Raw genomic sequence first — 144,179 nt, forward strand, 5'->3', positions numbered from 1 at the left:
TGGCCCCTGGTTCCCTCACCAGACACCGGCTGGGAGCTCATTCAGGTCAGGGGCGCCCTGGGCTTTGGGAACCCCATTTGTGACTGAAATCCACTCGGCTTCCAGTTAGGCTGGGAAGGCATCTTGGACCCTCAGCAGTCATCGGGGCTGTCCAAGGTCCCTCCCAGAAAACCACCTTGAACAGCCCGGGGAGGGGACAGTTCAGTCTTCATCAGTGTCCAAGAGCAGCCTCGAAGTTAGAGAGCCTGGCCCCTGGTTCCAGGAGACGAGATGACCAGGACACTGCTGGCCAGCAGGGATTCAGCCCAGCTGATCCAGAGTTGTCATTGTCCATAAGAGCAGCCGCGTCTGCATCTGTGATCGCGATGCTGAGGCTGGCGCTCCACCTCTGGCCTCTCTGGAATCAGGGTGTGGCCTACAGTGGCCATGGCAGGCCCTGTGCTGAACCTGAACGTCCTGCCGTCCCTGGGGCATTCTGCGGCTTGGAAAAAACCCGGCAGACAATGGAGGAGTGTTCTTTCAAGTTGTGGGCACAGGGCGGAGGAGGTGAGGCGAGCTGGGCGGCCCCTGCGCCAGGGCGCAGCCAGCCCCAGCGGCTAGGAGCCCTCGGGGAAACGCTGCTGCCCGGGCTGGAGAGGTGGAGGGGGCTGGAGACCACAGGGAGCCTTCCTCGGTCCCCAAGTTTCTCTTGGTCCGGGTGGGAGACAGGCGCAGTGACGTTGTTGGAGAAGCCTTTGCAGAGCCCGCGGTGTGGGGGCTGGTTTTAAGTCACCAGCATTTAAAAAATGGGTTTGCAAAGGGCCTGCAACTTAACAATAGGTCCCCGTGAGCCAGCGCGCCCTGGCAGCCTGCAGACACTGCATGCACACAGGAGCACAAGGGTACAAAAGGTTAGAGGGAGAGATACCTTTGTGACCGACACTTGCTGGCACTCACGATGATATTGTGGGTACCATACGGGCCTCTTGACTAGTGCACCAGATTTCGAAATGTGGAGAAGCTTATTTCATATAAATTCATGTTCACCTGCAGTTTCCTTTTATGTGGGGACAACAGTGAGATTGCACATATCTGTGCACCCGCATACAATGTACATAAATCTTGAAGAACTCTTTTAATAAGTAAAAATAAATAAATAATTCCAAGAGATAAAGGATTGTGTCAATTCCGTGGACAGCATTTTTATTTCCTCGGGTGTAAAAAATAGTAGTGTGTCTATTCTCAATGATGCAGATTTTCAAAAATAAAATAATGTGTATTTCTAAGCTTTACAGGTGTTCTCCAGAGTCGATCCTAAAACCGAGTTAGGAGGGGCCCACCCAGGAGGCAGATTCTAGGTCTCAATTTGCCCCCATGTGACCTTGGACAAGTCAATTGCCCTTTCCGAGCCTCAGTTTCTCTACTTCCAAAATAAAGACAATAATAATAATAACAACAATCATCTCCTCCCCGAGTCTCCCTCTGTTGCCTGGACCCAAGGGTCTGGGTTGTCAGATCCACGGAGCTGTGTGTACTAAATGCCATACACGTCGGACGATTGTTTGAGAAAGACACAGAAACCCTCTGGGCAGCCAGACGGTGACTGGACACGTCACACACAGATTGGAAAGAGGCCCACAGAACAGGGCTAAGCCCGCTTCCACATGTGGGAACGTCTGTCCATCTGTGGTCACGACTGCCGTCCCAGCCTGGCCTCTTTGTCATTTCGGAATGGAGAAGTGGCTGTGGGAATGGCCTCCTTGTCTGCAAGGCGCTGACATGGGCCCTGGGCAGAGCGGGTGGGGACAGGGCTCCAGAAGCTGAAGTGGAAACGTTCCTGTGAGCCATCCCGTGCGACCAGGTGCCTTTGGTTAAGGAACTTGACCTTCTCAGCCAGAAGAGGCTGGTGCAAATCCTCGCTCTGCCCCTCACTGGCCAAGTGACCTTGGGCACTCTCCTCTCTGAACTTTGGATTCTCAGCTGGGCAATGGGGACCCAAGGACTCGGGGGCCCCTAGAGAGGCACTTTAGATGATGCAGGCAGAGCACCTAGTAGCCTGCACACCGTGGGTGACTCTCCCAGCAGGTGGTAGCAGAGGGGCGACAAAGTCAAGGTCACCAAGCTCTGTGCTCACTGACAGGCGGGACAAACAGGGCACTGTACACCTAGCACAGTGTGGCTAGTGCTGAGTGAAGGGGGTGTGGGTGCTAGGGAGGGACACCAGGAACTGTCACTCAGCTGGGGTGCTGCAAGGTTCATGGGAGCGCTGCCTCTCCTTGGATGGGCAACAGCCTAGTGATGGAGAGTGGGGACATCCCTGGAAGACGACAGCTTGAAGCCACACACAAGTCCTTCCGCTCCAAAGGCAAACCCCATGACTTTAGATGTGTGTGTGGGGGGAGGGGGCACAGGAAAACCAGTTTCTTCCTCATTTTAAGTCAAACATTTATACTTTTTATATTTTGCTGGCTGCAAAATGGGCCTTACTGTCACCTCTGGAGTGGAGAGTGAGCTCCTGGGTGCCCAGAGCATGAATAGAAATCTTCCCTAGGCCAACGGGGGCCTCTCCCCTCAAATGCACCCCTCCCTGTGTCCCGGGCTCTCCTGCCGGGCGCTTGCCGGTGGGTTCTGTCAAGCCAAGGCCCTGGAGAGCGGACAGGCAGGAGGAGAGGAGCCAGAGCGCTGTCCCCTGCCCTCCTGTCTCGGGAGGGGTCCCCAGTGGCGGCTGTGTCTTCTGGGCATTCTCGTTCCCACCTCTGCCTGGCATCACATGACCCCAGCCCCTTGGGCTCTGTTGACCCCTCCCTGGTCCCTCCAGGCCAGGGTGGGGGCATTTTCCGGGTGGACCCTCCTCTCTGCGATTTCCGAGTTCTCCCACAACCTGTGAAGCCCACTCCCTGCGGGGAGTTCTTGTCTAAGGACCCACATTCCCGTTTTCGTGGTCAGAACTGGGGGTACCAGTCCTCCCTGGCACCTCGGGGTAGGCGTTCCAGCTTTAGGTGACCCAGGCCTCCACCAACCCCCACCCAAGTGCCGACTTCCCTCTGAGGGGGCAGCAGACAGGCCACCCAAACTGCAAACAGTCCAGGAGCAAAAGCTGAACACCCCACAAAAGCCAGCAGCACTCAGGAGTCTGTCCGTGGTTCTCCAGAACCCAGAGCCCCATTGCTGATGGCAGGAAGAACTGCCCAGAGAGCAGGGGCTGCCCCTTGCCCCGCAGCTTCGCAGCTGGCATCCTGCTCACATGCCAGGAGAGGCCTCCGCCTCCGGAAACTTCTAGGCCAGCAGCCCCCGTGCGGAGTGGGGAATTGAAGCTCAGAGACAGCCAGCGACTTTCTCAAGGCTGCCCAGCAGGTGAGCGGCAGAGCTGGGCTGGAATCCAGGCCCCGGCTCCCTGGCCCGTGCTCTTTGTCCCCTCTGTGTTGTGCTGTCCCTGGCCCAGCCTCTTAGGAAACAGATTCTGGGTCACACTGGCCAGAACGGGCATGAGGACCAGCTTCTGGAGGGCAGCTTGGCAGGTGGCCCTTGGGCTGGGCTCAGAGACTGCTGGGGCTTAACAAGATTGCTTGGGGTGCCAACACCCAGGAATGCTCCCCTGCAGGCCCAAGGACCTCTGTGCCACAGTGACCACTGCCACCTCAATTCAAAGAGGAATGCTGAGGGTGACGGACACCCTTCAGAGGGGGGTTGGCAGAAGAGCATGGTGTGTCCACCTCTCGTGGTCCCGAGCAGCTGGGAGACCAAGGTGGCACCACCTGTCCTGTGTATGTTCTTGTGGAGGTGCCAGGTCCAGGTGTGTGCAGAAAACCCATCCACAGTGGTCAGCATGGGTGTGGGGCCAAGGGTCTGAGCTGAAAAGACTCACCCTCCATCACAAACCCTTGACAACATCTGCATGGCTACCCTGGGCACCGAGATATTCTAAGAGTTAATAAAATTGTCTTTAATCTCTGATTTTTAAAAATGAGAAAAATCTGGGCACAGTGTGCACACCTGTAATTTCATCAGCTCAGGAGGCTGAGGCAGAAGGATCACAAGTTCAAGGCCAGCCTCAGCAACCTAGCGAGGCCCTAAGCAACTCAGCAAGACCCTGACTCTAAATAAAACACAAAAGGACTGTGAGTGTGGCTCAGTGGTGAAGTACTGGTTCAATCCCGGGTACCAAAAAAATTTTTTTTGAGTGAGAAAGAATGGAGTTGAGTTTTCTGTGCCAGCATGGAGACGGACCCCTGATACACGGACACCAGCATGTGCGGCTTCCCTTGGGAAGGAAGAAACTGTACCCAGCTAACGAGGGAGAGACTGGGGGAGGGGGAGAGACGAAAAAGGGTTTTGCTTTTTACTTTCTATGCTTCTAAATTATTGTATTAATTTACAACAAAATTGTTTCAAAAGAAGAGAAGAAAGCCTACTTTTTGGTAACCATCCAGGTTTGCTGGAGACTCCTCTGTCTCCTGGTGCATGGCTGGCTCGGCCCTTTCCTGGCTGAGTGAGGAAGGGGACAGTCAGGGGCCGCAGAAGCCCATCTGCACACTGCAGATGCTGGAGAAGAGAGGGTGAGGGCAGAGCCCAGGCATCGGGCAAGCCCACCCTGCCTGATGGGGACCCAAAGGCCCCGTCTCATCTGCATTCTGCTCTCAGGATCTCAGGCTCGAGCTCACGTGGTAGAAGGATCTGGACAAATGGGAGGGTGGGGAGGGGGGCCCAGAGCATCATGGGGGACTGGCTGGAAGGCCCAGGTGGGAGACCCTGCCAGCTGCCACTCATGAGTGGACTAGTGGATGGCTCTGCTGGTCTAGGAGAAAGGACTGGAGCCCCCAGAGGAGCCCACCAGGGTACAAAGCTGAGCTCCAGGAGAGGCTGCCGGTGCACCTGCCCAGGACGGCACAAGCCACTTTGAAGGGTAGGGAGTAAGTGCTCCGTCACCAGGGAGGATCTGCTGAGGCTGGAAGCTGTCCGGCAGGGAGGCCACAGAGGGGATTCAGCCCCAGGACACAGGGATGGAGCCCTTAATGTCTAAGGGAACTTCTGCCCTGAGCGGCTATGATCCCCAACAAGAGCCCAGGAAGGACAGGGACGAGCCCTGTGCGCAAGTCCTCACTCCGGCAAGCGCGGCACAGCGGGCAAGTCTTTCTGTTGTTCCTCAACTGCTCCAGCTCTGTCCCTCAACCACCACGCGTTTCCTAAAGACCTGACCTCTCCCCTCTTGGCCTCAGTTCCAAGGTCACTGTTTGGGGAGGCCTCTGCCGGCGACCTGGCTCAACAGCCCAGCCACCAAGCCAGCTGTCACGCCCTCCTGTACCTGTGCTCCGTGGCTCGCCCCACCTCTCTTGCTTATGGTTGACTGTCAAGCCCCAAGCCCCAGGCAGCGGGAAACTGGTGTTTCCTGGAGAGGAGGGTGGCATGGAAGAGGCTTCACCCTAGGTGCTTGATTCAGAAACAAATTCACAGCACTTTACAGTTTACATGGTGTTTTTATGGCTGCAACACAGTCAATCCACAAAAGCCCACAAGGAAACCAATTCTCATTTCTGTTGCAGGTGACCAGATTCAGGCTCAGAGAGGTGGAAGGATTCACCCAAAGACACACAGCCAGCAAGTGGCAGAGCTGGGACGCAAGCCCAGATTTTGCCAATGGCAAACCCCTTATTCTTCCACATGATGTCATAATTTCTGTCCCCAGAAACACGCTTTGGGCTGAATCTCCCCTTGTGAGGAAGCCGCTCTGAATCCTTTGTCTTGCTGGCCCAGGTGTGGCCGCGACCACCGTCCACTTAGGGACTAATATTCCCCACTGGGGTCAGTCCTCCTTGGGCCCAGCCTATCTCAGCCTTTCTTTGTGAGCTTGAGGGGGTCATTTGACCTCTCTGGGCTTCGGTTTCCTCATCTACAAAATGGACACAATTATCATCCCCATAGCCTTTGAAAGAGCAAGAGCCCAATAAACGGAGACTATTATTAATCTTATTTTATCTATATGCATTTATTAAAATATTTCCCTCAGTTCAGTCTAGTAACAAGAAAAATAGTGAATAAAGCCAACAAGATCCTGGAAACCCCAGAGCTTTGGTGAGTGACTTGCAGCCTTTCACCTCACAGGAGACATGGAGGAGAGAAGCCTTCATCCTGGGTGGCTCCGCCCTGGCTTGATTGTTCTGCTCAGAAGTTTGCCTTTCACAGAGAATCTTCCCTCCAGCCTTCCACCTGGACCTTCACAGCTCTGGGATTCACAGAGCAGGCCATGCCCCATTTCCCAGATGGAAAAAGTGAAGTTTCAAAGGTAAATGGCATCTCCCTAAGGAGACAGGAGGAAGAAGGGGCCACCTCCCACATCTGATCTTCTCCTTCTGAGAGGACGGTCTTCTGGGGTCACCACCCTCTCAGGGACAAACTGCTCTGCCGGGCTTCGTGGTCCGGGGGGTTCATTGATTCCACCTTTGCCAGGCCCCAAGGAGCTGCTCCGGTGGGGAGCCCTTCAGGACAGGGACAAGGAAGAGCCCCGTGTCTACACTGTTCACAGTTTCAGAGACAGACCTCTGAGAGGCAGTGGGTGTCCCCAGGCAGAGGGAAGCTGGGGCCAGGCCAGGAGGACCTGGGTGGCGGCAGGGACCTGCTCTCCGCCTTGAGGCTTTGCTAGGGGCCCCCAGACACCCCGGCCTGGGACCCCGGCTTCCAAGCAGAGCGAAATGGTAAAACAGGAAGCGAGGAACTGTCAGCCGCGCTCAGACCCCATTAAAAAGGCCCCCAGAACCCCAAGGTCATTTCCTCTGCGCGGTGGCGGTGTTTATTTTGTGTTTCTGGCCAAACGCAGCGGAGAAAGCCGGGCTGCGGGGCGGAGGGGCCGCGAGAGGAACGGGGCAAAGAAAACAGAGCGAAGTGGTGTTTTATGGGCAGCGCTGGGGCGCTAACGGGGACGACTCCGGAAAGTCTGGGAAGCCGTCGGGGACGCGGGGAACGGTCGGCGCGGGTGCGAGGCGCGCGCTGGCACACACGGGCACGCGCGCAGGAAGAGCTGCTCCCAGAAGAAAAGGTGACTGCGGTGGCCCAGGGGGGTCAAAACCTAAGAGGCAAAGGTCTCGGGCCACGCAGGTGGGGCCCCCTTGCTCGGAGCCTTCGCAATCAGGGTCCTCGGGCAGCAGGGGACAGACGCAGCCACACTGGGGGCTCAGCTGGGCGCCCCAGGACGCACCTGCAGGGAGCACCTGGGGCCACCTCCTTGTCCCTGCTGAACCCTCCCATGGGGCAGGCGCGGGGTGGGGGGAGGTTGGCCTGGCACAAGACACGGTCGCTGTCGCACGCACATGCACAGCAGACCTACGCACGGTCCTTTCCACGTGCACACCACTTTGATTTCGTTTCTCCCGGGAGGGCCGATCCCAGCCACGGGTCCCCGCAGGGCGCCCCAGGGCTGCGGCCAAGGCCATTGCCGTCTCCGCCGGGACCCTGTAAATCGTCTGCGCGCTGCCTGGCTGGGACCCAGCAAATGGAGCAGTCCCAGACGTCGCCTCGCTGTCCCCGCTGGCAGGGCCCTAGGGAGGGCCCGCGTGAGGGAGGGAGGGAGGGAGGGAGGCAGGAGCCAGAGCAGGGGGAGGGGGAGCGTGGGGCCGGCGACACTCCGAGCCCCAGCCCGCCCTGCGCCCCGGAGGGGATGCGGTTTGGCCGGTGCCTGTGGTGTGGGGCCCTGGAGTCACAGCTGGTCACCAGGGTGGTGGCGGGGAAGGAAAACTGGAGGTGGATGAGAGAAAACGGGACCCTGCGAGGCCGAGGTCAGCGCATCACCCCTGAAACCCGGGCCCAGGCACACCAGGGACCACCGTGCGCCTGCCTCTCCTCCGGACCCCCTCCCCACCCGACTTTTGGCTCCGACCGTCCATCCAGAGGCTAGGCACACACCTGCCCCTGTCCCCACCGGCAGCCTCCCTCCACCGGTGGCAGAAGCCAAGAATTCCTGCTCACCGCCTCCCCTCCAAAACAAACCGACCCTAGGAGTCACAGCTAAGTGGCTTTTTGGTCAGCTGTCTGGTCTTTAAGCCCAGCCTGGTCTCCTCTGGGTCTAGGTGAACCAAGACACCGCCTCCCTCGCAATGGAGGAACAGCCCTTGGCTCTGCTGCCGGCCCCAGGAGGAGCTGATTGCCTGACACTGGGAATGAAGGAGCAAGGGTGACCTGCCCCATGCGTTCCAAAAAGAAAACCAACCCTCTGTGTTTCTAGAGAATGGTAGGAAGGTGGCTGACTGAACTCCACCATGGCTTGCTCCAGGGAAATTGAGTGGGGCAGGAGAAATGGTCACATGTCAAACGTGCCTGTTTTGGGGAATCCATTTACAGTTCTAGTAGTGCCCAATCTCAGAGCAGTGCAGGCAAATAATAATAATAATAATAATTATTATTATTATTATTATTATATAATTATTATTATTATCTTTATGTAGCATCTACTATATGCCAACCACTGCCCTGAGGACTTCATGCACATTAACTTATTTAATCTGAATACAGTTTAACCCCCACATTATCACTGTCTTTTTGGTTTTGGGATGATCGAGGCACAGAGCACTTAAGTTGCTCAGGGTCACACAGCCAGTGAGTGAAGAGCTGGGGTTCAGCCTGGCAGTCCCCTCCCCTGGTGATATGCCATGACAACTCTTTTGCACTGACTCCCAGGCCTCTGGTGCCTGGTTGCCTCTCAGGCTCCTTGTCTGACCCAAGGGCCGTCAGAGCAGTGCTACAGTTTAGATCTGGGATGTCTCCCCAAGGCTCCTGTGCTGGAGGCCTGGTCCCCAGCTGGTGACACTATTGGAGGTGAAAACTGAAGAGGGGGGGCCTAGTGGGAGGTTTCGGGTCACTAGGGAGCTGACCCTCAGAGAGGACTGTGGGATCCGGGTCTCTTCTTTCTTTTCCATTTCCCAGTGACGAAATGACATGTTTGTCGTTGTTGTTGTTTTCAGTTTTGCTTTGCCATGGGCTGCTGCCGTGACTTGCTGCATCACAGGTCCAAAAGCAACGAGGTCAATGAATCAGACTGAAACCCCCAGAACTGTGAACCAAAATAACCCTTCTGTCTTTATAAGCTGGTGTCGAAGGCATTTGTTACAGTAAGGAAAGGCTGGCCAACATGGCAGCTGAGGAGGCAGAGAGACGGCTCAGGTCCCAAGGCCACTGCAGTGGCAGAAGGTTTGCTGTCTTCTCCTCTTAGGAGAAATGAAGACATCCACATGCATAATCCTCTGAAAGCTGCAAAGCCCTTTCTCTGTCACAGGGTTGGACCTGGACATGGAGGCCCAACATTCACTCAACAGATGAGGAAACTGAGGCCAGAACAGGAAGGGCCAGGACCTTGCAGAGGAAGGTGGGGAGGGAGTAACAAAGAACAGTCCTGTGTCCCTCAGGTCCTTGGTCTTGCCACCTGCAGATGGTGAGGACCGAGACCTGAAATCCTATCTCCTCCCACCTGTGCAACAGGAAGTGGGGCCCATTCGGGGGCACCCATCACCCCTGGGAATGGAGTGGACGCCAGAGCCCACCACATCCCCCACACCATGGGGGCCTGGGCAGGGTTGTCACACTACCCTGGAGCCACACCTTAGAATTCTGAAAATAAGTGGCCCGACACCCTGGAGGGGGCACACCCACACATTCACAGTGGCAGATCTGGGGCGTGAAATTGTGGGCAACCTTTATCTCCTTCTTCGTACTTTCCCACAGTTTCCAAATTTTTCTGTGGTGACCAGGCATCACTGTTATAATTGCAAAACAAAACAAAACAGAAAACCAAAACTCTGCACTTTTTCTCTTTTCCTCCAGGAGAAACCAAGAACCGAGCCCAGGGACATAGTCCATCCAGTGAGTGCCAGTCAGGCCAACCTCGTTCACCAAGAAGAGGAGACGGGAGAGGAGATGGGAGAGGACAGAGCTCAGGTGGCCCCAGAGCTTCATCCACTGTCGCTTTAACCCTCATGACTGCCTGGAGTTTGGCGGTCTGGTCCTCGCTGTGCCAGCAGGTTCGAGGTTGAGCTAAAACGGAACCCAAGCCCTGCTTCTGACAGATTCCCGTTCTCTTCGCCTCTCCTCGCTACCTTTCCATGAGGTGAACTAAGTGTGACTTTAAGGCCAGTTTGGTTTCAAAACGTCCAGAGGACTGACATTCAGGGCCTCTTGAGAAGAGTCTCCAGGTCCCCCACAGCCGAGCTCCCAGGTGTCCTGCAGGGCAGCCCAGACGGTGACTGTGCCCATGGAGTCTGTGCTCAAGACCGACGGCCACTCTTAAGTTCCCTACAATGTCTTGTCTGGTGGCATTAGTGGCTGAAGTGACTTGGTCTACCATGTCCTTGCGGGTAGCACTGACCATTGTCCTCTGGGCAGCACTGATCACAAACAGGTCAAGGTCCTTTGATGCAGGAATTCCAGGCGCAGGCGGACTTCTCAGAACCACACACTAACCGGGAGCCACGTTCGTGAAACGTTCACGTCACCATCAACCACAGTAGTGAATGACTTACACGTGGGCAGCGTGAAGGGAAGACGTGATTCTCTAACAATGGATGAAAAATGCCAGTCAGCCTCCAAAAGGCCTGCAAGGTCCCCACCTCCTGGTAGACTGGTGGAGTCCCCTCTCATCCTGAATGGGGCTGGCTTGGTGACTAAGAGGAGATTACGGAAGTGACCAGGTATGACTTCCAAGGACAGCTTATAAAGGATGTGGCCACTTCTGCCATGGTGTCTTGGTCACTTACTCTGGGGAAGCCTGCTGCCATGTCAAGTCGCTCTAGAGGGACCCCTGTGGAGATGGGCCGCTTCCTGCCCACGGCCATGCATCTTGGGGATGGACATCCTCAAGCCCCAGCCAGGTGGCCGCAGCCCTGGGTGACTTCTCAACTGCAACCTCGTGGGCGACTCTTAGCCAGAGCAGCCCAGCTAAGCCCCCTGGCATTCCTTACCCAGGGACACCTGAGAGAGGACAAAGGTTGATTTGAGTCACCAGGTTGGGGGTGATTTGTTCACAGCGATGGGTAAAATAGGCGCCTCGTCCAAGGGAATACGCCATGGCAGTGAGGGTCATAGCTACTGCTCAGCAGAGTGACATGGTGTGGGGCACACACAGCAGACACCCAGTGACACGGGTCAGGATTTTATTGATGCAAAGGTCAAAAACACTCGAAATTAATGTGTGATGTTGAAGTCATGCTGGTGGTGGCTACTTTTGCAGCAGGAAAGTTATGTGTGTGTGTGGGGGGGGTGGCTGGTAATATCCCCTCGTCTGGTCTGGGGGCTTAGTTTGCCAAAATCCATCCTGTTTCTGATGGGTGTGCTCCGGCCGTACAGATTATTGGGTCTTAATATTTAAATATTGTATATTTCAATAGAAAAAAAGTTTGTTTCAACTTTCAAATGTTTTAATGTGATCGTTTCATTCTCACCCTAGAAAATCTAGAGGCATAGGACCGGGCTGTGCTCGGCGAAGGGGCCGCGCTCAGGACAAATGATTTGCAGCCCTGCAAACCGCAGGCCCAGGGAAGGCGGAGGAAAGGGGAATGTTTGTGTTGGGAGGCAGGGATTATGGGTAGTTTTAAGATATTTAAGTATATCGTTGAAGAACGAATCCTACTGTCTTGTCAAAGAGAATGAAAAAGGACCAGGAAGCATAATACCTTTCCGCAAGGTGACCTCAAAGGAGGAAGCTGTTTATTCACCCCAAACGCGGCCACCCAGAAGACGTCCTTCCCAGAGATTTCACTGATTGTTCAAGCGCGGTTTCTCCAGCAGAGCCCCTCATTGAAACTACCGTTTTCATTAGGGCAGAAAAGTGGAGGTCTGTTGGCAACGTGCCCCAGGCAGCCAGGCTGGGAGGGAAGCCACGCCCAGCAGGGGGAAAGTCACGCCCAGCAGGGCCACGCCCAGCAAGGGAAAGCCACGCCCGGTCGGGGGAAAGCCACGCCCAGCAGGGGGCGACCGTGGCAACCACAGGGAGTGATCGGCAAGCAGTGGGCATCAATTTGCTGAGAAGGAAGAAGGAAATTTGCGGGTTGGAGGATCCTTCCTGGTGCTGAATCTGAACAGAAACCTCACCCTCCATTCCCCAAACCAGCTGCACCCTCGGGAGACTGGGGAGATCTGTCAAGTTGCAATGAGTAATTTCAGGTTTCATGGTGGCCTCTGGGTCAGGTTTCCTCGTGAAGCCACCACCTCTGTTTTCCAGCCCTTCCCAGCTCCATCCCCTGGCTCAGACTCTTCCGCACCTCCCCCTCTGCTCATGACCCCATAGTGCAGCCTCACACAGTGTCCCTGACGGGGTCCCCAGCACAAGTCCAAGCTATCATGCTACTGGATACAGTGTCACCTCTGGCCCCCAGGCCAAGTCCCCATGGCATTCTTCACCTGGGAACTCCCCTCACCCACTGATCTTCACATGGCCAAGGGCTCTCTAAGCTTCAAAGCTGTGGAAGAAACCACAGAGGAAATGTTTGACAGAGCTGTGCCACATAAAAATAAAAAATTCCGGTGCGATTAAAACACAGAAGCAGAACTCAAGAGCAAACAACTGAGCACATGTTTGCAGCAGATAGCAAAAGCAGATGGCTGGAATCCTTACTTTATACAGAACCCAGATCAATCAATAAAAAAGCCAAAGGTGTCTATGGATTGAAAGTCGAAGGGTACAAACAATAAGAGGCAAATGTAAATGGCTGGGATTGGGGATGTAACTCAGGGGGAAGAGCAAAGACTATCGGCCCTTGTGAGGTTCTGGGTTCGAATCAAGCACCACTAAAAACAATATGTCTGCAAGCCACTGGCAATATTTATCAAAGTGCTTTAAAAAATAAATAAATGAATCCAAGTTTCTGTGCACTTAAAAAAACATTGCATAGGAAACTTTTTTGGAAAATAATTTGGTGATACTTATCCATGTATTTCAAATGCTCACTTTTTAAATTTTTTTTTTTATTTTTTTAGCTGTAGATGGACACAATATCTTTATTTTTCTGTGGTGCTGAGGACTGAACCCAGTGCCTCACACAAGCGACGCAGGCGCTCTGCCACTGAGCCCCAGCCCCTGTTCACACTTTGGATTCATGTTTCTGCTGATTTCCTCTGAAGCCCAGATGTTGAAGTACGGCCAGTGATAAATGCACAAAGATGACCACTGGGGTTAAATGTGTAGGGGAAGCCAGCAATAGCCCCAACGTCCTGCGTCAGGAGAGAGCGAGGATCCTGGGGCTCCCTGTGGCTGGAGGCCCTGGGGAAACAACCTATGGCCATCGGAAGTCCTGCATGAGAGGGACCCTGGGAGGTCACTTCCCAACCAAGGCAAAGATGTGCAGAGGACTGCCTCCCGGCCTACACGGAAGTGACTGGTGAATTCTGAAGACGAAGCCCCACTAGAGAAGTCGGGCCTTCACTTGGAGGAAGATGAAGAGGACGGGTCCAGGAGAGAAGCAGAGATCTCCAGTCTCCCAGCAGATAGACCAGAAATGGAGACAGGCTGGTGCAGATGCCTCTGAAGAGTGCCCTTCTGGAAGGCCCTTAACTTTGTGGAAGAAATTTCACGAATTGCATACAAAACCATTCTGAACAGAAAACCTCAACCTCAAGATTCAGAGGGAAAAAGAGAAAATGCTCCAGAAAAGATAAATTGAAGAATGAAAAAGGATCTCAGAGTGAACAGTCCTTCAACGAAACCCACTGGAAGGAGCTCACCCAGCACTTTGGAGTCAAAGATAGAGTTGAACTCCCTGTTAAACAGAAAAAGGGTGAGTGCACACCTATAATCCCAGCAACTCAGGAGGCTGAGGCAGGAGGATCATAAATTTGAGGCCAGCCTCAGCAATTTAGAGAGGCCCTAAGCAACTTAGTGAAATCCTATCTCAAAATAAAAAAAATAAAAAGGGCTGGGGATGTGTCTCAGTGCTAAAGTACCTGTGGGTTCAATTGCACAGTGCGAAACACAATAATAATAAGTGAGAAGGTTGACAAGTCAGACCTTGAAAAGAGACAAGGATGCTGAGAGGCGGGCTGTTGGGAAGGCAGAGGAACTCAGCAACCAGCTTGCTACTAGAGGGTTGGTGTAAACATGGTCAGAGCCATTGCCTGCCACAAGTTTGTAAGAGCCAAAAAGGAGGCTGAAAACTTCTAGGCTGCTCCAATGAAGAAGTAATTTGCCCCGGGAGGTTGAAACCAAGGAGAGATGGGAACAGAACACAGCAGGAGCTACGCGTCATTTGTCAGAGTTCTCCAAGCCACTCTAGATTCGGGTGCTCAATTTCCCAACAAAATTTTCCTCTTTAGGTTAAACACATCAAGAAATTGATAGAAGTAGAAAAACGAAAAAAAAAATCTAAAACCTTGGAGTTGATTATCAACTTTTTCTAGTCTTTTTCTAAGGAATTCATTCTACTGAAGTGCATGAAATAAAGCATTTCATTATTTGTGGAATAAATCTAAGCATCCATGCAAGAAGAAAAGACAGGATTTCATCTATTTATTTATTTGTATAGACCTATGGTATAAAATCAGTGTTGTTTTGCAGGTGTTTGCTGTGAGGTCTTTGTACTTTTTTTTTTTTTTTTTTTTTTTTTTTGGTACCAAGGATGGAATCCAGGAGCAATTAACCACTGAGCCACATCCCCAGCCCATTTTTGTGTGTGTGTTTTATTTAGAGACAGGGTCTCACTGAGTTGCTTAGCACCTTGCTAAGTTGCTGAGGCTGGCTTTGAACTCCCAATCCTCCTGCCTCAGCCTCCTCAGCTGCTGGGATTACAGGCGTGTGCCACCTGCCCGGCTTCTATCTTCTTATCTGTTCTTAGCATGACTGCACTTTTCTGGAATTGTGTTTTAAGATTAGCTTCTGTTTATAATGGATTAGTCATAAGTGCTAATAAGTCTCAATGGATACTGTCTTGACAAATGACTTTAATTACCTTGATGCTACGAAAACATTTTTTATTCTTTATTGGAGACACTAGGATTGATATTTCATAGTCACATATTAAAAGCAATTAATTAATTTTTGTGTGCCTTTAGACAAAGTGATTGCAATGCAAAGACAGAATGTAGTATTTGGAGAATGATTTATATTCAGCTCGACCTAGATGTGTCCTCTTAAATATCTCTTGGCCGTGCCTTTCTTTAAATTGTACAATTACATTAAGCAGACAGTTGTAACTCAAGGTAATATAACTTTGAGTTGTCTAAGAAAGAAAACAAAATCAAGTGTCCCAGATGATTCAGGGAAATGCTTATAATCTTTTAGATAGATTCATGATAGAAAGTAAACTATAGTTTTCTGTTGTTTTTTTTTTTCCTGGTACCAGAGGTAGAATCCAGAGGCACTTAACCACTGAGCCATATCCCCAGCCCTTTTTTATATTTTACTTAGAGACAGGGTCTCACTGAGTTACTTAGGGCTTTGCTAAGTGGCTGAGGCTGGCTTTGAACTTGAGATCTTCCTACCTCAACCTCCCAAACCATTGGGATTACAGGTGTGCGTGCCACCATGCCCAGTAAGAAAATAAGCTATAAAATTTAAAAAAAAAAAAACTGTAACCAATAAGACTGGAAAACGTACTCCATATGAATTGGTTACTTCTGAGAGGTGAATTGGGGAGAAATATGCTTCATCTCTTTTATTTTGTTCTGTAGTTTCCAGAACTTCTCTAAAGAGCAGAATGACTTTGATAATCCCTTCAACAGTAAAAAAAAAATCTGTACAAAATAGAAAGGCTCCTTGGTGTCCTGATTTTCCAACAAAAAGTTTCCTCTATGAATCCGCCAAGATCTGTCCACAAGTGTTTGTGGGTGAATGAAGGAGGAGCATTTCGCCTCTCCTGGGACCCTGTCTCACCCTCTGCTTTTATTTGCCTGGTTATTTGTGTTTATGTCTCTATCCCTATGTGATCCTCAGAACTCCTGGAAAGCAGAGGTCACGTGCCTCTGGAGGCACATCTTGTCGGTGCCTGGCACCCAGGATGCGTGAGACAACAGTGTTACCTTTAAAACCTGGAGCATCCCAGGTAGTTATTGTGTGTGTTTTAACATGAGACGAAAATACTTTTTTTTGAATTTTTTTAATATTTATTTTTCAGTGGACACAACATCTTTTATTTTGTTTGTATGTGGTGCTGAGAATCGAACCCAGCGCCCCGGGCGTGCATGCCAGGCAAGCGCGCTACCGCTTGAGCCACATCCCCAGCCCCAGACGAAAATACTTTTAAACATGAGATCAAGATTCTGGGCACCAGGATTGTTGGGTGGCTGGGATGGAGCTCAGTGGCGGAGCGCAGGCTTCCCGCCTGTCAAGCCCTGGACTGTCTCCCGTGCTGTGAGCCTATGTGCACGCTCACGTGCACCCACGCGCGCACACACAGATTATTTGTTAAACCCAATCCTTATGAAGTCCGGGAACCACCTGAAAGCCAACAAGAGAGGACAAAGATACAGATGTGGTTCCAGTGGCAACTCTGTCCTCACTGGATGGCCGTCACATTTGTGCCAATACGTTGCCTTTCCTGAGAACATATCCTAGGAGCCCCCACTCTGCACTTAACCAACTACAGAGCCGTGAGCAGGCCGTCCATCCTTAGTTCATTCATGGGACAAGGATGTGGCAGTACATCCAGCTTGCCGTCACCAGAATGTCTAAGCATCAGATAATGAGAGGTGATGTCCAAAATTAAATTGAAAGGTGACTCTAGAACATTGCAGAAATATTCCATTAAAAAGCAAAACCATTGACTATCAACTCCGTAGTGTGGGTCAGGGACTTGGGCTCCACTGCATTTACATTTATGTACATTTCCTGATCAAAAATAAACACACAGTAGGCAACCTCAAGGTTCTTGTAAGGGCCACGGAACTCTTGAAGAATCTGTAGAATTTAGGAAAAAAACATTTTTTTAAATTGTAAACTATTTAAGAGAATGAAATGAAACTAGTTTTTTTTTTTTAAGTGTTTTCAAAGAAAAAAGGATGTAAAAAGGGCCCCAGGCTTCTCTTCCCCTGTCCCTTCCATGATTAGGATTTTGCTGGGTTAGAGTGACCTCTGCAGATAACTGGGAATTGAAAGACCATCTCTGAGCTTTGGGGAAAAGGGGGACAGGAAGTCTGCTCTCCCTGGCCTGGCAAAGTCCCCTCACAACCCAACAGGACCCCTTCTTCTGCACTTGGCAGTGGTATGAAAACTGCAGTCCTTCCTGCACCCCTGCAGGCTCCTGAACTCCTGCTAGGAAAGTCCACGTGGGAGCTGCAGGCTGCTCCTCTACAGGCCAGTGGCCACAGGAGCCTCTCCCAGCACAGGGGAGGTGACAGCACTGAACTCAGTGCCCAAGGCAAGCTCAAGAGCCAGACGACCTCAGCCCATTCCTGGCTGTGAGACCTTGGCAAATTATTTAACCTCCCTATACATCAGTTTCCTAAATTAAAAAAGAAGAGGGATAATAATCGTCCTTCCTCCAATAGATGTTTAAGAACATTAAAATACTTGAAATATGCTTTAAAAAAAACTCAGCACAATAGTTGGAACGTGGCATTTAATGAAAATAATTTATTTTTGGTATTTGACCCAGGAACGCTTGAAGAAACTGAGGTTTACTCATTTCTTACTTTATGACTTGAGATCAGCGATGTGTCAACGGTTTTCCCTTCTTTCCCCCAAATGAGGTCCCAAGGCCATCTCTTTCCTAGGGATGCGACTGGCAGGGATGTCTTCTCAATGGGCGCACAAGGTCGCCATCCTCTCTCTGCGCAGTGGCCTCTTCCCGGGGCGGGGCCTCCCTGTCCCCTTGGGCCCCTGTCTGCCTTCTTTCCGGGGGACACTGCTGGCTATCTGGAGTCACCTGCTCTGCGGGTGCACTTTCCACCTGTGTGGGACGGGCGCTCGGGGCCTCCGGGAGCGCTAGGGGAGGCGCGCGAGGAGCCCCTCGGAACTCAGCCGCCGCGGCCTCCCAGGGCTGGCGGCGACCCAGCTGCCACCCAGACCGGGTAGTTTTGCCAGCGAAGCGCTTCCTCCAGCTGTGCGCCGCAGGCCGCGAGCGCGGGGTGTGCAGAAGCGCGAAGGGTCCGGGGCTGCGGCAGCCAAAGCCCGCGGGCGACCTGACCTCAGAGCGGGGCGCAGCCCTCCCCCCAGGGTGCGATCGGCGTCCCGCCAGGCCCGGCCCGAGGCGCGGAGGTGTCGAGGAGTGGCAGCGCCGACGAGCGTCCGTTCGACACAGGAAGGAGGGAAGGAGGCCGGAGGTGCCTTCACAACACACAGCAGCCCTGACAGATCTGATAAAGAGGAAGGAAGCAGGCGACGCTGCTGATGGGAGCTGACAGCTCCGCAAACTGCCGAGGTCCTGCAGCTGGCCCAGCCCTGTTTGCAGAAGTGGCGCCTTAAGGAGGAGGGCCTGCGCCCCCTGCTGGTCGTTTTAAAACGGCACCCGTCTGGTGGCGTGAAAGCGAGCCAGGGGGGTTCAGCAGAAGGTGGTGGTCTTGGGGGCTGCAGGGCTTGTCGGGTCCTGGGGCCTCTGCCTTCTGCTCGTTTGCAGGAGACTCGCCCCAGAGAGCAAAGGCAAGACGTGCGCTCCTGCTAGATCTCTGCTCACCTGGCAGCCTAGTTACATTGGCTGTCAGAGGTGGGAACCAAGATGACTAATGAGAAAAGCAGGCACCCATCTCAAGATTGCAGAGCACCACCCGGATATTGCTACCTTCCCTAATGACCTTAAGCAAATTCCACCTCCAGGTGCCTGTTTCCTCAACCACAAAATGGAAATGACAGTCTCCATCTAATAGGATTGATTGTTAAGGAGACTGAGTCGATGATACATATAAAATGCTTGGAAGAGTTACTGCTACATAATAAGCACCTATGTTTGTCAAATTAAAAAAGAATTAATTCCAGGATGGGGAAAGTGCTTGTCTCCTTATCCTGGGAATTTTCTTGCTATCTTTCACGTATTGGTTTCTAGTTTAATTCTACCACGATAAGTGAACATACTTCCTATGATTTCCTTCCTTTGAAATTTGCTGAAGCTGGCATTAGAAGTCACCAGGTGGTCCATTTGCTAAAAGGTCCATGTGCATTTGAAAATAATGTGCATTCTTGAGCTGAATACACGTCCCATGTGCCAGGGTCTTGCATGTGGCACATACAGTACTGGGCCCTGCTTTCTTTATGGGGTGGGGAGGCTCCCGGGGTTGGCTTGTGGCCCTGGTTGACACTTCATGGAATCACTAAGGATGTTGACTTCACAGCTTTTTGCTTCTTTCCAGTTTGCTCTCCTCCTAGTTCCTTTAGTCCTCTTGTCCTGCTTTCTTTAAATTGAACTTCTTAAAATTTCCATGTCCTCCACGAATCTTGGACTTTTAAAATAACCTCATTTGTACTATACACTATTTACCCAAGACTTAGTCTACTTTTGTTAAATTAGTACTTTTACCACTTTCCCATGTAAACATCTACAAGTTGTACATAATTCCACTTCCTTCCACCAGCGAGACGTATTTCATACAACAGATGAGCGTATGTCATCAGCACATTATTATTACTGTTGTTTAGAGAGCATTCTTTTATATCCGTCTCCATATTTACCTGCTACTTTTTTTGGTTTTGTTTTTTGTCAATGGGCCTTTATTTTATTTATTTATATGTGGTGCTGAGGATCAAACCCAGGGCCTCACACATGCCAGGCGAGCACTCCACCGCCGAGCCACAGCCCAGCCCCTACCTGCTACTTTTGTCCTTACTTGGGTTCTACGTTTCTATCTGGAGCATTTTTCTTCTGTCTGGAAGTACTTCCTTTAATATTTTTGGTACCACAGTGTGTTGGTGCCAAATTCTCTTCAGCTTTTGTCTAAAAAGGATTTATTTTGCCCTCATGGTTGAGATTCATTCCCCTGAGGCGGGAATCTTAGGTTAGCAGGGGGGATTTTTAGCCCTTTAGAGCTTTATCCCACTGTCTTCTGTTTCCACAGTCCCCACTGGAAAGTCAGGCCCTGGTTTTATTGTGGCTCCTTCAAAGTTTACACATAACTCCATTTCCCCCGGCTGTCTTGAGGGTTTTCAACAGTTTGGTTTTTTTAAGTGTCCTTTTTGTTTTGACTCCATGTGGAGTGTGCTAAGATTTGTGGGTTGGTGTCTTTCATCAGTTTTGGAAAATTCTCAGCCATTATTTCATTAAATATGGCTTCTTGCCACTCCTCTGCCTTCTGGGGCTTCCATATGTGTTTTTAGACTGGGTCTCATGTGTCTCTCAGGCTCTGCTCTGGCTTTCTTTGTTTTTAGTTTCTTTTCTTTTTTTGTACTGGGGATTGAATCCAGGTGCACTTAACCACTGAGCCACATCCCCATAACTTTTTATATTTTACTTAGAGATAGGGCCTCACTAAGTTGCTTAGGGCCTCAATAAGTTGCTGAGGCTGTCCTCAAACTTGTGATCCTCCTGCCTCAGCCTCCTGAGTCTCTGGGATTACAGGTGTTGCCACTGCACCCAGCATTTCGAATTCTTTTTATTCTCTTGGCTTTAGTTGGAATGGTTTCTATTGACCATTCTTCAAGCACTAACCCTGATGTCTGCTGTTAAGCCATCCAGTGAGTTCCTTAAGTATTGTTTTTAAGTTTTTTTTTTAATGTATTGAGGTTATTACAAACTTCAGAATTCACAATTCACCCTAAATTTTAGATGTAAAGTTAAATGACTTTTAATAAATTTATGGAGATGAACCTCCAACAGCACAATTCATTTATTTCTTAAAAATATATTTTAGATGATATCTGAATCAAACTTTTTAATTCAAATACAAGGAAGGAAACCACATTACTAACTGACACTCAACCTGTCAATATACTAATTGTTCAAAATTTTAACAAGGCAAATTGTCCCCTTGCCATACTTTTGTTATAATTCAGGAATCAGAAAGTTTGTATTTTTAAATTGAAGGATCCAGCCATTTTTAGTATATTCACAAAATGTGCAGCCTCCACAATCATCTAATTCCAGAACATTTTTATCTCCAAAAAATAAAACCCCGTACCCAGTAGCAGGCTTTCCCCATCTCCTCCAGCTCCCAGCAATCATTAACCCATGGCCTCGGGAGATTTGCCTGTTGAGGACACTTTAATAAGTGAACTCATGCAGCACGTGGCATTTCTGGGATCCTGCATGCTGCGGCCATGTGGACACCACACCTCTTCATGATTCACTAGTGTTCGCCTGCAGCTATTGCACCTGCATTTATCCATTCATCAGATGGACCTTGGTTGTTTCCATTACTGGGCCATCTTGCTCAGTATCCTGCTAGGAGCATCCATGTGTGTGACATGGGGACATGTTTCAATCTTCCGGGTGTAAGTCCCAGAATGGACGTGCTGGGTAGATATGAAGCTCTCCCAAGCTGTTCTCCAAAATGGCTCTGTGTCACTTTTGCCAACAGCAGTGTGAGCTGTCATTTCTCCACACCCTTGTCAACACACTGTGACCACCTTCTCGCGTCCAGCCATACTAGTGGGGTGAAGGATTTCAACATGGGTTTAGTTTACATTCCCCTAATGATTAAAAATGGTAACATTTTTTTCTTTGTGCGTGACATGGTTTGCATATGCTTCCAGTGTGTCCCTGGGTTGGAGGCTTGGTCCCCAGTTTGGCGATATTGGTCGATGGAGGAACCATTAAGAGATAATGCCTAGTACAGGTCACTAGGTCATTGGAGCCACTGCCCTTGGAAGGAATTGAATTAATTTCTTGTTCTCTTGGCACCTTCATTAGTTCTTAAAATAAGGTTATTGGAAAAGAGCAGGACTGGCCCCTCCCTCTGTCTGGCTTCCTGTCTTGCTAGGCGATGGCTCTGCTTCAAACACACTTGCTACTGTGACGCCATCTGCCAGAAGATCCTCACCTGAGCCAAACTGAGGACAGTGCTGGGCTCTGAACCTCCAAAACCGAGTGCTAAGCGAATCTCTTCTTTTCTTTACCAAATATCCAACCTCAAGTATTTTGTTACAGCCATGGAAAATGAACAGATGTTTTATGAGTCATTTGTGTGTCTTCTTTGAAGAAATGTCCATTCAGATTCTTTGCTCATTTTTTAATTGGGTTATCTTTTTGAGTTGTAAGAATTCTTCATATATTCTGGATACGAGATCCTAATCAATAATCCACACTATTTAGAACAATTCCATCATCCCCAAAAGATCCTGTTTGCGTCAATTCCCTTTCGCCCCCAGCACTAGATCACTAAAATGTGTTGTGTTTTGGACATGTCCTTTTCCCTAATGAAAATATTGTGAGATTACAGGAGACGTTCCTCTGCCTTTTAGAAGCCCTCGGCTTAGCTTCTAGTCTGTCATGTGCAGCTCTGGAGTTCAGGAAAAAAAAAAAAAAAAACAGAAAACTGCACAACTGTAAGAAAATCAGCTGTACATCTGGGTGTCCTGGGTTTCCAATGTGCCCTTCTAGGTGGGCCAAAACCCTCAGTTCTGGGCCCAGAACCCACTGGGGAGAAACCAGCCCGGCCACGAGGAGGGCCTGCCTTTCTGCGTTCCAACCCAGGGAGTCTCCCGTTTAGGTGGTGTTCTGGTGCGTGTTATTGTGGTGTCTGAACCCAGGCCCCCTGCGCTGTGTTGCAGTACACTGTGCTGCTGTGGCCTCCCACGTCCTGCCCATCAATTTATTCTTTAATAAATCCTTGCATCTTATCGGACAGGCTTCCTTTCTCACCCCTCTCCCACGTGTGGGTATCTGGGGGCAAAACATTGTTGAGGTTTTGTTGGAAAATAGTTTGGGTTTGAAATGTCTCCCCAAAGACCATGTTAAAGGCGTGGTTGCAAGCCTGTGGGAGGTGATGGAAACCTTAGGACATGTGCTCTTAAAGGGGACACTGGGGCCCCCTGCTCACCAGGCGCCATAAGGTGAAGAGGCCTCCTTTGCCATGTGCTGCCACAGGCCCAAAGCAACAACAATCACAGGCTGAAAGTGCTGAAATTATGCGCCAAAATAAGCATTTCATTTATGAGTTGTTTATGTTACCTTTTGTCCCCGTGATGGAAAGCGAACTGAGATTCTTATGCTTTTTGAGTTCTCCAACCATGAACATGGTATACCTGTCCAGGGAGCAGAGTTCTGTTAGGCCTTTCAATATCTGGTGATTTTCTCCATAAAGGAAGAAAATCCTTTGTCAGATTTGATCCTAAATAGCTTAGGGTTTAGTGTCTTTTCGATCCTTTGAAGCACTTTGTTTTTCAGAACAATAAATTCACAAATCTCTAAAAGCTCTAAGAGGCACACACATCCTGTTTTTTCTCCATCATCTAGGTTTCCTTCAGAAGAAATCAGTGTTACCAACTTTAACTGTTAATGTGGCTAACATTAGTATATAGTGACTCTATTACTATATGTAATAGGACTTTTGTTCCTCAGTATTGCATAAAAAAATCCAGTTGAATTCTTAGTATTCCTAACCTAACAATCTGTAGGTCATTTGGGGTTTTACACATACACACATATGCCTGCATAGAGGAGTCATTTTGTCACTTCTTTCTCATTCCTTATTCTGTTACTGTCTTATTGTGCTGGCTAAGATGTCTCTAGATGAAGTAGCTATGAAATGTAGTTTAGCTGTAGCTGTAATTGACAGGGGGCAACTCTTATCCCTAACTTTAATGAGAAGTCTTCTTTCACATGACATTTGCGGTAGGTTCTTGGTTGAAGTCGTCATCTTGTTAAAATACTGGTCCTATTTTGATAATCAAGTATCATGACAGCTTTTTTTAAACACTTTTAAATATATTTATTTTATTTATTTTTATGTGGTGCTGAGGATCGAACCCAGGGCCTCTCACATGCGAGGCGAGCGCTCTACCGCTGAGCCACAACTCCAGCCCCTCATGAAAGTTTTTAACAAATTATTATCCACACCTACTGAGTTGATCATATGGATTTTATTTTCCTTTAACTTATTAAATGTGCTGAATTGCACATTCATAGAAAAAATAGTCTCAAAAATACTTCTACCCCAAGTTTTTATTTATTCTCATGAGGGAGAAAAAAAGAATACTGTATGATAGTGAAAATATATTTTATTTTTTGAATATAATAGCTGCCAGCAATATACTGGTGTTGATGTTCCAGAGAGAGAAAAGAAAATACAAGCACTCAATAATAAGCTTTCATTTGCCTACTCAGGAAATTCTAAAGAAAATACTCCAATTCTGTTTAACCTTATGGCTTGGGGAGTTTTGTTTTTCTCCCTTGATAAAAATATAATTTTGGATGCCCCAACCTTGATAATCTGTAAAGGATGGAATTTTTAAAGCCTATAAATATCAACAATGAATGCTTCCCTCCCTTTGAATTAAATATTGATTGTAACCGGTGTAAGAAATTGGTGAATCAATTAGTTTGATGAAATGTGTATCAAAATGTTCATGAAAAAATAATTTCTATTTCTTCTCATTTTTACTTTGTAGATACTTTCTAAATGGGTTTTTCTTTAATGCACAGAAATTTTAAAACTATCTGCATGCAACTCTGGAGAGGCTCAAAACTCAACAGAAATAAAAATGTCTAAATTCTAGAACTGATCCACTCAGTGTAAGAATAAACATCAGAAATCTCTTAATTGTACACGGATTGTTCAAAGGGTTAGAGTTGTGAAAGCCAAAGTTACCAAAAAATAAAACCTTATCTGAATTTTACTGAAAATTTGAATCTAAATTTTAAAAAAAAAGGAAGTCTATAGACTTCCAGTTATAACTGGAATAGTACAGAGCTTCCCAACTGTTTAATAAATTTCTCAGTGTCCCTTGGAAAATAGTGAGACTGTCCATTCAGACTGCAATCTCCTCAAAGAAGTATAACAAAATGAAGAGGAATTACTTTTTAGCTGTAGAAATAAAATCAGATGATTTCCATACATCAAGCCAAATACTACACGAATTGCCAAGAACATTGTTATGTCCCAAGTTTCTCAAGACTGAGCTAGGCTCCCTCCCCAGACACAGGATGGAGTAAAAACTTGTGCGGGCTCTTACCAGCCGTGATGTAGTTGCCACTGACTAACTTCCTTGGTAGAAAAATAAAATCAGTCTTTCTACAGAGAAAAATAATTCTGCCTTCATCAAAGTCAGAGAAGACTGGCCTTTCTTGGACAGGCGGAGGGAGAGTGGAATCACTGGGGAATAAAAACAACGGAGAGAACAGATGCCCACAGGGAGCTGTTTCTGAGGGGCTCTTGGTCACCTCTGTCTCAGGATGGCAGTGCTGTTCCTCTAGGTGCCCGACTCTGTCTGCCTGGCCCACCATTCTCTGAAAGAACAGACACCCTTCTCTTAAATCTTCCTCGTGCTTTAAGCTAATAGGTGTGGTTCGGTATCACCCGGAGGCCACATTGTCATGTTTAAAACGTGAAGACTGCAGGGTGCTGAGGCCTGCTGTGCCCTGGTGCAGATGGGACACCTGCACCCACCAAAGCCACTGCCACCCAGACTCTCGATGGGAGCTGGACAGAACTTCTTTCTGGAACCAGGTAAATCATCCAAGACAGGGGCTTAGACTTTTGATCAGCAATAGGAGCACCGCGAAAGGTAAGGTAAAGGAATCTCCCTGAGCCAAATGGATATAATATGGAGCTTTTTCTTATCTTCCTATACTAAGCTAATTACTGACAGGTTAAAGAATGCAGTTGTGCTTATAAAAGTCAGGCTGCTTCCATAAAACCAGTGCTTACTAAATGTCACCGTATCAAAGGGGAGAAAACATTGCCATCTTAAAGCAATATTCTTAAAATCCTTAAAGCAAATTAAAAAATAAAAATAAAAAAGAAAGAAAGAAGAGCCCATGGAATAGCACATCTTAAACAAGTTGGGTACACAAACATTATTACAGTCACAGCCACAGTCTTTGGAGCAGTACTAAGAAAGTCCACCTTGGTTTTGTTTTGCTTTGAATAAATGAATAAAACACATAGCAAACTTTTGTTCCACTTTCACCAAGTTCATTCTTGTTAGAGCACAAATAATTTCTAATTTAGGACTTCCCATTTAAATAACAAAGTCAAAAGTCCATACCTAGAGTGCTATTCCTCAATTAATGCAGCTGCAGAAAAATCTAACTCAAGGAAGCACAGACTGAGATCAGGCCAAGTGGGTGAACACACCCTCACCCTAACACTCAACCTGCCTACACAGAGCGAACCACCTTCTGTGCAAAGCCCCACAGTAAATGGGTGGTGCGAGAGTTGGTAATGTGTGCTTTATGGGTCTCGAAACAGAATGGATAATGCACTCTCCAGATTTAATCTACATTAAATATGCTTTAGAAACAAAATATACTTGACATTTTGACAAACCCATTCTACATTCTTTAGACTAACTTCTGTACTCGTTAACTTTTACATTTCTAATCACTGCACGGCTAGAGCTACGTCAGCTATGTGTCAGTGTATGTAGTGCTCAAAAATATCTACAGACAGCAGGGCGTATGGTTACCTAAAAAGGACCTTTTTAAAATAAAGAAGGTGATACTCTTCCAAATGAATGGCACTGGGCAAAACACACACAACCAACAACACATTTAGAGTGTCAGGTGCCCATCTGTTCCTCTTCTAAGGACAAAATGCTTGTGATCTTGAGAATACCATCCCTCCCTCTAAACTTTCACCTTCCACATAGCGTCAGATGTTACAATTTGTATGAAGGATAAATGATTTTAGACAAAACTAAAAATCTGTCTACAAAAGAACAGCAGGATCTGTAGTGACTTTCTGTAGCGGGCGCTCTTCTCTGGCGGTGGTGTCTTTCAGGACGTATCTAGGATAGACTCAACTGAAAGAGTATTTCTGATACAGTAGCAATCCTTTCATATACTCTTACTAAATATTACAAAATTCCAAAAAATACATAAATATTTCATGTACCACGTATTATGCACCAGCTTGCGGCTGACCGATGTCATGGCTACTATCTTAACAGTTACACACTGCACCTCAAAAGTTCTGCCATCTGTGCACAGAATGGTGAGGACTCCAGAGAGATGGCACACTGCCTCTCACCTGGAGGGTTGTGATGGAGGGTCTCCAAGTTAGAGGACAGGAGGACACTACTGGAAGGGAGGGCAGGCAGGGTGGGAGGATTGTAAAATAATACTGCTTAGGAGTGTACACTTTAAGATAACTACTATACCTTGTCTATCCTTGACCCTAATCTTGAATAACTGCATGTTCATGCAAAACACATTTCTACTTTATAGGAAGATGAGCAGTCTGTTAGGAAAAGCGTATTCTTAGGGGAAGATCTGAAGACATCTCTCTCGTAAGTGCTATTTTATTTGGTAAGTCTTTTGGCAACATCACTGTAAGCTATTTCAACCTCCTTATCACTGGGACAGGTATTGGTAAACTCATCCCGACTATAGGCATTAGTTAGGTATCTCCAGATGCCAGTCATTCCTTTTGGAATATCAAAGTTGCGATATTTTTTGGCCACCACCTGAAATACAAAGAGATCCAAAGTCAACATACACTTTCCATGTCTCATAAAGTAGACACGTCTGATTTTAGAGCACATTATTAAGTCTCTGTCACCATCATTCTAATTAGACTTTTAAATAATGACTAAGACTGCAAGCTACACCAGGGACTCAGAAATGTAATAGCGACTATAAATGAGCACTAGGGCCCCCAGAGACAGAGCTAAGTCTAACCCACTGGGTAAATGCTTTTTAAAACACGTGCTACTTAGAATTGTTCTTCTATCTTAGAGCTTTATACACAACCAATGCTCCTCACTGTTCTGTCTAGCACAGTGTCTCCCATCAGACACACTCAGTATTTTTTGACTGGAATAGAAAAAGCCAGGTGATCACAGAGCAGAATTTGACAAGGGAAGCCAGTGTAGCAAACTCCAGTCAGACTTACCTATTATGTTTTTGAATATTTACTCAGAGAAAAGAATAAGCAAAATATTCCTCTTTATCAAATGCCTCAATTTTAAGACATGTTTTCCATTTCATTACCTCTGAGTGTTTCAGCTATGCCTAAGCCGCACTGAGTGACACTATTTGGGGACTTCCTACTCGTATGGAAGACCACCGGAAAAGCTTTAGCATAAAGGAAGTGCTAGCCCGGTAAGGTAAACCTGACGTTGGGCCTAAGGGCGGCGACACACCCCCAACAGGCCCACCTTGACGATGTGCAGTTTGGGCAGCAGGTTGCAATCAGCCAGTGTCATTTCATTGCCATCCAGGAATTTACGCGTAGAAAACTTAATGTCCTCCATGCTGTTCTCGTCAATTTCATCAGGGAGGGGAGAATTCAGATACTCGTCCAGTTTCTGCAGTGTTTTCAAGAGTCCCCTCTCCAGCGCTGAAAAAAAGACCAGACACTGTAAGAAAAAAACGACCTACGCCTAAGGAGAAGCGCTTTCAGTCAGTAACTACCCAGCTCTGACACCTCTCCTGCGGAGCTAGGTGGACGAGGCTCCGCTCTCCTGGAGCTTGTTTACAGGATGTTCAAGTAAAGAGACAAATAAGCTCCAGACTGTCGGGCAGTGGTCCCTGTAAAGCCTTGTTCATCACCAAATGCCCACACATGGACACACTGCAGCCCAACACGGTGGATGCCTAAACTGCAAAAATGAGTGGGGAAGGGCAAGTGTATTAACGTGAATCTACATAAGAAACTCTTGTAGAGACAGAGATTGTAGTTCTCAACTTTAAATCCTGTTCCACCAGGAATATTTGGATTTATCACAAAGAAATGTGTTGAGAAACATCAACACCTGCACAAACAATTCGAGCAGAAAACCTAGGGATTTTGCACTGTTATAATACACAAGAAGCCAAGAATAGCACTATCTTACATGAAAAGCACAAGGGTCAGATTAAAGAGTTGGATTTATAATACTGAATCAAGAGTGTCTTTAAGAGTCAAATAGATGAAGATGCTACAACTTGCTGGGTGTGGTGGCGCACACCTGTAATCCCAGCATCTCAAGAGGCTGAAGCAGAAGGATCACAAATTCAAAGACAGACTTAGCAACTTAGTTATCATTTCATTTCTAATTTGGTGACTGCTTGTGAAGGATTATCAATTTTGTTTCTATTTCATTACATTCTGCCCTTGATCATTTCCTTCCTCTGCCTTACTGGGTTTAATTTGCTAATCTCTGCCCACCCCCCAACTAAACTCTCAAGGTGGATATTTTTAGATTACCAATATTTAGCTCTTCTTCTTTTCTAATATACCCACTTTAGAGCCACAAAATCCCTCTCTACACAGCTTTTGCCACACACATCTGATAAATTTAGATATATTTTCATCATTTCATTCTTTTTCATTTGTGGGATATTTAAAAATGTACCGCTTAATTTTCAAGCAAAAACTTTCTAGCTATACTTTTGTTATTTTCTTTGGCCAGAGAAAACATGTTTTATAATTTCAACTTTTTACCAGGGATTGAACCCAGGGGTGCTTAACCACTGAGCCACACCCCAGCTCTTTTTATGTTTTATTTAGAGTCAGGGTCTCACTAGGTTGCTTAGGGCCTCACTAAGTTGCTGAGATGCTGGCTTTAAACTCTCAGTCCTCCTGCCTCAGCCTCCCATGCCGCTGGGATTATAGGCACGTGCCACCTTACCACCAATTTCAACATTTTTTGAAAGCTTTTTAGATTTGCTTTTTGACAGAGCTTTACTGTCACTCTTGATAAGTATGCCATGTACATTTGGAAAACAAAAGTATATTCCTAAGTTGTTGGGTAACACACTAACACACAAAGAGTTAAATTTATTTATGTGCCATTCAGTTCTTACAATTTCTCACTGACTTCTTCTTTTGGGCAATTCTAATAGTTACAAAGGGGGGTGAGTTAAAATGTCTATGATTGTGAGTTCTCTTTTAGCTTTGTCAATTTGCTTTATATGTAAATTTCAAAATGTATATGTTAGTTATTTACTAATATACAGAGGTATTTTATCTTCTTGGTAAATTTAAGACAGTTTGAAATATGCTTCATTACTTATAATGCTTCTTTCCTTAAATTCTACTCTGTCAAAAACAAACAAACAGCAACAACAACAACAACAAAACCAACCAACTACTTTGTCCAATATCGGTGTAAATTTGCATTTTCTTTTGGTTAGCTTCATACTATTTCATATTCAATTTTCCTGGATCAATATTCTGTATGCTTCACAAATAAATATATTCATTTTTGTTTATAAGTAATATATTTTAATCCCACAAATTTTGTATTTGGAATATTAAACCATTTATACTTAAGGCAATCACTAAAAAATCTGGTTTAAATATGTCAACACATTTTTACTGTTGTTTTCTTTCTTTTCTTCTTCTTTTTTTAATGTGCTTGCTAGAGATTAAACCCTGGCCTTAAACATGCTAGGTAGATTTCCTACCAACTAAGCTAAATCCCAGCCTACATTCTGTTTCCTACATGCCACCTATTCTGGTTTGTTTGTTTTTGTTTTGTTTTGTTTTTCTTTTGCCTTTTTCAGGATTAAGATTTTTCACATTATTGCCCCATTTCCCCCTCTATTAGGTAATTATACATTTCTTTACCAGCCACTGTTTCTTTGGCTTATTAAAATTTGATCATAACTGTTAGGACTTCCAGGCAAGAACCTTAGAACAATTAACCCCACTAACTGACTTCCTGATCTGTAGGCAACATTGTCAGTTTTTAAAACTACACATGCATTTTAATTTTTAGAAGGCATTACTAAGTTGTATGGACAGTACTCATTTATATTTATACTATTTCTTGTTTTTCATTTTTTCCTACGTGTTTGAACCTGAAATTATTTTCTCTCTCTGTGAAATCTACTTTTAGTATCTTTTTAGTGTGGCTCTGCCAAGGTGAATGAATATCCAGCTTTGGCTTACTTAAAATGTCTATTTTGCCTTCACTTTTTAAAATCCATAAATAAAAAAACTAATGTCTTAATCATTGCATTCTTATAGTATTTTTCAGCTAAAAACCTTGAACTTTTAAATACTAAAGGAGCTGATTCTCATTGCATAGGAAGAGTAGATATTAAACTATTTTATAGATGAAGAAATAAAGGAGTAGCAATTTCAAATTATTTTTAGCATCAAAGAAAAGAGATTCAAAATTTTGGAATCTGACTTGGTAAGACTTGGAATTATCAACTGAGTGCTGAGTTCCAGAGATTCACAGACAAGGCAGCAAGAGAAAGTCGTCTGGTTCAGCAAACACGGGACTCTGAGGCTACACATTTTGAAGCTAGATACAATATTTGGATGTATTTGCTTCCACTTAGTATTTCACCATTCACAGAATTTTGATTTGCCTTCTTTTAGCTGTCTTTTTTTTTTTTAAAGAGAGAGTGAGAGAGGGAGAGACAGAGAGAATTTTAATATTTATTTTTTAGTTTTCGGTGGACACAACATCTTTGTTGGTATGTGGTGCTGAGGATCAAACCCGGGCCGCACGCATGCCAGGCGAGTGCGCTACCGCTTGAGCCACATCCCCAGCCCCTTAGCTGTCTTTTATATAACTTTTAAAGATATATAAATAAGGGTTGGAGACAAAGCTCAGGGGAACAGCACTTGCCTAACATACATGATCTAGGTTTGATCTCCAGCACCACCATTAAATAAAGTCAGATAAGTGAAGATATTTGTACTTGACTGTTATATATTTTCAGGAATAAGGTACGTGCTGCATATTGCTATAAACACAAAACCACCCTCTTAAAATGTAAAAGAAAAATTGATAGGTAATTGATAGGTGCTTAGGTAAATACCAAATTGTAGCGTATTATCTCAAGTGATGTGACAAGTTCACAGGTCTACACATTTTATTAATAAAAGGTAATAGCCATGATCAATTAGCTTATTTCATAGAGAAAATAGATAAGCAGCAGAGGGCACTGGAACCCAGAAAAATTAAAGGTAAGAAACTAGGAGAGCTCAATTGGAACTGGAGAAGTAACTGGGATTCAAGCCATTTAAAAATAAAAGATCAAAATGCAAAGCAATAGATCTAACCTATTATGAATTGCATGCAAGCTAATGATAACACATACATCTAGCTGAAATGTGAAGTTCATAAATTAACAGAAGAATGCAGGTGAGAAATAGCTAGGTTCAGTAAGGAGTCCAGGGCATGATGGAGAAATTTTCACAGTTGTTGTTCTTAAAAGGAAAAAAGAAAGAGGAGACAGGGTAGGCTCCCAAGACTTTCAAGAGCCAAATGGAAATAGACGAATTAGTCTGACACAATTTTATGTGTCTACATAACGTACGGCCGACAAAACAAACAAAAACAACCACCAATGGGTACCAACACCATCATTGGATGAGCAGTAAAGTTTTGAGACTATCACAAAGGAGTACGGTAGTTCAGATAAAGAAAATGTCAAGATTAACCACTAGAAGGCAGCAGCAGGCCATGAGAAAGTAGCTCCTTATCTTGAAATTAATAGGTTGCTACCACCTTTCTTTTCCTTTTTCTTCTTTAGCTTGCACATGAGAGAAAACAACCTTTGACTTTCTGAGTTTGGCTTATTTCAATAAACATAATGTCCATTTTCCTGCAAATGACAGAATTTCATTCTTCTTTGTGGCTGAATAGAACTGCACTGTGTGTATATACCACATTTTCTTTACCCATTCCTCTACCGGTGGACACGTAGGCCGATTCCATAGTTCGGCTATTGTGAACTGGGCCGTCATAAGCATGGGTGTGCATGTGTCACTGCAGTATGATGACGTTAATTCAGGAGTGGTATAGCTGGGTCATATGGTGGTTCCATTCCTCCTCTTTTGAGGACTCTATGCTGATTTCCATAGCGGTTGTACTAATTTACAATCCCACATCAGTGTCAAAGTGCTCCCTTCCCTTCCTTCTCGTCAGCATTTGTTACTGTTTGAGGTCTTGATGGCTGCCATTCTAACTGGAGTGAGATGAAATCTCAGTGTAGTTTTTGATAAACTACTGCTAGTTTTAATAGAGGGAACTCTTGCACAATTTTTAAAGGCTAGGTTATGCATTGGCAGGAAACAGAGGAATAATGAGTATTTACTGATGATTAAATATAGAATGCAGTTTTGTAGTTACAATGATGAACGGCCATCCTCACTCCCACTTCACTAGAGAGGAAGAGTGGGGGGGAAGGGGGAGGGAGGGAGGGAGAAAGCAGCAGGCAGACAAGGGTGGGAGTGGTCTTGGGGGCAGCAGAAAGTAAGGGAAGGCGTGGATCTTGAATAAAAAGGAAACTCATAAGAATCTCCAGATTCCTTGTCTCCATTTAAAAACAGGAATTTGGACACCATGAAATACACCTCAGAACACATAATGGTAGATTTCAACAATGATAAATTCATTTCTCTCTTAAGAATAGTATAACTACCCACAGACTAGTTCTACTTGGGAGCTTAGTAAATTACCTAAATCAATGAAATCACAGGACTGAAAAAAATTTAGGAGATTTGAGACAGGTCGTACCTAATCCATTCCTACAAAAGGAATTACCATGGGGCTGGGGATGTGACTCAAGCGGTAGCGCACTGGCCTGGCATGTGTGCGACCCGGGTTCGATCCTCAGCACCACATACAAAGATGTTGTGTCCACCGATAACTAAAAATAAATATTAAAAATTCTCTCTCTCTCTCTCCCTCTCTCTTAAAAAAAAAGGAATTACCATTCATTTCTCTTTTAATGCTTAAAAGGTCACACAAACTTGTACTATCAATCAACTTGGGCCTGTCACCAAAAGAATTACATACTTTGTCTATCATCTAGCTAGCTAGCTAACAGCTTCCCTTTATCCTATTCTTTAAATCTTATTTGTTTACTTTGTACCCCAATCTCAGCACTGGCCCCTGCTCTGCAAAGCTGGGGCATCCAGGAATCTAATCCCTTACTTAGAAGTAGGTTCTCAAAGGTCTTAAAATTGTCTACACATATTGGATTTTATAAAATATTTAATAAGCTGATAAAACTAATCAAAAACTTGTCTACTCGTGACTTTTCATGTAAAAATGCCAAACCCATCTCTGCATGGATTACCGGTATTTGGGTGAGTGTATGGGGGAATAGAGAGATGGATCACGAATTTCCTAGGCTTATTAAAGGCATTTGATTGCACTAAACAGAAAAGAGGCATTCAACAACATACATAAGGGACACCCACTGAGCTCCAGAGTGACTTAGAATACCGTTTTTTAAAGTTTCATGGCAGTGACAAGTCCCTGTAGGGAGGAGTTGCTTGGCAACAGGAGTTCTCATTTACCAATAGGTTATTTAATACAAAGCCTCAGCAGTTCTGAACGGTGTGATCCACTGCTGTTTGTCCTTACTGGTTACAGCACTCTGAAGGCAGCTGAGTGTAGGTGGCTACTTGAGGCAGTAACAAATTGATAGGAAAAAATAGAATACAGAGTTATACTTAAGTGAGTCACTTTTTCTTCCCTAACCTTATCCCTCAAAGAAAAAGCAAACTCATTTTAATCCCCTTTCTCCCAAGTGTCAGAAGAAATTCAGCCACCCTCCAGCCCTCAAAAGCCACACCAAGAAATAAAAAACATCATAAACTTTAAGAGCTCAAAGAACTGTTCAGCAAGAGGATCTGGGTATAAAAGGACAGTCCGATGAAAAAACACTGGACAGCAGGAAGACACCGCAGGCAGGAGCAGGAGTTCCGACACACATGTGCTTAGTCAGTTAAAGACAAAGAGCCAATTACTAAAGAAAATTGCTCCCAAACCAAGGCAGCCACTGGAACACGTTATAAATAGACACAATCCATGCCTAGGCACTAAAATCCCCCCTTTTCCCCTTCACTGGAGAAAAACATTTCATACAGGGAATATTATTCCAGAAACCAAGGGAAGAAAACAATTGAAATTCAATACTAAATTATAAAAATGCTATAATATTAAAATTTAATTATAAAATATAGTCTGAAAAGTTTGGAACTGCCTACTAAAATAACATAAGGAAATTAGCAGTGTTTCAATCTTTAAAAAGATGTTTTGTCCTGTCACCAGCACGGACGTGTCCCCCATTTGGTACTCCGCCATATACACCCAAAACCCCACCTTCGATACCAAACTAAACTATGATGAAGTAAAGCATCTTTAGAAGCTAGTTTTTCCGGTTATCGCTACAACTTTTAAGTAAACACTAGCATTCCCTCTGTACGGTTTTCTATAGAGAGAACGATGCTTCACATTGCAAAGACAGGAAAATGAGAAATTACCAAATGGTATATGTCAGACAATGCTGATTAGAAGGGGCCTCTTTCAAAGAGACTTCCTTTCACTATATGTAAGTTTGGTAAATGAAATAATAGAAGTATCTTTTAATAAAAATTTAAAAACTGCCTCTGTACTACCTAAATAATTCTATGAAAATATCACTTGAAACAAAACTTTTATGTTGCAGAGAAATCTGGAAGGCTGTTGAATCTAATTATGGTCTAAAAGCAACTCTTTTATTTATTTGTTTGTTTATTTATTTATTTTTAAAGCGATTCTTGAAAACTATTTTTTAAGGGTAATAAGCATTAAAAAAAATCATCCAGGCTGATTTTAGGCTGCTGGTACCCCAAAATAAAAGATTTAGCAATAGTTTAAGTTAAGCTAAATCAATCCATTTCAGGGATGGGTATACAGCTTAATAGGTAGAGTGCTTGCATTGCATGCACAAGGCCCTGGGTTTAATCCCCAGCACCACAAATATAAATAATATAAATATAAGTATAAATAAATATATAAATATATATCATAAATATACAATAAATATATTATATATATATATATATATATATATATATATATATCAATCCATTTCAAACCATCACAACCACATAATCCATTATTTTCTATTCATCTTCATTCTTTACATATTTCCCTTCACAAAAACTTCTCAAAAGAATATAAGAACAATTTCATTCAATATGTATCTTGTCATGTATCTATTCTGCGCAGGGTGTTGGGGCATTAGGTAAAAAAGACAGAAAAACAGCAACTTAAGGACTATTCCAGTTTATCATCAAATCTCTGGTCAACTCTAAAAGATGCTCTTAATGCTTATGGGAATTCCAAGTGTTCATTTATAATCACTGTCACAACACTAGCTTTTGTTTATTTATTTATTTGCTGTGATGATTCAATTTTGTTTTGTTTTGTTTTTTACCTTCATTAGCCTCTGGCCTTGAATTCTTGATATACGCAGAGAATTTGGCAAAGATGTCCATTCCAGCAGTATTTGATTCTGGGTGTTTTGGTGAAAGCTTTAAGTACCTAAATAGAAAAGGTGACAGTGTGTTACAGAGCCTTCAAAGATGCATTAGCATAAGTTCTGTCTATCAACAAAGAACTGTGCTAGCTCTCCTACAACACTTATTACTGTAAGAAAAGCCATCATTTGTTTGCTATGATATTTTAAAAATGTTTTTTCCTTAGGAAACAAAGCTCTGCACAGTGTTTTTGCTCACATGTTAATATTCTTGGCAACAAAGGCCATTCACATGCCACCTCCATTTGATAAATTAGAACACTATGGAGACGGTAGACTTGTTATGTGATTCCTCCCAAGCCAAGAGGCATGAGAGAATGAGACCTCTGGAGAGTACTGTCCAAGAGAACTTTCTGTGATGATGGAGATACTCCACATTCTCACGGTCCAGTGTGGACGTCATCAGTGCCAGTGACTGTCTGAATACAAATTTAAATGAATCACAATAAAATGAAATTAAAAATTCACTTCCTCAGTTGCACTAGTCACATTTCAAGCACTCAGTAGTTACGAGATAGCACAGCTCAGGTGCCTTCTCATACATCTTTAGTTGTCCACGCACTGAACCAGGCCTGCACAGGTACCAGAGATGCTGAGAGCAGGAAGAGAACCCAGGCTGATCTGGCGTTCTGATCACCCACGGCAGGTAGGCCTTCCACTGCACACGCTCACCCATACTTACCCAAACCTCCATGTTACATATTCCATACTACATTTATAAGGGCATCAGTGAGCAGCAAAAAAAAATAAATGTTGGAAATGATACTGAGTGCTCTGGGGCACTGTTATAAAGTTTTCAACTCTGAGAACAGACATGACAGCAGCCTTTTGAAACATGTGTGTATTTTACATATTTAGATCTCAAACCCACATACTCAGTGCACATTTCTCATAATGGAAAACACATATGAAAAGGCCCAACCGGACATGTTCCCTTCAGGGCCAGCACACTCCAGAGTCAGGGCTGGAGGAATGCAACCTCCACCCCATTTCAGGGACGATGAATCAGCCAGAAGCCCTGTAAAATGCCACCGGAAAATGGACCAAAAAGCAGAAAAACTCTGGGGAAAAAATATTTTATACTGAACTAGTTATTTCAATCATTCGTACACTCGAAGATGCTGTCCTGCCATCAAAGACACAGGCGAGGCAGTCTTTAAGATACTGAGCTCAGTTGCAAGCTGTGTTTCAGTGCAGGTTTTAAATCACATTTCTTCTGTTCACAATTTTGATTTTAGGAAGAGATGTAGCTTCTAAAAATTGTGCACAATACTATACACTGGTAAGGGAGATAAACAATACCTGTTGAACACCTCTATGCTCCAGTTAACCTCCTTCTCAATAGATCTACACAGTCTCTAAGTAGCTCTCAATTTTTAATCTTAAATATTTCCCTTATAGACACAATGACGTAGTTTCTCAAAGAACAGAGTAAAGGATTTTCACCTTAATTTATGCATGTGTATGAATTTTTTCCCCTAACTATAAGATCTCCTACTGTGAGAAAGTATTAAATGTGTACTATTAGTTTAATGAATAAAACAGTATAGCTACACGAGATCATTCACCTCAAATCATAGTTGGCCTAAAAGAAAATTACATTCCTCAAGTTTACATATTTGGTCCCAAAAAACACTGAACAAGTTAAAAGTAACCACTAACAAAAACTCAAATTTCCTATCTTCAGGATCAGTGGGGATTTTTTTGTTTGCTTCTATTAGATTAGATTCTAGGGCTGGGGATGTGGCTCCAGCGGTAGCGCGCTCGCCTGGCTTGCGTGCGGCCCGGGTTCGATCCTCAGCACCACATACAAACAAAGATGTTGTGCCTGCCGAAAACTAAAAAATAAAGATTAAAAAATTCTCTCTCTCTCTCTTTCTCTCTCTCTCTCACTCTCTCTTTAAAAAAAAAAAAAGATTAGATTCTAACAGATAAATGAAATTCTAAACTAGTGGGTCCAAAATCATTTGCCAATTTTTCTTGCGCCTTCACAAAACACTAGATTTTAATTCCTCTATTATTAGTTTTAGCTTAGTCAAGCAATGATTTTCAATTATTGCGAGCATTCATTTTAATATTTCACAAAAAGGAAGCAAATAATTCATGAACTATGTGTCAACAACAGAACAGATATGAGCACCCAGGGCATCAGACTGAGTCTCAAACCAGCCCTTCAACTCATGGTGGACTAGCTAAGAATATTATAACCTTTTAGGGGAAAGAAAAAAAAAATCAATATTTTCTCCATTCTTGTATTAATATAAGAAAAAAACTGGCTATATACTGCCTATTGAATTATCCTTGTAAATTCTTTCCTTGTGTTTCTCATTTTTTAAAATTAGCTTAATGACGTAGTTTCTCACTGAACAAAAAGAGTAAAAGCTTAATCTTGGGCTGGGATATAGCTCAGTTGGTAGAGTGCTTGCCTTGCATGTAGAAGGCCCTGGGTTCCATAGCCAGCACCAAAAAATAAAAAATAAAAATAATTAAAAAATAAAATTAGCTTAACTTTTATAGAATTCTCCTCCAAATTTATCCTATTATCCTTCTATCTTTTTATAAGTACTTTGGTCAAGTATAGTTGAGTTAAAAACCCAAGTTTCAAAGGCAGAGTAGTTCAAGCAAGAGGGACTAAAAAAATACAGAACTGCTTTCGCAAGAGCAGGAAGGGAGCGCACTGTGGAACCTGTAGTCTCACACACCCGACTCTGAGTCAAGCTTTCCATCAGTCCCTAAATTTCAAACACTCCAGAGGAGACACTGCCTGGTGCCTGTATTTCGCTGTGACTAAACCAGGAGGCGTTCACATGGAAACACTGTGCTCAGCATCACCAGCGCCAAAGCCTTCTCATTAGAAATGCTGGGCTCCGGCCCCTCCGCGCCCCCACCCCGCACCCCGGCCTGCACCGCTCTCCTGCCTCTTCTCATCCTATCCAGAAAAAGGCAGCAAAGCACCAGGAGAGAAAGGGGCCAGCAGCCAGGGCGCTCCTGGTGCAAGCCACAGAGGAGCGCAGGCGGCGCCCAGCAACGGGTCTTCCACCGCTCCTGCACCCACAGCTCGGTCCCGTGGACAGCGCTCGCACTGTAGGCGACAGAGTCCACTCGGAGAAGGCATTCGCCACCCCAGCATGTTGAGGTAGGGACAGCCAAAGTCACACCTCACAGGCAGCTCACCCCCCCGGGACATTCATGACTTGCTGCCAACCGCCGGTGGGTCTCACTAGAGCAGCCTGGTAATGACCCACCTGGGTTTCTAGCCCACCCTTCCTCTAAACTTCAAGTTGGACTTCAATCTTGTACTCGTGAAGCACAATTCTGATCAAAGACTCACATTTTGCCTCTTTTATAAAAGCTAAACCCAATGAAATGAGAGGACAAAGCAGAGAACAGAGGAGACACGTTTTTAATAGCGTATCAACCTGGCTTTAAAGGTGGCCCAGCTCTGTCTGACACCACTAACTGGGAGAGGCTGGACAAAGTATTTGGATTGTTCATTTTTCAGTTTCTTTTTCAAGTCTATGTGGGAATTGAGATCACCCATAAAATAATCTTCAAAGCACAATACATGGTACACATTAGCACATGCATATTAGTAACACCAGCAGCATTAGCAGCGTCAAAAGTAATTTCTTCTATATAAAGTAAAACTTTATAACTTTACTCAGAAACTCTCTTCAGAATATAAACTACAACATATAAACAAGAAAAATACTCTAGAGAGAGTATGGCACCTTAAGAATACTCGAAACAGAAAGATTGGCATGCATTTAAACTGAAAGAAAAGACCATTTCTGTTTATAGTATCTCTTCAAATCTGCCCTCCCCCCCATGGGGCTGAAATTTCCATACAAAACAAAGCAAAATGAAAATGTTTGTTTCCATGGTCCAATTCAAAGCTCTGATGTCTTACAGAACAATGGATACCAAGAAACCATAATATGTTGATACCAGCGCTACCATTTCTCTTAATGTCAATGTCCTCTGGGAGAAGTAAGAAGGAATGATAAACATTCTTGATTTTTGGTTGGTGAAGAAGACTAGAAAGGAATATGGGAAAATGTCCATTTGACTAAGTGATGCATATATTATCAACACAATGATTTTAAAAACTTACACTTGGAGGAATTTAAACAATAAGTATTTAATACAGTGCTTTAAAACAAAATATAGTTTTCTTCATAGAGAATGAGTATGTCATTCAAACAGCTTCTCTACTTATAATTTAATGTCCACACAATGATCCACAGGTATGAGAGGAAGATCACTTTCAATCAAAGTCTGAGGACAAGTTGGCAAACATGGTACTTTTCAAGAATAAAAAGGGATCTAATCTACTATGTTCCATGTTGCAACAGGCTTTCAAAAGTTCCTAATGTGGGGCTGGGGATATGGCTCAAGTGGTAGCACGCTTGCCTAGCATGCATGAGGCACTGGATTCGATTCTCAGCACCACATAAAAATAAAAAAAATAAAATAAAGATATTGTGGCCACCTAAAACTAAAAAGAAAATATTAAAAAAAAAAAGTTCCTAATGTTTCCCTATTGATGTGTCTAAAGCTTTCCTTCACATTTTACAAAGATCTCAGTTTTGATGTACGGGTATTCTAATCACAGCACGGCCTGGAGGAAAAATTAAGACAGTTTTATTAACATTGGTCTGGAGACACTTTATTGGAGGTTCAGGGCAGTTAGAAAGTCTGGGGAAAAGAGATAAAAGAAGCCTGAAGCTCTTAGAAAGAAGGCAGGCAGGCGGGGGACAGGCTTTTGGAATTATATAAAAAGGATTAAGAGAACGCAATCTTGGGGTTGGCACGGGATTGCCAAGCGGGGCCACTCTGCTCCCAGGGGACAGGGAGCTGGCTGCCGAGGAGGCTCATTACTCCACTAGGACAGCCTTCCTTCTCCACCAAGCCTCACCGCCAGCTCCCGCCAGCCTCCAGCTCCCCAAAAGAAACACTGTTTCCTTAAAATGAGTCTTGCACCCTAAAATGCCTGCCACTCTTCATGCATCTGCTATCATTTTTTTCCCCTATAAATCAGGCTTAGTGCGGGCGCTGCCCCTTTTCCAAAGCCTTTCTTGCTGCCACTCACCACCCTCACCCAACCCCTCCCACTCCTACTGAGGGTACCAAGTGAAGGCAGGGATGTGTCACATTCGCTAGTGTATCTAGACTGTTTTGTTGCCCGGTAACTGCAGAATGAATGAAGGAAGGAACAAATGAATGGATAGATAATGAGCAATTCATTTTAAAACCCTCTGAACTAATAATGCCCTTCCTGGGGAATTTATCTGGACATGGAAGGTAAAAGTCAAGTTACTAACAAGAAAAGCTTGGGTTAAAGGGAAAAAAAAAAAAACCATCAACTTTTGGGATAATGAAACTGGAAAAGTCTCAAAGAAACTAATAATGTTTTTTTTTAATTTTTAATATTTATTTTTTCGTTCTCGGCGGACACAACATCTTTGTTGGTATGTGGTGCTGAGGATCGAACCTGGGCCGCACGCACTCCAGGCGAGCGTGTTACCAGTTGAGCCACATCCCCAGCCCACTAATAATGTTTTGAACCTATGCCAAGATTACAGAAGGATCCAAAACTGCACATCTGCAATTGAGTTAACCTAGTACATGTACAACCTGGAAATCTGGAGTACCTCAAAGAAATAAGTACAAATGAATCCCAACAGTGTGAAAAATCACTTCCCCTAGCTATAGGTTCTGAAAGTTACCTTTAAAAGTGAGTGAGAGCAAATTCAACAGCACCCTGCACCAAGCACCTGCTCAGACCTCTGCCAAGGGTCAGAGGAACCCACAGCCCACAAGAGTCTTTTCTGATATGTCCCAAACCTGCTTTCTCCATGTTCCTGAGAGCTTAGACACATTCCCTTCTTTCTCAGTATGGCTTACTGGCCTAGCAAGAAGTCATTTCTGACATCTATGTAGCATTAATTATAAGTAACTTAGAAAAGACACCTGGCCATTCCCAAATCAATGCTATGAGAATTTAAGTAAGCAGGTAAAGAGGTAGAAATGTCTCCATGTACATTTTATCTGATACTCACTTGGGAGGACACAAGACTTCTTCAAGAAATTCCTCAATCTTATTTACATCCGTTTTGACTTCACTGTTGAAAGTTATAAATGGTGGGTGTGTCCCAGGAGCCAAGTTCTGCAGGTCTGCAGGCTTCCTGTTAGGCAAAATAGTAGTCAAAATGAGATTTTTTTTTTTAACTCTAGTAAAGCAAAAATACTTTAGCCCATAACCCCAGCAATTCAGGAAGCTGAGGCAGGAGGATTACAAACTGGAAGCCAGCCTCAGCAAGTTAGCAAGGCCCCAAGCAATTTAGCAAGACCTTCCCTCAAAATAAAAAAATTTAAAAGGGTAGGGATGTGGCTCAGTGGGAAGGTGCCCCTGGTTTCAATCCCCAGTACAAAAAAAAAAAGAAAAAAAAAGCAATAATACTTTAAATTCTTAAAGAGTAGTTCTAAATTTTCAAAGTATATTAGAATGAATAAGAGACAGCATTTAAAGTCTAAGAGCTGCAAAAGTACACCAATAGAAAGCAGATCTCCACAAAGCACATATTCTATGGTAAGACCATTAAGTGTCTTCCATTATTCCAAATTTAACTAAGGTGCTTATGAGAGATGGTGGTAGAATGAGGGGCAGAAAGACTTGGGAAAGTCAGTCTCTGATTTTCGACTCTGGTAGCAACTGTGCCTAAGACAAAAACTACGTAGGCCTTTTTTTGAGGGGAGCAGGAAAAAAATACAGGGGAGCAGCTGATCCTGCAGCCATTTTCAACTCTAAGATTCCAACTCTTGGCGCTGTCTCTCCTCGTTTTTATAGAAGTTCAGACTTAACAAGGAAAAAGATCACCAGATTATATAATAAATTATCAAAATTACTTCAGTAACCAGACATGGTGGCGCACATCTGTAATACTAGCAGTTACAGAGGCTGAGGCAGGAGGACGATGAGTTCAAAGCTAGCTTCAGAAACTTAGCAAGGCCCTAAGCAACTCAGCGAGACCCTGTCTCTAATTAAAATATAAAAAGGGCTGGGGACGTGGCACTATAGTTGAGCACCCCTGGGTTCAATCCTGGTACCAAAAAGTAAAAATAAAATTACTTCAATAAATAAGACATAGCAAAATCAATGGTAAAAGGCAGTAGAGTAGATAAACACTATGGTGAAAAAGAAAATCTATAAGGAGTTTTGTCCACATTTATTTTTATTTTTATTTATTTTATTTTTTTTATATTTATTTTTTAGTTGTAGTTGGACACAACTATTATTTGTTTTTATATGGTGCTGAGAATCAAACCCAGGGCCTCGCGCTTGCTAGGCAAGCGTGCTACCACTGAGCCACAATGCTAGCCCATATATTTATTTTTTTAGAGTCATCAAAAGATCAAATTAGAATGGGTTGAAAGAAATTAATAGGAGAAAAGTGAACACATGGAAATATGTCAGATATCACAATTATCCAAGGAATTAAAAACTAAACAATGAAGCTATTTTCCTCTTATTAAATAGGAAAAACTGAAAATACCATAAAACACTAATAAAGATGACAAAACTTTATACTCAACACTACCACTAATAGCAAGGAATATTGTTACTAAATAGCTAAAAAGTAGAATGTCTCACTCAGGCCCCTCCCATGAATATTAGAATACATAAATGAGATGACCAGATATGGTGTGTTTCTTGATAAAACATGAAGTATAAAGCACTATGAAATATTCTTACCAAAAAAAAAAAAAATCTGAATCTAATCAAGCCTTGGAGGCATGTGTTTCTCAAAGTATGAACCAGGCAACCCCTTGCCCAGGGTAGTCCATGAGGTCAAAACCATCCTCTTGGTACCAGGGCATCCATCATCCGCCTGATCACTCTCATTTTTTTGTGTATGCAGAGTAAAGTTTCCAAATTTATTTTGGCTACTTGGTGTGTAAGATGACAAGGTAATTAATCCTGAAACAGATACAAGAAATCTACTCTTCAATTAAAGCAGACTATTTAAAACAAAAATTGAGGGACATAACCAAATACAATGAGTGACATGTGTTTAGACAGTGATTTGAACAGAACTGCCATAGATAAAAAAGATACTTTGGCAATAACCAGGAAAATCGGATTATAAACTAGGAACCAGGCATAACAATGGCATTGTGGTTAGGTAAGAAAACGTCCCTATTGTTTGGAGACCTCATTGAGGTTAGCAAGGATGAAATGACATAATGTCCAGGATTTGCTTTAAAACATTGTAGCCAAGAAAATGTAGTAAAGTCTAAGCATTTCAGAAAATGTAGTAAGATTTGGTAACTATATTAGGGTTATGGAGAAGTTTATTCTATTCTTGTATATGTTTGAAAACTTCCAAAAGTAAAAAAAGTAAACTTTAAACTTAAAAAAATATATAGCAATATATCACTTCAAAGAACTTCCCCTTCTCAGCCCATACACCGGAGGAGCTGGCTTTCCTGCCTTCTTCCTTCCTTCCTGAACACAAATGCACAGAATCTGAATAAAATAAAAGATATCTTTAAGTGGATCATGAAAATGGAATACTTGGTTGTTAAAAAAGAATTTTCAAAACAGAGGGCCTAGATCCATACTTCGTCCAGCTGTCCACATCCCCTGGTCTCATTCATTCCCATTCTCTCTTAAGCTCCATCTTTCAATCCAGGTTGGATTTGTACATGAAGAGGAAAGAATGTTCTTACTCACCCAGCATCATTCCCTGGGAGATGTGTGTTGGTGTGTGTGTGTGTGGGGGGGTCTATGACCACATTCCAAGCAAAGACACGATGACTTATTGAACTATTCGATTATTCCAATTTTCTAACTTAGAGCCTTTACCCAAGCTCTAGGGCCTCTCTTCCAAATCAAAGACAAGACATATTTTCTTAAGCTCCAAAGATGACTTCTAAAAGTCAAGGTCTGATTTGATTATTTCCCTGAGCACCCTTCAGTCTGACAAGGTAAAGGTGAGCTCAAAATGGCGGGAATACCTGAAACCTGAGGTCTTCCAGAACCCCATTCACTAAAATAGGGGTAAGCCTATAATGTTAGTTACTTTTTATAAGTATTCAACTTCAAATTATAACTGTTATTGTTTAGAACTAGAATATCCCTCCAAGTCTCATGTGCTCAGAGGTGGGGCTTCTGGGAAGTGAAGCGACTAGTCCTGAGGGCTCTGAGCTCACCAATCCATGATGGCTGAATGGACTCCTGGGAGGTGGGACCTGTAGGTCACCAGGAGCATTCCCTGGAAGGACTTATCTTCTCTCTGGCACTGTCTTTGTCTCGCTCTGCTTCTTGAATGTCACAAGCTGAGCACCTTCCTCTGCCACACCCTTCCACCAAGACGCTCTACCTCACTGAGACCCAGAGCAATGGAGTCAGCCAACCATGTACTGAATACTCTGAAACCATGAACCAAAACAAATCTTTCCTCCTCTAAGTTGTTCGTCAGGTATTTTGGTCTGACTACCAGAAGAACTAATTCTTTTATACCTGCCCCTCATTGGCTTCTTTTTACTCCCCATCCAGACATCTGTTCTTCATTGATCATGAAAGAATCCCATATGTTCAAGACCACAGTCATCTTTAGTCTAGACGTCACTCACTGACAGACTCTTTGTTCCCACTGATAATTTACTTCCTCTTCAATTCAAGAAGATCTTGTACATAATCAAAAGTCCTGAAACCCTAAAGGTTCAGCGTTCATATACTTCTTTTTCAAATCTTAATATTTTTCAAGTTAAAAAAGTTAAACAGGCTGGGTCTGGTGACACATGCCTATAATCCCAGTGACTCAGGAGGCTGAGGCTAAAGGATTGCAAGTTTAAGGCCAGCCTGGGCAACTTAGCAACACCCTATCTCAAAATAGAAAGTAAAAGACCCTAGAGATGTAGCTCAGTGGTGAAGTACCCTAGGTTCTATTCCCAGTATTATTTTTTAATACTGGGAAAATGTTTTAGAAAGCTAAACAAAAAAAAAAAAAAAATAGCACAAAGGTAAGAAAAATAATCTCACCAAAGCAAGAAGGCTAATAAAATAAAACTTGTATACAGTACACAAAAGAGGGGCTGGGGGTTAGCTCAGTGTAGTGGAAGAGCTTGCCTTTTATGCACAAGGCCTGAGTTCCATTCCCAGCACTGCAAAACACACACACACACACACACACACACACACACCCCAACACACATCTCCCAGGGAATGATGCTGGGTGAGTAAGAACGTTCTTTCCTCTCTTCATGTACAAATTGTGATCACCTGAAAACAATTTTCTTATTCTAAAGTCATAAAACATAATCATCAACATTTTTACAATTCATAGTAAATTATGTGCCTAAATATAAAGTAATAATACAAGTTTGTCTTTTTAAAAAATTTTTTGTAGTTAGAGATGGACAGCATACCTTTATTTAATTTGTTTATTTTTATGTGGTGCTGAGGATCGAACCCAGTGCCTCACACATGCTAGGCAATCGCTCTGCCACTGAGCCACAACCCCAGGCCCACAAGTTTTTTGGTTTTGTTTTGTTTTGTTTTTACTAATAATTTTTTCATGAATGGTGTACAGTTGGATAAAGGGGAAGAACACCATGCTTAAAGATAGCCCATGAAGGAACCAAAATAAATAACAACTATTACTTCTATAATTAATTATGACAGCTTTTAAACTCTCCAAGCAAAAATATTTATTAGAGGAGGGACTAAGGTGGCATGGCAGAGAAGAAAGAACCAAAGTTGGAATAAGATGGGCTGATTAAAGTCCTAAACTCTGTCATTCACTCATTGCTTCCCTAAGGAAGCCCCTGCCTCTCTGGGGGTATAGATATTTGATTTATCATCAAATAATGCATGTGAATGTGAACTCAACAAAAGTACGCAAACAGAAGTCATTGCTGCCTTCCATATCACATTAACAGGGCGTCACACAGATGATGAGATCAGCAGATTTAACTTGAGTACAGCTAATGTTTCATGGCTAGTTGTCCAGCATTAGCCAGTTTATAATAATAAAACCTGATTTAGAGGACATATTCAACCAAGGAAATGAAACCAGGCACAGGACAACCAGTTTCCCAGTTGTGTACTGATTAGTCCATCGTATTTCTGAAAAGCTATAAAAACAAAGGTAATGAAACTCTTTCCAGGATTAACTGTTGAGACAGATGCAGGACAACCATGTCAGGTCCTTATTCCAAACAAGATTTGAGAAGAAACTGGTCCCACTTAATGGACCAAAACTGAAGGGCCAAGTCCTAGGCAGTGGGGTGACTCTCTCACAAGCTGCACCATCAACCAAACAGAATGTAAGATCCTGACTTCTAGCCCTCAGCTGGTGCTCAGGGCCTCAGGCATTCCAGTTGACTCACAAGGGCTCATTTCACAGATGCTTCACAGAAAGTTAACATTGCAGGAATTGCAGTTTGAGATATGTGGAAATGAACTGATAAGTAACAGCTAAAAACAGGACATCTTCGGTTTATTTCATAAAAGGCCTTCCAACAAATACTCAGCAATTCATTCAAACTCATTCAAATGCTTCCCTTGGGTGATAATCTAGAAAAAGCAAAGGGCCCGAAGCTCATGCCTTGAAATAAAGGCGTGGTTATTCTTTAGTGTTGTGTGTTGTGGGGTTTTCCCTACTACCCCATTTCTTTTTGCATAAAACAAATTATTTTGTTCTCTCTCATTTTATTTCTAGATGAAGAAAGGAATGAAGAGAAACGAAAACAGGAAACCAAGAGAGGGAAATGAGGGAACAAAAAGAAGGACCCTACAGAAGCTAATACTCTCATCAACTTAAGTGCCTCCAATTAGGATTTAATGCAGTGCACATGGACCAACTGGAGGCCTGGGCTGGTGGCTCAGTCCCAGCTGCTTGGTGGGAAGTGAGGTCGGCATAGCTATATGACACTGGAGCTGGCTCGTGAGGATTAACCTGTCTGTAGCCAGCTGACTGGCCAAATGAAGAAATAAGTCTCAGTATGTAGAACTTATCTTTTAAGTTGCATTCCCTTTTCTTTTTGGTGGTGCTGGGGATTGAACCCAGGGCCTTGTGCATGCGAGGCAGGCACTCTACCAACTAAGCTATCTCCCCAGCCCCCCAAGTTGCACTCCCTTTACAGGTGCCAATTTTCAAGGCACAAATAAATTCACACACATCAAGAAAATATTGGGGGCTGGGGATGTGGCTCAAGCAGTAGCGCGCTCGCCTGGCATGCGTGCGGCCCGGGTTCGATCCTCAACACCGCATACATACAAAGATGTTGTGTCTGCCAAAAACTAAAAAATAAATATTAAAAAATTTCTCTCTCTCTCTAAAAAAAAAAAAAAAGAAAATATTGGGCACTACATTTAAATAAATAATTGATCCCTCCCCATAAAAGTGAAGACCACCGAATCCTTTGCTTCTATACACATTATTCCTACTAATTATTCCTTACTAGATTTGATATGTTATGGCTTGACAATATTAAGGTCACTGAAGGACCTTAATGGACTCACCAAAACACACACAGCAAGACACCAAGACTCCTAGTAATGAAGCTTCTTTCTATGTGCCCCAGTTCAAGCAGTAAAAGGATTTTACAGATTTTTCTAAATGTAGTACACTACTAATGCTGATCTACTTCAGTATCTCTTTGTGGAATAATATTTAAAGAACAAAATAGCATACATTAAAAGATTCCAAATACAACTTTTATAATTCTTAAAGTGTTTTAATAATGCAATTTATAAACAGAATTTAGAAGAACTTCTGCTAATAATTTTTCTAATTCAGCTCTTAGCATCTCAACAGGATTTATGATCATTGAAATCATCTTGAAAAGAACATAAAAACTTGTGGCAGCAAAGCTCTCCCTGTCCCAATGTATGTGGGAGAAACAGAAACACAAAGACAGACAGACAGACACACACACACAGCACACAGAGCATATACGGGACTAAGAATGCATCCAGAAAACTCAAGCTTCTCGAACTGTTCTGGGGAAGAGTGGAGTCGCTTTCCCTAGTGGCCGGCAGCAGGAGATGGATGACTCCTCTAACAGCCAGCCTGTTCTGTGCCATTTTGTCTCTTTGCATGTGGCACTAATGCTGCTTTTACTGAAGATCTACTGAACTCTTTTATCAACTTACTGCAGATTTTTTTTCAGGAGAGTGGAACTACGGAACATGATAATGAAAGTAAAACTATTTGTGGAATTTGGAAATCAGATTTTGTTCTGAGTTTATAACCGCTTTTAAGATATAAAGTTTCATAGTTCCATTGTAACATTTTTTTATTATTATGAAATTGTTAAAATTTAAAGTATCACAATATTGCAAAACTTTATGTTGCTACTATGGTGACTAGAACCCTAGTCAGAATCACACAACCTGTTACAAATGGTATACTTGCACTTGAAACAGAAGGAAATTGTTACTGATGATGTTTCGGTGTTTAAAGTGAAATTGGACAAAGAGAAACACCCATTTCCCAGACTTCTAAATAGTGGCCTTTATTCTGTCAGAGAGTATATCAAGGTTGAAAAATGGTTTGAAAGTTGCCAGGCACAGTGGCACACGCCCATAATCCCAGCAGCTTGGGAGGCTGAAGCAGGAGGATCACAAGTTCAAAGCCAGCCTCAGCAACAACAAGGTCCTCAGCAACTCAAAGAGACCCTATCTCTAAGTAAAATATATTTTTTAGGTTTGAAAATAGAAAAAGCACCCTCAATAGTCCCAAGCACACACACAAGACTGAAGACATGTTAGTTTGTGTTCCCCTCCTTCTTCCTGAACTTAAATATGAAGTAGCGGACCTCAAGGGGCCGAGGCAGCTTGCCTGGGATCCCACAGATGTCGGTGGCAGGGCACTTTCTACAGAGCCAACTTTAATGCCTGGGACTTTCCCCTGTACCATGGTTGGTCCCCACTGAATGACATGTGATGACACCTGTAATTGTGCCCCCAATTTTAATATTTTTGCATGTTTGTCCGCAGCTTTTGTTCAAATCAAACTTTATGTAAAAGTAAATTCTTTCTGAAACCTGGGTACTTTTTTATCTAAAATTTCTTTAATACTATGCAGCATGAACAGAAAATTAGGTTTGGAAATAACTCCCACTAAAGCAGAAAGGCTGCACTAGAAGCAAGTAATGGGTGACTGTTCAAAGCCTCACAAAAGACACACAAATCCCCCAGCACCGTCATCAGCCCCAACAGAGGCTGAAAGAGACGGGCATCAGCGCCAGAACTGGCAATGGTTTGTTCTTAGGGATGAAATGTCATGGACAATTGTTTTCTTCAGAGCAGAGAGTGGGCTGCTAAATAGTGCTCAGGGGAGTTCCATTGCTCACCACTGGTTTGTTCTGGGATCAGTACTTTTCACAGAAGAATTGGGCAATTACCAAGAAAGGCAGATAATAAGCACTTACAGGTAGTTTCTCCCCCACAGAGTTCTAAGAGAGTCACATTTAATGCTTGAAATTAATAACTTATTATGAAAACTCCTTTTTACTGTTTCATTTCTCTGTGACTTTATTTTATATTAATTTATTTACTCTCTTGGTCTTTTTCTTTGAAATTCTGTTCAAGATTCTCTGATTTTTTTTTTTTAAACCAGGAATTGAACCTGGGGCACTTAACTCACATCCCCAGCCCTTTTTATGTTTTAAGACAGGGTTTCACGGAGTTGCTTAGGGGCTCACTAAGTTACTGTCATTTGAACTCATGATCCTCCTGCCTCAGCCTCCTCAGTCACTGGGTTACAGGCTTGGGGCCTGGCTTGGTTCAAGATTCTATGTAAGTAAACTCATGGAAAAGTTCTGGAAGGACAAAGACCAAACTTAAAAGCTAATAATCTCTGTGAAGGGGAAGCTAGTATCCACCCCCAGGGATGGGGTGGAAAGGACTCAGTATCATGTACAACTTGTACACCAAAGTTGTCCTTAAGGAACAGCTTTTACTGGAGACCTCAAATTTATGAAGAAAACAAAAAAATACAGGTTTCAACTTCAGGCCTCTGGGTTCTGATTTCACACAAGCCCTAGGAGACACACGTTCTCCTGGGTATTTCTGGTCCTGAGGCCCTGGATGCCTTCGCCTTTCATATGTTACTGACACGTAAACAAACCCTTAAGCATCAATTAACTAACAATAATAATGCCATAAAAAAACCTGTAAAAGAGAAAAAACAGATGACTTTGAAACAGCCCTGGAATTCCCCTCACTTTCTGAACGGGGCCCACTGTGGCTGGACTGCGGCACAACCAAGGGCTGTGTGGAGCAAGGGCTTTTCAAAGCATGGCAGGCAACTCACTCGCTCAAAGCCAAAAATGGAAAAGGAAAAATCCGTGTATTTTAGGACAGAGTGAGGGTGTGTGCCTAGTGGCATGATCTATTTTTAGGAGTTATATTGGGAAACTTCCTCTCTGGATGAGTGGAGGGGGGGGAAGTAATAGAAGGGTAACTACATGACTTACTTCATTCTTAAAATAACTCTCCAACCTGAAGTGGGGAATGTCTTCAACAACCTGGAGTTTTAGTCTCAAAGGCTTACTTCCACATTCATACCCCTAACTAAAAAGTTTCCTAAAAGATTTTATGGCTTATTTTTGATTCATAAATATTAAGTCTGCACCATTTCAAACTGCACTGGGAGCAAATAAAGAATAAATTTAAGGCATGGACAGACCCCAAGTCTGCTACCCTACCCCTGGAAAGGGGATTCCAGCTTTCAGATAACTCCCAGGATGTGCTGTTCAGAGGGATAACATACATCAATTCTGCCACCTACCACAAGTGACAGTTTATCCACATTTCCCCCGGACATTGTTCATGACTTTGATATGCTTAAAAAATAAACAGCAAACAATGCTGTGGCATTTATGTCAGAGGAATAAATGTCTACTGCCAAATTCTAAATTCACCACTGATACAAGTATTCTTAACCCTTGATTTAAATCTCCTGGGGAGAAGAGGGGTATGAATTTGCTAGGAAGAAGAGAGTTCCTGAATAAAAAATAGCTTTCTATTTGTCAGGGATCTTCTTCAATCTGGCCTATGAAGACAAAGCTAGAAACAATTCTTCATCTGGCAAGAACAAGCTGGGCACGGTGGCACATGTGTGTATCACAGGTACTGGGGAGGCTGAGGTAGGAGAATCACAAGCTTGAGGCCAGCCTCGATAGCTTAGTGAGACCCCGGCTCAAAATAAAAATAAATAAAAAGGGGCTGGAGGGCTGCAGCTGTAACTCAGTGGCAAAGTGCTTGCCTAGCATTCGTGAGGCACTGGGTTTTATCCTCAGCATCACTTAAAAATAAACAAAATAAAGGCATGCTGTCCATCTACAACTACAAAAAGGGAATGGAGGGCTGGAGATGGATTCAGTCCCCAGTGAGTCCCCTTTCCTCCCCACCAAAAAAAAAAAAAAACCTCAGCAAGAACAATCATAGGGTCATGAGTAATTGCTCTTGTTTTATAATTCCATTTAACAAAATATGATTAAAATTGTTTTATAGAAAACTCCTTTTTATTCCCTGAAAAGTAGAAAATGAAATAGAAAAAGTTGAATGAACAGTATTCAGCGTTCTAAAAGTGCCATTCTGATCTTCATGTTTAGCACATTTTAGACGAAGAAAATGTGTGCGGAGACCTTCTCCATTGCTCCAGGCTTCCAGTGGAGTGCAAGGATTCCTCTGTAATCGCGCTAAACTGTAGCTCCTGAGAAACTTAAGGTGCACAAGAGGCTGCAAACAGACTGAGCGGACACGGCAGTTCCCTGACTGTAGGTTGTCCATGATACGACACACGATAAAGCTGTCCACAAACCAGCAGGACTTTAATAAAGTACACTTCCTTGAAATGCAATCAAAGTGAAGGATGGGAAAGGATGAAACTGAAAACAGTAGCATACTCTCAATTTAAATTGATCCCAGACTACGACCATGTCTTACCTTTTCAGGTCAACAGTTGTGACGCTAAATACAACTCCTTTGAGCCAAAGAATCATGAAGAGCCTCTGGGAAAAGGGGCAGTTGCCTATGCTCTCCCCATCACTGCCGGCCTGAAAGCAGAAAGAAACATTAAAAACGAGGTCAGCATGAGGATTCGCAAAACAACAGGGCTTTCTGTGGATTTCCATCAAAGCTACCAGAAGACAGGGCAAGGTGCGTTCTGGAAAGAAAGATTACTCGGGTCTTTCATTTGCCTCCTTCTCTTATGAGAAACGAGCAGCCCAGCAGGGCACATGACACACACCTGAATCCCAGCGACTCAGGAGGCTGAGGTGGGAGCACTGCAGTTTTGAGGCCAGCCTCAGCAACTTAGAGATCCAGTCTCAAACAAAAAAATAAAAAAGACTGAGAATGTAAAGTGCCCTTGGGTTTAATCCCCAGTACAAAAAAAAAAATTTTTTTTCATTATAAAAATCCTATATACTCTCTTACACATTCCTTCAGGAAGCAAGAAAATAACAAAAGATGCCTTTGTAATAAGCTATTTATAAACTTTTTAATGGATGGAGCAGCTGACTTTTCTAAGCTCAAGAATGAGGTAGAATTTTCCCAAAAATCTGAGTGGGACATATTTCCCTCATTTCATCAGGTTTGCCCCAACTTGAAAAGGAGACAAGAAAACATTCTGACATTTGCTAGGAATCAACACAGCCTCTTTATTATGAAGTCTATAAAGAGTTCCAAAAATAACTCTTCAACAAGTCATTCAAAGACGCTGGTGAGTCAGGAGGTGATGCGGGCCTGTAATCCCAGGGGCTCAGGAGCCTGAGGCAGCCTCAGCAATTTAGCAAGGCCCCAAGCAACTCAGGGAGACCCTGTCTCTAAATTAAATATTAGGGGGGGAGGGGGGGGCGGGATGGGGGAATGGCTGGGAATGTGGCTCAGTGGTAGTGCGCTCACCTAGCATGTATGAGGCACTGGGTTCGATCCTCAGCACCACATAAAAATGAAGTAAAGATATAATGACCAGCTATAACTAGAAAACAAATATTTTTAAAAAAGTACTTCTTACTATCCTACTTAAATCGAGCTCAAAAAATTCAGAAGCATTTCAGTAAAATGCTCCATCCACAATAAGCCATTAATTCTTTAATGGGAATGAAGTACTTTGTTTCCAACTTAGTGTATCAACCTTCTGGAGGCTTATGCCTGGGGCCATGATCACCTCAGATGGGAAAGACACAAGACCTTTAGAAGCAGAAATCCTGCTGACCAGTAACAGGGGCCCCTCCCGCTTCCTCCCTCCCTGCTGGGTGGGGTCACAAGGAGGCCTAGTGGAGAGACTTTGACCACCAAGCAGCAGTAGTGAGGCCACCTCTGCTGCAGTATCAGGGAGGCCTCGTGGGGAAGTGGGGAAGTGGACTCTCACCTGTGCCCAGCAGTAATGAGATGCCTCCACTTTGAGCATCAGTGGAGACCCCAGGGGACACCTGGATTTCCACTTTCATTTGTCTATAACAAGGCAATGATGTCCCCACACTGAAAGTCACCTAAAAAGCCAAACACCAAACACCATCTCTGAGTGAGAAAAGGCAATCAGCAGCTGCCAGCACCAAGAAGACAGAGATGTCAGAACATCTGACAAAGCGTCTCTCTGAAGTGGTGTGATAAAAAATATTTCAATGAGCAACTATCAGCAGCTTGAGCTTGAAAAAAACCACAAGCGGAGAAATACAAGATGGAAAAAATGCAGTAGCTGAAATAAAAGGGTGACCAGGGGACCCTGACCTCCCACTTTCTCCGCAGCTCCCTGGCCCTGAGCAGTATGTTTGGTCACTTCCAGCAAGTGCCACCCAGCAGGCCCACCAGATTCCCAAAGCAACGGGTCAGCCCGATCCTGGACTAGAACCTCCAAACTCTGATCCAAAATAAAAATTCTCTTTTTATAAGTCAATCACTCCAGGTATTTTGTTGCAGTGATGGAAAGTTCACTAACATAGACTCAGAGCCCAGTGGAGGGAGAGAGGGAGAATCACCGAGCTGGAGAATCACCCAGTGAGCAGCACTCATCCATAGACAAGAAGGAAGTGACGTCATCTCAGGAAAAGGGACAGAACCGGAGAACATCATGCTGAGTGAAAGAAGTCAGGCTCAAAAGTCAAGGGTCGAATGTTTTCCCTCATGTGCAGAAGCTAGAGAGAGAGAAAAGAAACAGAAGGGAAAGTAGAGAGGACAGGAAAGACATCAAGGGGAGGGAGAGAAAGGGAAAGAACTGAGGAATAAAATCAACCAAATTACACATGCATGTGCGACAGCCGTTATGAATCCTCTTTCATGTATAAACACAATGCACCAAGCTGGGAAGTGCGTGTGAGTAAACAGAGGGAGGACCAGAGGAATAGAGGAAGGAGAACCGGAGGAGGGAAGGGGGAGGGAAAGGAGAAACACTAGGGAATGGACTGGAATAATTATGTTATGTACATACATGAATGCCACCATGAACCCCACTATTATCTATAATAAAACACACTAATAAATACATTTTAAAAAATTACCCAGCGTAGCCAGGTGCAGTGGCACACAACAGTAATCCCAACAACTCAGGAGGCTGAGGCAAGACGATTTCAAGTTTGAGACCAGCCTCAGCAACTTAGTGAGAATCTGTCTCAAAATAAAAAGGACTGGGGATGTAACTAAATGGAAAAGCATTCTTGAATTCAATCCCCAGTACAAAAAAATTCTTTACTCAGTGTAAGCAACAGAAAAAAAGTAGGCTGAAAATTGAATACTTCTTATATATTCCCATGTTTTGATTGTTTGTTTTTTGAGGAGGTGTACTGGGGGGATTGGACTCAGGAACTCTTGACCACTGAGCCACATCCCCAGCCCTATTTTGTATTTCATTTAGAGACAGGGTCTCACTGAGTTGCTTAGCACTTCACTAAGTTGCTGAGGCTGGCTTTGAACTTCCGATCCTCCTACTTCAGGTTCCCGAGCCCCGCTGGGATTACAGGCGTGTGCCACCATGCCCCACTATTCCCATGTTTTTGATGTCCACATCTAACTGTCATTTGTGAAGCTTTCCTTGTATGCCGCTGGCCCAACAATTAGACATCTAGAAATTTAACCTAGTAGAAACACTTACACTGATGTCCAAAGATACTCATCTCTTGTGACTGAAGCATGTTTCTAACAGAAAGCCTTGGAGACCCGACCCCCCCCCCCCCCCCCCCCCCCCGCAAAACCATCAGGAAAGGCTCTGCTCAAACAGATCAGCACCCAGGGCCGCACCTAGGCCACTGGTTCAGCCGTCGGCGTATGGGCGAGGATTGAGCCACCACATCCCACTGTGGGGTCTGGAGCACCGTGATCATGGTCTAAAACTTCAGCCTCACTTAGGTTTTCCCTTTCTTTAGTGGTAGATGGACATAACACCTTTATTTTTATGCGGTGCTGAGGATCAAACCCAGTGCCTCACACGTGCTAGGCAAGCACTCCAGCACTGAGCCACAACTCCCAGCCCCTAGGTTTTCCCTTTCTTGAATCTTTGTCTAGCAGGACCAGGAGTTTTTAGAACTCTTTCTTTCTTTTTTTTTTTTTTTTTTTTTTTTTTGTCTGAGCCTATTCCTCCCCCCCCCCCCAAACTGCCTGCTTCCAAGCCTGGAATATATAAGGCAAAAAAAAAAAAAAAAAAAAACTGCCAAGAAACTAACTACCATCTCCTCTATTGTCCCAGAAGCAAAATCTCTAAGAAGTATTAAACTTAAGAAGCAAAACAAAAAAATATAAAATGTACATCCATATAGTGAACTTGACTCAACAACAAAAAGCAATGAAGCCGGGGCTGGGTGGGGGCTCGGCGGACAGAGCTCACCCAGTACATGTGAGGCCCTGGGTGGGATCCTCAGCACCATATTAGAATAAAGGTATTATGTCCAACTACAGCTAAAAAATAAATATTAAAAAAGAAATGCAATGAAGCATTGATACATGCTCTATAACTTCGATGAACTTTACAAACATGTTAAATAAATGGAGCCCGTCACAAAAGATTATATATTATATAATTACATTTATATAAAATGTCCAGTGTCCAAAATGGGCAAATTCATAGAGACAAAAAGTAGATTAGGAGCTGGGACTGTAGCTCAGTGACACAGCACCTGTCCAGCACGTGTGAGGCACTGGGCCAGCACCACATAAAACTAAATAAATTAAATCATATCCATTTGCAACTACAAAAAAATAAAAAAAGTAGATTACTTGTTGCCTAGGGTTTGAGGGTAAGGGGTTGGGAAGTAACACTAAAGGGTACACAGTTTCTTTAGAGAGGGTGAGAGAATGTTTTAAAATTAGACTGATGATGGATGCTAACTTCTTTTTACCTTTTTTAAATAGGTGAATTGTATGATATAAAAATAATGTCTAATAAAACTGTTTTTGAAATGTGTAGCCAGATGTGGTAGCCCACACCTGCAATCCCTGCAATTCAGGAAAATGAGGCCAGCCTCAGCAACCTAGCATGGCACTGTGTCAAAATAAAAATAAAAAGGTTTGTGGATTTAGTTCAGTGGCTAAGCACCCCTGGGTTCAATTCCCAATACCAAAAACAAACAAGCAAAAAAAGTACAGGCATATTATAAGTATAAATACACGCTGGAGAAGATTTTAATTTTAAGAATATAAATAGTTCTAAAATTGTAATTTAGAAAAATATACATTTCTATATATTCTTAAAAAATAGAAAATCCAAATAATCAGAGAAAACATGAGTATTCTCACTGACATAGATATAACCACAGATTTCCAGATCAAGAATGAATCTTGGGCTGGGGATACAGCTCAGTTGGTAGAGTGCTTGCCTTGCATACACAAGGCCCTGGGTTCAATCCCAGCACCAAAAAATAAAAATAAAAATAAAAAAAAGACTGAATCTTAGCATTCATGTGGGTTTGTTCTGATGAAAGCAGTGTCTTGTCAGCTTTGTCTGGAGCTCCTCTCACACACTCACTACTCCTCACCACCAGCTTCATCCTCCTTGCTCCAGACCTCTGTTGTCACCCATGGAATTGCATAATTCTGGTATTCAATGAGAAACTGCTAGATTAACTCCTACATTACAGAATCAAGGTCAATGGCAAATGCCATAAATATTTTAATGTTTTACTAAGTCAAGATTAAAGAACTGCTCACTTAGAAAACCTAGTTTAATCAGTCTTCAGACAAGTGAGACTTTAACATACCTAAGAGGGAGAGTTTTAACTTTGCTCATCTCTTTCTTTGCACCCATGGGACTGGGGTGAGGGGTGATAATGGCTGGGGAAAGAGAGAGAAAAGCTGGGACCTAAAGGTAAGAGTGGGCTCCTGACCACTAAATTATTTAACTGCACACATTTGCTAGGGAATATGCAGAGCAAAGTGTTGCTAAAGAATAACCTAAAAACTGCAATACCCCATTTACGCTTAATGTGGATTCTGTTGATTTAAGTGAGAAGAATCATCAAAATGGCTTAATTAATTTACAAGTCACAAACCAACAGAGTAAATGGAAAATTCATCTGGCCTCTATTACCGATTTCTTTAGGATCTGTGTTAAACACATGCTGAAGCCAACATGTAGAGCCTAAAGATTTAATAAGCTGTTGTCCTTCTATAATGTCTGCAGAGTGTGCAGGAAGTAACAAGGTTTCAAATCAAATTTCTGAGTTTGAATCCTGACCTCACAACTTAGTTATGTCACCTTTAAGGAAGTTACTTAATATCTATGAAACCACTATACAATCATTATGGATATCACATGGGTTAGGGTACACACAGCTCCTGGCACATGGTAAGAGTTTAAAAAATGTTGCTTGGGGGGAAAAAAAAAAGTTGCTTGGCTTTAAAGATGCTTCAGGTATGGCTTATCAACAGTTTCGTTAGTTCAAACCCTTGGTCATTAGAATCGCTACATTACTTTAGCTTTCAAAAAACAACGGGGGGAAAGGATCTAAGAATATTCCACACTTAACTCCCTTAGCTGATGAAGTGTGTTGTGACCCTGTGCTTTAAGAAACAGTGTCCATAAAGTTTCGTCCACTGAATGGAGTGAGCAAAGATATTATTTATGTAAGATGTCAAAAATCTCTGGTCCTGCACAGACTGTACCAATATTTCCTGATCATAACCATATCAAAGAATTAAAATTCAATAAAGTCAAATGATAGGAAGTGGAAGAATTATGACCCTCCCAAGCTCTTACCATGTAGATAAAACCCAGTCCAGGACAAGACAATGGAAAGACTTGGGTTGCTACCATTTCCTTGTTCAGCATCACCCACTCATAAAATCTACTCTCCAAATAAGAGCCTGTGCAATTGAGAGAGGAACAGATGAGTGTGAAGTGACCCAAGGATCCCACCTACCAGGGGGAGAGGCAGCTCAGGAAGGTCTCTTGGAGTCCACGTAGAATATTCACCTTAAGGAACTCTCCACTCTCCCATAACAAGCTCCCCACATGCACTAATCTGGTTAATCCTTATTTCCACTCACTCAGCGGGGAATGGTAGTTAAGAGCACTGATCTAGAGCCAGCCACTCAGACAACTCCACCATTTCCTAGCTAAGTACTCTAAGAAGTAATCTGGCCTCTCTGGGCTGTTTTCTTCTTATAAAACAGGGACTATATCAGTACCTTCCTCAGTGGATTGTATGGGAATAAAGGAGCTAATACACATCAAGGGCTTAGAAGAACGCAAGGCTCCAAAGTCGAGGGTGTAGCTCACTGTACACATATTCTTTCATTCTTTCCGATATTTATAATATGGACATGCATCTTTCATTTTAAAAAAAGCAAGCAAACAAAAACCTTTCTACCCTAAACATATTAAAATGAAGGAAAACACAAGTCACAGAATGACTATAGGAAAGCTCTAAAGATAAAGGGCATCTATTAACAGAATTATATAGGACATGGAAGAATCCTCAAGCAGCAGGTTTAAATAGAGACTACCAGATCTCCCTTCAGATGCCTGCTTTCAGTAGGCTGAGGAGGGGCCTAGGAACCTGCAATCTAACAAGCCCTTCACGCAACTCTAATTCTGATGCATTTGGTGGGTACACCATATTTCATAAACACTGACAAGGAAACATGCAAAAAAAAAAACTGGAAAGAGTCTGCTCCATGGTTAAACTTTGAATCCCTCTCATGTCTTTTGGACTCTGCTCTTCATAGATCAGTAACCTGATCGCTGTTTGACATTGTCATGCTTGGTAAATAACAGTTCCCTCCCTGATGTTAAAGGAATGTCAACCTACCTTGCCTTAAACTTGGACAAACCCAAACCTAAACCAAGCCAGCTTAGTACCCTGTAAGATTCAGACAGTCAAATTCAAAAACATTTTTATTTCACGTGAACTAAAAAGCAAAAGTGAGAACTTTTTAATGCAAACCAATATGACATTAATGTTTCTAAGAATTTTGGCTTAAAAACTAAATATAGTGTCAAGGACAATTTTGGGGACCCAGAATTCTTTATAGATCAAGTGCTGTGGGATAGTTATATCCAGTTTAAAAGAACAATCACAAATTTTATACTATAATGTACACTGCTAAATGTTGTAGCTAGTCAGGAAGAGATAGGATTCTGTTGTAATAGGGGTGGAACCAATACCTGACTTATTGCAAAACAGGCTAAACTTTCCATCTGGAAGCTACTTAACCATGGGTAAGTTACTTAATCTTTTTGGGTCTTGGTTTCTTATTCCAGGAGGGGGGTGGGAGACTGATTGATTGAAGTTGATAACTGTAATGTAACAACATTGTATATACAGGACACATCCTACTTACTGGAGTACTTGGGGGGAAAAAGCCATGGGGTATGCAACTGACAGGGAAAGAATAATAAGGGCAAATGTGGTAAAATGTTAACAATATGTAAACAAAGGTAAAGGGTGTTCTTTGAATTGTTATTCTTGCAACTTGTCTGTAAATTTGAATTCATCTCAAAATAAAGTGTTTTTTAATTATTAATCTTGTTCCTACATTAGCCCTAATAGCTTCTAACTATATTATAGCTCACTTTTTTTTTTTTTAAAGAGAGAGTGAGACAGGAGAGAGAGAGAGAGAATTTTTAATATTTATTTTTTAGTTCTCGGCGGACACAACATCTTTGTTGGTATGTGGTGCTGAGGATCGAACCCGGGCCGCGTGCATGCCAGGCGAGCGCGCTACCGCTTGAGCCACATCCCCAGCCCCTATAGCTCACTTTAATTGTACCACTGAAATATTTTTTTTGAGAGAGAGAGAGAGAAAGAGAGAGAGAGAGAGAATTTTAATATTTATTTTTTAGTTCTCGGCGGACACAACATCTTTGTTTGTATGTGGTGCTGAGGATCGAACCCGGGCCGCACGCATGCCAGGCAAGCGTGCTACTGCTTGAGCCACATCCCCAGCCCAAGCCACATCCCCAGCCCTGAAATACTATCTCCTGATTTTCCTGATTAATAATTTTCTTAAAAATAAATTGAGGGCTGGGGTTGTGGCTCAGTGGTACAGCGCTTGCCTATCATGTGTGAGGCACTGGGTTTGATTCTCAGCACTGCATACAAATAAATAAAATAAAGATTCATTGACAACTAAAAACATATTTTTAAAAAAAAATTAAGCCATCATCTTTCGCAAAAACATAAGTCCCCAAATCATCTGGGAATTAACAGAGCACAGAAGGCACTATAGCAAATTGATAGTTGCCTTCCCAACATCCATGCATTCTTATCATTTTTTGATGATAGGACACCTATTTTTGATCAGCATCCATTCCTCCCTCTTCCCAGGACTGCAGGCGATGATGATCCAAACCCCAACCCTAGGGTAGTTCCTGACTGATTCTAAGTCGGTTTTGATAATTCCATTCGCCTTGCCACTGACTAATTTAGACATAATCACGGGACCCAGTTCTAACTATTAAGACACAGAGTCTCCCAGGATTCTAGCAGAGGAACACCTTGGATGTGAAACCTGTGCAGACTTGACAGTGGCTTGAGGACAAAACCAACACCAGAAGACAGAGCCAAGAGAATCACAAGCAAGTGGACCCTGGCAGGCAACATGCACACAGAGCTCTTCCTAGACTTCTTTGGTCATTAGAGCTGATCTGAATTGGGGTTTTCTGTTATTAACAATCCTAAGTATCCAAACCAATGTTGTCATTTATCTCTAAATAAGATTAGCAGGAAGGGCTGGGCAGTAGCTCAGTGGTAGAGTGCTTGCTTAGATAGCATGCACCAGGCCCTGCATTCTATCCCTAGTACCACTTAAAAAAACAAACAAAAGAAAATCAAGCAGTCAAGTGGTAGCGCGCTCGCCTGGCATGCGTGCTGCCCGGGTTCGATCCTCAGCACCACATACAAACAAAGATGTTGTGTCCGCCGAGAACTAAAAAATAAATATTAAAAAAAAATTCAAAAAAAAAAAAAGAAAATCAAGCAGTAAGAATGAAAATATTTAAATGTGGTAAAGAATGAAAAAAGAGGGGCTGGGGATATCACTCAGTTGGTAAAGTGCTTGCCTTACATGCACAAGGCCTTGGATTCAATTCCCCAGCACCACCAAAAAAAAAAAAAAAAAAAAGAATTTAAAAAAAAAAATTTTTTTTTTGAAGCGGGAGCAGGTACTGGGGATTAAAATGCCTTACCACTGAGCCATATCCCCAACCCCACCCACTTTTTTGGAGACAGGGTCTGCCTCCCTAAGTTGCTTAGAGCCTAAGTTATAAAACTTGCCATCCTCCTGCCTCAGCCTCCTGAGTTGCTGGGATTACAGGTGTGTGCTACTGTGCTTGGCTAAAAAAGAAAACTCTTTATATGAGTAAAGGAGAAATAACGGCATTCTAGGACTCTTGATTTGTTTATAACTAACTCTATTCTCCATAGATTTCAATTTTAAGACAGTATTTTCCTCTGAAGTTCACAGTATGGGCTTTCTTTCCGCAGTCACAGAGCACCTTACAGAAACCTCCTTACCTAGGCCCCAGATAGGGATACTCCACCTCCAACATATATTTACTGAAGGTCCACTATCTTCGCAGCCCTGTAGTTGGCACACAAGAAACTACTGGGAGTGAGAAAGATAAGATCTGGACTCATGAAACTTAAGATTTTTGTGAAAAAAAAATAGTAAGCATATCAAGTTAAAAACTGTAAACTGTGGTTAAGTGTCTAAAGGAAACCAAGTACTCACAGGAAGGACAAGGAGCACCTACTTTAGATAAGATGTCACAGCTGAGTGTGTTGGCGCACTATAATCCCAGTTACTAGGAGGCTGAGGGAGGAGGATCACATATTCAATGCCACTCTCAGCAATTTAGGGAGGCCCTAAGCAATTCAGCAAGGCTGCCTCAAAATAAAATATAAAAAGGGTTGGGGATTCAGCTCAGTGGTAAAGCACCCCTGGGCTGAGTACCCAGTAACCACACACACACACACACACACCCCGCCAACAAAAAAGATGGTCATAGACAATCCCTTTCACCATGCCAATCTAGTCTGAGACTAGACTGTTGTGAGTACAACAGGAAGTGGTACTGGCAGGGGTCAGATCCTGAAAGACTGTCTAAATCAAATTAAAGAACAAATTTTACACTCACAGATACAACAATTTATTCACTCATTTGAAAATGTTTACCAAAGCCTACTTTTAAATAAGCATTTAACCCGTGTTTAACAGCAAGGACTGAAAGCAGAGTGCCTGGTTTGACATGGCAGTTCTTCTACTTATCCATCTGTGGTACTGGGTACTGGGCAAGTTATTTCACCTCTCTGGGCCTGTTTCCTTATAACAGGGGAAGAATACCTACTTCCTAGAGTTATTATGAATATTAAATGAGAATGTGGAAAGTTCTTAAAATACTTCCAGTATGTGATGAGCTCTCAGTAAAATGAGCCATAGGAAAACACTTCCAACTTCATAAACTCCCAGTGGAGAGAACGGTGAAGAAGACCAGTGAACAGGACGAGAGCTTTCCACTGAAGGACAGGAAACACTGGACAGGCAGGTCAGGCACGTGGAGCTGCTGTAGAAGCTGGAAGCCCTACTGCCAGCTGTCACCGAAACGTGGGCTGGATTAGGAGACGCAAGAGAGAGAGACAAACGTGGCTTCAAATGAAGAAGGTACAATCCTGGAGACTGTGGATTGTTTGGATGAGAAAGTAGAGAGAAAGAAACCAAGCTGAGCAAAGTAGTTCACACCTGTAACCCCAGCTACTCAGGAAGTGGGTGGGGCCTGGGGCAAGGTCAAGGCCACCCCAGACAACTCAGGAAGACCTTGCCTCAAAATAAAAGGTAAAAAGTGCTGGGGAGGCTGGGGGTGTGGCTCAGTGGTAGAGCACTAGCCTAGGACAGGTGACCCTGGGTTCATCCTCAACACCACATAAAAACAAATAAAGGTTAAAGTCTTTAAAAAAAGGGGGGGGGGTGGCGAGGAATGCACCCCAGTGGTAGAGTGCCTGCCTAGCACGCACAAGCCCCTGGGTTCAGTCCCCAGAACAGGAGGGGTGGCGGGGGAGAAATATCAATGTCTCCTACGTCAATGTCTCAGTTGCTTTGAGCAACTGAGTCCAGGAAAGCCTCAAAATGGGAGCAAGGTGCCTTGAGATGCTGAAGGGTGGAAAGGGAAATTCTGTCACTTGTGGGTTTTTTTTATTTGTTTCCTTTTTAAAATGAACATATTTTGTTTTTCTTTAAGATTTAAGAAAATACTGCAGATGTTTGATCTCAATTCTGTCCCTAATAGCTGCCAAAATATTAAAATTCTTAAATAAAATATAATTTCTTGAATAAAAAATGAATGTAGTTGATGAAAAACTGCTGAGGGCCATTACCAAGTAGGAATGACGCATCGAAATTTCCTTGCCAGCGTACCCCATGTTAAATGACTTGCCTTGGAATTTCGCTGTGACATTGCATGTGTGTTTGAGAAAGGTGACCCTGCTCAAGGACGAGGGTGGATCCAGGATTAGGGTGTATCCTGCAGTTTGAGGAAGTATAGTATCCAGGTCCTTGGGTTTAGGGAGTTCCCAGTTTAAGACCTTGGGTTTTAGGGAAGTTCGATGTTGAGGATTATTGCTGCTGGAAATAGGGCGTTCCTGCTGCCTGAGCTCCCGTTGAGCTCTCGTGAGATTCAGAGAGCATTTTGGGAAAAAAGCCTCATGGAGTAGGTGAATTGGGTGGCAGGAGAACTGGGACTGCCCCAGAACGTGTGTAGAGGCCGGTGTGAGTTCGGGAATAAAGAATTGCTGTTTGAATCTACAGAGCTGTGTGGTGGCTCGTGATTCTGTGCCCAGCAAAGACATTGGCAAAAAACTACTAACTGAAAATAATGGAAGAAATTAATGTCAGTTGAGAAAAGATTTTAAGTATTTTTATTTCTTATTGAAAGCAAATGCTGGGCTGGGGATGTGGCTCAAGCGGTAGCACGCTCATCTGGCATGCGTGCGGCCCGGGTTCGATCCTCAGCACCACATACCAACAAAGATGTTGTGTCCGCCAAATACTAAAAAATAAATATTAAAATTTTCTCTCTCTCTCTCTCACTCTTTCTTAAAAAAATAAAAAATAAAGCAAATGCTAAAGATGAAAATGAAGGCTTTAATCTGTACTAAACCGTATCTGAAATGTCTCGGCTGGAATCATTTTTAAGAACAAAGTGTAGGTGTGCAAGGAGCGCACTTTCCACCTAAGCACAACAGAACCGGGATGAAAACTCTCAGTTCTGCTTTGGGCATGCTCCCATCAACAGCCTGAGCCACAAGGAGCAAAGTCTACTATTTCTTCAGAACAAATTATAAAACATATAATTAAAAGACTTGATGTTTAAAGGTAACATCTCTTCTTTTCACAGAGGAATCCACATTTTTTTTTTCCAAATTCTTCAGTACGGATACTGTTAGTCTGCGGATACAGCTCAGTGGTAGAGCACTTGCCTAGCAATGCACAAGGCCCTAGATTCAATCCCTAATACCACCAAAAAGTGGGGGGATCAGTGGGGTACAAAACAAAACCTGACTGACATGAAGAAAGTGGGAGGGGGGTTGAACAAGAATACAGTCATTGTCTCTGTCTGGATCGACCTTGATTGTACTCCCAATAAAATACCAATTAGAATGAATCAAAATGTTGCCAAAACTTTCTGAAAATAAGACAGCTAGCAGTTTATTTCTCACTTGCTTTGCCCCATATTCACTGTCCACATATGTTTCACCCCACAATAGCCATATGAAGTTGGGTATTGTTTTCCTCATGCTCAGATGAAGGAACTGCAGTTAGAGAGGCCAATTAATCCACCATAGGTCACACAACTGAGGAGGGCAGAACTGAGCGTCTGAACTCCAGGTTCCACAGTATTAGCTGCCAAGATGCAGGTTCTTATCCTGAGGCTCAGGAGATGCAAGGACCACCTGGTTCGTCTCACAGTTCTTATGGCATAACTGACATCATTATCAAGCAAGATAAATTTCCTAAACTATATTCAATATAATGAGGGTCACAAATGTTATTTTAATTTTTCTAGTAGTCACATTGAAAATGTGAAAAGAGTGCTCCCTTCAGCAGCACATACGCTAAAATCGAAATGATACAGAGAAGATTATCATGGCCCCTGTACAAAAATGACACAAATTCATGAAACAGCCCACATTAAAAAAAAAAAAAAAAAAAGTTGAGGCATGGTAGTTCACACCTGTAAATCCCAGCTACTAAGGAGGCCAAGGCAGGAGGATTCCAAATTTGAGGCCAGTCTGGGCAATTTAGTGAGACCCTGTCTCAAAACAGAAAATAAAAAGGATTGAGGATGTGGCTCAGTGATAGAGTGCCATGGATTCAATTGAAAGAAAGAGAGAAAGAGAGAGAGAAAAACAGAGAGGGAGGAAGGGAGGGAGGGAGGGGGAGGGAGGAAGAAAAAGAAAGGTAAGAAAGGTGTAATTAAAGTAGTATTTTTTAACACAATACATCTAAAATATAATTTCAACATGTAATCAACATAAAAAGTTATTACATTCTTTTCTTTGTACTAAGTCTTCAAAATCTGGTGTATATGGTATAATTACACAATTCAGACTAGATACTTTGAAGCACTCAGTGGCCACACACGGGTGGTGCTCAATGTGGTGGCCCGCACAGTCTAGAGAACCAGCCTCAGGGCAACTCACACCCGTCACACAACCACACACAAAGGATCAGGTGCCTGACTCACTAAACCAACACTCAAGCTCTCGGAAATACTTACTTCAAACAAATTTTAACAAGTTTATTTAGCTGTTTTATTGAACACAACACGTTGCAATAGAAAATTAAAGGAAAGAGAGTACATCAACAGAGCTAATTTAGCAAAGAAAAACATGCACACAGAGATGCTCTCACAAAAAGAGGTTTAAAGTGTTATGGCTGAGGCTTTTGAGGAAGAAGGAAAATAATCTCACATACTAAGACTATTTGTGCATTACTGAATTTATATTCAGAACACTGACATTAATTAAGAGTTAAACTCAGCATTTTAAGAAGCCAGTGAAGCACTGACATATTTTAGAAATATTTTTACTTAAAACCAATTTAAGAACCATACTATTTTGCAATTTTTTAAAAGAATTTTTTTAATTTTTTTTTTTTTTTAGTTCTCGGCAGACACAACATCTTTGTTGGTATGTGGTGCTGAGGATCGAACCCGGGCCGCACGCATGCCAGGCGAGCGCGCTACCGCCTGGGCCACATTCCCAGCCCCTTTGCAATTTTTTATAAATCTAAAATTTAAAAATTTATTTAAAAATTATTTTGAGACTTCTGGTATGGCCAACCAGTTACTAAAGGACTAACCCTCTACCTCTCAAAACAGCTTAATTTCTATATAAAAATGACCACTTGAAGGTCCTGGAGATTGAATAAGAGCAGGCAGATGTTGGAAGGGAGTTGACACTTTCAAGAAGGAGCTGTACTGATCAGGTTTCCTATTTTCATCTTTTACCCTTATGCCACACAGGGCAGCTAATGGGAAACTCATAGTCTCGCTGGCATGCAGAACCAAAGAATAGTCCAGAACTGCCAACGGCACTGAAAAATAAAAGTGCCATAAATAAAAAGAAAGCCAAAGAAGGGGAACCCTAAAATCTGCATAAAACTCTGTCCAAATCTCTGACTGATCCCTGAAAAACCACACACACACACACACACACACACACACACACACACACACCAGACTCCATGTAGCTCAGCTAAAAGAAACAAAATGAAATCTAAGTTACTATCTATCAAAGGAATAGCATTTTGCATTTTCAATTCAGTTAACTGCCTACTTTAAAAAAAAAAAAAAAAAAAAAAAAGAGCTGGCATGGTGCACATCTATAATCCTAGCAGCTTGGGAGGCTGAGGCAGGAGAAGCACAAGTTCAAAGCCAGCCTCAGCAATGGCAAGGTGCTAAGCAACTCAGTGAGACCCTGACTCTAAATAAAATACAAAATAGGGCTGGGGATGTGGCTCAGTGGTCAAGTGCCCTTGAGTTCAATCCCCAGTACTCCCAAAAAAAGAAGGAAAGAAATCAGTACTCTTCAGAGGAACATAACAAAATCCAAAGTTTCTACAACTTGTTACTTGTAATATCAGAAACAATAAAAATTATTCCTGGGGCCAGGGTTGTAGCTCAGTGGTGGAGCACTTGCCTAGCATGCGTGAGGCACTGGGTTCGATCCCCGGCACCACATACAAATAAACAAATAAAATAAAGGTATTGTGTCCATTTACAACTAAAAAGATATTTTTTAAAAAAATTATTCCTCATAGAAACAAGAAACATTACCCATTCTCAAACAAACAAAAAAATCAGACATACCCTAAGATGACCAAGAGTCTACAGAATATAAAGCAGTTATCACAACTATGCTCAGAAACAAAACAAAAATACGCTTATACTAAAGATAGAAATTCTCTATGGAAGCCAGGCAAGGTGGCACATGCCCGTTATCCCAGTGACACAGGAGGTTTAACATTAGCCTCACAATTTAGTGAGATTATATCTCAAAATAAAAATAAAAGGTTGGAGATGGAGCTCAGTGATAAAGTGCCCTTGGATTCAATACTCAGTTCTGCAAAATAAAAAAAATAAATAAATAATAAAGATTTTAAAAAGAAGATGGTGAAGACGATGAGGAAGGAAGAAAGGCAGGCAGGCAGCCCAGTTTTTCCAAATAAGGACAAAGTTACAGACTCAAGAAGTCTCCTGAAGGGCTGGGGTTCTGGCTCAGCAGTAGAGCGCTCGCCTAGCACGTGCGAGGAGCTGAGTTCAATCCTCAGCACCACATAAAAACAAAAAAACAAATTAAAGGTTTTATTGTGCCCAACTATAACTAAAAAAAAAAATTAAAAAAAAACTCTCCTGAACATTAAAAAAGGTTAAAATAATCATCCCAGGTTTAATGTAATAAAATGCTAAAAGCAGCCAGACATAGCAGCAAATACCTTTAATCTCAGCGACATAGAAGGTTGGGCAGGAGAATCTCAAGTTCCAGGCCAGCCTCAGCAATTTAAGGAGAACTGTACCAAAAAATAAAAGTACTAGGGATGTAGTTCAGTAGTAGAGCCCAATGGGTTCAACTGCTAGAACCATAAAGGGGGAACAAGGTAAAAAGCAAAGGAAAAAGAAATCTTTTAAAATATCTAGAAAAAAGTTACACACTACACACAAGAGGGTAATGGTTTGAATGACAGCTGAATTCTCATCAGAAATAATGAAGGCCAAGACAGGCATGGTGGCGAGGCTGAGGCAGGAGGATCGACTTCAAAGCCAACCTCAGGAAAAGCGAGGTACTGAGCAACTCAATGAGCCCCTGTCTCTAAATAAAATACAAAATAAGGCTGGGGATGTGGCTCAGTGGTTAAAAGCCCCTGAGTTCAATCCCTGGTACCCTCCCACACCAAAAAGAAAAAGAAAGAAAGAATGAAAGCCAGAAAACATGAAAAGTCAAAACCCCACATCCTATATAAACTTCTTCAAAGAACAGAAGTGAAGTCAAGGTATTTTCAGGTAATGATTCAGAATGTCAATGTTCAGCATTTAGATAAGTAACTTTCAGGAATACAGAACATTAATTTGTATTTATTATTACTGTTTTGTTTTTAATAAAGAAACATATTCCGTTTATAACTAGTTATTCTCACTTTGGTCACATCCAAAAAAAGTGCATCCCAAACTTTTCCATGGTCTAAACTTCTTTGTTTGGTTTTGTTCTGGGGATTTTAACCCAGGGGGCTTTATCATAGAGCCACACGCCTTTGCTCTTTTTATTTTTTTATTCTGAGACAGGGTCTTGCTAAGTGCTCAGGGCCTTGCTAAATTGCTGAAGCTGGCTTTGAACTTGCAATACTCCTATCTCAGACTCCCTAGCCCCTGAGAGTACAGGCATTTGCCACCACACCCAGCTTCTAAGCCACATTTTTTTTTATATTTATTTTTTAGTTATTGGCAGACACAACATCTTTTGTTTGTATGTGGTGCTGAGGATCGAACCCGGGCCGCACGCATGCCAGATGAGCGTGCTACCGCTTGAGCCACATCCCCAGCCCTAAGCCACATTTTTAACATATCTTCTGACCTAAGATCAATTCACTAACTGCTGGTGTCTTCCTTTGTTTATCAACTAAAAACAAATGCATTAGAAGGACAGAATAAATTCTTCTGTCAAGTCAAAAATCCAGCAACCCGTTTTCCCTGAGGGCAGTTTAAAAATACACCAGCTGTAGTATAAACTAGATTCAGAAAAAATCTTAAGAATGAAAGAAAATGATGAATTGTTCCAGAAAGACCCCGCTTCCCCTGTTTGTGCTACCAGCAGCTACCCAAACACAGTGAGCAACAGCTAGGTCACTCACCGAGCTCCAGACCAGTTTAACTAGACATGCCACCAAGAGTTCAGCAGTGGAGTCAAAATTCCAGTTTCTCCTTTTGTAGAACAATCTAAATTCTCCAGGCAAAAATAAAGGATTCGGAGATAAATGAAAGTGCAAGGATACGCTTTAGAAAAAGAACTACATGACATGGATATGCACAAGAGAATTGACTTTAATTATGTACATCACAAGAGTTTAATAGCTAAATTTTGGACCTCTAAATGACTAAGAACAGTAGATTAATGATGACAATAAAAAATTACAATCATGCAAATACTACAGAATATTTTAATGTAAAATATAAACACTTGATAAGCATATGACCAAATGAATATTTCTCGGGTATTGTATTTTTTGTATTTTTTAAAATTTTTTCATTAGAAGTATTAGAAAATAAGTTTATTTTAAACTTACATATTTCAGCTGTGAAAAAAATTATTATTCAGAATAATAGTCTATCCTTGGCCTGGCCTAAAACTTCTCATAACTGAAGAGCACAAGACAGCATGTTTGCTACTAAGATTTTTTTCTTTTTAACTTATCATTTCAGTGCACAAGTGCTCTAAATATGATAAAGGCAAATTCAAACAGTATAGTTCTGTGTCAATTTTATTTTAGATAAGACAAACAAAATCATCCCTTCATAGTCCAAGTAGTTTATTTGAAAAAATATATTTTGGGGGCGGGGTGGGGGGGTACCAGGGATTAAATTTAGGGACACTCGACCACTGAGCCACATCCCCAACCCTATTTTATATTTTATTCAGAGACAGGGCCTCACTGAGTTGCTTAGCACCTCACTGTTGCTGAAGCTGGCTGTGAACTTGCTATTCTATTCTCCTGCCTCAGCTTCCCAAGCCACTGGGATTACAAACATGGGCCACTGAGCCTGTTTAATGAAAAATATATTCTTTTTATTCAAAGAATTCACTCTTGAAATCAAGTTTCATTTCCCTGGCAACACGCCTCCATTATCACTAAACATTTATTGGCTCTATCTCTATATGTGTCTGCTAATAGACTACGTCTAACTATGAGGATTTAATTCTCTGGCTCTGACTTCAAATTTTCAGGTCTCAAGCTTTCTGTCTGGGCCTCACACTCAGGCCTAAGGCTAGCGACCTTGGCATCCACGTGGGCCAGACCAGACACCACTGCTAAGAAACATGCAGGCTTTACTGATGAAAACAGCAGCAAACTGGTCCAGGTACACTCAAGGGTTGAACCTGGCCTTCTAGTTATATAATTTGAAGATTCTAATCCTCTCTACCAATCTGTAATTAAGCTTAGACCAATGGCTATAAAATGAGCAGCTAGCCAAACCCAAATAACATGTCTTGAGTTTGAAAATTGAACACTACCTCTACCTCTGGTATTTTACCATGAGGTAATATAGAACACCACACTAGAAACAGATGTACTATTTTATTAACATGCTTCTATTCCTGTACTGTGCATACCAATTTGCCCCAAAATGCTAACAGATGTTTACTGAATTAATGAACTATCTCATCTATCAAGGTTTGTGGTAGGTGGGGCTTATAAAGGATAAAGAAAACAGTCTGATTCCAAAACTCCTGGAATTCACATTCTAGCCAGAGAAAAAGATAAAAGAGGATTCAGAAGAATAGCAGAAAACGAAAATGCACAACTGCTTCAGAAAGACAGCAGGAAGGTCCAGCTCTACTGAGGGCTCGAAGTTATTTAAACTGAAGATATCTGGGTTCATGAACTGCCTCCCTAAAACACTCTTGAAATCTGTTAAGCTACACTTTGTACTGTTAGTTGCATTTCAAACTACTTTTAATTAAATCTGCCATAAACATATAGAATTCTTCCCTTCAGAAACAGCACATTCATAAGTAGCTGAGAGCCCTGGCAAGCTCGCAAAGGGCTCTAAGGAGGACCACAAGAGCTGAAAACCGTTATTGTGAGTAAGAATGCTTTGGGGAGCTTTCAAAAGTCCTTATTGAGAACAACATGTGCTCTGGCCAGAAACAGGAGATTTATTCCATCATTCTGTTTCTACTACAATCTCTAAAACCAGCCAATCAGAAGAAATCCTGTTTTCCACTTAGCCACAATGGTCAAAAGCTGAATAACTCAAGAAAGCATTAAGTGAAGCATGTTTCTTACACAAGTCCAGCCTCCTGGTAAAAATTCCTGTAACAAAAGCTGAAGGATAAGACTAACTTTTAAAAAAATTAGTGAGGGCAAAATAACAGGGTCAAGAAACTAAAAGAAATTTTAATTATTTGCCTTACAGAATGATTCCTGGTAAATGGTTTGGCTTTTATTTTTTTTAAAGGGGCAAAGGCAGGCTGACCACAGGACAATCAGTTTGGTAACTTTTTAAGTAAGCCAAAAGTAGGGGGGATAAAAGACCAATTCAAAAGTACTGGCTGATCTCATTAGCTCGGCCTAAAAAACTTTATAGATGTGACTTCACTCTTGGATTACAACTCTAAATTTAGTTTATACCTAATATGGATGAAGTCCTGAACTAACAGCCATTTCCTCTCTCCACAAAAAGAAACTTCCTTACTATTTTTTTTTTCTATCAACAATGGAAAGTGTAGGCTCCTCTGAAGGGGAAGGAGCTTAGGAAGAAAGAACTCAGAGGAAAATATTAACAAATTAATATATGATTTTTGCTGAACTTGGACTACTCTGACAATTCTAAATTGGAAAACAACTTTAAAATCAAAATATGTGGTATTCAAGTCAGGTTTCTTCAACAAGTATATAAATAAATGCTTTAAAATATTAATTAACTAGGCCTCCAAAATGCAAAGAGGTGAGATGATAAAATTTTAGTTTCCTTTAAAATTTTACCAAGTGAGGCTAAGGGGGGCAGCTCCGTGGTAGAGCACTTGCCTGGCACACTCAAAGGCCCTGGATTCAACCCCAGTGCCACAAAAAAGAAGATTCAGGCCTGGAATCACAATTTGTTACTTACTGGCCCTGACCATACACAAGCAATGGCCTCTCTAAACCTCTTGTATACAGTAGAATCGACAGCACCTATTTCAGAGTTTATATGAGGATCAAATTAGCTAACATGTAAAAAGTTGGCATATTGTACCGGACCCATAATCAGTACCCAATGCTATGGATAATCTTTTGATAATTATCCTAGCTTTAACAGGGAAATTAACAACTACTGTTCATTTTTTAGGTATCGGTTCACTATATCCTATTTAGGGACAAAATTATGTAGTTTTAAGAAGTTTATTGGGGCTGGGGATGTGGCTCAAGCGATAGCGCGCTCGCCTGGCATGCGTGCGGCCCAGGTTTGATCCTCAGCACCACATACCAACGAAGATGTTGTGTCCGCCAAGAACTAAAAAAAAAATAAATATTAAAAATTCTCTCTCTCTCTCTCTCTCTCTCTCTCTCTCTCTCTCTCTCTCTCTCTCTCCTCTCTCACTCTCTCTTAAAAAAAAAGAAGTTTATAACTTAATATATATAATAAAGATTTTTAAAGTCACTTTATGACCCTTACTTATCTCATCTATCAATTACAGCCATGCTAACATTTTAAAGCTCTATCACCATTGTAACCATGGTATAAGGTTAAAAAAAAAAAAAAAATTAAGCCACATGCAGTGGCACACACCTGTAATCCCCGTTCTGGAGGTGAGGAAGGAGGATCACAAGTGTGAAGCCAACTTGGGCAAACTCTGTGAGAACTTGTCTAAAATCAGAATATAAAAAGGGGCTGGGATGTAGCTCAGCAGTAGAGCATTTGCCTACCATGTGCAAGGCCCTAGGTTCAAATTCCAGCACCATACAAAACAATAAATTTAGGGTCAAGAAATACATGAATTAGGAGACTTCGACTCTACCTTTAACCCTTAAAAGCGTCAAATATAAAACCTTGTAAATCTGTACTATATCAATTGGCTCTGGAACCTATAAATCTACACTGTTTCAATTACCACAGTTACAAAGTAAAGTCTTCCTCCCTTTCTGGGATAATGAAGATTTTAAATATCTATTCATGTTACATTTGCCCTAAAGAAATAATCAGATAAGCCAGAGTAGTGGGGCTGGGAAAACTAAGGCAGGAGGATCCTAAATTGGAAGTCAGTCTGGGCAACATAGACCCTGTCTTAAAACAAAAACATTTTAAAAGGCTGGGGACATAGCTTAGCAATAGTTCAAGTCTTTCAGATATGCAGTAATTTCTATAAACATATGCTTCTGCTGAGAAATAAAGATTTATTTTTAATAGCCAAAAAAAAAAAAAATAGTTCAAGTCTGGGTTCAATCCCCAATACTGCCAAAAAAAAAAATCAGATAAATGTGACCCATTTAATTTTATAAATGAATACCACAAAAATCAAGGAAGAATGAAATTCAGCAGCACAAGAAGCCAAAATCCATAACTCAAAGATACTTCTTCTGAACCACTAGATCATATGTTGCTATTGCTATATCATACATTACTCCTGTTTACTTCTTTTGTGCTTTCAGAAAGAAAGAAAGAAAAGAATGGCCTCTGCTTTGGTTACAAGTCCACAAAGAGCTGCTGAAGCAAATGGAGTAAAACAGTGATTCAGTTGGACTGTCCTTTAGCAACCCAGTAAGCATAAACAGGATCACGGTCACTGAAATTAACTCAGGAATAAGTTCAAGTCTAATCTTGGACTTTTTTTGTACTAACCCTGTGTCTGAGAAAGCGTAGCAAGTTCCCCACATTCGTGTGGTGGCAGCCTGGCAGATACTGCACTTCATAACATCCTGGAGGTTGAAAGTACATATATTGAAGACATAAACTAACCAGCACAGCCTTGGCGCCACATTCCCAAAGGCGGAATAACATACACAAACAAGGTTTGCTATGTGTCAGATTCTAAGTGCTTCTCTTTTATTAACTCTTTTGAACTCTACAAAAACCCAAGAGATAAGACACTATTACCCCAATGGAGACACTAAGGCACTAAATGAAGGGTATAAAGAACCAGGATCAAACAAGCTGTCTGGCTGGAAAATTCACCACTACACTACAACAGCAAAACACTGGATCCAGTGTTCTATGTGTCACTCATCTGCAAACCTGAAATAGTAATTCTAATGATTTGAACTCTAAAATGGACCATTTCAGTGCCTACATGGAGAATGTAAGTAATCCTTCAGGTCAACAACTATCCTCTGGCTTTGACCTTGAGATCTTAGATCTCAAACATCCCAAAGATGGAAAGAACCTTTTTACAAGCAACACCTAGCTAGGCAACACTATAAACCTAAGTCAGGGTCCCTGCTGAGTTATCAAGACAGTAAACGCCACCACTGATCTAAATCCCAAAGGTGGGCAGGTCGTAGGCGCACAGTCATGGACTCTCCTGTCAATCTTTTTTACTTTACAAGGAAGAAAAAGTAAATCTGTTCATTTCAATCTAAAATAAGAGTCCTTTTGAGGCACTGCACCATAACAGCAAATATGAACTGAGTCCAGGGAGTTGCGTGACCCTCATGGCCTATTTCTCTGGCTTCTTATATTAGTATTTCTGTGAATTTTTAGGCATTTGCTTTTCCAATCACATGATCTTTTATTTCTTCTTTTCCCAGTAGCCTCTTTTGGAATTAAGCTTGTGCATGGGGGAAAGAAAGCTTCTGTACATTCCTTCAGCAAACATTTTACTGACAACTGAATGGGATAATACACATAATGCAGAGACATGGAAAGTACTCCACAAATGTTTATGTTAGTTCTATATATTTCTTGCAACATGCACTTGGGAAATGCAACATAAAAATAAGTCAGAGGGAATAAGCAGCCATCTATACACACATATCAGATCTTGGTAGAAGTAAAAAAGCTTCCCAGGCAGAGAGTTGCGATGAGTCCCTGGAAAATATTCTCCCAGCTGCAGTGATGGTACAGTGTTCCTTCCTACATTATGGCTCCTATCTGGGCTGCTAGAGCTTGAGAGCACATTTTCTCTGTTTCCCCAGGGCCTAGAGCAGTTTCTGGTACTTAGTAGACACTGAAGTACAGGCTTGTTTAATGGATGACTGCTTAAACTGGTACTAATTTGTACTCTCCGTATTTACGGAACAAAAGAAGGAGAAGGAGGCAGTGAGAGGGGACCCAAATACAAAATAAATACAAAGGAATTTAGGGCTTTATTGGTGAGTCCTAAATTTGCTTAAGGTATCATTTTTAACAAGACAAAAAATAGGTTTTGGCAGAATCCAGATGCCCCAGCATCATCGTCTTCTTCCGACACCACGGTTAAAGGAATATCTGCCAGAAATAAAGGGAGGAAGCCATGTTACCAATTCTGTGACATGGCAGAGGATACAAGAAGCATGGGGGAAATTTTAAGAGGTCAAAATAAATGTTGAAAGGCAGATTTTATTCAAGCTTGAACTTCATTTTATTTAAGGGGAAGATGCTGTTAATTACAGCATTAGAGAAAAGATGCTTTTTTTTTTTTTTTTTTTTTTTTTACCTTACAAAGCCTAACTGGGAACCTGCTTTAGGAGAAAACTCTTAATACTCTGCTTTTGGCTTTGAATCTTCAAAGCCAAAAACAACAAACTTGTAAGAAGTGCTCTTCCATATTAAAAAGCTAGAGTCAAATAAGGTTATGTCCCCATGAATTGGAATCTTTTTCAAACTAGGCACTGTGATACCAGAAAAAGTGAGTGAAGGCTTCTGAGAAATACTGGGCTGATAATTGATCAAGTAAAATTCCCCCTCCGAATCTACTTTAAATCATCAGTGTTTCAGTGGCGTAGCCAAATTTGGTAGAATTTCTGCCAGAAATTTCAGCTAGTCTTTGCTTTATTTTCTGTCAACTATCCATCAAATACTGCTGTTAAGTAGATGTTCCTTTTCCTCAAAGGCAGCATATTTTAAAGAATATTTTTAGCTTTTGGCCAACTATAATCAGTAGCAGAAGGAAGTTCTATTAATTATACTTAAGTGCACTTACTCAATTAAAAAAAAAAAAGACTTATTGAGTATCTATTGTGAGACAAGCAATGTACTAAATATTGGGTGGGTGCAGAGATGACTAGGACAGGGATCCTACTGCACGGGGCTTCCTTTATTATAGCAAAGACTCACACAAAACTATCCACAAAGTAGATAATAGAAGAGCCATAAAAGAGTTAAAAAATACAAACCCCAAAGGATCAACAAATGAAGAAACATTAAAATTGAGACTTAAAATACAATATAGGTTTGAAACAAATGGCAATGGAATAATAAAGGTTGCTTCAGAAAAATGACAGCCCATATGGAAGAGGAAACGAAGAGTTCAATTTGGCTGGAATATAAGACACAGGAAGTAGGAGATAGATTTGTTCAATTAACTGGAGCTAGACTATGAAGGCCAGAGACTTGAGTGCCAGAGTAAGGATTTGAACTTGATTATTTAGTAGAGAGCAACAAAATAATTTTTGCATTTAGAGGTAAGAAATAGAGGAACCTACCTTAGGTTGGTCCTTCAAGAAGACACGGTGTTGGATCCTCTGGAGTATACAAAGATGAGCAACAAAATCTCTCCCTCATCAAATCTCTCAACAAAATCTCTCCTTCTTTGAGGTCAAAGAAAAAAGGGGGAAAGGGATTGCACGGAAGTTCACAAAAGAGAGAAGGTTCATGTGAGGGACTTCATGGAAGAGATGGCACTTGAGAGGTTCCTGGACAGATGATCTATTAAACCATGTCTCCATTTAATCTTTCACCTCTTCCTCTAATAGATCAGCATTCAATCCAACTCTTCAGGCTCACACATTTTAAAAGCTTTCCTTTGACCTCTATCCGTCTGTCCCCTTCCAGCTATCAACGTGTCTCTCCTGCACCAAGTTTACTGACAGAATTGACTGTCCGGGACCCCTCCCTTGCCGCCTTTCCTGCGCACTCTTCCACCATCATCTCAGCCCCTCACCACTCCTCCCCCTCCCAGGCTGACGATGCTAAGGTCATCCTCGACTTCCACGCTGACGAATCCAAAAGACATTCCACTTGATACAAGTGGTCACTCCTTCCTTCTTAAAAACCTCTTCTAGTTCCCCTCACTTGGCAGTTTCACAACTCCTCTTTGTTCTCCTTTTCTAGCTTCTCCATAACCCAGGCCTCAGTGTCGAGAGTTCCTAAGAACTTGGCATTTCCCAACTCTTCCCTCATCCACAGAATGAACAGATACATTTTAAATACCACATAAATAGCATATATGCATATGTGTCCTCAAGACCCAGATTTCTCCATCCTTCCCAGACTTCTTTCCGAACAAATCTATATATCTGTAGATATCTCAAGATGACATTTCAGCCATCTCAAATTCAACAAATCAAAAATTTAACCGTCTGCTCCTCTTCTGTCTCCATAAAAGGCACCTCTGGACCAGTGAGTCCAACTAGAGACCTATCATTTCTCACAGTATCTCACACACACCTCCTTCTTCAATGTCTTCCTATTTACTCCACTTCCAAAATCTACACTGGTAAGGTTTGGATGTCAGGTGTCCCCCGAAAACTCACATATGAGACAATGCAAGAAGGTTCAAAGGAGAAATTATTGGGTTGTGAAAGTCTTGACCCAACCAGTGATTTAATCCCCTGATAGGGATTAATGGAGTGGTAACTGAAGTGGTGGCGTATGGCTAGAGGTGGGAGTTGGGCCGTGGCTTTGGGGTGCATACCCGTGTCTGGAGAGTGTATCTCTCTCTGCTTCCTGATCAACATGTGAGCTATTTCCCTCAGCACACTCCTCCTCCATAACATCCTGCCTCACCTGGAGCCCTGAGGCATGCCTGCCTCTGGTGGATTGAGAGCCCTCAAATAAACCTTTCCTTCTTTAAAACTGTTCTGGTCAGGGCTAGGGTTACAGCTCAGTGGCAGAGCACTTGCCTCGACATGTGAGGTGCTGGGTTCGAGCCTCGGCACCACATAAAAATAAAGAAACAAAATAAACATGTTGAGTCCATGTAGAACTAAAAAATATTTTTAAATAATTGTTCTGTTCAGATCCTTTAGTCACAGCAGCAAGAAAGCTGACTAAAAGATACGCCAAACCCATTCTCTTCTCTTCTGCCACCTCCTGCCTAACCCAGGCACCCTGATCACTGACTGCAGTGACCCCCCAAGAGTCCCCCTCTGTTCCGCCCTTGCCTCCACTCAGTGCATTCCCCACAGACAGCCAGGATTCTCAACCTGAACTGCAACCCCAACCCTGAGTCCCCTCACCTGAACCCTTCCGGGGTAAAACTGGGCATGCGAGGACCTCAACAACCTGACCCCGTCCTATTCCTCTCTCCACTCCTCAGTTATACCCTCCGTGTTCTAATCACGTTCTCAATTTCTCGACTATTTCCAGGCTTGACATATGCTGATTCCTCCAGCCTGGAAGGCTCTCTCCCCCTTATTCCTCTAATTACTACTCATCCTATAAATCAGGTTCTCAAATAAATTTTCACTGAACCTCCAGCTACAATGAGCTTCCTGTCATCTTTTCTTAAGATGCTCTGTTCTCTTCCTCAATTACATAGTTATCTATTTATGTATTTCTTTAATATAAGCCTCTCCCACTAGACAATAGATCCTATAAGGTGTTGACATATTCAAATTCAACATGTCAAAAATTAAACTCCTACCAGGCACTGCGGCACACGCCTGTAATTCCAGCTATTCAGGAGGCTGAGGCAGGAGGATCATGAATTCAAGGCCAGCCTGGAAACTGTAGTAAGAGCCTCCCATCTCAAACAAACCCCAGCCAGATGTGGTGGCACAAACCTGTAATCCCAGTGACTTGGGAGACTGAGGCAGAGAAATAGCAAGTTTAAGGCCAAGTTCAGCAACTTCATGAGACCCTAAGCAACTTAGCAATACCCTGTCTCACAGACAAAAATAAAAAAGAGCTGGAAATGTAGCTCAATGGTAAAGCATCCCTGGGTTCAATCACCAGTTCAAAAAAAAATCTCGATAACCTCCTCATCAGACGTAGACTTCCTCACACCAATTAATGGCAATCCCATCACTTAGTTGTTCAGAACAAAAACCTCAGAATCATCTTTGACCCTCTTTCTCTCATATCCCACATCCAATCCATCCAAACTCCTGCTATCTCCATGTTAGAACTATATCTAGAATTAGGTTACTTCCCACCATTGTCCAACCATCACCACCTCATGCCCAAATTACTGAAAAAGGCTCCTGTAGGTAGTCTCTGCCTTTGCCGCCCTATTTGCTGTCCTCCACAGTGTTGCCCAATGTCCCCTCAAGTCAGAAAGCAGCAACCCCCCATCGTTCACTCTACTTTCTACCCTACTTTACTCTTCTTCATAGCACTAAATCATTAGTAGACTTGTATTTAATTTCCTCCCCCAACGGAAATGATGTATCCACTGGTATCCAAGCACCTGGAATGTGCCTTGATATTTATTTTTATTTTTTAAATTTTTTATACCTTTATTTTATTCGATTATTTTTATTTATAAAATATTGGGCTGGGGTTGTGGCTCAGTGGTAGAGTGCTCACTGGAATTGAACCCAGTGTCTCACCCATGCTAGGCAAGTGCTCTACCACTGAGCCACAACCCCAGCACTGCCTTGATATCTATTAAAGAAATAAACAAAGAGAAGATATCATTTGGGCAGGCAGAAATTTGGGATGGGGAAAGGTTGCAGAAGCCAAACCTACCTCAAGAGATTTGAATATCAACAAAAATGTTCCAAGGTGATGGGCACAGTGGCACACACCTATAGTAATCACATATCTATAGTAATCTGGAGGTTGAGGCAGAAGGATCACAAATTTGAGGCCAGCTTTGGCAACTTGATGAGATCTGTCTCAAAATTTTTTAAAAAATGGGCTGGGATTGTGGCTCAGCGGTAGAGTGCTCACTTAGCACAGGCAGGACCTGGGTTCAATTCTCAGCACCTGGGGCTGGGGATGTGGCTCAAGCGGTATCGCACTCGCCTGGCATTCGAGAGGCCCGGGTTCGATCCTCAGCACCACATACAAACAAAGATGTTGGGTCCGCCGAAAACTAAAAAATAAATATTAAAATTCTCTCTCTCTCTCTCTCTCTCTCTCTCTCTCTCTCAAAAAAAAAAAAAAAGAACTTCAATTCTCAGCACCACATAAAAATAAAGGCATTATATTGTGTCCATCTACAAAAAAAGATTCATTTATTCTCTCTCTCTCTCTCTCTCTCTCTCTCTCAAAAAAAAATTTTTTTTTAAATATTGGGTGGGAGCTGGGGTTGTGGTTCAGCGGTAAAGCGTTAGCCTAGCATGTGCAAGGCCCTGGGTTTGATCCTCAGCACCACATAAAAATAAATAAACAGAATAAAGGTATTGGGTCCAACTAGAACTAAAAAATAAATGTTTAAAAAAATATTGGGCTGGGGTTGTGGCTCAGTGGTAGAGTGCTCACCTAGCACATGTGAGGCACTGGGTCTAATTCTAGCACCACATATAAGTAAACAAAATAAAGGTATTGTGTGTCCATCTACAACTAAAAATATTTTTTTAAAAAAATTTAAAATATTTCTTGTAAAAGGGCTGGGGATGTAACTCTATGATAGAGTGCCTCTGGGTTTAATCCGGAGTACTGGAGAAAAAAATTATTTTTTCTTCCCCGGAAGGCAAAGAAATACAAGACATGTTCAAGACCAATATAATTAGGATATAAAATATACATGCAGCCAGAGTGGGAGTTAAGAGCGGAAATACAAGTTGGATCATAAATGCCTGATCAAGTTATTTATATCTGATAAACAAATAGCAAAAGTAAGATTTATTCAAGATTTGAGAGGGAGGAAGGAGAGAAGTAAAAGGGAAGGTACTTTGGAATGAGACTGATCAAACTGTGTTATGTGCTTGTGTGAATACAGCATAACGAATTCCAGTACTGTATGTAATTACAATACCCGAGTTAGAAAAGGAAAAAAGATTTAAGGCAAGAAGTTATCAGTTTTATTTTAAATAAATCAAAAAATTACAAAGCATAACACACAATTATTGAGGGAAAAGATAAAAGCTTCTTTAAACCACTTAATTGACTAATACTAACTACCTTCCATCTGTCAGAATACAACATAAATATTTTACTCATTTCTAAGTCAATTTCTCAACCCACATATAAATAATCCCTTAAACTCCTAATTCAACTGGATTTTTAATAAGTGAATGAAACAAAAAGTCACTGTATTACATAGGAAAAAGACGGTGCTAAGTGCCTGACTACTATCATCAACCATGGGGGACTCACTCCTCATTTGACTGTCCCCTTCAGCTCCACTGTGAGCTCCTGGCAGACTAGGGGCCTGTTCTTATTTCTTTATCTCTTCAGCAGTAATTGCATGGAAAGTATTCGATTTATATTTGCTACTATTATGATCCCTATACTGTGCTCAACTATTCCTAGGCAAGAATTGTATCTTATATCCTCCAACTGTAAAATAGTCATATCTTACTTATGCAGATATGGAAGGGAGAAATTAATTCTGAAAAATAACTTGGATTTTTAGAAAAGATTAAAGAGCGCACAGAAGAGCCTACCTTCAAACCATTTAATCAATATCTATTCTTTGAGCAATTCTAGGTGTTGGCAAATTTTACAACATCAAACCTTACTTTCCTCCAGCAAAAAGCAAACAGGACAAATGTTCTTTTAGTGCTGTTAGGAAGATACATACCAGCACAGTCTAAGTTTCTTTTACAAAGCATAAATGAATTATCTTTAAGTTAACTTAGTTCACTCAATACATGTTACATTTAAATGAACCTCATTATTCACTGATCTCATAAAGAACACAAAAATACCACAATGATTCATTCAAATTTAGGAAAAAGACTAGGATATATTTGCAAAGAAGGACCTTATTGACAATTACAAAGTATAAATAACATCTGTGCTACTGATGGCTACCAACAGTTTTTACACAACTTAATGAAGAATCAACAAGTCTTAAACATTTTCAACCTAGAATTTTGGATTCCTGTGTTAACTAAAACATGCTGTAACCTAGACCATCAAGAAATATGAAACTATACACTCCTCATAAGCTTCCATCTTTACAAAAATGTCAACTCAGTCTTGGGTATGTGTTGTATTCAAGGCCAAAGTTTAGTTTCTTAAGTTGAATCACCTTTGTTTTCCCCAGTGAGTCTGTATGGTCTGGTCTCCCAGCTACCACTCAGCCAGCTTTCCTAAGTGACACAATAACCTAATTTGATTCCTCTTTAGTTTTTAATGAATGTTCACTCTAGTAATCTACCACCTGGTCTCCATCTCCAAAGTCAAGTAACCAGTAGTCAGCAGAGCAAAAAAAAAGACATTCAGAGAATTCACAAATGCCTAGAACTTCTTAATTACTACAATTTTCTTCTAATTATTTGGCTTTGTACTCATCAGAGTTTGTTCAAATTTTCTTTTATTCTTCTCCCACACATACAAGTAAACAGCTATGCTGCTTACACAGTGGTAAGAGTCAATACTTGCATTATAAAAGGTAACCGACATTTTTACAACTCTATTATAATGAAATCCTTTTCATAAGAATGAATTACTTCACATATGAAGTGGAAGTAATAATTTTATTGCCAAAAACAAGAAGAAAACCTATTACCAGCTTACAGTTAGACACCATATTTCAGCTTTAAGAAAAGAAAGATAAAAAATCCTATGAAAGGAAGCTTAGAAGTACAAACTGTAAGCATAATGAACTCTAAGGTCAGTACCTAGCCCTAGTTCTATTATTGCTACTTATCTAAAACAATGGTCAAATTTAAGATACTCCTAGTCTATCTTTTGACACCATTCTCAAATACGATCTTATTTATCCACATTAAGTTGTCACTTTTGCAAACTTATAATTAGATTAATAGAGTCTCCTAGTTTTATGTTTTAAATAAGGAAAAAACAGAAACCAAATTAAGACTAATTGATATTCCTTATTTCTTAGGGAGGGCGCAGTGGGTACTGTGGATTAAATCCAGAGGTGATGGGCTGGGATGTGGCTCAAGCGGTAGCGCGCTCGCCTGGCATGCTTGCGGCCCGGGTTCGATCCTCAGCACCACATACCAACAAAGATGTTGTGTCCGCCGAGAACTAAAAAATAAATATTAAAAATTCTCTCTCTCTCTCTCTCTCCTCTCTCACTCTCTCTTTAAAATAAATAAATAAATAAATCCAGAGGTGCTTAACCACTGAGCCACATCCCCATCCCTTTTTATTCTTTATTTATTTATTTTTTTTAGAGAGAGAGTGAGAGAGGAGAGAGAGAGAATTTTTTAATATTTATTTTTTAGTTCTCGGCGGACACAACATCCTAGTTGGTATGTGGTGCTGAGGATCGAACCCGGGCCGCACGCATGCCAGGCGAGCGCGCTACCGCTTGAGCCACATCCCCAGCCCCTTTATTCTTTATTTTGAGACAGGGTCTCACTAATTTGCTTAGGGCCTTGCTAAATTGCTGAGGCTGGCCTCAACTTGTGATCCTCCTGCCTCTCAGCCTCCATAGTTGCTGGGACTACAGGCATGCCAAACATTGCCTGGCTTCCAATACTTGACAACTGAGGAAGAGAAACCAAGTCTCAAAAAAAGATAACAGGATTAAAAGTTCCAAGAAAATTCACAAACTAATGCCCTGAATTAAAATTAGATATCTGTTAAATCATACTTGTTTGGTTTGTAATCATGACCAAAATGTTATTTTTCCTTCAGAAACTCCCTTTCCATTCCCTATATCACCCTCTAAAATGAGCAAATCCATCCTCACTTAAGCTCCTACTACTTGATCAAAACTTAACTAAAAGTTTAATCACATTTCTCATCCTGCCTAACACGTTTCCTTCTTATAGACTAAATTCCCTATTCAGGAGATATCGGAAAACTGAGGCTCCACTGTTCTAGTGAAACAGGAAGTGGGAAAGTCTTGCTCACCATCCTTTAACTGGTTGTTTCAAGGAACCTCTGTAAGCATCTTTCCAAACCAACTTGACTTTTAGTGACGGCAGGTCTTCCACGTGCCTCTTTCCTATTGCTATTCACGTGGCCGAGGGTCTCCCCTGCGTTCCTCAGTCCTGCTGGCTCAACAGCTGCCTCTCTCTTCCCCACTCTGGACCACTTTCTCTCAGAATTTTATACTGAACCAAAACCATTGCCTTGGTCTTTGCCAAAATAGCATTATTAGTTCTTCAGGAACAGCTGCAGCAAAAAGTAACAAGAACAGTTTCTATTAACTTCACATTTTACACTCATTTCTATTTCCTGAATTTCCCCCTCTAGAGACCACAAAAGAATGGCAAACCCATGAGATACAAGGTAACATTCTCTAGATGTTGAGTTAGTTTTTGTTCAATTATTAGAACATCACTTCCTATAGAAAATTTCTTTTGTTCTGTTTGAGAGAAAAAAAGGGGGGGGGCCGCAGGAGTGGGGCTGAATGAAGTCGGCCCTGAAGGAAAACACAAAGAGCTCCCAGTTCACACTAGCAAACAGCTGAGAGTTTGCCATCTGCAGGATCCATTTACACCTTCCCAAATGCCAATGGGAAGTTGAATAGACAGCAATCCAGGAAATGAGGAAATACAAGGAGAACAAACAAGGCTGGAAAACGTATGTCTTTACAAAAAACTAGGTTCATTTTAATGATCTCATCCAACTTTTTAAAAACTTATCTAATTGGCACTATAGATTTGAATCATTCCTGATTCCTTCTTTCAAAAATATCAACCTATCGGGCTGGGGATGTGGCTCAAGCGGTAGCGCGCTCGCCTGGCATGCGTGCGGCCTGGGTTCGATCCTCAGCACCACATACAAACTAAGATGTTGTGTCCGCCGAGAACTAAAAATAAAAATAAAATAAATAAATATTAAAAATTCTCTCTCTCTCTCTCTCTTCTCACTCTCTAAAAAAAAAAAAAAAGAAAAAGAAAAAAAAAGAAATATCAACCTATCAACTGTTTCCTGTATAAGGAGTTTACAAATGATGTCAAAACTAACATTTTCATTCTTGATTATTCCCAATCCGCATATTCTCTTATTTTTTCAAGGCCAAGTTCAAGTCTACTTTCATATTTCCTCATTTCTCTTAGCCCAACTTAATGTGAATCACACTTGACTCTTTAAGTATGTAACATCTTATATAATTTTCCTGCCAAAAACAATTTATAAACCTAAATATAATTTCTTAAATCTCCCAAAGTATATGCACTTGGTTCATACCAGTCAATTTGTGAAGTCACAGCTAATCAGAACTAACAGAATCTAGCCCATCCCCTTTTTCATACCTTGAATTGTTTTTAATACTCAATAACTGTATCCTTGGGTTAGGAATCACATCAAATTTTTTATGTAATTTCAAGCACAGCATCCCCTGAATCCTATTAATGAGATCTACATTTAATAAGAGTATACTATTATTGTAGCCGGGCACAATGGTGCATGCCTGTAATCCCAGCAGCTCAGGAGGCTGAGGCAGGAAGATCATTTGTTCAAAGCCAGCCTCAGCAAAAGCAAGGTGCTAAGCAACTCGGCAAGACCCTGTCTCTAAATAAATTACATATTAGGGCTGAGGAAGTGGCTCAGTGGTCAAGTACCCCCTGAGTTCAATCCCCAGTGCCCAAAATAACAATAGAGTATAATCAGTGACAAAAACTTTACTATGTGCTGAGCACTCTTCTTAATTCTTTCCCTAGTGTGTGGTAGGTACATGGCCACCACACTTCCCAGCCTCCTTTGCAATTAGATAAAGCCATGTGATTTAAGTTTCCTCCAGCGTGTGATAGGAAATTACAGATAAAGACTTCTGGCTGGGGCACTTAAGATGTGCTTCCTCCATATTCTCCACCTCTCACTGATGGTAACCAGAACTTTGGTCACCAGCTTTGACAAGTCAGAAGAGGATGGTGCTGGGAGAGCAGGGGCTTGGTCCCTAAATGACTCAGAGGAGTAAAGCCACTCCAACATCTACAATACCCTCCCAGACTGCTACTTGAGTAAAAAAGAAACTTCCATCTGGTTTGAACCATTGTTTGGGGACAGGAAGGAGTATTACTTATTACAGCAGTTTAGAATACCTTAATTAATCCACACAAACTACCATTTAATCCTTCAGCAACCCGATAAAATTGATATTATAATTACTATTATCCTAATATTAAAAGTAAGGTAGGTGGGCATGATGGTGCATGCTATAATCCCAGAGATTCAGGAGGCTGAGGCAAGAGGATTGCAAATCCAAGGCCAGCCTCAGCAACTTAGCAAGACCCTGTTTCAAAATTTTAAATTTTTAAAAACAGCTGGGGATATGGCTCAGAGGTTAAGTTCCCCAGGCTTCAATCTCCAGTACTCCCCTGTGCCATAACCACCACCACCACCACCACCACCCTGAGGCGGGGGCGGGGGAGGGGGGACACTAAGGAAACTTAAGCATTGAGAGGTTCAGAAACTTGTCAGATATATTATAAAAAGCCAGATTCAAGCAAAGCAGTCTTGGCTCCTGGGTCCCTGCATATTAGAAATCCCTTCCAAATATCTCAAAAGGAAGTTATTCTCACATGTTATGCCACCCTAAAACCAGATTAATTTCTTACAACCATCCCCCAAAACCCAGCAACTTACTGAATGCTGTAGACAGTGACTGTCCCAATTCATAAAAGTACATGAAGTGTAAATTCCAGTCCAAAAAACTAGTCAAAGATTGGAGATCACATCATACCAAAGCTACCAGAAGGGGTAGCAATGTCAACAGGAGCTGGGCTTATACAAGCAAAAGAAAAATTTAAAAATCCAGTCTCCTCAACTTCTCTCATTTTTGTGATTTAAGAGTTAATATGTATTTTTACCCAAACAGACATTTGATTCTCAAATTCTGGATATAGCCGGGCAGTGTGGCATACCCCTGTAATCCCAGTGGCTGGGGAGGCCAAGACAGGAGGATCGCAAGTTCAAAGCCAGACTCAGTAAAAAGCGAGATGTTAAGAAACTTACTGAGACCCTGTCTCTAAATAAAATATAAAAAATAGGGCTGGGGATGTGGCTCCAGTGGTTGAGTGCCCCTGGTACCTCCGCCCCCCCCCCCAAAAAAAAAATCCCAAATTCTGGAAATAGCCAAGAAGAAATATTGGTGGAAAATATGGTAGAAAACACTAAAAGTACTAAATAAAGAAGAACAGAAGAGGTGAGGAGATAAAAGTCACACGAGGTGTGGCAGACCAGAGACTAGAGAATTCAGGACAAAGGACTATGGTTTGTGACTCAGAACATCAGGAAATAAGTAATGGTTTCCAAAGACTGATAAACATATACATTGACATAAAATACTCTAAAAGGAGGAAGCAATCTCCTTTCAAACATTTGGTACCCTCTTCAGTTCCAGCCACTCTCAACAATACACAGACCCTACACTCCAGGAGCATTCGTGTAGGAAAGATCTGCTGCAATATACCAAAATGACACAGCTAGCCTCTGCTTACTGTGCACCAGACACTGTTCTAAGATCACTACAATCTACATGTATTAATTTGTTCCCCTGAGGTTGGTCTATTAATAGGCCAACTCTCGGGATATGGCACAGAGAGGTTGAAGTAATGTATCTTGGGACACAAGATTAGTTAAGTGGACAAACTGGATTAGAAACCCAGGGTAGTCAGATTATAAAGGGCTTTATGCCCTTGCTAAAGGGTCTGCACTTTACCTTACTGGACAGTAGTTCCCAACTAAAATGGCAGAGAGTACATCTCCACTGTTGAGGATGACTGCCAGTATAAGCCCCTTTTACTGGTAGGAGGGCTGAGCTTCATGCCTGTAGTTCCAGATACTCAGAAGGCTAAGAATCTTGTAAGCCCTAAGCCCCACAGTTTCAGGTCAGCCTGGGCAATAAAGAGATACCCCCACCGCTTCAAAAAAAAAAACAGGTAAAAAAAATTAAAAATTAAGGTAAACTATTAGGAGGGTTCCTACCCTTTAGGTGTTAGGGTTAAAAAAAAAAATAGGAATGTTGAAAAAAGGAAATGTTGTTATATAGGTGATGGAGAATTACTGGGCTCACAGGCAGACAACTCCAAAAATAATACTCATGAAGGAAAGGTAGACGAGTCCACTCACACCCTTTAAGGACCTAGGCCAATCCTCTTACACAAGCTGAGTCCTAGACAAGTAGAGTCAATTCTCCATTAACACCACTCACCATCAGATTTCTCATTATTTCACTACTATATGCTTCAGATATAAATACAGAATCCATAGTCTCGTGCCTTAGACATGTGAACAAATTTTGTATGCTTTTCCCTGTTTAAAAAAAATGATAGTTTTCTGTTACTAACTGGATACCTTTTGGCAGAATAATCAACACTACTCTGGACAATCACAGCTTCTGACTGCCTTGTTGCTTTGAAAAACAACTATATTTATTAGGGTATTTTCCCTCATTTGCATTTCCCACACATAGTTCTTAAGAAATTGAGAATACCACATTACTTGTCTTTTTTTTGTTGTTCTCCTTCCTTTCAAACAACAAACCAGGTCTATATCAGTGCAAAGTTGGCCTATGGTGAATCACAGGCCAGCAAAAAGCATTTCACTTCTCATTTCACAAATAAAAGTTCGGTACCTTGCACAGTGGCTCATACCTGTAATCCCACTGGCTAGGGGGGCTGAAACAAGACCATCTAGAGTTCAAGGCCAGCCTCAGCAACAGGTAGGTGCTAAGCAACTCAGTGAGACCCTGTCTCTAAATAAAATACAAAATAGGGCTGGGGATGTGACTCCGTGGTTGAGTGCCTCTGAGTTGAATCCCCAGTACCAAAAATAAAATAAGTTTCATGAGGGAAAACAAATTGCCCAGCATAATCCAGCCAATAAGCACTCAACTACGCCTTGAATCCTGGTTCTCTGCCTGCAAACCCAGTGAGAAAGACTTAAGATAAATAAGCAGGATGACTTCAGGTGGCTCACAGCATAAATATGGAAAACTGGGAATAGGTAGGCAAGTGACCATAGTTTGGGAAACAGTTTGCCACACCCATCTCCTTCTGACTGAAGGATTAAATCAGCAGTGAGCAGAGTATTAAGCACTGGTCTCTTCCCAATTTTTTGTTTGTTTTGTTTTCCCCAGTACTCTAGAATGCTAGGCAAGTGCTCTACCACTGAGTTACACCTCCAACCCCTTTCTAATTCCTATACTTTCCTGGCTTATTTTATTGGCTAGGATCTCTAGTACAATACTGAATACAAGCCACAACTGATATTATCCTTATACAATTCTAAATTTAATAATGCTTTTAAAGCTTCACCATTAAGTATTATGTTTTTCACCATTATAAGTAGATACACTTATTTTTGAGTTTATAGAAATTCCTTTCTATTCCTAGCTCAGTTAAAAAAAAAAAAAATTACTAATCTCTGACCTTCCCTTCTCTGGGCTGCTTTCGCGGCCCCTCTCTTCCCTTCCCTTGCTCCAGGCTTCTTCCTACATTCTCTGCACCTCAAAGTACTGTCTGCCACTCAAAGTAACTGAGACTGTGATATTCTGGGAGTTCTATGCCCAGATGTTCTTTCAGTTCTCTGGCCCAAAACATTCCTAAAGCCGATAATTGAAAGAAAATCCTAAAACAAACATTGCTTCTGCTCACTAACAGATCATTTATTCTCCCCATCTCGTAAACACACCCTTCATTGTCTTTTCTTAAAAAAAAAAAAAAAAAAAAATGAAGAAAAAAGGGACAGAATAGTTCTAGATTCCTGCTAACTTTCCAGCATGTTGCCTAGCTCCAAATGACACCGGCTTCTAAAGTGATTGAGAGAATCTCAAAAGATTTTAAAGGACTGTTAGGAAAAGCAGCTGGATACCCCTTGGCTAAACTGAAAAACACAACAAAGGAAGAAGGGGCACGGATATTATTCGTAAGCAAAAAGTGGTAGTTCCAGGATATACAAGCGGAAGAGACAAGCCGGGAGTGAGGGGATCGAGCCTTTGAAGCCCCCAAAGAAGTTATGGACTCAATTTTTCTTTCAGGACAAAAGGGCACACACACTCTTTCCCGAGGCAGCAACACCAAGGGGAGCAGCCAAAATGTTGCATCATTCGGAACACTCTGCGCTTAAGAAACAAGAAAAGCAGATGGTGGTAAAATACCTACGGCAGGAAAACAAAGTTGGGAATCTTGGTCTCTTCCCGAGGCCCTGGAGCGTCTGTCCCCTTTATCATTTTTGCTTTTTTTAAAGACTGCACCGAACACTGAAGTTTCAGTTTCCCACCAGCTGCGCGCAAAGGTTCCTTGCAAACGCGCTCAGGGAAGTTTACCACTCCACGGGGGCTGGAGCGGGGGCTCCGGGCGGGGTGGGGCGGGGCGGGTGACAGGTCGCTCGCCCGCCCGGGAGGCCGGGACCACCGCGGGTCCTCCACCGCCGGGATGCTGGGTGCTGGCTGCGCCCGCTCGCCCGCGCGGCCCCGCGCGCGCCCCGGGCCCGGCCCCCTCGACGGCCCCCGGAGGCGGGAAGGCTCGGTGCCGAGACAATGGGCGAGGGCGCGGGACCCGCAGAGCTGCCTCGGCCGGGGGCGGGTGCCTCGGGGGCCGCGGCTGCGGGGCGGGAGGGCAGGCGAGCGCTCACCTTAACGAAGAGCTCGATGAGGGGCTCTTTGTCCTCCTCCTTCAGCCCGTTCAGCGGCATCGACAACGCCATGGCCGGCTCGGCTGGGCTCCGCGAACGGCGGCGCGACTGCGGTCCTGCTCCGAGGCTACTCTGACTGCCGGCTCCCGCCGCGCTGCACTCGCTGGACAGTCCCGGCGTCGAGCTGGCCGCGGCCTCAGCTCCTCAGCACCGCCCCACGCCCCGCGCGCGACTTGGAGGCGGCGGCAGCCCCAGCAGCTTCAAACCACGGGGAGGGGCTCCGGGGGCGGGGCCTGGGGCGGGGGCGGGGCCAAGGCCCGGCGCCGCGGGACTCTCCGAGGGAAATGGGGGCGGCCGGAGCTCGCGGGGCGTGGCCTCATCCGAGCTGAAGCGAAGGGACCACTCGGAGGCCGGGAGGCGGCTAAGGGGCGTGGCCTAGACTCGGGGTGTGGCCTTGGTGAAGCGGTACTAAGCGCTGGATGAGTCCGGCGGTGGGCGGGCCTTCAAGCCACGCCTCCTGAGGGGCGGGAGGGAAATTCCACCCGGGGTCGGAGCCTGACACCGCCTCCCTCCGAAGCGCCAGCGCGTCCGGAGCAGCTGCCGCTGGGTCGGTTCCAGGTGACCTCATGCCTCGGCCAGCCTGGGGAAGCGAGGAGGCGCCTGCCAGCCTCTCCCCCGCTGCACTCCACTACTCATCGCCCTTTCCCGGAGCGGCCACCCCCCTGCTCCCAGTGTTAGGTGGAGCTGCCTTTTCTACGAAAACTTTTCGGAGTTTTCATCTCCTTAGAAATACTTTTTTCTTCCTCCGACTTCTTTTTTTCCTTTTTGACTTTCGGGTCTCTTCTGTATTGGAAATCAGCATATTCACAGCATCGTGAGGTCGCAGGGTGTTCGGGCTCTGAGGGTGGGGGGGATAGACCGTGGAACAGGATCCCTCTCCTGCCAGATCTTGCAGTCGAACTGCACCCTTGGTGCTGGAGCCAGGACTCCTATTTATCCCCGACCAGACCCATTGCTTTCCCACATTCACCTGGCAAACTTGAGTGTACACCAGAAACACCTGGGTACGACACTCAGCCCTGCTTTATCTGATTCTCAGATTCTCAGGAGAGGAGAGAAATTCACATTTTTATAAGCACCTGAACAATTCTAAAGTAAGTGGTCTTCAAACTGGAAAAACTGCACTGGGTCTTAAGGCCTTGAGGGCAAGGGCCAGAATTCTTTGAAACAGGCACATGGTAGGCACTTGGCCTTGGTTTGCTGCTATTGAGCCCCTGGGGCAAATGTCACCTCCTCTGGAAACTTGGGCTCTCTTCTGGCTTTCCATAAGGCTTGACTCACAGCTCTTATACCCGACATCCCAGGTTAGGTTGATCAGTGAGTTCCAGAAGGGCCAAACACGGGGTGCAGGTGGGGGCTCTCCACATTCCTAGCTCACAGCACATATTAGAATCTTTGAACAAATTGAATATATGCAGGAAAATACAGTGAAACCTTCCAACTTTCCCCTCTGCCAGCCCAAAGCAAGTTGCCCAGATGTTCTTGGAGGACTGTTAAAGGGATGATATATGCAGGTAATTGGAAAAAACACCTCTAAAATCGGACTACTTACATTCACATCTTGACACAGAAATGTCATTAAAATCCCTAAGTTTGTTTTCATTATCCAGTAGATGGTAGGTGAGTTACTTCGCCTTCCCATGTGTCCTGTGCTGTCCGGAATGGTTGTTACCTGCGCTGGTCCTTGTGCTGTCCCTATCCACCCCTGTGGACTAGGGTGGCATCATATCGACTCTCTATGATCAGCTTGTTTGTCAAAAAGTAATAAATGCCAGGAGGCCACCCCTTAGATCTGGGCTTGAAAAACAAACTGAAGTGACTGCTGGACTCTGAACTGAACTTGGTGTTAATTTTTCTTGGAATCGTGAACTGCCTTAAAGTTCCGTCCACTCTTCCCCTTCAGCTCTGCCTGAAAAGGAACAAACCCAAGCAGTTCAAAGTTGGTCCAAGCCTAAAAGGAAGGATCCAACTGGAACCTCAAAGAAGGCCCCAGCTGGCCCAGCTTCTGGTGTGCTGAGGGTTTATCAAATGCAGCTTGGACCAGTGACTCTCCACCTGTCTGTTTGCAGCCCCAGGCTAGCCTCGTGGCATCTGGTCGGCAGATGACCTAGCAGGAGGAGCAAAGACTCAGGCTCAGAGCCTGTTAGAAAACTGATCACAGTTCCAACTTGGCTTCCAATTTCCACCCCCAAGAGTCTCAGATCGATGGGGAAAGCTGGTCTGGGGAGGGGTTGAAGGGATGTTTATGCAGGGAGTCTCCCAGAACACTGCATTCAAGTCTCCCTCTGGCTTTGAAGTGCAAGCCTAGTTTGCATCTTATGCTCCTGTTAGTTTTTATAACACAGAGAAATTTCAAAGATGGGTGGAGGTGCTTTCTCTTCCCCACACACCCCTCTTACCTCATCTCTACTCTGTCCCCTTTGCTCTCCACACCAGCCACACCTGCCTCTTTGCTATTCCTTGAACCTACCAAGCACGCTGCTGCCTTGGGGCCTTCGCATTTGCCCTTCCTAGCCTCCTTCAAGTCTTTGCTCAAATATTGCCTTTTTCAGAGTGATCTTCCCAAATCCCACCCGATGCAACATTGCAAACTGCTCTCTCTTACTCCTCCCTCCCTTTTCTTTCTCTCCTTAACATTTACATCCTCTAATATATATTTTGCTTATTTGCCTGATTCTTATCTGCCTCCCACACACACAGGAATATAAACTCCTTTAGGGCAGAGAATTTTGTTGGGTTATTTTCTATGTTCCTGGCTCATAGAACAGCTCAAATTTAGAAATGAATGACTGTGCCGTGTTGAGCTTTGGTTTCATTTGCCCCTGGCTTACGGGAGGACAGTCCTGCTCCTCCCCCCCCCCCCCCCCCCGCGTGGGAAACCAGGGGGGTTTGTGTGTTGTTTTTATCTGTGGTGCTGAGGATTGAGCCCAGGACCTCACACATGCCAGGCAAGTGCTCTACTGCTGAGCTACATCCCCAGCCCTTTTTTTCTCACTCAATTGCCCAGACTGGCCTCAAACTTGAAATCCTCCAGCCTCAGCCTCTCAAGAAGCTATGGGCTGGGCATTTGGCTCAAGCGGTAGCGCGCTCGCCTGGCATGCGTGCAGCCCGGGTTCGATCCTCAGCAACACATACCAACAAAGATGTTGTGTCCGCCGAGAACTAAAAAATAAATATTAAAAATTCTCTCTCTCTCCCTCTCCTCTCTCTTTAAAAAAAAAAAAGAAGCTATATTACAGGTTGTATTTCTTCATGATTAGCACTTCACGAGGGACCAGGTTCTCCAAAGACAGAGGACCCCTCCCTCCCGTAAGCCTCCCATTGTGACATACCCCCCAGCTCCCTCCTCTGACTAGGTGGTCCTGCACACTGACAGTACCAACCCCAGCGTCAGCGATTTCAGCAGAGGAGGGAAGCTCTATGCGCGTGGACTCTAGGGTCAAACTGCCCGGGTTCCAGTCCTGCTTCTGTCATCTGCCTGTTATTTTATCCCTGAGCTTCAGTTTCTCATCTGTAAAATGGGTTTAAGAATAGTACCTATTTAATAGGATCATTGATAAATCAATGTCAAGTGTGTGAGGACCCTGGCTGGAGGGAGCGCTTCATCAGCACTCACTGTGGGTATTACATCCACCTGTCCACCAGTCTCTGCGCTGCCCCACTGCCTGGCGGACACCTCGCTGGGTGCTTTCATGTCCGTTCGTCATGGTGTTGCACAAGCATAGTGTTCACTGTTCTCATTTTACAAATAAGGAAACTTCAGGTCAGAGAACAACTTACTCCAGTCATTCAGCTGGGCAGAGGTGGAGCCAGATTCAAACCCAGGATCCTCTGGGAGCCCTGCCGCTCTCCACCATACTGCATGCTAAGTGGGTGTAGAGAAGGGAATCTCTCACATATCCTTCAAGGCCCAACCCGGACAGTCCCCTGCTCCAAGAAGCTTCCTGCTCCATCTAATCAGACTGATTGAAGAAATAAACAAATAGATTCCAAGCGCTGCCTCTTAGCCTCCCACTCCTACGTTCCAGATGGGGTTTCTCTCACTCACTACACCTACCACGAAATCAGGGCTTGGTTCATCTTTAGTGATGGCCATCAACTTGGCTGTGGAAAATTCAATGTGGCTTTGAATTCCAACCGTGTGCTTGTGACGTGAATTTGGTCCTATAAAATTCTGTTAATTGACACACCTATAAGTTTGGCTAAAACTTAATCTGAACGTGCTGTGCTATTTACAGAAGCATCAGCCTGTCCAGCTTCCCTATAGATCTGGGCTCCCCTGGAAGACAGGAGTCACTGACAAACACAAGAACTGGAGACACGTTTCAGTTCTGCTTTCCTCAGCCCTAGACATAGAGTGCCCGTGGTTCTGAGGACAGAGATGTTCTTCCTGGCCACCAGCCCCTGTAGATGAAATTTCATGGAGGGAAAGACCATCTGGGTACCATTTATAACAAGGGTAGAGTAGAGAAAACTGAGGTTCAGAGAAGTTAAGTGGTTTGCTGAGGGTCACACAGCTGGTAAGTGGCAGAACCTATAATTAAAACCTAATCTCTTTGTCTTTATTGCCCTTCTCTTGGCTAGCCATTTGCTCATAATTCAAGCTTCACAGAGTTCTTACAAGCATTAAAAAAGATGGTACAGGCAGACCTGGTGGTGCACGCACCTGTAATCCCAGTGGCTCAGGAGGCTGAGTCAGGAGGATCTCATGTCCAAGGCCAGCCTCAGCAATTTAGCAAGGTCCCAAGCTATTCAGTGAGACCCTGATTCTAAATAAAATATAAAAAGCGCTGGTGATAGGGGCTGGGGACATAGCTCTGTTCCTAGAGTGCTTGCCTTGCATGCACAAATCCCCAGCACCAAAAAAAAAAAAAAAAAAAAAAGTGCTGGTGATGTGGGTCAGTGGTTCAGCACCCTTGTTTCAATCCCTGGGACCAAAAAAAAAAAAAAGATACAAGCACAAGCCAAGCACAAGGGCACACACCTGTAAAGCCAGCTACTCTGGAGACTGAGGCCAAGTTCCAGGTCAGCTTGAGCAACTTAGTGGGACCCTGTCTCAAAATAAAATTTTTACAAAAAGTCAGGATGTGATTTTGTGATAGAGTACCTGCCTAGCACTTGCCTAGCACGTGAGAGGCCCTCGGTTTAATTCCTGGCACCAAAAGAAAAAGAAAAAAGTACATAAAGTTTTGAGCACAGCTGAGGCCCTCAGGAAGTGTCATTTTCTGCACAGCCTCTCCCCAACTCCACCTCTCTTTTGCCTCAGGGTGCTGAGGTCAGAAGGTTTTGCATAAAATGCCCCAGTTCAAATTCCAGCGCTGCCCTCAGTTTAGACAAATCATTTCACCTTATTTTCTTCTTCCAACAAGACCGGGAATAATGTGTCCCTCAGAAGTTCAGGTTGAGGCAGGGAGAGGAGGGTACACTGATGGGAAGGAAGAACCTATCCACGGAGCACCCACAGGCACAGGGTCCCGGGGATCAGCCGTCTTCACTTTAGCTCCTCAACCCATCCTTACCCCTGAAAAAAAAAAAAAAACACAAAATGGAAATCAAGTACCAACAATAAGAAGATTCATGAAAGTGACTAGATACAAAGTTACAAAGTTACTGGGGGTTTTTGTTTGTTTTTGTTTTGTTTTTTTAACAGCACTTTTCTACATAGCATGGTGGTGTGACAGGAGTTCATTTGCTGCTTTGACTAGATCCCTTGTGGCTTTGAAACTTACATGTTTTTTTCTTTTTCCCCAACTTCTCCCTGACCTTCTCCTCCCTGATCTTCTTTTCCCTGATCTTCTCCCTAATCTCTGCTCCCTAATCTCATTTTCTCTGAATCACCTCTTTAAAAGCCCCCTGTTCCTGCTGATGAGCAGAGTCACAGCCTTTGGGACAGGAGTCCCTTGTGTTTCTCCTTTGCTAGCCAAGCAATAAACCTTCTTTTTCCTTGTTCTCAAAACCATGTCCTCATTATCGGATTGGCATTGGGGAACAAAGACTGAGCTTTTGGCAACAGTGGCACCCACCTATGATCCCAGCAATTCGGGAGGACAAGGCAAGAGGAACTCAATTTGGAGGCCAGCCTCGGTAACTTAGCAAAATCCTACCTCAAAATAAAAAATGAAAAGTTCTGGGGGTATAGCTCCATGGTAAACTGCCCGTGGGGTCCATCCCCCACCAGTGCTCGCTTAGGCAGCCCTTATACTAAAATTGGAATGACACAGAGAAGATTACCATGGCCCCTGTGCAAGGACCACATGCAAATTCATGAAGAGTCCCGTATTTTCACTAGTTACTTGTATATAAAAAAATATAAAGTGACCCCCCAAATTCTTTTAAATGTCTGAATTTTTCCACTAATTTGTACTTTTGGGAGCATTTCATTCTTGCATATTTTCACCATTAAATGAAAAAAAGTCTTTGCTTCTCTTAGTTAATGTGAACCATTTGTTTTGTTTAATTCTACTTGAGGGGATATTTTAATATAATTTCTGCTTAGACCAAACATCCCCTCTGAGTGTTAACTTTTTTAAAAAATATATTTTTAGATGGGCACAATATCTTTATTTTTACTTATTTACTTTTATGTGGTGCCGAGGATCGAACCCTGGGCCTCGAGCATGCCAGGCAAGTGCCCCACCACTGAGCTACAGCCCCAGCCCCTGAATGTTCACTTTTAAATGTCAAAATTTGATGAACCATAGATCTAGGAAGTGAGATTGCAATATGCTTAAATTTGAGGTAGATGAGGAGAAAATTCTGGGGATTGTTATTGAAAGTCCGTTAAGAGAAATTGATAGGACTTTATGATTTTGATGAGCTGAATAGATTCCAATGTCAACACGTGGAAAATTTTTCTGAAAAACTTGTTCATGTATTAGTTGGATCAATTTTTCTGTGGCATTTGGTGCCATAAACCTTTTGAATTTATCTTGGGGTTAAAAAAAAAACTACCAGTCAAAACAAAACTAAAGCCCAATCACTTAGAACTATAATTGAAGATCTCATTTATTACGAACGATCAAGAATATATAAAATCTAAGAAATATGAAAATATATTAATATGTGTATGTTTCACCTGGAGAAAAAAACAACTTTATAACAATTTGGAGATTTTTTTTTTTCCTTTTGTACCAGGGATTGAACCCAGGGTTATTTAACCACTGAGCCACATCCCCAGACCTTTTTTATGTTTTATTTAGAGACAGGGTCTCACTGAGTTGTGGAGGGCCTCACTCAATTGCTAAGGCTGGCTTTGAACTCGATCCTGCCTAAGCCTCCTAAGCAGCTGGATTACAGGCGTGGGCCACTGCACCCTGCATGCACACACACACACACAAAAAAATACATAAAGGCATTTTCTATTCTTGGACAGGGAAATTCAAAAATATAACAATATTAGGTCTTTTATTGTTCATCTAAAATTTTTTTTAATTTAGGCATAGATGGATACAATGCCTTTATTTATTTATATGTGATGTTGAGGATCGAATGCCAGGTGAGTACTCTACCCCTGAGCCACAACCCCAGCCATTGACATATGTATATATCACCTTGGAATAACTGCATATCAAATCCGCATTTCTCTGGAGGGGAGAGAAATTGGTAACAGTGCTTACACCCAGAAAGGGGAACTAGGTCATTGGTAACTTTTGGCACATGTATATGTAATATCTACCTAAAAATTGGTTTAAAAAAGAAAAGAGGTCAAGGGTGTAGCTCAGTGACAGAGCACCCGAGCAGGTGCCTAGCACACACCATCATCCTCCCCACCCACTTGGTGTCCTTCCCTGTAGGACAGAAGCAGAGCTCCTGGCTCTGCCTGGGACACCTTCCCGCTACCCGGCAGCTTCCTGCCGTGCTGTCCTCACGGGCAGCGCCAAGATCCAGCTTCTGCACCCAGTGTGCCTGCCCTTGTCCCCCAGGTCTGCCTCCCCACCACCCCCAGCCCCCCAGCATTAAAAGCATTTGGGAGCCAAGCAGATCTGATCCCCTGGAAGCAGAAACCCTACCCTGGGCCCCTGTTGGCCCTGCTCCCTGTGAGACTGTCTCATCTTGGGGAAGTTACATTTGGTCACTAGGAAGCTGCTCCAGCCAGGAAGGGAACCCAAGTTGACTTGAAGCCAGGTTCTTAATTGGATTGGATTCCCGGGGAGGCCATTAGCCTCTTGCTGCAGCTTGGCAGAGAGGAAATACTTCCTCCCCTGTCCCCAACCCCCACCGGCAGGCAGCCCAGCCAAGGTCCTGGATGGCCTACCACCCAAATAAGGTGCGGTATAAAGTTTCCAAATGTTATTACTCTCCCTTAATTAGACGAGCTTGTGGCTGTCTCCAGACACCAGCAAATATGGTAAGAATGTGAATGGTCTTGTCCAGTCTCTATGCACTGATGCTGCGAATTTTTATTGAGAGCCTACTATGTGCTAGGCACTATCCCAGGCCCCAAGCAGACATCATCTTGGCTTTCACAGACTCAGCGCTCTTTGGGAAGAAGTATAATAAACAAACACTGAGCCGGGAGGTCACACGAGGCAGCTCTTCCCAGGTGTGTCTGCCCAACAGCACAGACCCCCAGGAGGGACCCAGGTCTGCAGAGTTTGGGTGGCTTGTTTGTTCAGACCTCTGGCCACCAATTCAGAGGTTCTTTCCACCACCCTGACCCGTGGACACCAAAGAATAGCAGAAGGTTTAGGAAAACTTATTTAGCTGCAGCATATAACTCACCCCATGAGGAATAAATCACTCCATCCCCCAAAAGAAGACAAAGATGACATTTAGGGAGAGATTCAGGGTTATAATAGCCATGAAGGCAAACAAGAATATGAAAAATGATTTGAAACTGCTATTGTTTGAAGGTCCCCACCCAAACTTCCAATGAAATTTAATCCCCATTGTCAGGAATTAAGAGGTAGGATGAGGCGGAACTTTTAAGAAGTGATTAGTCATAAGAACTCTGCCCTGGGGAATGACTTAATCCATCCATGGATTAATGGATTGATGAGTTGTCTTGAGAGTGGATCCTCATCAAAGCCAGTTTGGTTCTGTCTCTTGCAAACCCCTCTCGCCACGTGAGGCCCTTTGCCACCTTGGGACTCTGCAGAGTCCTCACTGGCAAGAAGGCCTTTAGCAGATGTAGTCCCTCAACCTGGGACTTCCTAGTCTCCAGAACCATGAGCTACATAAACCTTCATTCTTTATAAAATTCCAGGCCTCAGGCATTCAGTTAGAGCAACAGAACATGGATTAAGTAAACTAGCAATGCTTGGAAGAGAAAACTAATGTTTGTTGGATATAGACTGTACTTAGAATACTCCACAAGGACCTTCCATATTTGAAGAAAGAATGGCTCAGGAGAGCGAGGTGATTTGTTTTAAATCACACAATTAGGGACTTCAACTCAGGTCTAGTTCTTGACTACCTCCCCTCCAGGTACAGCTCTATAAGGCCAGGCCTGCTTTTATCTTCTCAATCTGTGTGGCAAGCACAGAGCTCCCCACTTGGTCCAAAGCTGGTGCTCAGAAAATGTTGCCTAAGCCAGGGGTGCAGCTCAGTGGCGGTGTAGCACACACCAGGCCCAACTAAGTGATTGAACATGTCTGTTGTCAAAGCCTGTTCTGATTCCAATACACCACTTTGTGTCCCTATCAAAGTCTGGATCACACTGTCATTGGAATATTCTATAGATGTTAAAAATTATAATCCCTGCTGGGCACAGTGGTGCACACCTGTAATCCCAGCAACTCAGGAGGCTGAGGTGGGAGGATTGCAAGTTCGGGGCCAGCCTCAGCAACTTAGTGAGACCCAAACTTGGATAAAAAATAAAAAAGGGTGGAGGATATGACTGCATGGTAGAGCATCTCTGGGTTCAATGCCTGGTACAAAATAAATAAATAAATAAGTGCCTGTTGTATGCATTGGCTGTGCCATCTCATTCAACATCTGTCCTCAAGTTGAGCATCATAATTGCTTTCACACTGCAGAGGTGGAAACTGGGCTAAATTGCTTGCCCAAGCGAAACAGCTGGTAAGCAAGCAGCAGGGGTGGGATTTGAACCCAAGTCTGCTCTCAGTCCCGATGGTGCACTCCACAGCCCCGTCCTTCTCCCATCACCCTTAGCCACCACGTGGGCAGTGAACTGTGTCCAGCATTCCCTCCAGATTCCCGCCTGTCGGCTTGTCCTTTGAGCTCAGACTGTGAATATGACCTTAACCTAGAGAAATGGTTCTCGCCACAGAGTTGGTGGCCCTGGCTCGGATGAGCCCACTTCCTACTGCCTCAGGGTGTAGGAACAGCCAGCTCCAGCCCTGGGGGAAATGCCAAGGGGTGGCCCAGGCCACGATCGCTTCCCCACAAAATCAGACTGTGCTCTCCCAGCCATAAGATGTGGTTTGAATAAGAACAGTTCTTCTCCATCCTTGAACACTCCCAGTTCATGTACTGGGTACTTTGAGTCCTGAACAATTAGACCTGTAAATCACAGCTGGGTAGCAGAGGGGGTGTGAGGCTATTGGAATTCCACAGGCAACTCGTTTCTCAGGGCTGACAAGTGCCCTTCACGCTTCAAAAGAACCCACTGCGCTCCCGGCTCTGAGCCGCACGGAGCCTTGGCAGCCAGCGGGGCCCAGCAAGCTCGGCCCCGGGAATGGCAGCCCATCTGATGTTTTTCCAGCTGCATCCCGCACCCGCCCTGTGGCCCACCCCACCCTCCCGCTGGTGGCTTGTGTGACACTTGGAGGGCTCGGGCTTGGTGTGTTTGTTTGCTTCCTGCGTGAAGCCGTGAAGCCGTCACTAATCTCCTCCCAGAGTCACGCTTCCCACTGCATCCCCTGTATGGGGACCAGCACTGGCGCTCTCTGTGCAGAACACTGTGTTCCGAGGAGCCCTGCTGTGTCTGACAGCCCACTGGGAGCAGCCCGTAACAGAACAACAGCCTTGTCTGAGCTGATCGCAGATGTGGCCAGGGGCTTGAGGGTCGAGCGAGCCCAGAATTTATTGGCTTTCCCCCATCTGGTTAGCCTCTTAGTTTTTTGTTTGGTTTGTGGGTTTATTTGTTTATTTTATTTTTCCGCAGGGCTGGGGGTGGAACCCAGGGCCCCCCCGAGGTACTAGGTGAGTGCTCTGTCACTGAGCTGCACCCCCTGATTGGCCTTAGGTTTTAGGTGAGGTTCTAGAAGAAGTTTTTTGTTCCCTTGAACCTTTTTTTTTTTTTTTTTAAAGAGAGAGTGAGAGAGGGGAGAGAGAGAGAGAGAATTTTTAATATTTATTTTTTAGTTCTCGGCGGACACAACATCTTTGTTTGTATGTGGTGCTGAGGATCGAACCCGGGCCGCACGCATGCCAGGCGAGCGCGCTACCGCTGGAGCCACATCCCCAGCCCGTGTTCCCTTGAACCTGCCCATACTGGTCAGCTGCTAGGTCCACCTTACCAGCGAAGGGACCAGAGACCCTGGGTTTACTCAGGAAGGCTCCTGAGGAGTGGAGAACCAACCCCTATCCTCTGCTAACATCAATGGCCTCTCCTAGCAGGAGGCTGATAGATCACGCAAAGAGAGGCCCATCCCAGTCCCCCCAGGAGGTGAGGATAAGGACAAAGAAGGTGAACAGGGACAGAACATCCATTCCTGCTGGTCAGAAATAAACGCTGCAAGAATCTGCAGGACAGGGTATTTACACGGCCCAGGGGAGTCCTGCAGATTGCTCCTGTGCTTGTGAGGGGGAAATGGTAACTTGGTGGTAAAAACAGACCACTCTAATCAGGTGATCAAAATTGACATCACCCTGCCCAGGCTGACACATGTCAGGCGCTCCTGGAAGGAAAGCCCGGAGAGGCACACAATGTCACTTTTGTCATATTCCAGCTGAGGGTGCGTGGCCGCATCTGATGGTGAGGAGATGCCAGACACACCCCACTCAAGGAAGAGTGTATAAAAGAACTGGTCTATATTCTAAAGTTCAATGTCATAAAAGACAGAGTTCCTGTTCCAGATCAGAGTAAAAAGGCTTACGCCTCTTTAATTAGATGCCGTATATCAGCAGATGGGATCCTGCACCAGTGGGAAGAGAATCTCATAAAAACACATTGTGAAACACAGTAACAGTGTCCACGCCTGACACCGCAGCTACTTGGGAGGCCTGAGGCAGAAAGATGGCAGGTTCAAGGCCAACCCAGGTAAGTTAGCAAGAGCCTGGGTCAAAATAAAATAAAAAGAGCTGGGGATGGAAGTCAGTGGTAGAATGCCCCTGGGTTCAGTCCCTGGTACCACACACACACACACACAAAAAAAAAAACCCTAATAAATAAATAATAAATCATTCATTGGCAGAATTAGAATGTGAAGAGTAAAGTATCAGACCAATGTTAAGTTTCCTAAATCTAATATCTGTACTTGGATTATGTAAGGGGTGGGCATCCTTGTTATTAGAAAATATGTGCTGAAGTGTTAAGGGGTAGAAGCATAATCTGATCCGCTTGGGGTGCAGCTCAATGGTAGGACATTACTCAGCAGGAGTGAAGCCTGGGGTTCAATCCCCAGCACAGAAAAAAAAGCAGAGCATGATGCTTGCAATCTCTTCTCAGAAAAAAATAATTTTACGTGTCTATATTCCTCTGCATCGCTTTTCCTATATCTTCTAAATAGGGAAACCATGTAGCAAAACACACTAAAATAAAATGGTGAACTTGGTATTAAGAGTTCTCTGTATTATTCTTGCAACTTTTCAGTTAGTTGGAAATTATTTCAAGTTAAAATAAACTTCGGGGAAGTTCAAAAGAAGGGAAAAGCTGATTCCCGACTAACACCCAGGGAATTTCCCCGCGGGTTTGAGTGAGGGGCGGAGCTCAAGGTCTGACTTCTTTCTTTTTCCGGACTGTGTGAGGGCTGGCTCCTTTCCCTCCTGCTGATAGCCAGGAAGACGCTCCAGCTCTCTTCCTGCATCCTCCCAGGGACACTGGCTAAATCTGGCCATCAGGGCTGGGTCTCCCAGGCAGGCTAGCTCAGAAACAGGAGGCACAGCTGGGCGCGGTGGTGCACGCCTGTAATCCCAGTGGCTCAGGAGGTTGAGGCAGGAGGATCACAAGTTCAAAGCCAGCCTCAGCAAAAGCGAGGGACTAAGCAACTCAGTGAGACCCTGTCTCTAAATATAATACAAAATAGGGCTGGGGATGTGGCTCAGTGGTCGAGTGTTCAATCCCTGGTACCCACCCCCTGCCAAAAAAAAAAAAAAAAAAAAAGCTGGCACATGCATGGTACATACTAAAAAATGCTGGTTATTATTACTATTAACCCTGCGCCCCACCCTCCCAATTTAAATTGATGGTTTCATTTATTTAACAAGAATTTCAGGGCTGGGGCTGTAAGCTAGTGGTAGAGTGCTTGCCTAGTTGGTGTGAGGCCCTGGGTTCAATCCCCAGTACAACGGAAAAAGTGATGATAGTAATTTGCTGAGAGCCTAATACGAACCAGGCCTGGAGTGCACACGGAGACGCCGTGACCCAGCTGCGAAGTGCTGAGTGCTGAGTGCTGGGGGAGACGGACAGGTGATACCAACCACTGTGATAAGAATCCAGAGTGTTCTCCTTGTGCTTGCAGTATACTAGCTGCGACCTGAGCCTCTTGTCTATATCATCATGTGACCATTACAACTTAGTAAGATAAGCACTTTTTTAAAAAAAAAATATTTATTTTTTAGGTGTAGATGGACACAACACAATGCCTTTATTTTTATGTGGTGCTGAGAATCAAACCCGAGTCTCGCCCACGCTAGGCGAGCGCTCTACCGTTGAGCCACAATCCCAGAAACTAAGCACTGTTTTATAGATGAGGAAACTGAGGCACAGAGAAATTAGGTAGCTATCCCAGAGCTACACAGTAAGCGTAAACGTGGCAGAGCTAGCTGGACGTGGTGGTGCACACCTGCAAACCCAACAGCTCGGGAGACTGAGGCAGGAGGATCACAAGTTCAAGGCCAAACTCTGCAACTTAGTGAGACCCTATCCCAAAATAGAAAGGGTTAGGGATGGAGCTCAGTGGTAAAGCGTCCCTGGATTCAATCAAACAAACAAAAACCAACAACAACAAAACCCCCAGAGTGACAGACTTCTGCACTAAGGCAGCCTGGTCCTCAGGGTGGGGCCCCAGCAGGACTGAGCAGGACGGCTTCCTAGAGGAGCTTTGCCTGATTAGAGGACGAGAGCCAGGCAGGTGGAGAAACCGCCCTGCCAAGGCCTGAGGAGAGGGGGAGTGGACCAGTGGGCGGCAGGCGTGGCTCCGAGATCAAGGAGTGGAGAGGTGAAGCCACACAGGCCAGGTGCATGGAGGGCCTGTGCCACCCTAAGGAATGTCACCTTCTTGACCTCCCAGGTCCCCTGCCTGCTAGGTGAGCTCTCTACCGGGAGCTACACCCAGCCCTGCCCCTCTAAAGACTGAAAACACATTTAAAAAACAGAACGAGAGGGGCTGGGGCCATAGCTCAGTTGGTAGAGTGATTGCCTCCCAAGTGATGAGGGGGTGGGGACTTGGTCACTCTGCTGGCCAGGGGCTGCCACATGGGACACAGAGGGCCACCTTCCAGTTTGGCTCCCTGGGCTGCCAGACGCCCACTTCCATGGGAACAGCCCCTGGACCACCCAGGGCAAGCCAGCCTTGGCTCAGCCTTCCAGGCGAGCCAAGGACTCCCCCAAAGAGGTGTCACTTAAAGAGAAAGGACCCCAGAGACAGATCCCCAGGGTGACAAGAAGGGCTCCAGTCTAGTTATTCTTCTTCACTTAGAAAAAGACATTTTGGAAGATTATGCAAGCACGTCGTCAGATAAATAGACAACTACTGCAAGCGAGCCACAGAGCCTGTAGCACAAGGCAGCGGGACCGGCCACCTCCCTGTCCTTCATGCCCCTCCCCCAAGGCCACCACGCTTAAGTCATTTTCCTGGTGGCTTTCCAAAGACGTCCTAGGCATAGAGTCATGCAGATGTGTTGCGTGGAGGGATTTTGATAATGAGCCGTATTGTTCCTCCTTTGAGGGCGGAGTCCGTTAAAAAGTAAAATATCTTGGGGAGACTGCAAAGCGGGGGAAGCAGGACAGAAATTCATCTGTAAGGCCACGCGGCTTACATGCCCGACCGTGATTTAATAAGGGACACAAGGAAGCTTTGAATGACGTGGTAGAAAGCAGCTTTGTGTTCTGCAGTGCGATCCACCCGTCCCCTCCCGATGGCATGGAATTTGAAATAATGAGAGCTGTTATGACTTCAAGATGAGACCTGGCGACCTTGGCCTGTGAGGCAAGCTCTCCGGGCTCTTGGATCCCCTCTGCCCGTCACTTGCCCACCTCTCCAGCTCCCAGGCCTCAGGAAGGGGCCAGGCTTCAACAGTGATCCCCTCCCTGCTCACCGGGGACAAACCCAGCTTCCCGCCTTTGTCTGCCAGATGTGCGTCCCCCCATGGAGGCCACCACCAGCTACAGTGACTCACGGCATGACGCACTGGTCTCTCTCTCTCCTCCTGCTGCCCTCCCCCTGTTGGAGAGGGGGCTTGGCCAGGGCAGTAGAGGGCAGGTTGAGAGCCTTGGGTTTGTAGTCAGACAGCCTGGACTCATGGTGCTGTTCTGCCCTGGTCAGCTGTGTGACCTAGGGCAAATCGCTTTACCTCTCTGAGTCTCACTTTCCCCATCTATAAAGTGGGGAAGTCACAGTACTTTCTCTGTAGACAGGGCCGTCATGAGGCCTCCACACCTGTGACGTGCACACACCTAGTGAGGCGCCTGTCCTTCCAGCCTGGAGGTGGAGGTGTGGGGACAGTGAGCTCTGGTCTCCACACTGGCCAGCCCCCTGCCCTCCCCAGGAAGCTCAGGCTGAACCCTCTGACCCTCTTCCCAGGCTTCTTTGGCTGAAGAAATCGTTCTCATATTTCAGGATTCAGAGACAAAATCTGCAGGGATCTCCCGCAACACACCTCCGCCCTCAGTCCAAACAAACCGCTTCCTCCTCTGCATCCGGCCACTGGACGCCCGGTGGCATGTTGTGTGGAACTTATTTGTGTAACCCAGGGGTTCCTGCCCGCACAGGTCCCAGCAGACAGGGGTCGCTGCTTCTCTAAAGTCCCACCCACAGTCCCCTAGGCCTTCCCAACGGAACCCTCCTCCCGCCAGCCCCTGCTTCTGGGAGAGGTCTCCCCGTCTCAGATTCAGGCTGGGTCTAGGGGAATCCAAGTCAACAAAGGGTGCTCCTGTTGGCCCAGGGATGACCATGACATGGTCACCCAATCAGACTGGGGCCGGCCTCTTTTCCTTGAGGAGGAACTGCCAGGTCCCCTGGTCCCCCTGGTCCCCCAGGTGCTAGCAGCCATTTGACGCCCAGAGGGTGGAGGACAATGTGGAGGGAGGCAGAGTAGGAGGCGGGAAGATCCTGGGCCCTTGTGCCTCACAGAGCCCCTGAATCCATCAACTCCCAAACCAGGGAGGTCCCAGCCTCCCGATCCCCTCAATTGGCCACCGTCACAGTGAGGGGTGGCAGAGGAAGGTCGGGGTGATACTGAAGGGAGCCACGGCTAAACAAGTAAAATCCCAACATTAAGTGTCCTTGGTAAACATCCGGCCAACACCTCTGTCCAGAAACTTCTCTTGGGCCCCTTCCCGGGGCTCCAGGCAGCCCGCTGCTTCCCAGGGCTCCTGTCTCTGCTCTCGGCCTCGCCTCGGCCCGAAGCCTCTCACTCCCCACCGCTTCCTGACTCTGAGCCCTTCCTCCCGGCCTCCAGCCAGAGGGAGGCCCTCCCCAGCCACAGAACCACAGAAGCCACCGTTGTCCCGAGCTGGACCAAGCCCCCTCCTTCCCAGAGGCAAGCTCTGTCCTGGGTTTTAAGGGGACGTCCCCCCACCCGCAGCCCTGGAGCATCCTGGCCTCTGGGCTGGGAGGGCGCAGGCACAACCCATCGGGTGTCCAAGGAGGAAGGCTGGTGCCTCCCAGCCCCTCGCCTTTCCTGCGGCCCTCGCCCTCCGCCCCTCGTGACTCAGCCCAGCCTCCTGGCCTCTTCCTGTCCCCTTCTCTGGCTCCAGCTCCCGAGAACAGCAGGATGTAAGCTGCGCCCAGGCCACTCTGGGACTTGGAGTGGCAGGTGTTGGCAAGCTGTCCCCGGGAGCTGAGCCATGGGCCCAGGCTCGGCTCCCCACGCCCTGCCGCCAGCCCTGCCGCTGCCCACAGGATGGGGCAAGCCCATCTCAGGCCATGAGCAGGGGCCGTCAGTGGACGTGCAGGCACACGGTGCGCCCCAAGTCCTGGACAGAGGGGACAGGGTTCAAGGAGGCCAGAGGGTGAGCCCCAGAGCCTGGCCCAGGGTCCCCAGGCACAGGCCTCCAATGCTCTGCCTCAAACGCCTGTCTGTAAGGAAAATGAGCAGAGAGGAGTCACCCCTGCCAGAGGGCCCGGGGGACCCAGAAGAGCGCCTGGCGCATAGCGAGCACCTCGTCAGGGCCCGTCACGTGAGGTGCACCCCATAAGTGTTTCCTGAGGGTCCATCATGTGCCAGGCCCGGGGCGGGTGCTGCGGGCTGGCAGTGAGCAGGAGGACAGCAGCTGTCCTGGAGGAAGGCCATGCTGGCCTCTCCCCGCAGAGGAACTGGCTGGGTAGAGCCAGGCGAGGCCCTGGGGTGGGTTGGCCAGTGGCACTCATAGTGAAGTGACATCTCACTTAACAAAAGGAAAACCAGGAGGAGCAGTGGCCCCTGGGGTCTCGTCCTTGAGAGGAATGAATGACACTCACTGAACTTGGGGCACACTGTCCATGTGCCAGGCATGTGGCTGTCTTGTCACTCTTTTGTCGTGGTCTCTAATCTGTGACGGAGGAGCTGAGCACAGAGAGGTTAAGTAATGGGCTTGAGGTCACACTGCTGGAACGTGGGGGAGGCGGGATGGAACCCCAGGCAGCGTGGCTGAGCTGACAACAGGCGGATGATGAGCTGTCATTTACTGAGGACCCACAACACCCTGCACATGACATCATCTTCATCCTGACACCCACCAGGTGAGGTGGGTGTCATGAGCGTCCCAAGGTGAATTGAGGGACTCAAGGCCCAGAGATTTGTGTGTGATTTTCCCAGGGTCTTGCCCAGGCAGCGATGGAACTGGGGAACCTTGACACGAGGCTATCCTGCCACCCCAGACCTCTAATCCCCAACTGGGCTGGCCCCCCCAGCAAATGTCCCTGCCCCGTCCCCTCTGGGGTGTGCGTGTGGAGAATGAGAAGTCCTGGAGCTACCGACTGGACAGATGGGCATTATGAGCAGGCCCTCTGCCCAGCAGCCGAGCCAGTGGACGCATCCATCCTGGACTAGCTGGGCCTCCTCCGGCTGGACCCTGAAACCCAGGACTCTGGGGAGAAGCCCGGGCTGCACCAGCCAAGAGCACATCAGCGAGAACGGGGAGTCGACTCCCCGGGACCCCCGCGCACCTGAGCTGAAGGGGTCTTCAAAGGACCCCCGCAGGAAGGTTCTAGTAGTGCCCCCGCCGGGAGGCAGGACAGGAGGGTGGTGAGAGCATGCACCTGAGAGCCAGGCTGTGCCCCTACCGTGACCTGCAGTCTTCAGCATGCAGCCTCAGTCTGCCTGTCACTGGCGCGAGGATAACAGCGGTCCCTGCACCTCCTAGGGTGCATGAAAGACCTGGCGGTGCTGCACATAAAGAGCACCAAGTGTTTGCAAAGTCAGGTCACCCAAGGAAGTTCAGGTCCCAGGAAGCCCTGAGACCTGCCCCACGTGGCACTGGTACCACGAGAAGAGCTGGGACTTGAACTCAAGTCTTCCAGCTGCAGAGCAGCCCCTCCACACGCTCAGGACCCACGTTCCCGGGTGGGTGAGTGGACTGTCCTATTGGAGGGAGATGGTCATTTCAGCTGAGGAGACAGCACGCGCCAGGTGGGAAGGGGGGCACCGTGAATGGTTCCAGAGTTGGCGCCTCACCCCGACAGCGCAGCGCCATGGTAATACGGTGGTTCAATCTGGTGGGGGAGACGGATGTGGCAGCAAATCACTGTCAGGCCAAACGGTGGCTCTGCAGCGGTGGAGCCAAAAGCCGTCTCCCTGGCTAGCAGTCAGCTCCGTGGAGGAACTGACATTGGAACTGGACCCTCCAGTGCTGACCAGACTGGGGATGTGGCTCAGTGGTAGAGTGCTTGCTGGGCCTGCAAGAGGCCCTGGGCTGCATCCCGACCCCGTAAAGGAGGAGCACGGAGGGGAGGAGAAGGGAAGAAGGAGAGAAAGGAGGAGGGCGGGGAGGAGGGAAACTAAGGACAAAAGGAAAAAAGACCGAGGGCCTGGCAGGAGCCGGGCAAGGGGTCAGAGGGCACGTGGGATCTTCAGCACAATGGCGGGTTCCACAGGCAGTTCAAGGCCAGCACAGGGAGGGCCTCTGTGTTAGTCAGAGTCCCTGAGTCACAAGAGACAGAAAACCCATTCCAAGAGGCTAAGAGGGAAAGAAACTCATCAACTCAGGAAACAGAGAATCTCAGTGCATCTCCTTCAGGCACAGGTGGATCCAGCCGCACAGAGATGCCACCAGGACTTGGTCTTGCCATCTCCACCTCCACCCTGGGTGGGCTCCCCCTGGAGTAGGCCCTTTCCAAAGGCAGGCGGCTCTGGGCTGACGCACTCCCAGCCCCAAGCTCAGTGCAGAGGGGGATTCCTTCCTCCAGTTTTCATACCCGGGTTCTAGAATTAAACCTCAGTGGATGGTTCAGGCCACCCATCTGTGAGAGGGAGGGTAGAGCGCTCCGATTGGCCGGGTTGGGGTCACATGTCTCTCCCGCTGCCCGAGCCCCAGCCAGACCACAGGCACTGAAGGGAACAGATGCCACCAGAGGGTCCTGTGGTCCTGGTCCCCGTCCTGTGAGCAGCTGGGACTAGATTTGGGGTTTGGGAGTGGTGGGGGGAGGGTGGGCAGGGACACCTGTAGGAAGATGCACCTTGGAGGGGCTGCTGGAGGCCCAGGGCAGAGGGAGCAGGGAGGAGGAGAGACCCCGAGGCCGTCTGTCTGGCGGAGATACCCTGGTTGTTACTGGGAAGGCCACGTCACCCCCTGCCTATGGTCCCGCAGATGCCAGCGGGAGCGTGGGTGCGGACCCAGCCTCCCTTCCCCCCAGAACCCCATGACTAACTTTTTCCTCCATCTGTTCTCACACTTAACCCCCGTGGGCCCCAGGAAGTCTCCTCTGTCCCCCATGGTGGGTGGTCACCTCTGCATCAGGTGACGGCCACAGTGGGGGCTGATCCCTTTGCCCCCCTGGGCCTCAGCAGCCCCTGCCTTCATTTCTGAACCCGTCTTCCTGGGGCCTAAGCACCGCCCCATGGGGCAGGCAGGCCCCTCTCCCCGTGAATGGAGCCTTTGTGAGCTCAGCCTAGAGCTGCAGGCGCTGGGCCAGCCCACGTGGCTCTTCCAGAGGCCACTCATTCCTGGTTGAGGCTGCTTGGGCCTGCCGGAGAGGAGGGAGCAGGCCGAGGGGCTCCAGCTGCGGCAATGCTGCACCCTGATTCCATCTGCTCAAGAGATTTCCTCTTGAGGAGGCTGGAGCTGGGCCCTGGCATACCTGGGGCTTCCACCAGACTGAAAGGCTGGTGCAACAGAAGAGGACGGAACTCCCTTCCCTGGAAGGAGAGGCCGGCGCCCAGGCCACCCAGGAAAGGTTATGAAGTTTGGACGTGGGTGGTAAGAAAGGGAGGCGCTTGGGACACGCTCTTTCACCACAGCCTGCCAGAACCTTCCAGACTGAGCCTGTGGTGATGGTGTCATCCAACATAGATACTGTTAATTGAGGATTTATTAAGTGTTTGGTTACTGGGCCAAGAACTTTATAGACCTTATTTGGTCAGAATATCCATAGAAGGCAGATATTATCATTAGCCTCAGGGCTGCCATGTACAGTTGCCCAGGTTGTTCATGGCACAAAGGAATTCAGCCAGGGTGGGGCATGTGAAGGCTAAAACCCACCCAGTGCTCTACTTACCAATGGTGTTCCTGTGGTTCTGTTTCTATACAGAGGTCCTATCTACCTTATGTTATCGTTGAGGGAAGTTGGGCTCTACGGAGATGGAATCTCTTGTCCAAGTTTTCACATCTGATAAGTAACAGATTTGGGATTCAAACAAAGGTCCGCTGATTCCAAAACTTCTCAGTCCCCTCCACACCCTCTACATCCAGGCTTATCCCCCCCCCCCCTCCCACTCCTCTCTACTTTGCTCTCTCCTTTTTTTTTTTTTTTTTGGTCCTGGGGATTGAACCCAGGGGTGCTCAACCACTGAGCCACATCCCCAGCCCTTTTTATTTTTTTATTTCCAGACAGGGTCCTGCAAAGTTGCTGAGGCTGGCTTTTGAATGTGCGATCCTCCTGCCTCAGCCTCCCCAGTCGCTTGGGTCACAGTCATGTGCCACTGTGCCTGGCTTTGCTTTGAGAAACCAGCCTCTATCTCAGAGCAAAGCCTGTCCAAGGAAGAGACATGGCCTTTGTCCTTGGAAAAACCCACAGAGCACTCCTAGGCACATTCCCACCCTGCTAAGTTGTTTATCTACAAATAACAGGAGAGATCTGCTGCGCCAGGTGTCCCTGACTCAGTCAGGCTAGGTGGGGACCCATAGCAGCCCCCTAGCAGCCACCAATCAGCATGAGACAGGGAAATACCTGGGATGCCAGATGACCCTCCCAGTAGTTTATGGTGTTGGGAAACCATGTAGTTCAGCACGTACACCTCTCTTGGCTCAAACCAATCAGTTCAAACGAATCCCCCTCTTGTAGTAACCAATCACCCCTACCCAACTTGTTCCCGCCAGTGAATGTGCTAATCAGTTTTAGAGTTGTTATTTGATTTTCCCGCGGTGTGTGATGATTTGCTATGATGTATGTGGGGGTCCCTGCCCTCTCCAAAAAATGTATAAAACTGCTGCAAACCCTGGGCTCGGGGCCTCTCAGCATCACCAGTTGCTGTGTGTGTGTGGAGGACCCAGCTAGCTCGCAATAAACACCTCTTTGCTGCTTATATCGATCTTGGGTCTCTGGTGGTCTTTGGGGGTCCCGAATTCGAGCACAACAGCTCTTCTGTTTCCTCGGGACCCCATGGCTCACAGTGGGCGTGTGGCTTGAGGCGGTGGCCTGGGCTGGGAGGTAGGAGCCCTGGCTTGCAGACCCAGTCCTGCCGCTTCACGTCACATCTCCTTGTCACCCCTCGGTCTCCTGCTCTGTGAAGTGAGTGTTCCAATCACAGCTCTTCCTCTGGCTGAGGAAGAAAAGGAATGTCCTGGAAGGAGTGTGTGGAGCAGCCCACAGAGGACAGAGGAGCTAAAACAGGCCTTGGAAATCCAGGAGCCCCGCCTCAGGGATCCAGCAGCAGGGACCAGTGAAGGGCACCTCTGGGCTAGTTCCCTGAACTACAGGCCAGGCCCTGCTGCCAGAAGAAGAGGAGTGGCCTTGGCGGACACTCTGATGAAGTGGGAGGGGACCCTGCAAAGCTCCCGGGGATGGCTGAATCCAGAGAGCTCCATGCAGGCCACGTGCTATGGGGCACTCCTGTCGTCTCCGTGACTCCAGAGGACGAGCCAGGAGTACTACAAGTTGGAGGCCAGCCTCGGAGGCTGAGCAAGCCCCCCAGTCACTGAGGTCCTGTCTCAAAAAATAGAAGGGCTTTGGATCTGGCTCAGTGGTAAACGGCCCCTGGGTTCAATCCCAGGTACCAGAGGGGGGGGGATCTCCACGTGGGGAGACTCGCAGGAGGTCCCCAGAGGCCCAGGACACACAGGAGCAGCAGGGCCAGTCTCAGGGCCCAGCTTCATCTCCAGGACCCGTGTCCCCACCCCCCCTTGGAAGGAAGGCTTTAGGGCTCCTTCTCGGCTCGTGAAGGTGTGTGAGGTGTTGGTGACCCACTCCAGGGAACTCTAAAGGACATTCCCGGGAGCAATTGCTCAACCCGAAAGCATGAATCACGGACAGCGGAATTTCAGGCATCCATGAAGATGATGCTGGGTGGGGTGCTGTGTGGTCGGACTAAGTGGAAAAACACCCACCTGGGAGACAGCCAGCCCAGGCCCAGTGTCTCACCCTCCCACCTCCAGAGCTGGCTGCCAAGAGGGCCATGGAGATTCTGCTGGGGAACAAGTGGTGGGTCACATTCTTGGCTGACCATGGTGGCACACACCTGTAATCCCAGCGACTGGGGAGGCTGAGGCAGGAGGGTGGCAGGTTTGAGGCCGGCCTCCGCAAGTTAGTGAGGCTGTGAGCAACTTAGCAAGACCCTGTCTCAAAATTAAAAAATAAAAAGGGCTGGGGGTGTGGCTCAATGGTTAAGCCACACCCTGGGTTCAATCCCCAATACTAAAAAAGAAAAGAAAGAAAAATTTCATTCTCTAGAAGGGTCCCAGGCCTATAAGAGACACAGAGCCTCTGGACCACTCATGTCCCTCTGCTGAAGGGGCATACGGATTTGTGACAGCCACTGAGGTTCTGTGCAAACTGGACATCAATTCTCCTCTTTAGGCCTCAATTTCCACCTCTGCCAAACAGGGATAAGGTCACTGTCATGCCAACTTCATGAGGAACAAAGGGGACAGGACCCATGAAGACGACCTGGGGAAACTGAAGGCCAAGTTCTAAACAAGGCTGGCTTCCTGGGACAGGGCTTGTGACTGTCCCCTTTCTGCTCTAGCCTCAGTGCAGCACGGGGTCCAGCACATAGTTGGTGCTCAGAAGTTACTTGTTGAGTAAGAAGAGCATGAAGCAGGTCTCCTGAGCAGTCGTGCAGCGCACACCTGTGATCCCAGCAGTCAGGAGCCTGGGGCAGGAGGATCACAAGTTTGAGGCCAGCCTCGGCAACTTAGTGAGACCTTGTCTCAAAACAAAATATAAAAAAGGGCTCGGGATGTGCCTCAGTAGTTAAGCACCGGTGGGTTCAATCACCAGTGCAAAAAGAAAGAAGAAAAGAAAAAGAAACAGGTCTCGTATTCCGAGCCCTGCTCTAAGTCTCCTGTGTAGGTCCTCTTTTAATCTTTCCAGTAATACAGGCACTGTTGTTATCCCCGTTTTAGAGAAAAGGAAACTGAGGAACAAAGAGATCAGATCACCTGCCTGAGGCCACGAAGCTAGTAAGAGGTAGAGCTGGACCTTAACCCAGGCAGTCTGTGCCGATCAGTAACTGCACCCGCTTTCAGGGCTTACTAAGGGAGGGGAAATGAATGAGGGTGTGGCCAAAGGAGGCTCAGCCTCCTGCTTTGCTCCAGAACATAGGAGGATGCTTCCAGAAAGAAGGCTTCTCCTCTATTAATCTATCAGCAAGTTCTGGGATTTACGAAGACACTTGGCAGTGCAACAGTGTGTCCAGATCTTCCTATCACCCTCAAGACTGTTCCTCCTCCTCTCCTCCCATGAGTAGCTCATGTTGTCACTGAAGACAGTTGCTAGAAATTTCCAAGTCACCATTGACATTTTTCTCTTTGATCTGGATGGCATCTGGGCCAGCTCCTTAGGGTCCCAGCAGAAACTCTGTCTGATACCAAGGTCATCCATCCAGGTGCTGGCCTCAGTGACTCTCCATGTGTTCCTGCTTGCTGAGGCGCCTTGTGCTGCGAGATTCCGGCTCTCATGTCTCATTGCTCCCTGACGGGCTTCTTGGTTCTCTCCTGTTCCAGGATAAACTATTGTGACCTAAATCAAGATCAGTTATGGGGCTGGGGATGTGGCTCAAGCGGTTGCGCGCTGGCCTGGCATGTGTGTGGCCCGGGTTCAATCCTCAGCACCACATACCAACAAAGATGTTGTGTCCGCCGAGAACTAAAAATAAATATTAAAAAAATCTCTCTCTCTCTCTCTCTCTCTCTCTCTCTCTCTCTCTCTCTCTCTCTCTCCTCTCTCACTCTCTCTTAAAAAAAAAAAAAAGATCAGTTATGGATCCTCATGGCTCTAAAGGTTGGCTGGGCTTGGAGAGGTGGTCCCCCTCAGGGTCTCGGGCGGTTGTAGTTGGACAGTGGAGGTTGGATCTAGAGGTGCCTGGCAGTTGACATCAGTGGTCAAGTGGGAGTTCAGCTGGAACAGTGGCCAGGACACCTACACATGGCCTCTTGGTGTGCCCTGGGCACGGCATGGCAGCCGATTCCAGGAACCAGTATCCCAAGAAACAGGAAGTGGAACCTACCAGTTCTTTGGGGTCACTTCCATCCTGTTCTATTGGCCAAGCGGTCACACAGCCCACATTCCAGGGGAGGACATGAAAACCCCACACCTCCATTGGAGGAGTGCCTGGAGAATTGGGGGCCTTTTTAGAACGGCCACACCTCCCAGTCCCTCTGGGCACTTTGTGGGGAAGGGTCCTTTCTCCTAGCCAACCTCTGCCTCGCTTCCTCCCACAGAACCTGCCTCAGCTGACGCTTGATGTCCTTTGTCCCTCAGCTCCTCTCAGGCCCTTTCCACCCACGGCAGCCCACGGGTGGGGTGCAGTCCTTTGTTCTCCATTTCCCCAAGTCCTGGTCAAGAGGGGCAGATTGGTGGTGGGTGAGGGTGAGGGGAGTCGTGCTGCAGTGCGGCTGTGTGCAGATGATTTAAAAATGAGGGTTCTTCATCCCTCCCGGCCCTGGTCCTCTCTGCTGCCCACCTCCATCTACCCACCAGGTCACCCACCCCTCTTAGACCTTCAACCCTCTCTCCACCTCCGCTGTCATCTCTCCTTCCCAATCCCAGGGGCTCTTTTCCCACAATTATCATGTCCTTCTGGCCAACACCCTCCCCTGCTGAACAGAGGAATTTGCTGCTAGAATGTCCCCCCTCTCCACTCTCAGGATTGGAGCGTCCTGAGGTCCTGGAGCACAACACTCTTCAGACCATGTTCCTGGGAACAGCACCATTGCTTATGTTGACATACGCATTCTGTGGAAGTAGCAGGTGGTCACGAGTGGTAGAGAAATGCTGGATTAAAGTGACACAGGCCTCCTCCAATGTAGCACCACCAAGTAGCACTTTCAGAGATAAAGTTCTGGGCAGTATTGTAGCCATCAGCAGCACATGTCGGCAGAGCACAGGAAATGTGGTTGGTGAGACAAGGAGATGGGTTTTAACTTTTATTTAAACAAGTTGCATGTAGCTAGTGGCTACATAGTGGACAGCACAGCCTGAGCCAATATACAGTAAGTGTTTTGTGACCTTTCCTAAAATGTTTGACAAAAATATTCTTTCTCTCTCTTTATGGTGTGCTAATGACCTCTATTTTTCAGCTTCAGAATTGCTCCTCTAGACCAATCCTCATTGAAAGATGGGGAAACTGAGTCCCAGAGAGGGAAAGAGACTTACTCAAGACCATACAACAAAGTTAGGTACCCAGCTGAGGCTCAGACCTAACTCTCTTCTCCTAGTCCAGCTCTGCCTTTGGGATCTTTTCACAGTCCCCTCCTCCTCCTCCTCCTTCCTTCCTTCATCTATCTATCTATCTATCTATCTATCTATTGGTATTAGGGATTGAACCCAGGAGGGCTTCGCTGAGCTACGTCCCCAGCTCTTTTTTATTTTTTAAAAACAGTTCTAAGTTTCTGAGGCTGGCCCTGAATTTGCATCCTCCTGCCTCAGCCTCCCATTCCTAGGATTGCAGGCATATGCCACCATGCCGGGCTTTGACAGTTTTAAGTAAGAACTGAAGTCACAAAAGGACAGACCCCTAAGTTTGTTTACTGCTTGCTGCGGCAGGATCTCACACAAAGCCGACCCTCCGTGACCCGGTGAGGTGGGAATCAGTAGCCCCAGTATACACAAGGGGACACTGAGACTTCAACAGAGGCTCGCCCTAACGATTTAGGTGACCGTGGCTTTAAATTAGCAGAGCTGCGTCCAAAAGGAGCAATCAGCAGGAAAAAGGTGGGGAAACGAGAGGAAGGAGAAGAATTAAGCCTCAGTAAACAATGAACAAAGAACTGGGCTGGGGTAGGAGCGCAGGGAACTGGCCCGGGCCCACAGAAAAACCAGGGTGAGCAAAGAAAACACTTTGCAAAAGCCAAAGCCAAACCCCAAAATGGTCCCAACCGTGGCTTCCCAGGGATGGGCTGACCCTCAAGCAGCCTGTCTATAGGTTGGCTGTCAGCCAATGGGAGGTCCCGGTGTGAATGATCTGGCCAATAGGAGCAGCCCTGACAAGTCGGTGAGTGGGATGACCAATCAGGTCCTCTCTTTTATGGGGTTCGGATTGGCCACGTGTGAAAAGGGTTGGTTGCCGCCTCAGAAGCAGAAGGATGGGGCGTGTGGGTGGCGGTGGCGGGAACTTGCGTAACCGCTGCAGCCACAGACGTGAGGAACGAGCTGGTTCAGAAGGAGAAAGGATGACTTAAGAACCTTCAAACGACAATGAGTAGTGAGGGACAGTGGAGGAGGCTGTGCCCGTGTGGGCAGTGGGGCTCCATCCGAGGACGGCGTCCAGGCTTCCCGCCCGGGAAGATGGGGCCCGGGAGGGCTTCGGCCAGCCCTGTGTCCTGCCAGGCCCCGTTTCTCCCCGCCCTCCACACCCTCCCAGGCTGCCCCCATGTTCCAGGGCAGTGGGCCGTGGGCCCTGGTCGGTGGTGACTCCGCACCAGCTGGCCACTCAGTCCCCTCTTGCCGAGCGTCTAAACGGGGAGGACCCAGAAAGCCGGGCCCGAGGCAGCCAGGAGCCCTGGGAAAGCTCTGAGCGGGAAGAGGCGGACCGCGTGGGCGCACAGACAGAGGGACTGGGTGTGGACGGCAGTGCTTTTTTTTTTTCCTGAGTTTCTCCTCTTGGGTTGCACAAGGACCCCGCTAGTGACCCGACTCCCCAGTTCATACCTGCGCTGGGCCGCCTGGATCCGTCCTTTTAATTGAAGTGAGGCACCGGGCACCCCCCCCCCCACATCCCAGTTTGGGGGAAGATGGATTAAATGTTGTATGTCTGTAGGAGACTGTCCCCCTGGGAGGGCATGTCCTTGAGTGGACAAGCGGCTTTCTCTGGCTGCGGTCTTCCCGCTTGGTGTGAGGGTTTGGAGACTCTGCTCTGACAGCCAGCTTTCAGTCTGGTGAGCCTCCGCCTGCTAAACGCTTCAGAAGAACCACACGCATCCAGTGAGCGAGGCACCCTATGAATGTTTTTTGAGCACTATGTGACAAACATTGTTCTAATGGCGGAGGAGGCAGGGAATAAAATAGACAAAACAAAATCCTTAATGCCTAAGTGGCCTCAGTGTCCCTGTCTGGGAACCTTGAGGTTCCTTTGACTGGAAGCAGCTTTGGTTTCGTGTCCTGTGAGCATTTGTCCATGAAAACTGATTCCCTACTTCAGGCTCCTGGAGGGGGCTGGGCAGAGTCCTGGAACCTGAGCGCCTAGAGGCGAGGCGGGTGGGTGGCCATGGCTGCTGGGCTCATGTTGCAGGCTCTGCTGGGCCTGCCAGCTGGTTTGGCCCCAGCTCCATTCCAGACCACAGGGCCTCCCAAACATCCAGCGAGCCTGTTCCTGCTTGCTTTCCCTATGTGGTCTGGAGGCTGTCTCACCTAGCCTCTGACTCACTGGTCTGGGCCTCCTGCTTGACCTCTAGGTGTGACGAACCCTGGAATACCAAGCAGGGTTCAAATACCGGTGTCACTGCTGTCCAACTTCATGACCTCAGGCGAGTTTCTTAGCCTCTCTGTGCCTCCATTTCTCCCTCTGTACAATGGGGATGATAGTAGCATTTTATCTGACTGGTGATGGGATAATAGATGGCTGGCCCTTTGAGCATCTGACCTAGGAAGGACAAATTCTATTATTACACATAGACTCCTAATGAGCATTGGGACTGGCCAAGGAGGCTCCTGGGTGCCATAACAGGAGCCTTAATTTTCCTCTCCATGGAATGTTGGGTTGGTGCAAGCCTCTAATCCCATCTACTTAGGAGGCTGAGGCAGAAGCATTGTTCTAGGCCAGTGTGGCAACTTAGTGGAACCCAGTCTCAACATTTAAAAATTAGGGGGTGGGAACATGGCTTAGTGGTAGAGCACTTGCCTAGCATACACAAGGCTGCGGGTTCCATCCCCAGCACCAAAATTTTTTTTTAAATGTTGTTGGGAGGCTAACAGCCAGGCAGACCCGCTGCAGCTCAGTGTGTGCTAGTGCCCGGCTCTGCCTCCGAGTGTCCTTGAGCAAGTCTCGTGTCCTCTGATGCCAAACTCTTCTTCCTTATGAGCAAAACCAGGATGTTGTTTGCCCTACTCTCAGTACCCCAGCCTTCAGCTCAGGAGGGGGTCCCTGTCAGCCAGGCCAGTGATCTTATGTCCCTCCCAAGATCGGTTTAGCTGATCCTGGCCAATAGCAAGTGAGGGGAAGTGCTATGTGGCTGCTAGAAGATTCTCTTCTCTTCTTTTTTTTCTTTTCTTTTTTCCTCTGCTGGGATGGGATCCAGGGCTTCGGGCATACTAGTCAAGTGCACTGCCACTGAGCCACATCCTCAGCCCATCAGTTCTCTCCTCCCCCACCCCAACCAGCCTGCGCTGTCTGGGGATGGAACCAGAGGTGCTCAACTGCTGAGCCACATCCCCAGCCTTTTATATATTTTATTTAGAGACAGGATCTCACTGAGTTGCTCAGGGCCTTGCTAAGTTGCTGAGGCTGGCTTTGAACTCCCAACCCTCCTGCCTTAGCCTCTGGAGCTGGAATCCCAAAGGCCTGTAGAGGCCCTGGATCAACATTCTGGAACCTCCTACACGTAGAACTTTGCTTTTCTTGTCTTTATCATTTAACCCGCTGTCAGTGAGCTTTTCCATTCCTTGAATCGGACCAAATTCTGATAGAACCTCCTGCACTCCAGAGGCTCATCCCTAATGTGGAGATGATAATCCTCTGTCTCAGGGTCACTGTCAACAGCCAGGAGAGAGCATGTGTGACGAGCCCAAGCCCTGGGCCTTCTGTGTAAGAAGGGACCACCTCCCGGCTTTCTCTGCCCAGCCAGGGGTCAGACCCACTCACTTCCTGCTGTGCCTCTGTCCCTGCTCCTCGTCCTCCCAGGCTTGGTGGGTGTCTCCTGTGGTGAGGCACAAAGAGCCAGTGCAGAGTAACTCAGCCACCCGTGAGTCAGAGGGAGCCAGAGCTGTCTTCACAAGGCGTCATGAGCCGGCTGAGTCAGGGCTCTGTCAGGGCCCAGGTGTGTGTCATGGAACAGCTGTGTGCACCTTTCCATGCATGTCTGCTTTGCCTATAAGCTGGGACTAACACTGACTGGCACCTGCTTCACAGACGTGCTGTGAGCTAACGCTGTCAGGTGCTTGGCACCTGTAGGAGCTCAAAGGTGTTCCCTCAGTCCTGGATTCTCCATGTTGGTTCACATAGCTGCTAGGCCCTTATGAACCTGCAGCTTTGGGGACTGTCTTGTCCAGTTCTCTCCCCCCACCCCACCCCCAGTATTTCAACTTCTTCAGATAAAAATCTGTGTGAACAAATGTTTATAGCAGCTTTACTTGTAACAGCTAAAAACTAGAAACGACCCAAATGCCCATCAACAAGTCCGTGGATAAACCAACTGAGGAAAACCCACACAATAGAATACCACTCTGATAAAGAGGCATGGACTATTGATACATGTGCCGGTGTAGACGGATCTCAAAATAATCGTGCTGAGCCAAGTGTGTAATCCCAAAGACTCAGGAGGCTGAGGCAGGAGGCTAGCCTCAGCAACTTGGAGGGACCCTGTCTCAAAATTTTTAAATAAATAAATAAATGGGGCTGGGGATGTAGCTCAGTGGTAAAGCACCCTTGGGTTCAATCCCCAGTATTTAAAAAAAAAAAAATGTGTCCCTAATGTGGCTCCTGGACCACGGAGAGGGAGGAGAACTGCAGAGGATGAAGGTGAAGCCAGGCGGAGGGATCTGTTTGTGACCTTGCGTTGCCGGACTCCCTGGGATATAGACGTGTCAAAACTCAGATGGTACGTGTTAAATATGCCACTTTGTCGTACATCATTTTTCCCACTGTAAAGAAGAATGTCGTGTGGAATCCCACGTGTGCAAGTCGGAAGGTCGGAGGGAGCGGTCTGGGCAGCAGTGGGAGGGTGGGCAGCAGGTTGTCCATTGAGGAATGTCCAGAGCCCGCTGGGCCTCCACCGAGCACATTTGGAAAACTGCAGCGGCCTTCGAGAGCCTCGGGGCCTCCGACCAGGTGTAACAGCCTGGAGCAGAGGCAGGGCTTCCTCTCCGTGTGGTCAGAAGCCTCTCCTGGGGGACTGGTGACATGTGACTGTTTACTGGGGCCCCAGGGATGGCCCGGCAGCACTGATGACAGTCACCCTTCCCAAGCCCCTGGCAAGCTCTGACGCGGTCAGACGGGGAAGCAGGCCCAAGTCCCTGGTCTTAGGGAGCTGGAATTCAGGAAGAGGCAGCCAGGAAGAAGGAATGAGGAGCAATAGCTGTGACAGGCACCTTGGTGACTGTGACTTAGCTCAGATTGAGTCTCCTGCACCAGAACCCTTGTGCCTTCCGGTTGATAACACTCCATAATCCAGGGAGGCAGAGAGGCCCAGAGAATGGAACCCGAGCCGGCTGCAGGCTCCAGTTGCTCTCCAAAGCTGCCCCTCAGCTTTGGCTGGTGCTTGTCACTGCTGGAGCCTGGAATTCTTGGTTGGACCCGCTCTGGGGGCTGGACTGGGGCTGGGGCTCAGACAAGAGGCCGGGCCAGGGCCAGACAGAGCTGAGGGTGGAGGAGAGCCAGCCCATCCAGGCCTCTCTCTGGCGGATGCTGGGTCAGGCGATGACAGGCCTCCTCCCCGCTGAGCCCTCTGGAATGCTTGGAACTCAGTGGTGACAGTCCAGAAGTTTCTGTCTCCCTGGAGGGCTCTGGCATGGAGGGAATTATTCTAGATAAGGACCCCGAGCTCTGGTCTTTCCTCTTGCCCTGCCAGCTCCTTTCCCAGGGACTTCACGAACGCCAAGGGCCGAACAATTGCTCCGGGACACAGCCTGCCCACTTCCTGCCCTTGCTCCTGCTCCGGGGTTAAGAAAAACAACCACCTCTTACATTTAGATAGCTCTGGCAGCCCACAGGGAGGCTCACAGATGTTCCCTCACTAAAATTGTCATTCCTCTAACCTCACCACGGTTCAGGTGGGAATCATTATGTCCAACTTACAGATGAGGAAACTGAGGCTCGGGGAGCAGGGCATTTTGGCCTGGCCACAGAATGAGCAAGTGTAAAGTCGGTTCACAAATGCAAGTCTCTGGACTCTGAGCTCTTCCCACCCGACTCCTGTGCTGACCTGACGTGCCGAGGGGAGTGTTGCCCGATGGGAAGCAGACTACAGACTGCCCACCAGCCGAGTCTCAGCTCCGCTGTTGAGTTTTGCTGGCCTCTTTACTTCCCTCTGGGCTTCAGTTTCCTTATCTGTGAAGGGGATAATTATAGTAACCACCCATCAGGGTGGACGTGAGAGTGGAAGGAGATGACCACACGTAAAGTACTTGGCACAGAGTGAGCAGAAGTCACTCAGCAAATGACGACTGCACCTTACTCCAGGGTCCAGAGGGTGAGTTCACGTCTGTCCTGTGGCTCTGCACATCCACACAAGCGGCTGAGCCTCTGTGTCCCCGGTGCCTGGCCCCCGGGTCCTCATTGACCGTGGGAAGGCCCAGTGAGATGATGAATGACCAAGACTGTGAAGAATGTGGATTTATCTTGTAATGTATGAATGGCCACGTCAGGCCCAGTTTGTCCAAAGTGAGGCTGCTCCTAAGATTTCACGTCTCTTCTGGACAGAAGTGACCCACAAAAATCCTAAAACATCCTCAGGAACGCTGGTACAACCTTCTGCATCCACAAGGGAGGACAAGGCCCAAAGAGGAGCAGGGACTTGCTCCAGGTCACACAGCAAGACAGGGTGGAAGCCAACCTGACCTCTTTCCACTTGGCCATATGATTCCTCAGTCCCCCACACCTCAAAGGGGATTGGCTGGAGAGACTTGGAAATGGTTGCCAAACATTGCGGACAAATCCTTGATGAAAAGTCATGTCTTCAGAGTAAACAGATGAAGGCTGACCACGAGGGGCCCCGAGTCAGCAGAGCAATGTGGTCTCCCACAGTGGGCTGCACAGTGGCCACGGAAGGGTGGCAGGTACTTTGTTATAAGGTAAATGGCCAAAGGCTGAGCCATTCACAGGAACCACACTATGGAGGCAGCCTGGGGGTCCACAGTGGATGAATGGATAAGAAAATGTGGGGGTGTTTCTTCAGCCATGAAGAAAATGAAATCATGCCACTTGCAGGAAAATGGATGAACTTGAGAGCATGAGGTTAAGCAAAATAAATCAGACTCAGAAAGCCAAGGGTGGTGTTTTCTCTCACTCATGGAAACTAGAGGGGAAAAAAGAAACGAAAGATGGCGTGAACACTCGTGGAGACTGAAGAGAGACCCGTGAGAAACCAGAGGAAATGAGGGAAGGAGCGAGGGGAACCCTGGGGATGACACAAGTCACACTCTTCTATCCTGTGCTGGGGCCAGTACCGACAGCGACCTCCGCTATTGTGTGTGATGACGATGCACCACTAAAAACCTAGGGGACCCACGGCTGAGGATGGCCCATTCTTCCCCTCTGGACCTGGGACCCAGGTCCCGGGACCTCAGCTCTCACCAACGTACTGAGGAGAAGGACAAGGTGACCCATGGCAGGTCTGGAGGGTGAGCCGAGGGACGTGGAAGCTCCTTGAAAGGCAGGGAACAGAAAACCCCACCCAAACTGGCTTAAGCAACAAGGGGACTCAGTAGTTTGTGGGTCTAAAAGTTCAGAGACAGGTCCTTGAGTGTGGGCTTGGTCCAGCAGTTCACATGATGTCACCACAGTGGTGGCTGGAAACTGCTCCACAAGTTCTTTGACACTACTGTCCCTTTCATGTGGGCTGGACTTAGGGACTTCTTCTAATGACCACACAAGAGTGGAAATGACAGCACGCAATGGCAGAGGTTGGGTCATAAAAGGCACCGTGACTTCCTTCCGGCTCGGCCAGTCATCATCTTCGTCCTCGTTCTGGCAGAAGCCATGTGCTAGAGAGAGCCCACTTGTGAGGAAATGAGGCTCCTGCCAATTGTCACGTGAGTGTGCCATCTTGCTAGTGGATCCTCCAGCCCCATTCCAGCTCCTAACATCTTACCATAGACTCATTAGAGACCCCAGGCCAGAACTAGCCACCTAGGCCTCTTCCAATTCCCAACCCTCAGCTGTGTGAAATGATTTCTGTTTTTCTTTGTGGTAACTGGGAATCAAACCCGGGGCCTTGCACATGCTAGGCAAGCACTCTATCACTGAGCCACATTCTCAGCCCTTTCTATTTTACTTTGAAACAGGGTCTTGCTAAGTTTCCAAGGCTGGCCTCAAATTTGCCATCCTCCTGCCTCAGCCTCCCGAATGGCTGGGATTACAGCCACCATGCTCACCTGATAAGTATTTTAGCTGACTAATTAGGGGTGACTTGTTACACATCAATGGGAAACTAACACCACCCAGACTAGTCTTATTTCTTCTCTCCCTCCTTTCATCTGTTTGTTGACTTCATCCTCAAAAGGAATCCCTTCTGGCAACCAGAGCCCCTTCCCTTCCAGCTCCCACATCCCCTCGACCTGCTGTCCAGGGGAAGAGAGAATCTCTTCCAAACGCTCCTGCAGAAGCGAGAAGCAACTTCTCTCCCTCAAAACCCCTTCTGACCTCTCTTGGTAAGTCACTGGCTCTGTCGGAGATGAGTCCCTTCTGTGACTGGAGAGGGGGGCTGCACTGCTTGGCCCAGGTCAGCTGGGAAGCCACATAATTGCCAAACCGTGGAGGTGGCGGAATGCCCAGGGACAGAGGTTCCCCCATCCCCATCCCCCATTATGAGGAGAGGCTGAGCTGTGGGTTCTGGAGTCAGACCCAGGCATTCCCTTCAGTCCAGATCCTTCTGAGCTTCCTTCCTGGCCCTGAGGGGTTAAGTGACTACAGAGCCATCTGGGGACAGCGCGGGGCCTGTAGACTGCAAGAGCTTGTGGCTGTTCTTCCAGCTCAAACATCCCACAGCAAACCTCTGCGAACTGAATCAAGCCTCCCACTTCCAGGGAAAAGGAGGAATGGGGGGAAGGAAAAAAGGAAAAAGAGAAAGGAATCCCAAGGGAAGGTAGGATGGACTGCCACCTGGGGACCAGGCGCCACCTCGTGGAAGAATCTGAGAAAGCTGCTTAGACAGGAGAGGGCCCAAGGGCGGTAGAAGCAGAGGGATAGAGAGAATGAGAGGCGGCTCCTGCTCGTAATCCCAGCAGCTTGGGAGGCTGAGGCAGGAGGATTGCAAGTCCAAAGCCAGCCTCAACAATTGAGTGGGCCCTAAGCAACTTAGGGAGTCCCTGACTCAAAATAAAAAATAAGGGCTGGGGAGGGGTTCATCAGTGAAGCGCCCCCGGGTTCAATTCCCAGTACCCCTCCCTGCAAAAAAAATAAGACTGACAGGTGAGTAGGTCCCTGGGCCAACTCCAGGAGCCCTCCTCAGCGACCCAGGCCTTACTGTACAGAATGAAATCTAAGACACGTGTTTCTTCACATGTTGGTCTCTCTGAAATTAGGATGTGACTTACAATAAATGGGTGTCATGATTTAATAAGTGACAGTGAATCCCACTGTCCAAGAGTTGATAGTAGGATGCTACTATCAAAATTCTCACAGAGCGCTCCTGCTGTGTGTGTGTGTGTGTGTGTGTGTGTGTGTGTGTGTGTGGGTGGTATGGAGAGAGAGAGAGAGGGAGAGAGATTTTTTCTTTTGGTGCTGGAGATTGAACCCCAGGATGCTTAACCACTCAGCCACATCCCGAGTACTTTCTATTTCGAGACAGGTTCTCACTAAGTTGCTTAGGGACTCGAGAAATTCCTGAGCTTGGCCTTGAACTTGTGATCCTCCTACCTCAGCTGCCCAAATCGCTGGGATTACAGGCGTGTGCCACCTGGCTCACCTGCCCTTCATACACCACATTTAACCTACTGTCTGCAAATTTACTGTCTGACCGTTTCTCTCCCTCTGCCTCTGTCTCAGCCCTTCTTTCCCTCTTACACACCTGAAACTAAGGGTGGGCATCTTGGCAAACCCTCCTTATGATATGAAAGGCTGCCAACCTGCTACAAATTTCTTAGGTGGGAGGTTTTGGCCAAGACCTCTGAGAGCAGAATCTCATGGAGGATGGATGAGAAACCAGTGCACTTGGCTAACAGGCAGTTAGCCAGAAAGCAAGTTAGTAAAAGAGCAATGTTCGGTATGTGCTGGTTAATTCATAAAAAGCAAAGACACCAGGCTGGGGATCTAGCTCAGTTGGTAGAGTGCTTGCTTCACATGCATAAGGTCCTGGGTTCAATCCTCAGCACCACAGCGGGCTGGAGGGGAGGCAAGGATACCATGAAGAAGTTCCTCTTTTAACTGACATGACATTTATCCATTCCAGTAATTATAGAAATTTTCTGTTTAGATGGTCAAGGATTTTAGATCATAGCCCTATTTGATGCCATTTCTGTCTCTTTTTTTAGATCCTGCAGTTTAGTCGTCTTTGTGTCACTGTAACAAAATACCTGAGAAAAGCAAAGGAGAAAATGTTCACTTTGGTTCACAATTTCGGTGGATTCAGTCCAGGGTTGGCTGCCTCCATTTCTTTAGGCCTGAAGCGAGGCAGAGCATCATGGTGGAAGGACATGGTGGAGGAACACTGCTCAGTTCACAGCAGCCAGGAAACAGAGAGAGAGGAAGGGGCTGGGACAAGATGTTGCTGCCAAAGGCACACCACCAAGGACCCACTCCCTTCAAGCGGGTCCCAGCTCCTCCAGTTTCCACCACCTCCCTGCAGTCAAGGCAGAGCCCTCGTGATCCAATCTCCTGAAAGCCTCGTGCCTCTCAACATTGCTGCATTGGGGACCAAACCTTTAATCCCATGAGCCTTTGGGGAACATTCCTGATTCAAACCCTAACACATGCCATAAAAGTCACCAATTTAAAGTGCACAGTTCAGTGGTCGTCGGGGTTATGCAACCATCACACTCTGCCAGAACATTTTCATCACCCCAAAGAAACCTGCCCACTAGCGGTCACTTCCAATTCCGACAGTACCCCAGCCCCAGCCCTCAGCATTCACTGTGTGTCTACTGAGGACATTTCATTGGATTTGTACAATCTGTGACCTTTTGTTTTTGGCTTCTTTCACTAGCATAATGTGCTATATTGTCCAATCTGTAAAGGGTTTGCATGCCTCTATCCTCAGAAGGTGACTGTTCCTTGAGGGAAGCAATTATTTTGCCCTTTCATGTGCTTTATCTCAAACCCTAGTGGTGTCTGGCAAGTCCAGAGGCAACGACAATCAATTAAATTCCTTGACTCATCTGTTCACAAATATTTGTGCCTTATCTATGAACAATACTGAGTTTCTGGGGACCAAAACTGTATCATTTTGTGTGTGTGTGTGTGTGTGTGTGGTGCTGGGGATTGAACCCAGGGCCTTGTGAATGCAAGGCAAGCACTCTACCAACTGAGCTATATCCCCAGCCCCCAAACTGTATCATTGTAGGTAGTAATAATAGAAATGAAGGACAGGGAATTAGAGAAGTGTCTGAAAAAAAAAACAAATAAGGAAACGTGCCATAAGACAATGGAGCACCTTCCAGGATGAACAGTGGGCACAGCTTGAAGACCCTGAAGGAGAAATTAGTTTTGTTGGGATTAAAGGAACAGCAAGGCAGCTAGTGTGGCTTGAGCAGATTAAGTGGCAATGAAATTCCAAAGCAGATTCAGCCCAATCCTATTAGATGTTTTGTTGTTGTTGTTCAGTTTTGTTTTTGAGATGGGAGTCTGTGTTGTCCAAGCTTGTCTTGAACTTCTGGATTCAAGCGATCCTCCCTCCTCCAACTTCTGAGTAGCTGGGACGACAAGCACACCACCGTGCTTAGCTTTTTTTAATATTTACTTTTCAGTTGTAGTTGGACACAGTACCTTTTTTTTTAAAATTGATTCATATGTGGTGCTGAAGATGGAACCCAGGGCCCTGCATGTGCTAGGCAAGCGCTCTACCACTGAGCCACAACCCCAGTCCCTATTTGAGGGTTTTGAATGGATATGTGATCTGCCATGGGCTGTAGGGAATTGAACACATGTGCATGATGGGTATTGGGCGGTGGTCAGTATCACCAACCTGACAATACTAATTACTCAATTTTGAATAAATGATGGTGATGGGTATGAAATGGGAGATGAGATTAGGAGATGGAGGATGGTCTAAATAAACTCTGCTTTGGACATGTTAATTTTGGTATGCCTTTTAGATATCAGATAGCATTATGGAGTTGGTAGCTGGATAGGAGTTTGTTTGGGAGATTTAATGCATTTGTATAAAGATAACAAGGAGCTATAGGACTGCAAAGGCCTATTGTCCACTTGGCCACCATTGTGACCACTGATGTTAAGAAGCTCCAGGCTGCGGGTAGGGCTAGTATAGGCATGGATAATACAGATCTTGAAGCTACAACAAGGAAGGTCATCCTGGTCACAAACACCACCAATGGGAACATCCTCAGGGCTGCGGAGCTCACCTGTGGGATGACCATGTGTCTGGCTAGACAGAATCTCCAGGAGAGAGCTACAAAGAAAGATGGCGAGTGGAAGTGCAAGTTCATGGGAAGATCCTGGGAATTCTTGGCCTCGCTAGGATTGGGAAAGAGGTTACCTGGATGCAGTCCTTCGAGATTATAGGTTCCAACTCTTATGTTTTTGCATAGGTCGGCTCAGCTGCCTCTGGGGACAGGCTTGCTGAACAGCACCTCTTATGGTGAGCTGTGCTCATGCTCACAAAGGGATGGTGGACACAGACACCCTTCTCTGGGCCCCCACAGTCTAGCTGGATCTTTGCTAGATGTGTTCATGAGGAGCTGCTGTAGGACTGAGCCCTGGTGGATCGTCTGTTGCCTTCACCTGGCACCAGCACCAAAGTGGCCCAGAGCCAGGCAGCTCTGCCAGTGGACAGTGAAGGGAACTCTCTAGCGGGACTGTAAATGCCCAGGCTCTTATAAAACTCTTTGAGCACCTTCTCTCCACTCTCAAAAGTCTTGGATTAGTCTGACAGAAGCTCTGCGGACACTGATGTGAGCCTGGCCTGGTTGCTGTAGACTAGCTGGGTGACACAAGAAATCTGGGATTTAAAAACCCAGTCATGGTTGGCCTTCTAAAGAAGCTTCCAAGTAGACAACTGTGAACTTGGTGAATACCAATGAACTTTTTAGGAGGCTGGCTTCAATGCCATCTCCTCCCATAACCTTGCCATACCAGGAGGCCAGCCTATGCGGAGTGTCTCCTATCATGCTGTGGGCTATGGCCGGTAGCCAGGGCACCCTGCTTGTGCTGCAGGTGTTCAGCAGAGCAGTGTTCAGGCCCAAAGTGCCTCATGGCTGGGGCTGAGGGTGTCCCTGCTCTTGTTCCTGGCTTAGCCTCCCATCCTGCCATGCTGTGTAACACCACTGGCTTCCTGGCAGAGGCCGGTTTGAGTTTACTGCCCCACCAGACCTCCCTGGAGTCAGATGGAGAGTCTGGTATGTCATAGCCACTTCCACCCTGCAGCCCAGCCTGCAAGAATGGAGCAACTGTGACCAGGCCTTCCCAGTCCACTTCACCTTGGGGCTCACTGCTTCTGGGGGTTTTCTGAAGAAACCTGCCCTTTGGGATCAAAAGGGAGAGGAGATCCACCTTCTTGGGCCGAAAGCATGCCTAACCCTTCTATGCCACCTTCTCCTGGCCCGGTGGTATAGCAATAACCAACCAATAGTCTCCCCACACTCCTAAAAATCAAGAACTAGAGATGAAATTAAGAAATGCCACCAAGGACAAACAGTAAATTATTTGAAAGGATCCAGTAGAGCTAGGCATGGTGGCACACACCTACAATCACAGCTAATTGGGAAGTTGAGGCAGAAGGATTAATTTTGCAAGATCAGCCTGGGGAACTTAGTGAAACCCTGTCTCAAAGAAAAAAAAAAAAAAAAAAAAACCAAAGGGTTGGGTGGGGCTGAGGATGTAGCTCAGTGGTAGACCCTTGCCCAGCCGTATGTGAAGCCCTGGCTTCATCCCAAGTACCGCCCCTCTCAGAAGAATCCATTAGAGACAAAATAGCAGCTAGTGAGATAGGACAACTAGTTCATCAAAAAAGGTGAACCTGTAAGCCAGAGCTGCCTCTCAGAACCCAACAAAGATTTAATACATCACTGAACCAAGAGGTGGGGGGCTAATACAACAACTGAGACTGCTCAATTTGGCAAAATGGAAGTTGCTCGAGCTGTCAAGGGGAAGAAGGTAAGCCTAGGGCATAATCAGAACAAGTGGATAAGTGAAGGAAAGACTGAAGAAGATGCAAACACTCCAGTGTTAACTGGTTTGTTCATAGTGGAAAGGGCAAGTCAGCAACCACCATTTTAGAAGCTGGCATTTTATGTCTTCTCTCAGTCAGAAAATTACACAACCAAGAGGAAGCCCTGTGCAACAGCCTCAAAAAAGCTCAAACTACTATACATATAAAATTCTATCCTCCACCATGAAGTTGCTGTACTACTTTACCCAACAGGACTTTCATCAAGCAAATCATTTAAACAACCAGCGTAGAAATCTCTCCTCAGTCAGTGGTGAAGGTACATTTACGATCCATGTATTTTAGGTAAAAAAAACACTTAAGTTTTCCTGAAACTAAAAATTGTTCGCATTTTCTTCCCATTTTTTGCTTCAACTGTCAGAAATTATGATAAAATTAATTACCCAAATGTCAACAGGTTTGGCTTAGGTTCCTGGTGTCAACATTTCCTTACTTCTTTCAATATGCATGTTGCTCTTTTACCTTATGCTATTACCAATTCCAAATTTTTCTCAAAATTATTTTGCTCTGTTAAATATTTTTTTGGGGGAGTGGGTTGCTTAGGGCCTCACTAAGTTGCTGAGGCTGGCTGTGAATTTGAGACCCTCCTGCCTCAGCCTCCCAAGTCACTGGGATTACATGAGTATACTACTGTGCCCAGCTTCTCGGCTAAATCTTAAATGCGAAAATGTCTTGTCTGTGGATGGCCAGAGTATGCTCCAGTCATTCCTACACCTCATTCACTCAGGGAACAAGCCAGGATGTCTCAGGGGGTACACCCATGTGTCTGCCTGAAATTCTTCTCTTTGCCTGGTGAACTTGTCCCACCAGCATTTTATGTTCCAACCACACCCTGTATTTTATAGTCTTTATAGTAATCATTAAAATAAAGATGATAAACCTTTGTTTCATTGCCATTATTTTTCCTGCCCAACTGCTTCCTCGTTAAAAGGGTAAGGAGATTTCTAAGAAAGATTTCTAAGAAAGGTAATTTTCTTGCAGTACTGAGACAAGAAAGAGGAAGCGGCAAACATTTTTAAATTTAGAAATTTATTCTGTTTAATCCACGAGCTTTATATAGCTTTAGTTTAAAAAAAAAAGAGAGAGAGAGAGAGAGAGAAACAAAAACAGTGAAACCAAGACACTATTTTCAAAGTCTGGGCCCTTCCAGCCTTCCAAATACAAGAGCTCTGAAAGTTGTATATACCAATTGGAAGAACAAGACAAAAATATGAATGGAGCTGTGACATTTTATAAAACAAAATTTTAGGTTAACTGAAGGATCCTTCCTGGGACTATTTTACTGCCTTTACAAAAGAGGCGGGGGAGGTGAAAAGAGAAAAATCAAAAAGAACAGAGTAGGATGAAATTCCAGTGTTCCGAATCAACTTGTAACATTACTATAAACCCAGTGTCCTGGCGAACAGCATGCGTTCATTTTTCTGCCTCATTCTAGAGCTCGAATCCTGATTCATTTCAGAAAAAGCTCCACAGGCAACAGGAAAGATTGTGGCATTAAAATGTTCACTTATACTTTTGTGGTAGTTCAGCAGTGGTCTTATTTCTGGGAAAGCTTACAAACCATACAAGGTTGGCAGCATAACTTAAATGGTGGTAATAGTCAAATGAGAAAAAGTAAAGAAAAAAGAGAGGGGGAAAAAAAAAGAAAAAAAAAAAAAAAGAAAAAAAAAAAAAGAAAAAGAAAAACAAAACAAAAAACAAACCTGTGGGAACAGCCAGGAGAGTGTAGAAGAACCATGAGAATGCCAACAATACTTAAACCCCCTTTTTTAAAAAAGGGATTTTTTTTTTGGCTTAAAATATTTCACTCTAAATGAATTTATGTCAGCTGTCAATGAAAGAATGTCACTAATACACCGTGGACACCTTTTGCAATGTAAATCCATGCCCTTTTTTTTTAAAACATGGTGAACTTCAACCTAGCAATTATTACAACAAATGTTATAGTCTAAAGCTCAAACACATTTTAGCAATTTTGAAATTGAATTGAGTACAAACCAAATAAAATTTACATCGTAACAAACATTTCCACCTAAGACTGAGGGGACACTTGAGCCTTCCGCATGGACCTCAGGGCTTTTTCTCGCAGGTGCTTTTCTAAGTCATCGAGGTTATCTTCAGCTTCACTTTCAGTCTCCTGAAAATCCAGAAAGTCACACTATTAAGTATTGAGACACAAGGGAGAAATGCTGAGTAAAGAATTACATTGTGATGATGGCTGAACAACTCTGGATATGCTAAACACCAAGAGCTATGGACTTTAATTAATGGGCCAGCTGTATGATATATAAATTTTGTTTCAAGTTATTCAGAAAAAAAAAGACTGCAGAGTGTGTGTGGCTCAGTGGTAAACTACATGCAGGCCCCAGGTTCAAACCCCAGTATAAAAAAGAAAGTTTTTTTTTTTTTTTTTTTAAAGAGAGAGAGAGAGAGAGAGAGAGAGAGAGAGAGAGAGAGAGAGAGAGTGAGTGTGAGAGTTAGGAGTTAGTTTTTTAATATTTATTTTTCAGTTTTCGGAGGACACAACGTCTTTGTTTGTATGTGGTGCTGATGATCGAACCTGGGCCGCATGCATGCCAGGCGAGCGCGCTACTGCTTGAGCCACATCCCCAGCCCCCCAAAAGAAAGTATTTTAAAAAATAATAAGTTTTAATAAGTTCATTAATAAACTCATACTGTGAAAGAAAAAAATAACAAGTTTTTTTGGTAGCCATTTATGTTCATATTCTTGGCAGGTCACCAAAAATATGAATAACAGCTAGGGAGCCAATTATTAGGGGAAAAAATAAGTTAACTACTTCTTTAAAAAAAAATAATAGTAATAATAAAAAAATCGAATGATTTCTTCTCATCTGTCCACAAGGCAGAACAGTCAGTAGATACCTTCTTGGGCTCCGGTGCTGCCTCAGGTTCCTCCTGTGCTGACGTGGTTGTGGCGGCGGCAATGGCAGCAGGGGTCACAGGCGCAGCAGCAGCTGCGGCCATTGCCTTTTCCTTCTTGTGTTTTTTGTGCTTCTTGTGTTTCTTATCCTTTTTGTGTTTCTTGTCCTTCTTTTTCTTCTTTTTCTTTCCACCTCCTTCTTGATCTGAATTCTAGAAATCCAGAAAAACGACAGCAAGATAATCAATCTAATTAAAAAATTGTGTCCACTGAACATTTTATTTCCTCAAGGGAACACCTAAATGGACAATCTCCAGACTTCAGGGGCCTCACGGTTACAGCAAAGGTGAACTTCACAAATTCTAACAGCGAACGTCCTTGAAGATAACCGATTCTTACAAATTTTCCCTAACTAACTTTAAGCCAGGATTCCAAACTTTAGAATTTAAGGTCTCCAAGACTAGACCGAGTCAGGGGCTAACTACAGTTGAGTTCATTTCCAGCTCCTGGAAATGTGGCTCAGTGGTAGAGCACTTGCCTAGCATCCACGAGGCTGTGGGTTTGATCCATACAACTACAGAAAGAAAACAGAAATAAGAACTATCTGTAAATTAACCACAACCCTTGCCTAAGATGTAGCAGGTTTTTAATAAATGGACAGCTATAGACTATTAACACATCCGTATGAAATGTCATTATCTCTAGTCACTATTTGACCTTGCCTATCATTAGAATTTAAGAATGATTTGTTCCTCTTAACTGCAGATACTTCTCAATTTATGATGGGTTTATGTCCTAATAAACTTTGTGATCCCATTGTAAGTTGAAAGCATTGAAGTTGAAAAGGCACTTATTAATACACTTAACCCACTGAACATTTTGGCTTAAGCTTAGCCTATACCTTGAGTAAACTCAGAACACTTACAATGGCCTATAGCTCGGCAAAATCATCCAAATACAAAGTCTATGAACTCAAAATCAGAGGCTGACTCATCAAAAGTCACTTACTATCTGTGTATCAAATTAATTTATGAAGGAAAAAAAAAAGCTCGTGCTATAATTGAATCTATTTTTTTTCCTTTGATGCTGGGATTGATTCCAGGGCATTAAGCTACAGTTCCTCCTCTATAAATTGTAATTTCATGTTTTTAAGCAATTACATAAAATACTTCACAATCCAATTGGCTTATACAATTCAATAAATTCTAACCACTGACTTTATTTAATATAGAAACCTGTCCAAGATTAGATTTGATTCACAAAGGTGAAAGAGTTTGAACTCCAATATTTTAATACTGATATTTTCTCTACTTCACAGTGACCAGACCTAAAATTTGCAAAAGATGTTCAAAACAAGGCAGACACAAACCCTGGCTGGCGATGGGCTCGGTGTTGGGCTTTTAGCCTTTTTGACCGGTACCGCTGGTGACCAGTTTGTTGAGGGTGACTGAGACTGGACAGGGGATGGAGGTGCTGGGGGCTTTTTAGCTGCTGGTTCAGGAGATCCAGAGACAGATCGGGAGGATGAGACCCTTCTTACGGACTGTGGGCTTGGTGAGGCGGCCCTACATGAGGAAGACAAAACAAAGGGCTTAGCACTGACAACAAACATCTACTCCTAAGAGAAAATAATCAACTACAACATATAATCAGGTTAGATTACAAACATTTCGCAGCACTAGTTGAGTCTACTAGCACATCAAATTTACATAATCTAGGTCTCAAGCCCCACAATCCTCCCTCATTAACGATCCTTCCTATAGGAAATGAGTAATGCACATTCCTTAGGGTTAAGACTACCTTCACCCATATTATATGCACACAGAAGAAATGTTCTATGTATCTGAGCTTGCTTTTGGAAGCACACTGCTCAAACCCCCAATATATTAAGAACCAAACAAAATCCTGTGGCATTTAATTTATACAGTAAGAAACTATCCTGAAATTAAAAAGGATTTGTGAATAGCACCAGTACCCAAAATATGCCTTAATAGTTTATATTCACAGCTTATTCCTTTCTATAACTTCTCGATTTGGGGGCTAGGGGGAGAATTTCCATATATACACAGTTATGCGACTAATTATTCCTAACCAAAAAGCACAGAATATTTTTACTTTTTTGTCTTTTTAGGTTCTGGAGTCCTGGAGACTCTCCTAATGGGCCTAGTACTTGGAGATGGGGACTGCCTTCTTTGGGGTGATGCTGATGCTCCTCGTCGAACAGGTGGAGGACTTGAGGATGTCTGAGGAGCTCGAGGCCGTGGCGAGGGAGAATGCCGTTTGTTTGGTTGTGGCGACCGAGCCTCCCGGGTAGAGCGGCTTGGGGAAGACCCTTTCCTATGCTTTGATGATAAAGAAGGCGAACGTCTCTTGGCGACTGGAGAGCTCCTCTGTTTGGGAGGAGGAGAATGGGAGACCCGGCGCTTTGGTGGTGGAGATGGAGATGCCCTTCGTTTAGGAGGAGGTGGAGGAGAGGCTGTTCTTCTCTTTGGGGGTGGAGAAGGAGAGTATCTCCTCTGTATTGGAGGAGAGTATCTTCTTGGGGAAGGTGAGCGTCGACGAGGGGGAGGAGAAGGAGTCCTAGGAGAAACATACATCATCAGTATAAGCTAAAACGTCCAACAGATCAGGAAATCAAATGCATGGGGCCAGAGTAACCAGAAGTTACTAGCAGTCTATAGTTAGCAGTGGGCAGAAAACATATTTGTAAGTAGACATGCATGTCTGTAAACAAACACCCATCCTGGCCTTCCTCTTGATGCTTCACTTCCATACAATCTTTATGTGCTTCTTAGGAATTACACTTGTAAGACTGAACACTGAGGAATTCTCTTCCAAAACCAGATTTACAATTAGCCAGTTTGGGAGCAATGTGACAGAGCAGCACTTGGTATAGTAATTCTGACCTATTCCACTTTCTCACCTAAAAAAGAATACCACTTACCAAGCAAGATTACCTTGAGGACTACAGGTAAGCTACATAAAGCATCTAACACTTTACCTGGCACATAACAGGTACTAAAAGGTGGTAGCCAGCCATTATACTGCCTGTTAGTGCTTGATATCAATAAACCATGTTTTCCCCCTCTAATTTTTATTTTAAGTGATTTTAAAGAGTCACAAAACAAGTGAAAACCTGCTACTATGTTAACAACTTATGGAACTATAAAAATTACCCAAACCATAGTACTACATCAACATTAACTTTATAGTAACTTAAGTATCAATATTCTCCGTGTTTACTACTAATACACATCCTTTTTTCTGTTCCAGGATCCTAGATCTCCTTAGTTGCAACCAGTCTACAATGGTTCCTCAGTAATTCATGACTGACATAACTCTGGTGTGTGTTTGTGTGTTACAAGAAAGTGAACCCAGGGGCACTCTACCACTGAGCTACATCCTCAGCCTTTTTTTTTTAATGTTTATTTTTCAGTTTTAGGTGGACACAATATCTTCATTTTTTTTTTTATTTTGTATGTGGTGCCGAGAATCGAACCCAGTGCCTCACGCATGCTAGGCAAGCGTGCTACCACTTGAGCCACATCCCAATCCCAGCCTTTTTTATTTGTAAGTTGCCAAGGCTGCCCTTGAACTTGTAATCCTCCTGCCTTAGCCTTCCAACTTGCTGGGATCACAGGTGTGTGACACCACCCATGGCTGGTTACTTACTTTGTAGAATTGACCTTCAATTTGGGTTTGTATCACATTTCCTAATAAATTAGACTATGGTCTGGCATAACTGGTAAATAATATTACAGGTATATTTGGAAAGCACATACTGCCAATATGTATTAGTGAGGATGCTTTGATTAAAGAGGCATCTGCTCAGATTCTATATTCTAAAGTTAGTATTTTCTTTTTGTAATAATTTCATACCACCTTTAAACTAATATCTTTATTGATGTGTGATTTACATGCTGTAAAATTTCACCCATTTAAAGTATACAATTTGGGGCTGGGGATGTGGCTCAAGCGGTAGCGCGCTCGCTTGGCATGCGTGCAGCCCAGGTTCAATCCTCAGCACCACATACAAACAAAGATGTTGTGTCCGCCGAAAACTAAAAAATAAATATTAAAAAAAATTCTCTCTCTCCCTCTCTCTCACACACACATTCTCTCTTTAAAAAAAAAAAATAAAGTATACAATTTAATGGTTTCAGTTTATTCATAAAGTTGTACCCTACAACTTTACACCCTGTTTTATTTTCTGTGATTGAGAGTTCTGGGCTTTTCATACAAATATCTGACAAAGTACCTTCGCCGCGGTGGTGGTGTGGGAGATCTGCGCCGCCGAGGAGGAGGAGCGGGAGAAGGAGAGCGTCGCCTTCGGGCGGGTGGTGGGGAGGGACTTCTCCTCCGTCTACCACTAAAGCAAAGAAGAATTTATTGTTTGGAGTCAGTGGCATTTATAATGAAGTGCCCAGAAGACCTAACTTTCAGTTTTCATTAGCCCAAGGGATAGCACTGGTTATACATGTTCTGGAGCAGTGTTCTTCAAAAACCAATGTTTCATTTGTGGTAAGGATAAATATTGTTTGGTGAAACATGCTGCAGGCATAAAAGAGGTGCTCTAGGTTACAACAGAACATTCTTAACATGACACAGATTGAAATAAAGTTTGCAAAAGATTGTTTCAGAGTGCTCCTTTATAATTGGAATGCAAAAAATAATCATTTGGAAAAATATAACTGTGAGATTTACGCTCACTGGGTATGGGCTAAATATAGTCAGATGTTTGCTGAAAAAAATCTTCAGGTGATTTTGGTTCCTTGTTAGGAACTACTGCTTTACAACTCTCCAATACAGACTTGGCTTAAGACCCAGATTCAGGGACCACTGCTCCTAGTTCTTAATTTGTAAGAATACATATCCACTTGTATACTGTTATCTAACAACACTATCCCAAAGACCAAAACTGTCCAACTACTAAATCTATACTGGGTTAAGATCCAAAATTTTAGATTTATGTGGTTAAAATGCAGTTGAGGATCACATAAACCTTAATTTTGAGCTCTGTTGCACACGTAACCAACACATATGAAAAATTAGAATAAAACAAGTAACAGCTGCCTTACAATATATTCCAAGCCAATTTGTCTTCTTTTGGTTAGTTCACATATACAAAATAGTTCAAACAATTAGTTCTTAATTTATTTGCTTAGGATAGGATTGAGGTTTCCTGTAAATCTGTAATTAGAATCTAAAGTTTACTAGGTCTTGGTTCTCCTTGGATAGGAAAAAATCCTTGAATTCATTATTAAATTTAGTTTCCCATTTAAAATTTGCTTATGGTTTGTGGGGACTGACTTCATTTTTAACACTTTACACATGAAATATTAAAAACCATGCTATTATCTCCTCTCCTAAAATATGATATTGAAGGACAATTCCAAATAATTACTCTCCCATCTTTAAATCCTAGACATCTGATGGTAGATGGACTAACTGCAGCACTGGGAACTGAATATGGGGTGCTCTACCACTGAATTTTTATCTCTAGCCCTTTATTTTATTATGAGAGTCTTTTAAGCTGGCTTCAATGTTGTCTGGTAAGTAATATTACTAGCCAGGGGTGGTGTCACATACCTGTAATCCCAGAAACATGGGAGGCTGAGGCAGGAGGACTCCAAGTTCAAGGCCAGCCTTGGCAACTAAAAACCCTGCCTAGAAATAAAAAATGCAAATGCCTCCAACCTCCCGTGTAGCTGGGATTTCAGGTGTGTGCAGCCATGTCCAGCTAAAATACCTTTTTCCCCACCCAGAACAAAATAAGAATATACTGGAGGGGGCTGGGGCTGTAGCTCAGTGGCAGAGTGCCTGCCTAGCATGTGTGGGGCACTGGGTTCGATCCTCAGCAGCACCACATAAAAATAAATAAAAGTATTCCACCTACTACTACTACTACCCCCCCCCAAAAAAAAAACCAACTAGAACAAGGCAATATAACATTAGTTTTGAATTTCCTGTTATGAGGCATGTCTTTTCAGAACAGAAAGTAGTTCCAAAATAGGGCAATCCTATTACTAACCTAACTCTGTAATACACTTTATTGAGCTAGCAATTTCACAGAATCCACAGATCACTGTAGATGGGAAAATACTGTAATATCTAATTATCTTTTTTGGCTTTTATATCAATAAATGGTTTCCTCTACAGTGTAAATAACCCTGCTTTGTCCCATATAATACAACACTCCTTATTAATGAGATTACCTAAAATAACCCATCTTCAAAGTCTGAGATATAAAGAGCATAAGAATAAACATAGGATGAGCATCCATTATCTGAAAAGCCAAATAGCTTCAAAATCTGAAACTCTTTTGAGTTGCTTGGTACTCAAAAAAAAAGTCTTGGATTTCACACTTTTGGATTAGAAATGCTCAACTTGCAAGTCCACACAAATACTGCAAAATCAGAAACGCCTCTGGTCCCAAGCATTTTGCACAAGGATACCCAAATCTGTACTTAAGAATGAATAGGGCCAAAGCCTTATGTGAACTTTTAACTTCTAAGTTTTTCTTGCTTTAAGTCACCACAAAGTCCCTTCCACTACTAAATCTAGGGAGGTATTATCCAATTATTAGAAAATACCTATATGTTGCTCAAACTGTGCGTGCCTTGATGTAAGTTGATCCAAATGGTAACAAGATATTCAAAACTGAAGTTCAAACGAAGCTCTAAAATGAACACTTCGGGTACAATTCTACAGTCCATTACATATCTAAGAACAGGATATGGTCCTAAATAGGAATTTAAGGCACTAAACTTTTGGTAGGTGCCCTTAATTTACAAAGCAGTTTCTAACCAACCTTTTAGTCACTGGCGATTGCCATCGCTTTCCCATCTGCATCCTGAGAGCAGTGGAGAAAAAAAAAATGTCAAGAATTCCATTCACTAAATTATTTACTTTGATGGAGTTAACCCCTACTGAAGGAGATATTTTTAAAAATGTTCAGGAATCAATGCTATGATTTAACTGGCTTATTCATCTAGTCATGCATATATATGATACACTGACTCAAAACTTACCTAGTTCTTATTAAATATTAGTAATTACTAATGAAGATGCGGGGACCCAAAAACCTAAAACCCAAACAAAATCCAACCACCTCCTCAAAGTTCTTGAAATGAAGGAATGAACCAAATTCTAAAATAATCCTATAGCCCATTCTTTAAATTATGAACTTTCACCACAGCTACAGAACATCAGGGAAGACCATTAAAGAAAAGTTGTTACCGAGGAGAGGTCTCTTTTTGGCGCTTCCGTGGTGAAGGAGAGGCACTGCGAGAAGGGGAATGTCTCCGCCGCCTGCCTACCTCGCCATTCTTCACATGTGATCTCTTGGGTTGCTCATCTTCTGAAGAGGAGGAGGAGCCAGAGTCTACAATTACACAGTACAAAATAAAACAAAAAATTATACTAGGTCTGTGCTTAAACGAGCTTGTCTAGGTTTTCTGAATATAGGGTAAGCAAGCATAGATACATTCTGTGTTAGATAACATATACTTCAAAGTCAAGCCCAATTAAGTATTACATAAATCAGAAAGTCATTTTCATAATGCAATCCAATCAAAACAATACAAATATGTCTTTTAAGAAATCATGATTTGGGCTGGGGCTGTGGCTCAGTGGCAGAGCACTTGCCTTGCATGAGTAAGGCCCTGGGTTTGATCCTCAGCACCACATAAAATAAAGAGATAACTAAAGATATTGTGTCCATCTACAACTTAAAGCAAAGATAGTGCATAGACTCAGTCACAAACACTAAATAAGCTAATAATAATAAAGCATCTGGGGGCTGGGGATGTGGCTCAAGCGGTAGCGCGCTCGCCTGGCATGCGTGCGGCCCGGGTTCGATCCTCAGCACCACATACCAACAAAGATGTTGTGTCCGCTGAGAACTAAAAAATAAATATTAAAAATTCTCTCTCTCTTTCCTCTCTCTCTTAAAAAAAAAAAAAAAAAAAAAAAAAAAAAGTAATAAAGCATCTGGGATTTAAAAAAAACCTTTTCCCATATATATTTTTTTATATCAGAGATTTAACTCAGGGGCACTCAACCACTGAGCCACATGTCCAGCCTCTTTTTTGGTATTTTATTTAGAGACAGGGTCTCATTGAGTTGCTTAGTGCCTCACAGTTGCTGAGTGTAGTTTTGAACTCTTAATCTTCCTGCCTCAGCCTCCTGAACCACTGGGA

General features: G+C 44.8%; 2 protein-coding genes across 16 annotated transcripts in view; both read right to left on the minus strand.

The window, feature by feature from the left end:
- Positions 1–24,007: 24,007 nt before the first annotated feature.
- Positions 24,008–92,935, minus strand: CLIC4 (chloride intracellular channel 4). Its single transcript, XM_081307572.1, has 6 exons — positions 92,684–92,935; positions 53,197–53,306; positions 42,293–42,418; positions 36,129–36,235; positions 28,127–28,308; positions 24,008–27,433 (listed from the first exon to the last, which is right to left on the minus strand). The coding sequence occupies exons 1-6, from the start codon at positions 92,753–92,755 to the stop codon at positions 27,269–27,271; spliced, it is 762 nt and encodes a 253-aa protein (XP_081163698.1). The 5' UTR covers positions 92,756–92,935; the 3' UTR covers positions 24,008–27,268.
- Positions 92,936–134,829: 41,894 nt separating this feature from the next.
- The window catches only part of SRRM1 (serine and arginine repetitive matrix 1), a 28,279-nt gene continuing 18,929 nt past the window's right edge, over positions 134,830–144,179 (minus strand). For 9 of the 15 annotated variants that reach the window (XM_081308052.1, XM_081308051.1, XM_081308064.1 and 6 more), the window contains 7 exons: positions 143,218–143,362; positions 142,790–142,831; positions 140,237–140,347; positions 138,094–138,558; positions 137,348–137,543; positions 135,981–136,190; positions 134,830–135,234 (listed from right to left, as the gene is read on the minus strand). In XM_081308052.1, coding sequence (XP_081164178.1) covers positions 135,130–135,234; positions 135,981–136,190; positions 137,348–137,543; positions 138,094–138,558; positions 140,237–140,347; positions 142,790–142,831; positions 143,218–143,362 — 1,274 coding nt within the window. In that variant the 3' untranslated portion in view covers positions 134,830–135,129. The remainder of the gene's footprint in view (positions 135,235–135,980; positions 136,191–137,347; positions 137,544–138,093; positions 138,559–140,236; positions 140,348–142,789; positions 142,832–143,217; positions 143,363–144,179) is intronic. The other 6 variants (XM_081308055.1, XM_081308054.1, XM_081308063.1 and 3 more) reach the window with 1 other exon arrangement.

Source organism: Spermophilus citellus (genome assembly GCF_964194105.1).
Source record: "Spermophilus citellus genome assembly, chromosome: 9".
Taxonomy (NCBI): domain Eukaryota; kingdom Metazoa; phylum Chordata; class Mammalia; order Rodentia; family Sciuridae; genus Spermophilus; species Spermophilus citellus.

Coding starts and splice junctions, on each gene's coding strand:
- CLIC4 (XM_081307572.1), bottom strand. CDS start 92,755: ATGGCGTTGTCGATGCCGCTGAACGGGCTGAAGGAGGAGGACAAAGAG. Junction 36,236..42,292: donor GAAGTCTTGTGTCCTCCCAA/GTGAGTATCAGA, acceptor TTTTCTATTTAG/GTACTTAAAGCTTTCACCAA. Junction 27,434..28,126: donor CCAAACTGCACATCGTCAAG/GTGGGCCTGTTG, acceptor TTTGTATTTCAG/GTGGTGGCCAAAAAATATCG.